Source organism: Mustela erminea, chromosome 12, assembly GCF_009829155.1.
Source record: "Mustela erminea isolate mMusErm1 chromosome 12, mMusErm1.Pri, whole genome shotgun sequence".
In the NCBI taxonomy this organism is placed as follows: Eukaryota; Metazoa; Chordata; class Mammalia; order Carnivora; family Mustelidae; genus Mustela; species Mustela erminea.
In genome coordinates, this window is record NC_045625.1 from 7350985 (window position 1) to 7483571 (window position 132587).

Below are 132587 nucleotides of genomic sequence, written 5' to 3' on the forward strand. Positions count from 1 at the left end.
AGGCACCCCTAGAGTTCTTTGTATATCCAGATACAAGTTCTTTGCTAACTCAGTTTTTTTTTTTTTAATTTTTTTTTAAAGATTTTATTTATTTATTTGACAGAGAGAAATCACAAGTAGATAGAGAAGCAGGCAGAGAGAGAGAGAGGGAAGCAGGCTCCCTGCTGAGCAGAGAGCCCGATGCGGGACTCGATCCCAGGACCCTGAGATCATGACCTGAGCCGAAGGCAGCGGCTTAACCCACTGAGCCACCCAGGCGCCCCGCTAACTCAGTTTTTGCAAATATTTTCTCTCACTCGGTGCATGCCTTTTCATCTTCTCGTAACACATGCCATAGGTTACTTTGAGAACATGGAGTCTGAGAACCTCTCTTCCATGACAAGCAGTGCAAATTCAAACAGTAACAAAATTCAAACAGTAACGAGAGGGGATCAGCTGTCCGACTTGCAAAAATCAAAAAGAGAGCTCTCAGGCATTACTGGTGATGGATAATGGACAACACTCTTCGTATTCTGTTATAAAGAGTGGAAACTAGTGCAAAATCCTAGGTGGACTATTTGTTGATCATTCATTACATCTTTAAATGCAGGTTTCTTTGACTTGGCAAGTTCAGTTCCAGAAATTTTTCCTGGAAAAAATAAAAAATCAAAATCACTAAGTTGTCCCAGGACCTTCTGTCCGGGGTTTGTGCTGACAGGTGGGGCTGCAGACATGCCTGGCTGGTCGGCCCCATATCTTGGAACTGTGTGTGCCCCAATGTGCTCAGCGCCCTTTTGCTGTCAAGCCTGGGTGGGAGGTCAGCAGAACTGGAGTTTGACCCATCCCTGGCAGAGTGGCCTGAGGAAAGTGCAATGCAGGTTTCACTCGATTGCATCAGGAGTCTTGGTCTATTGAGACCTGGGGTGGCCTTGGAAGCTCCAGGATTCAGGTTCTAACCAACCACCGCCAGCACAAACTGGGAAACAGGAACACTTGGTTGACATAGCTGCTTGGGGCCAAAGAAGAGACAGACCTTTGCTCTCCAACCACCAATAGTTTCCCGGGGATGGGTGAAGGTGGGGCCTCGGCTAAAGCTGGGTCAGGACAGGAAGAGCTGGGTGTGAGAAGGAAGCTCTGGGTTCTAGATTAGTCCCTGTCCTACTGTGCCACTCAGGTAGAGCCAGCCTATTTCCCTTCCTAGGCCCCAGTCTCCTCAGCCGGACAGTGAGGAGGTAGAGCAGATAGTCCCCTTTGGCCCCTCCAGCAGGAGTGAAATCATGGGTGCCAGAACCAGCCAGACCTGAGTTCGTTTCTAAAACTCTTTGTGACTAGCCTCTTTGAACCTCAGTTTCTATCTCAACTTAAAGCCCTATAGCATCTTCCTATTGTGTTTTGGGAAAAGGCCCTCATGATCTGCCCCTTCCCACCTCTCAGTTCCAGTTCCCATGACTCTCCCCATCATTTGTCACACTGCAGACAAACTGGAGCCCCCTAAACTCCTCCTTCTGACCCCAGGGCCTTTACACACACTGCTGCCTCTGCCTTGCGTGTCTTTGGCCTCTCTTCCCAGCTAGGTCCTATTCTTTTATCAGAGCTCAGATGCCACTTCCTCAGGGAAGCTCTCTCTGACCCCAGACACAGTCACTCCTGCTGCTTATCCCTTTCATAACACAATTGTGGTCATTAAACAATTATGTCTGCATGATTATTTGTCTGATTTCTGTCTCCCAGTGACATTATGAGCTCCCTGAGAGCAGAAACAAGACAGTCTTGTTTGGGCCCCTTGCACAGGCATGGCATAGGGCAGGGACCCCTGTAGTTTTGTTGAACATGTAATGCAGACACCAGACTTCAACCATTCTAAGATGTGTTTCCCCACACATTTAAACATCTCTGAAGTCCGAATATATTTTACAACTGCAAGGGACAAGATAGCAACTGTGACATATTCATGAATACCTATGCCCATGTGTCAAAGCTTGGCGCTTGCAAGGATATCCTGAGACAGGAGTAGCATACCCTGAAGAAAACCGGTGTCGCCCATGCTCTTAACGACCAAGGACAACAATGTCTGGAACAACACAGACTTCAATGACTCTGAAGGAAAAGGTGATGCAGAAAAGTCAGACTCTGCCTGTGCAGAAGTCTCAGGAACATCTTCACTAAATTATTTGAATCGTGTGTATGTACAATATTAGATACATGATTTTTTAAAAAACCTAAGTTTAAAAGAGCGCCATCAATAAATAGAAAATGAAATTTCTAAGTGATAAATGCTGTGTCATATTTTACTTGTTAGTGCTTTTTTCTTTTATAGTGGCACAGAAATCAATGCTGAATCTTTCTACTGAAGCCATCTCAGAATCTTTTTCAGTACCGCCGCTTCCTACCTTGATGGGATTGTGGGGCAATTCCCCGAGAGACCAGAGGAGGGCGCAGGGCTCTGGGCGGCCACTGGGGGCGCTCTGCTCCCAGGCGCCATCCCAGCCCGAAGTTGGAGGAATCTGCGCTCCGAGAAGCCGGGCGGCGAGTGGTTATATCCATGTGTCCTATAGGTGGCGCTAGAGAACCACAGTCAGGCGCAGCCCAGCGCGTTCTAGGCTGGAGGGAGGCCTCAGGAGTGTCCTGTTGGCAAGGAGCAGGCTCTCTTGCTACCCCGGGGGAGAGAACATAGCCAGTTCTACCAGCCCATCTAGCCCAGAAGAAGCTCTGGGTGTGGAGAGAGCTTAGGAACCAACAGAAATTGGGGACCCTGCCCTGCCTGGACAAGTTATGTGATTTTGTTTCCGCTTCCCTTCGTGGCCTCGGTTTCCCTCCCCTGCAGTGAGGATGTTAAGAGCCTGCCAGACCTGAGCCCAGACAGTAAAAGTCTGCGGTGGCTGAAAGGCTGCCACTGGCTTACCTACCAAAAGCCTGGGACAGCTCTCACCTTGTCTGACCTTGCCACTTTCCCCTGAGGTCACGATGTTTCCCTTCTCCCTGGATTGGGACAAAAGATTCAGTGACTTTCCCAAGACTAGAGAACTGTGGGTGGTTGGAGTCGGGAGTGAAAGCTCTATCTGCTTGCTGCTTCTGCCGTGTCCGTCTGATGTCCCGTGATAGAAGGGAATACAAAGCAAGGTGGGAGTGAGTTTCCCACCAAACAAAGGAGCGAAGAGAAGTTCTTTGGCAAGATGATGGATCCATCATACATGCCCATTTGTCTCCCTACCAAAACCACAGTAAGATTTTTAAAAATTTCTCAAAAGGGACACAGAAAGCACAAAGTATAAAAAGGAGAGCTTAATAAATTAGATTCTATCCCAATGTAAAATTTGCTCTTCAAAAGTCATCGTCAAGAGAGTGAACAGGCAAGATACACACTGGGAGAAAAATATTTCCAGTACCTATCCCTGACAAAGAACTTGCACCCAGAATATACAAACAACATTTACAACTCGATAATAAGACGTACAACTCAACTTAAAAATGGACAAAATATTTGAACAGCTTCCTCACAAAAGAAGATATACAAATGGCCGATAAGCATGTAAGAAGACACTTAATGTCATTCGTCTTAAGGGAAGAACAAATTAAATCCACAATGAGATAGACCTCTAATGCCCACTTGATGGTCCATGCTTAAAAAGACCGAAAAGTCCAGGTGTTGATGAGGGTATGGAATAACTGGGACTCTCATCTCCTGCTGATAGAAATGTACAATGGAATACCACTTTATTTATTAAATTTTTAAAAATATTTATTTATTTATTTATTTGACAGAGAGAGAGAGAGAGAGAGGGAACACAAGCAGGGGGAGTGGGAGAGGGAGAAGCAGGCTCCTGCTGAGCTTAACGACAGAGCCCCTAAAAATTTTTTTAGAAGATTTTTTTTTTTTTGAAGATTTTTTTTATTTGCGAGAAAAAGGAGAGAGAGCCCAAGCTGGGGTGTGGGTGGGGGAGGGGCAGAGGGAGAAGCAGACTCCCTGCTGAACGTGGAGCCCAACACAGGGATCCCAGGACCCCGGGATCATGACCTGACTGGAATGTAGATGCTTAACCAACTGAGCCACCCAGGTTCCCTGGATCACCACTTTAGAAAACAAACTTGTGGTTCTTATAAAATTAAACCTACACTTCCTACACACCCAGAAAATCTACCCTTAGGTATTTACCCAAAAGGAATGAAAACATAGTTCTGCCCAAAGGCTTATTCAGGAATGTTCATAGCAGCATTGTTCACAACAGGCAAAAACCAAATCTATTCAGTGAGTTGTGTAAAAAAGTGTACAAATCTGGGGCGTCTGGCTGGCTCAGTCAGAAGAGTGCGTGACTCTTGATCTTGGGGTTGTGAGTTCGAGCCCCATGTTGGGTATAGAGATGACTTAAATAAGTAAACTTAAAAAAAAAAAAAGAAGTGTACAAATCTCAAGTATGGTGTGATTTAACCCGTAAATGCAATGTTATTTCCACAATGGACAGTAGAGGAGAGGAAATGGGGGGAGGGGTGATGCAGGAGGAGCTAAGTCCTCCATCCCAACAGGTGGTCAGTAGGTAGCATAGGGTAGACAGGGAGACAGGGTAGGTGTAGATAATGGTTAAAATTAATGTATCAAAATATAGCCATATGTGCTTGTAATGTAGAAATAGGAGATGTGTAAGTGCTGGAAAAAAATCATCTGAGAGAGTCAGTAGTGGTTGTTTTTGGGGAGAGAGGGAGGGGCAGACAGGAAACCGCTGTGTCTTATCCCCCTTCGGCTCACGCTGATTTTGCTTTCTGTGTACATGCTGTATCTCATCGAGGCTGATGCCCATTTATTCACATTTTAACATATTTAAAATCAAGGTACATCTTCTTACAGTCAGTGTGCTCCTGGTAGCTTTAACTGGCAGTGATTTCTCTTGATGGTGCATAAGAAATGGTGCACGTTGCAAAGGGTGATGTCTTGGGTTCCCTGAAGTATGGTGTTCTTTTTCCTCTCATTTATTTATGTATTTATGTCTGTATTTTTAGGTAATTTCTATACCCAGCATAGAGCTCAAACTCCTGATCCCAGGATCAAGAATCTCATGCTCTACTGACTAATGCCAGCCTGGCATTCTTTTCATAAAATAATTATTTAAAAGAAAATATGAGCCAGTAGGAACAGCTCTTGTTTATTGAGCTCCTCTTGTGGGTCAAGCACTGTGCTTCCTGTCGATATTTTTTAGTATTCTAAACAACCCTGCCTTATAACTCAAATTTTTGAAGAGGAAATAGGGGCTCAGAGAGGTTAAGTGACTTCCTTAATGTCACCCAGCAAGTGATAGACACAAGTCAAAAACTAGGGGCTGTCTGATTCCTGGGTATGTCACCTCTGTTTTGATTAGTTTGAAAGAGTTCAATCGGGGTTCCTGGCTGGCTCAGTCGTTTGGGTGACGGCCTTCAGCTCAGGTCATGATCCCCGAGTCCTGGGAGGAAGTACCACATAGGGCTTCCTTCTCAGCAGGGAGTCTGCTTCTCCCTCTGACACTCCCCCCTCCATGCTCTCTCTCTCTCTCTCTCAAATAGATAAAATCTTTATTCTTTTTTCAAGATTTTATTTATTTATGATAGAGAGAGATAGCGAGAGAGGGAACACAAGCATGGGGGAGCTGGAGAGGGAGAAGCGGGCTCCCTGTTTGTTTGGAAGCTATATTCGCCCAGTGAGCTCACTATTTTACGTAATGGTGTCTTTGTTTGGGGTGGCTGGGGCCAAGGGCTGTTGGCACTTATTTTGATGGAAGAAGGCGGGGGTAAAGCTAGCCAGGTGGTCCATGGGCTTTGCCTCCCCATTTACAGTGTCTCAACCCGCCCTCCTAACAGAGACCCCGAGAGATCAAGCCATGCATCTGCAGTCACACAGCCAGGAGCCTGTCCGACCCCAGAGCCCGTGCTGTCCCCCCCCCCCCCCCCAGCAATACCGCTTCTTTCCCAGTGATTACATCTGATAGTTCACACCTATCTGGGGCACCAGCCCCTTAAAGGGAAACCCACATCCTGTCTCCGGTTCGGCCTCAGAGAGATGAATTTTGATAGTGCGGCATGAGGAGCTAATCTCTCATGCACAACCCTGCCTCCTCTTTCCTTCCTCGCTCCCCAGCCCCCAACCTGCACATGGCCATGGCTTGCCTGTGACTTTTGCAGCATTTCCACACCTCATGTGTCAGAGCCTTGCTTTCCTTTCCTGTCAAATGAGAGGAAGAATAAAGCTGACTTCATAGGGTTCTTTGGAGATTGGATGAGCTGATGTGTGTTCCGTGCCTGGGACTATGCCTCGTGGGAGAGTCTGGGAGGAGAGAGCCTGGGAGTCAGGGGACATGGATGTGATCCCTGATTGTGCCACTGAGCAGCAGTGCAACTGGAGGCAAGTCCCTGCGATTCTGCACCTTGGTTTTCTTGTCTGTATGATGGGGGCAGTGGCTCTGACCCACCTTTCATTTACTTAAAGTAGGTTCCAGGGGAGACTGACGTTACTGTGGTTCACAGTCAGCTTCACTGATTCTCTTCTCCCATCAGAAAAGCCCATCTAGAACGTTCATACCAAGACTTCTCTGTTCCTGAGGGTGCCAAGCATCTTCATGGGACCCCGCCAAGGGGTCCCTATGATCCTCAGTTTTTTCATCTGCAAAGTGGGCACCACAACCACACATACCTCACTGCAGTGCAGTGAGAACTCAGTGAGCGAGGCCCATAGATTACCCAGGTGAGCTCATCTGGCAGAAGACCTCCCTCCCACAAGTGTGCACGGGGAGGTGAACAAGGATGTTCACTGCAGCAGGATTTGCAGTGAAGGAAAGGGGAAATTGCCTTGCTCCCCTGTAGGCACTGACGGTGGCAGCCCCCAAGAGAGCCCAGTTCTCCTCTATGCCTGGTACTCATGGTCTCGGAAAGCCCCTTGCACACGTACCAGCACTGGTCTGAATGACCAGTGGCAGAGTGGCCTGCCGTTGCAAATGTCGCATCTGAGACTGGGTTATGAAAGACTGCCACTTCCATCTTGGGCTCTCTCATTACTCACTCTGGGGAAGCAGCTGTCACATCCTGGGGACACTCAGACAGCCTATGGAGAGGCCCACGGAACTGGCATCTCCCACTACAAGCAGCGAGGCACTGAGGCCTGTGATGGTCACAGGAGTGAGCCCGGATGAGGATTCTCTGGTCCCTTCGGAAAACAGTGGCCTTAGCCAATAGCTTTCAGCGACCCCAGAGACCCGGAGCCAGAGCGGCCCAGCTGAACCATTCCCGGAATCCTGACCCTCAGAATCTCTCACGTGATACATGTTTGTTGTTCACAGCTGCTAACTTTCAGGGTAATTTGTTAAACAGCAATAAATAAGGAATCCAGGGCCCCATTAAATACATTTATACATGTGTTCTGGAATGCCGGACCAATGTTAAAAAGAATAAGATAAATCCCTCTATCCAAACATGGAAAGATAGCCAAGGTATGCTGCTCAGTGAAAGGAAATCTTGCAGAGCGATATCTATCAAATGCTGCTTTTTGTATAAAAAGATGCTATTATGGTGTGGCAAAAAAAAAAAATCTGGAAGAATATGTCTCACTATTAATTGTAGTTATCTCTCCTTGAAGAGCAGGGAGGGGGCACGGGGGACCTTCATTCGTTTCTGTGATGTTTGAACTTTTTACCATGTCTTACTTTAGTAAACCAGTGGAAAAATACAATAACTTTCAAAAGATTTACCTAAGATGGGCCTGATAGAAAAGCATAATAAAGATTTTTTTATAATTTATTTATTTGACAGACAGAAAGAGAGATCACAAGCAGGCAGAGAGGCAGGCAGAGAGAGAGGGAGAAGCAGGCTCCCTGCTGAGCAGAGAGCCCGATGCGGGGCTGAATCCCAGGACCCTGAGATCATGACCCAAGCCTAAGGCAGAGGCTCAATCCACTGAGCCACCCAGGTGCCCCAAAAAGCATAATAAATTGGCTTAAATAACCAATAGTCCTTGAAATCTCAGTGTTTAACAGATTAGGAGTTAATTTCTTCATCTTGTGACATTCAGTCAGCATCCTCCGGGGATCTGGCCGATGGGGACTTTGCTCTTGCCTTGTCTTAACATGGGGCTTCCTCGGCTGATCTAGGACCAGGGCGCAGGTAGACCTCCAGCCGGCAGACATTGAAGCGAGAGGGTAGAGGATGAAGTGACAGGCTTTTGGCGGGACGGGTCTGAAATGATGCTCAGTCACATTTGCTCACATTCCATTTGCCCAAAATTCTGTCACCCTCTCTGGTCATGGCTCCTGCTTGAGGACCTCAGGACTGTCTATCTACCTCTACCCACCTGCCACCCCCCGCCCCTGGCTGGCCGTCCATTTTATTGTGTTCTCCTACCTGAGAGCCTTCTTTCCCCCCAGGATTTGATTTTAAGGCATCTCTACACCCAGTGTGGGGGCTTGAACTCATAACCCTGAGGTCAAAAGTCACACACTACTGACAGAGCCAGCCAGACGCCCCCTAGCTGAGAGCCTTAGCCACAGGAATGTCAAGGCCAGGCGGTCAGGCTCCTCCAGATGCTGCTGGCCACCCAGAGGAAGGAAGCGCTGATGCAGCACATTCTGGAAATGTTAACTCTGCTGAGGGTGGCTTAGCCTGTCCAGTGTGGTCTGCCAGTCAGGAACACAGTCTTCGACCTGCTGCCCCTCCTGCCGCCCGCTCCCAAGGGCAGGGCTCCATCACCTAGGGTGGAGCTGTCTGAGGATGAACCCAGGGTCACAGAGCCCCAGGAGCTGTTTGCAAACTGCCGTGTGCATCTGTGTGAATTTGCAAGCCAGCAGTGCCAAGGTCAAGAGGTAGAATGACTGGTGTTTCCTGGGCTGTGCCCTACACCAAGCATTGTGCTGAAGGCCTGCCCCACAGAAGGGTGTGGGACCTCCAAGCTACTCTTTGAGGAGCCCCTAGATGGGGAAACTGAGGCTCAGAGAAATGACATCATTTACCCAAGTTTTCATAGCTCCTAAGCTGGAAAGAGAGTGTAGGCAGGTCTGCCTGACTCCAAAGCCACTGTTTCTTTTTTCTTTTTGTTTTGAGTAAGTTCTATGCCCAATGTGGGGCTTGAACTCATGAACCCAAGATCAGAAGACCCGAGATCAGTGTTTATTGATTGAGTGAGCCAGGCACCCCCAAAGCCAGTATTTCTAATCCTTACTCTATGTGGGTAATCAGGGTCAGTGTCTAGCAGTTGGTGACATTTGAACTGAGGCCTGAATGATTAGGAGCCAGCAGCAATGGGAAGATGCGGGGAGAGATATACCAGGCAGTGAACAAGGCATGTGCAAATGCCCTGAGGCAGGCACAGGCCAGGACAGGGAAGCTGGTATGATCAGGGGGTCTAGAAAACAAGGGTAAGGGGAAACATGGAAAGTGAGCTCAGAGTGTGGGTGGGGGACACCCTGAGGGCCTTGCAAGCCACAGTAAGGATTTTGAATTCTACTTGAAGAACAGTGAGATGCTCTTGGAGGATTGAAGCAAGGGGGTGATATTTTCCAAACTGCAGTCTTGAGCATTTGCAAGTTTTGAACTATCTCAATATTCCACTAAAAGTGTCAGCCTCCGTACTGGACCACACAGAGTCTGGGCTGTGTCAGCTTTTCTGCTCGTGGCCAAGCCAAGTAGGGCTATGTCAAGGATCCTAGGCCAGTAAGAAAATAACAGAGAAGGTAACTATATTAGTTATTTATTGACGTCTAACGTATTAACTGCCCAAACTCAGCACCGCCAAATAACAAACATTTACCATCCCACAGTGTCTGTGGGTCAGGAAACTTAAGCTTAAGGTCTCTCATGGAACTGCATCAACATGTCAGCCGGGGCTGGGGACCCATCTCAAGGCTCAAATGGGGAAGGATTTGCCTCCAAGCTCACTCACCTGATCGTCTGCAGCATCATTCGGTTCCTCCACGGCTGTTGGCCAGAGGCCTTCCTCAGCCCCTCGCCTCGTGGGCCTTGCCACGGGGCAGCTCACAACGCAGCAGGATCTTCACCAGAGCCAGCAAATAAGAAATCCAGGGGACACACGCAAGATGCAAGATGGCGTCTTCTGGTACCTAATGTCAGAAGTGACATCTCATCACTTGTGTCTTAATAGGCTTTAAAAAAATTCTTTGGAATAATGTTATGATTCACAGAAAAACTTCAAAGAGAATACAGAGGGTTTCTGTACTTCCCCACGCTGCCCAGTTTTCCTGAACGTTACCATCTTCATTTACCACGGAATATTTTTGTCAGGAGAAACCAGTCGGCTACGTCATGATGGACTGGAGTCCAATGTTTGTGTTTCACACAACTCTGTACTAATATCTTTTCTCTGTACGAGGATCTGACAGAGGATACCGCACGGCGTTCTGTCACGTCCCCTTGATTTTTTCCCGGTCTCTGACAGTTTCCCAGTCTTTGCTTGCTCTTTATGACTTTGAGTTTTGCGGAACAAAGACCAAGGATCTTGTAGAATGTTCCTCAGTTTGGGTTTGTCTCTGTCTTTTGCAGATTGTGTTAAGGTTACGGAGGTAGGGGTAGGATACCCCAGAATGGGACGAAGTACCCTACTCCTTCCATTATATTGGGGCACATGGTACCTGTGTGACATCACCTGTAAGATGAATCTTCTTCTTCTTTTTTTTTTTTTTTTACTTTCACCTCTTTATTAAGGTAGTGTGGGATAGGTTTCTCCACTGTAAGGGGATAATGTTTTCCTTTCCCTCACTTTATTCTTTGGAAACGAGTCAGTGAGCCCACCCATCCTGGAAGGGGTACAGAATGAAAGTCCACGTCCTGGGAGGAATATCATAAATTATTTGGAATTCTTCTATAGGGACACTCTGTCTCTTCTCTCCCACGTACGTGTTTGTTCAATCATTTCCTTATGTCGGTGTGGACTCATGCATGTTTATTTTATACTTTGAGCTATAATACAATACTATGTTGTATATTTTGTTACTCAAATCATTCCAGCTTTGGCTGTTGGGAAATCTTTCAGGATGGCTCCTGTGTCCCTTTAACTTGCCCCTATTCTTTGGGGTTTTCGAGCATTTCCTTGCTTTCTTGGCACCACAATGTGCCCAGGCTCATATCTTCCCTGTTTTAACTTTGTAATCAGCCGTTTCTTGAAGGAGCCCCGATGTCTTGAATTGAGGGATAGTATTTAGGAACCAAGACCTGGGCACTGGATTTTTGGTTTTGTTTTTTGTTTTTTTGTTTTTTTAAAGATATTATTTATTTATTTGACAGAGAGAGAGAGAGAACACAAGTGGGGGAGCAGCAACAGAGAGGGAGAAACAGACCCCACTGAGCAGGAAGCCCAGCGCAGGGCTCAATCCCACTGGGATCATGATCTGAGTGGAAGGCAGATGCTTAACCAACTGAGTCACTTGGGGGCCCCATGGGGTGCTGGGTCTTAGGGGCCTGTTGCTGCTAGACTGTCACTGCTTCTATGCCGTCTTAGCCGTCCTGGGAATTTCACTAGGTCTCTTTGTCAAAAGCTGACACTGGACCCTGCCCACTCTCGGGGGAGGGGATGATAGCGAAGCCTGAATCCAGGAGACGGACATCACTGGGCACCATCTTCGAGGCTGCTTCCTGCCGTGAATAATGGCAGCCGGGACAACTGTGAAGGTCAAGAGCAGCCCTCACGTGCACAGGCGGAGGACAGGCTGGGACACAACACGCGCTCATACAACGTGAACAGGAATGAGGAAGCCCTTTCCCCGTCTGTATGAAGTGACCTCCGAGATCCCCTGTTAAGTGGAACTAGCAGGGAGCAGAGCCTCGAATGTGGTGTGAGCCTTTCCTCTTCTTCATGAGAGAAAACAGAATATGCACTCTCTGGAAAGACATACAAGAAGCTCCTAACGCTGACTTCTAGAGAAGAAGAGTAGGAAGTGTATCTAGATTTCTATCATCTATTTATCTAATATCTCTCTAATATTTAAAAAATTCTGGGACAACGTGAAAGTAGTTTGTGTTCCAAAAGTTCAAGTAAACCCGAAAAAAGGTGCTGTTATGCTGAGTGGAGGACAAATCTGATGATTTCTCGGTGGTTTGGAAAGAGAATAGTAGTAGGCAGGCCAAGGCCCCCTGGGGAACACACGGGCTGAACTCAGCCCTGTTCAGGGGGCAACCTCATTCCCACAAAACATCATCGCCTGTCAACAACCATGTCACACGCAGTTTGGGCAGCCGTTTCAGTGTTGTTCTTGTAGAATGGTTTGTGCTTAATTTGTAGCTGTGTGGTATAGTGGCCAAGCGTACGGGTTTTGGGAGCCTGACTGTGTGTGTCTAAATCCTGGCTCTGCCACTTCCCAGCTGGATGACCGCGAGCAAGCAACTCATCTCTCTGAGCCTCAGTTTCCTCTTCTGTAAAATGGGGATAATGATACTCCCTAAAGGGGACCTCAGTGAGTTAATACAGGTCAGGTGTAGAAAGCAGGGTCTCAATAAATGGGGGCAGCTATGGTTATCAAGTTCAAGTTCATACATATTTAGGAAACAGAGGAATTGAAATCATCTACGTCACCTCTGGAGCTCTGAGGGATTTTCCCTTTTTAGATGGGTGTTTCTGTGATTCTAGCTGGAGGAACACTGGGCTCCCACCGGCCTGTGGTCCACGCCCAGCCCAGCACTGTTCACATGTGGACTGGCACCATCTGCCCGCTCCCAGTTCCCTCTCCTCCCCTGATCAGACTGGGATGTGAGCTGGGCAGGGCAGGGCAGGTTCGTTCACTCTGGGATCCCCGCTGTGCAGTCTGGTTCCTGGCACAGACAAGCGTTTCTGTAACCATTTGGTGAATACATGAACACACGAAGACCTGAACGAACGGAAACTCTGGCAGTCCCCATGTGACCACGTTACTGAACTTCCCCTCAGGTGATCAGGGAAGGCTTCCAGGAGGAAGTGCGGAGGGGGGGATTATGACAAGGGAATGTTTTAGGCAGAGGGGACAGCATGTACAAAGGTTCAGAGATGAGGCAGCGTTCTAGTCCTTCGGGGAACTGAAAACAGGTTAATCAGGTGGAAGTCAGAGGGTGAGGGCAGGAAGTGGCAAGGGCGGGTGGGTAGGCAGGCGAGCAGGGTCCAGATCATTCACTGTCCTGAGGAGGTTGGTCTTTCCCTGGAGGGGGAGGAGGAAGGGGAGACAGGGCCTGGCAGGGGGCTTGGAGGTGGCATGGGAAGCAGAGGAGCCCCTGCTTGAGCTGGTCCTCCTGGACTGCCTATGATGGTGCGGGCCTCGGGCCAGGGTCTGTGAAGTGGGTACTGGGTACTTAGGAGGGTGGACACCAGATGAGCCCACACTGTGCCCCCCGAGCTGGCTGGCGGAATGGGAGAATCCGTCTGTCCGTCAGCAGGACAACCTGGCAGAAGGTATTGCGTCCTTCAGATGTTCCTAACCTTCAACTCAGCAGTTCCTTTCCTCAGAACTTGTCCTGAGATAATAACTGAGGATTTGTGAGGAAGTTGGCCGGGAAGACGTTCAGCAGAACCAAGGAGAACAAGGGAGGCAGTATCGGCACCGGCCAACCAAGCGCTGCTCTGGCAAGAGTTGGCTGGAAGCTGCTGGACCGCAAAGATTTTCACAGCACGTTCACACACATTTTAATGCAAAAGTAATACATCTCAGGGCGCCTGGGTGGCTCAGTCAATTAATCGTCTGCTTTCAGCTCAGGTCAGGGTCCCAGGGTCCTGGTATCGAGTCCTGCATCGGGTTCCCTGCTCAGTGGGGAGCCTGCTTCTCCCTCTGCCTCTGCCCCTCCCTCTGCTCTTGCTCTCTCTCTCTCTCTCAAATAAATGAAATCTTTAAGGAAAAAAACAATACATCTCACTTTTTAAATATTCAAATCCTAAAGAAAAGTATAAAGGAAAAACCAAAAGTTCCCCCTTTATCTGCCCATTTCTACTCCTGAAAGTTAAACACTGCTAGCATCTTTTGAACTTTCAGCTGTACATCAGTGCACATACAAACATTTAAACATACACACATACACATGTGTATTATCCAACACATACATGAGATGATATTTTAGTAAGGACATACATAGTTTTTTTTTTAAAGATTTTATTTATTTGTTTGACAGAGATCACAAGTAGGCAGAGAGGCAGGCAGAGAGAGAGGAGGAAGCAGGCTCCCCGACGAGCAGAGAACCCGATGTGGGGCTCGATCCCAGTACCCTGGGATCATGACCTGAGCAGAAGTCAGAGGCTTTAACCCACTAAGCCACCCAGGCGCCTCTCATATGTAGTTTCTTAATAAAATATTATCAAATTCCATGTATAGTGATGGACAGTTACTGGGATGGCCCCCAATGCATTTTGCCTCCCAGCATCCGTGCCCTGGCATAGCCCCATCACAGTGACTTTGGACGGACCACGTGACTTGTCTTGGGCAAGGGTACATAAGCAAGCATGATGCCAGCTGGAGCTTGGTAAGTACTTGCACCTGGAAGCTTAGCCTCTTGAAATACTCCCCGAATCCAGCCACCGTGCTGTCCGGCAGCTCAGCTAGACTGCAGAATGGTTAGCGGTCCCACACATGGACGGCCCTGGTAGAGGACAGGCCATCTTGGAAGCTCCAGCCTAGCCAAGCTCCCAGGTGAAGGCAGCCCCATGATTGAGTCCCGCTGACGCTCGGTGCAAATGGCTAGTTTCTGGAGGGCATGTTACTCAGCTATAGATAACGGAAATATAGACTGTTAAATATAGACACTTAAAAATAGACACTATATTAAGAAATACAGACACTTAAAAAAATCCTAATACACGCATATATCACGAACGTCCTCCTATGTCCATTCATACGATGAGGGCCTCTTTTTGGTGACTGCATAACTTTCCATGGGGGGAGTCCATGACGCATAGTTTTCTTACTGGTCTCCTACTGATGGATGTTCTTGGCCATGACAAACAGTGCTACCTCCTTGTGTGACGATCACTGCCAACGGACTTTAGAGTGTCTGTAGGATAAATTCCCAGAAGTAGAGCTGCTGGGTCAAAGGGTACACATTTGGAAGTTTGCACAGGTACTGCTCAAGTCACCCTCCAAAGTGGTCGCAGCAATTTATATTCCAGCTAGCGGTGGCTAAGTGGGTGAGGCCTCCAACCCTTGTCCAGACCTGGGGTGATCCAGCTTGAAAAGTCAGCTAAAGAGAAGCAGACAGAGTGAGCGTGTGAGAGTCTTTCAGAAGTAGCGGGGCTGGCGGTGGGGGTGGAGGTCCGGACCGTGGGGAGGATCTGCTGTGGCTGCAGGCAGCAGAACCTGGGGCCCCAGCCCACACCCCCTTCCCCCACCGCCTCCCGCCAGTTCCTTCCTCTTCTGCTGAGGCAGCTGTGCTCAGCACATCCTCTTTGAGTGCTGCCCTTGAAGACGCTTCCCCAGCAAACCTACCTCATGGTAAGCCCAAGTTCCTCCAGCCTTGACCCCTTCTTGCAGTGACCCTTTGGCTCAGATGGGTCCTGGCGCCAGCCCCCGCCTCCTGCAAAGAGAGGAGCCTTCCGGGTTCACCATTTTTTTTTTCCAGATTTTTTTTTTTTAAGATTTTTATTTATTTATTTGACAGAGATCACAAGTAAGCGGAGAGACAGGCAGAGAGAGAGGAGGAAGCAGGCTCCCCGCTGAGCAGAAAGCCCGATGCGGGGCTCTATCCCAGGACCCTGAGACCATGACCTGAGCCGAAGGCAGAGAGGCTTAACCCACTAAGCCGCCTAGGCACCCCCAGGTTCACCTTTTGACTTTGGGTAGATCTTCTGATCTTCTGATCTGATCTTCTCTTGATCTTCTCTTGATGAGGCTGATCATCATACCAACCTTTGGGCTCTGTTGTTTATTCCTTCAGCAAGTGGTAATTTATTTATTTATTCCTTCAGGAAACAGATATCTTTACTCGTTCATTCATTCATCCCTTTGAGGAAAACTTATTTATTAATTTGTTTTTTCCTTCCTTCCTTCCTTCAGCGAACATTTACCATTCTGGCCCTTTGGCCCCCCTGGTCCAGGGGGGAAGAAGGGGTGACTACGTAAGTGTGTACTTTTATGTACTTGTATGCGGGGCCCTGTCATCTGAAATCAAGTGCAAGGACACAAGAATCTGATTTAGCTGGAAGGTGGGGCAGCGAGACGACCGTCTTGAGATGGGAGGAAGGAGGAGCGCCGAGGCTGGAGAGCAGGACAACTGCATTCCTGGTGGGTGGCATGGCTCGTACAAAGACCCTGAAGTACAAGGTGCATATCCCATTCGTTTCTGGGGCAGAGAAACGAGTGCATGGTGAAGGAGAGAGAGGCCTGAGATGAGGCCCCAGGGGTCAGCAAGGACCACACCTGCAGGGCCTTGTGGGTCACAGTGGTGACCTTTAACCTGAGAGCACTAGGGAGTCATTGAGAGGATGGTAAGAAGATTAAATGAGATTCATTATGTAAATTTCTTTTTTAAAAAATATTTTATTTATTTGACAGAGAGAGATCACAAGTAGGCAGAGAGGCAGGCAGAGAGAGAGAGAGGAGGAAGCAGGTTCCCTGCCAAGCAGAGAGCCCAATGCGGGACTTGATCCCAGGACCCTGAGATCATGACCTGAGCCAAAGGCAGAGGCTTAACCCACTGAGCCACCCAGGTGTCTTCATTATGTAAAGTTCTTAACATGGTTAGTGCTCAATCCATGTTGCTTTATTATTATTATTATTATTATTATTATTATTTTAAACTTTCTATACCCTCTGGGTAATAGGCCAGGGAATTCCCTTTGATCCCAAGAGGCCCTGACCGGTCTGGGCCAGCTGTGTTCTTTGACTGGAAAGGACTCCAGAAATAGTCCCAGTGTTTTTAGGAAATGGAATCCAAATCTAGAAATCATTAGTAACTTGCCCCAAGGTTGTCTGGGGAGGCGATGCTGGTATTTGAACCCAGCTCTCTGACTCCCAGCCCAGTGCCTCCTGTTTCAACCCATTCCTAGCAAGTTCTTATCATCTCTTTGCCCCGACTGAAACCCTCAATGGCCCACATTACCTTCAGAATACCTACAGCCTGGTCTTCAAGGCCTCCTGTGTGTGGCTACCACTCTCTGTCACCTGCCATTAATCCCCACCAAAGCAAGAAATACTGTTCGATGTTCCCCAGAGGACACAAGGAAGCCTGCTGATATGCATTTGCTGGTGTCACTCCCCACTGAGGAATTCGGGAAGTGGGGACACTCCATTCCCTTCTCCAGGCATTCTGCTCCCCATGGGGCCCACCTGTCCTCCTGGATTAATTTCCTATGGCTGCTGTAACAACTCACCATAAACTTAGCAGCCTAAAACAACATAAACCTTTTATTTTTTTTTTTAAAGATTTTATTTATTTATTTGACAGAGAGAAATCACAAGTAGATGGAGAGGCAGGCAGAGAGAGAGAGAGAGAGGGAAGCAGGCTCCCTGCCGAGCAGAGAGCCGGATGCAGGACTCGATCCCAGGACCCTGAGATCATGACCTGAGCCGAAGGCAGCGGCTTAACCCACTGAGCCACCCAGGCGCCCAACATAAACCTTTTAATCTTACAGTTCTGGAGGTAAGAAGTCTGAACTGGATCTCAGTGGGCTAAAATCAAGGTGTCTCCAGGACTGCATTCCTCAGGAGGCTCTAGGAAAGAATTCATTTCCTTATCTTTTCCAAATTCTAGAAGCTTCCTGCATTCCTTGCTTCATGGCCCCTTCCTCCGTCTTCAAAGCCAACCACATAACACGGTCCTTCTCATGCTGCCATCTGTTTTTCCTTCAGTCTTTTTCACGCTGAGGGACCCTTGTAATTACATTGAGCCCACCTAGATAATCCTGGATAATCTCCCTATTTTAAGGCCAGCTGATTAGCAATCTTAATCCCACCTCCCGGTTTAATCCCCTTTGCTACATAACCTGACACATTCACACTAATCCCTGGATGTGGATGTGGACATCTCTGATGGGGGGAGTCGTTGTTCTGCCCACCACACTCTTCCTCCCTCGCCAGGTCCAGCCAGTCATTCAGGTAGGAACCCAGGGGGAAGTGTGTGCCGCCCACATTTCTGGAAAGGAAACAAAGGCTCCTCACAACACACCTCTGTGAATGTTTTTGAGTTTGTAAAGGGCTTTCACATTCCCGGGAGTTGGTATGATTTGTTTTACTCCACATCTGAGAGATCCGTGGTTAGAAAGGTCAAGTGGCTGTCCCAAGGTCACAGGTCAGGAGTGAATATTGCTGCGCTCAAACCCAAGCCTGATCCCAGCTTTTCTCCTCCTTCTCAGACGGTCCATGAACAGCCACCCCTCCCAAGACCATCTTAATGATTTTCCAAGGACACACCAAGGGAGTCCTGTGGCAAATCAGCCCTTATTTCTGGCTTGTGGCCACAAGTCATGGGGTCATACTTGAAAGACTTCCTCAAACCCTGCAAGTCATCACTCTGGAGGCTTCTGCCTGAATTAGAAGCAGGGACTGTTTCCTCCATGTTGCCGATGGGGAGAGCTATAATGGGTCCTGATTTCCAGGGGAGCTATTTATCAATGTATTTCAAAAGCCTTGAAAGCACACATTCCTTTTACCCATCAATGTCGCGTGATGGAAATAGACAAACATGCAGAAATGCATATACAAGGTGTACCAAGGCATTATGTGGAACAGCAAAACATCAAAGCCAACCAAGATGCCCACCAGTAGGGTCTTGATGAAATAGAAAATGGATCCAGTGTGAGAGTACTACATAGTCATTAAGAATAATGTAGCTCTCCATTTACCTGTATATAAAGACAGCCTCAAAGCAGCCCATGAAGGAAATTCCACTCCATAGTCACCAGGGATCACAAAATAAATCCATCATTAGTGCCACTACACACCTACTAGAATACCCTTAATGAAAAAGAGTAGACCATATCAAATATTGCCAAAGAAGTAGAGTCACTGGAAATCACATACAGTGCTTGTGGGATAATGATTTTAGACAACAGTTTCTTAAAAAGTTAAACATACACTTACCATGTGATTCAGCCATTCCACTCCAGGGTATTTACCCAAGAGAAATAATAGCACAGGTCCATACAAAAACAGATACAAAAATGTTTACAGCAGCTTTATCTCTAACAGCCCCAAACTGGAAACAAACCCAAAGGTCCATCACCAGGTGAATGGATAAACAAACCGGTATATTCACACGATGGGACACTACTTACCAATAAAAAGAAAGGAACTATCAATCCACACAATAGGGATGAACCTCAAAATAAAAGAAGCCAGACAAAAAAGAAAACACAGTGTGTGATTCCGTTTATATAACATTCTAGAAAATACAAACTAATCTGTAGGACAAAAAAGCAGGATCAGGGTTTACTGGTGTGTGTGTGTGTGTGTGTGTGTGTGTTTGAGGGAGAGGGTGGCAGGAGGGATTCCAAAACGGCATAAGGAAACTTTCAGGAGTGATAGATCAGCTTGTCGTTGTGAATGTGGTGATGGGGGTACACATATGTTGAAACCCATACGCTTTAAATATGTACAGTTGATTGCATGTCAATCATACTCCAATAAAGCTATATTTTAGGAAAGGTGGCCTCTTAAAAAAAAAAAATCAGGTTCCAGCTGTATATACAGTCTGACTTCCTTTCCGGGGGCGTGGGGGTGTGCGGGGAAAGCCTTTGTGTGTGTGATTTACTGGGTGACAGATCGGACGTGAAGTAGACTTTTCTTTAAACTCTTCTGTGTCTGCGTACAACCACACGTCTGAATTTATGTTTATAATAAGTAAAACAATTTCCATTTCGCAAAAGGAAAACCAAACAAGAGCCCTACGCAGGGCCTAGCTCCTCCCCCCCCCCCCCCCCCCCCCCCGGTCCTCTCCAGCCGGAGCCGAGGCACCCGTTGACCCAGACTCCAGGGCTTCCTGTGAACTGGTCCCCACGCACAGCGGCCCCAAGGGCAGTGACGAGAGCAGCCCTGCAGATGCTTCCCGGAAGGCCTCGGGGGTCAGCCTGAGCTAGACGGTAAATCAGCGGCGGAAGGGGCCGCAGGGTTTCCTCTGCAGAGGCAGGGCAAGTGTCGCCGGGAAATACAAGCTTGGGGGGGGGGGCGCGCAAAGGAAGGGGCGCCCACCCACGCTTGGCTCTAAGGGGTAAGAAGGTCTGTAGTATACGGAAAGAAGGGAAGCAGCGCTGCCTGGCTTAATGGGGACCAGAACGGAGACCTGGGAAACCAGCATGCCGATCCACAGTTCTTAGGGCCAAAGGCCACCTGTTCGGTTCCCCGTTTCTCGGGACAGACTGCTCCACCTTGGTAGGTAGATCACGTGCCAGCGAAGACCCGTTCTGAGTCGATTTGCCAAGATAGAATCTGATTGGTCTATCTTGGGTCACATGAGTAAGCCCGTCAGCCAATGGGGTGGGACCCCATATAATAAGGTGTCTTCCAAGGGGTTCACAAGGGCTTCTCAGAGGAGGGGCAAGCAGGGGCAGGGCTGCTCCCTAAAGGCTGTGCACGTTGTCCTGCAAGTAGAGAAAATCTGACTGCGTGGTTTAGTCCCCAGACTGCATGGTGCCTCCCTGTGGTGCAGCTGTTCCGGAGGGACCCAAGCTCTAGAAAACCAGCCTGGTTCAAGCCCCCTCCATAGCGGTGTTCCGCACCCTCTGCCATAGCACTGTCCCGGAAGACAGCTGCTCAGACCCCTGCCCCAGGGCAGCCGAGCTCAGCCCCGACAAGGTCTCAGCAAAGTCCTCTGAGGAATTGGAACCAGGTTCTGTGGAGGAAGGTCAGGCTTTGTCAGGAGCAGCAGGGATGGAGACAGACAGACACACGGATTGAGCAGAGGAAGCCGAATAACGGTGACTCCGAGGGGCTTTCACCACCGTCACCAGAATTACAGTCCTGTAGCTCAACACTGACACAGCCACCACCACGAAGGCACAAGAAAAGGCACGCCTGCAACATACTAAGCAGTTTCCATGCAAGGCCGTGCTGAGTAGCAGACACCAGTGCCTGCTCCAGATTGAACCTTGGAGAACCTTGTCTAACTGCTAGTGTTTAATGCTGACATTAGCACTGATTTGCATCTTCTACAGACCAGGCACCCATTCCAAGCCTTACTTAGAACAGACCTTACTTAGATCTGTTCGTGTAATGGTTTAGGTGCTATCATCCCCCATTTTACAGATGGCTATGCTAAGACACAAAGAGGTTCAGTAACTTGTCCTAGTTCACAGAGGCAGAGTTCAAAGCTGGGCAGCCTGGCTCTGACGTCACAGCTGTAACCACTGCCCACCAGGCACTGATACGCACCTATTCTGGGCAATGGGATATAGACCGAGACACATACCCTACTTTGTGGGCCTCACTGCCTGGGTGGGAAGAGACATAAATAGCAATGACCCACATAATGAGCGGTCACTGTTGTTTTTTTTTTTTTTTTAAAGATTTTATTTATTTATTTGACAGAGAGAGATCACAGGTAGGAAGAGAGGCAGGCAGAGAGAGAGAGGAGGAAGCAGGCTCCCTGCTGAGCAGAGAGCCCGATGCGGGACTCGATCCCAGGACCCTGAGATCATGACCTGAGCCGAAGGCAGCGGCTTAACCCACTGAGCCACCCAGGCGCCCCAGCGGTCACTGTTGTTTTAAGTGCTACAAAGCTTGGAACTCCAAGAGTAACTAGAAAGGGACCGTCCTTGCCTGGAGGTCAGCAATGTCTTCCCTAGCGAGGTGACGCTGACGCTGAGGTCTGCAGAGTGACAAGGAATGGGCCAGGCAAAGCAGTGAGGGGGGTGTGTGGGGCAGGAAGAGGTCCAGGTGAGAAGGAACAGAATGTACCATGTGCCCCATGTTGGGTAAGCGCTTTGCTGAAAGTTACCCCAGCAAAGGTTACAGGGCATGATAAGGACCCTGCCCTGGCCTCCAGGTGACTGACCAGGCTCTCTGTGACTCTGTCCTACCCCCCACACTCCCCCCGCTCCACTGGCAATCATAGTTGACTGCCTGCAGCTCTCAGAGGTGGCGGTAGGACGAACCCATGAATATTTTGGGGGGAAATGTTTGATACAGGTGGCCCAGAAGGACTCTGATCACGTGAGTGATCAGGTTTCGGGAGTCATGATGATTCAGGGAAAATGCTACTAGCCGGACTCTGGCGGGTTCTCAGCCAGCCCAGCTCCCCACGTGTGGAGATGCTTATCAAAAGCCAGCCTAGGCACCACTGGCCTGGACAGCGGGGCTCTGGCAGGTTGTGCCGAACAGCTCTGGCCTCTCTCCAAGGGCTTATTTTGGACACTGCCGGCTTTCCTAAATGAGTGAAAAAGCAAACTCTGGGGTTTTTAAGAAAGTGCTCCCGTCTCAGCAATCTGAAGGATGGTCTTGACAAGAACGGTCAGTTTCTGGACCCTAATGGGCAGCAATGGGGGTGTCACCACGAGAGGCTGTGTCACTCTCGAGGCTGTGTCACTCTCGAGGCTGGGCCACGTCTTGGCTGGGCAAGATGACAGTTGGAGATCATACTGGCCAGCTGGGCAAAGATGACAGCAGGGACAGCGAGGGGAGGGGACACAACTCTCTCCTACTCTCTAGGCAAAGCTGGCTTCTCCTTCTAGGAGGGAACATTCTTGTCCTTTGGCCCAGAGATTCTGCTTCTGGGAGTTATTCGCCGAGATGCCTCCCACCACAGGGCCATTTCCAAGGGCGCTCACCGCAGAATGGCTGGAAAGAGTTAAAAACTGCCAACACCCCAGACGTATCCTGATGGAACTGGCTGAATCCAGTGCAGAAGTCCTCATCCCAGACTACAGCCTCTGAGGAGAATGTTCCAGCAGGTGCAGCCTCTAAGAGTCACTGTTAGGTACAGCAAAACAAACAAACAAAAAACCCACAAAAGTGACAAAACAATGTGTATTGCATTATCTCATTTTTGCTTTTTTTAAAAATTATGTCTTTATTTTTTTTAAGATTTTATTTATTTATTTGACAGAGAGAGAGATCACAAGTAGGCAGAGAAGCAGGCAGAGGGAGAGGGGGAAGCAGGCTCCCTGCTGAGCAGAGAGCCCAAAGAGGGGCTTGATCCCAGGACCCTGAGATCATGACCTGAGCCAAAGGCAGAGGCTTAACCCACTGAGCCACCCAGGTGCCCCCCCCCACCTTTTTTTTTTTTTAAAGATAATATTCCTGCAAGGTTAGAAGACAAATCAAAAACAAAACAGAACGATGTTGAAGCACCAGACCACACCGTTAAACAGAAGTTATCTCCAGGGACAAGCATCCCGGGGTCCTTCTGTTTTTTAAACTTTTGCTTTCTATAGCATAAAATTATGCAATGCTTGAATTTTTACTTTTGCTTTCAGATCTTTTCTATGTAAGCATTTACTGCCATAAACTTGCCCCTGGGTCCCGCGTGTACTTCTGTGTCCCAGAGAATTTGTTTTCATCTGTTCTCAAGACATTTACTCAGTTCCCTTGCGATTTCTTCCCTGACTCACTGGTTGCTTAAGAGTGTGTTGTATAATCCCCACATACTTGTGAATTTTCTAGTGTTCCTTCTGCTATTGATTTCTAGTGTCTTCCCCTTGCAGGGCGCATGTTATGTGTGAAGTCGGAGGAGCAGGGGTGAAGGGCGGAGGAGAATGTCTACGCAGCACGGTGGGTAGGAACTCGGGCTGTGGGATCCACCCTGCCTGGACGGTGGAGTCACGCTCCATCACGACCGACGACCCATGTGACCCTGGGTGTGGTATCCTTGGTCTGTGCCTCTGCTTCCTCACCTGTGAAATGGATATACATCATGGGGTCTTGTGATGATTAAAAGAGTTCACATGAAGAAAACCCAAGGTCAGTGCCTGGGGCACATACAGTAAGCGTTCAGGGAAACATCTGTCACCTGTGGTGTTGGAAAAGGAGAGGTCAGGACACCAGCAGCTGCCCAGTCTGGGGATGACTCTGCTGAGCCCAGAGTGGTGGCCCCGAGCATGTGCGTTTGTGCTCACTGCCCTGCAGGACCTAATGGGCCTGAAGCCCTGACCTGTGGAAGGGTTGCTGACAGTCTGTGCCCCTGTTCATTTGTTCCTTCCCTCCTGCATTCAGCACTCACTTACTGTCCCCCTCCCTGACGTGCTATTGCCCTGGGGTCAGTGGGGGTGGGGAGGGGGACAGAAGTAAACTCTTCTGTGAAATGGGGATGATGATTATCTAAGCCTGCTTGGGCTGTTTTCACAAAATACCCCGGACTGGGTTGTTTATAAACAACAGAAATTTATATCTCACAGTTCTGGAGGCTGGAAGTCCAAGGTCAAGGAGACAGTAGATTGGGTGTCTGGCAAGAGTCTGCTTCTTGGTTCCCAGACAGCCATCTTTGGGCAGTGTCCTCCTGTGGCGCAATGTGGGAGGGACTCCTGGGGTCCCTTCATAAGGGCACTGTTCCCATTCACGGAGGCTATGCCCTCATGACCTAATCACTTCTGAGGGGCCCCCAAACCGTAATGCCATCACCTTGGTGGTGAGGATATCAACATAGGAATTTGGGGGGGACATGTTCTGTCTCTAGCAATGATATAACCACGGCTGCAGGCTGTGGGCACTTGAGGGGATCTTGGGAACACAGTGCTTAGCCCAGGGCATGGGCCCCCAGGGTGAGGTCAACAAACAGAAGCTATTGTTTAGAAAGAGAAGTCATAGTATCAAGGCCCCTTTATCTATCTATCTGTCTATCATCTATCTATCTTTGTAAGATTTTATTTATTTACTTGAGAGAGAGATAGAGAGAAAGTGCGGAGAGGAGCAGAGTGAAAGGGACAACAAGGCTCTGGGCTGAGCTTAGAGACCTAGGCAGGGCTCAGTCTTACCACCCTGAGGTCATGACCTGAGCTAAAATCAAGGGTGGGACACTTAACTGACTAAGCCACAGAGGGGCCCCTGTTTTTAAAGTGAGGCCTGTGCCCTCTGGGGAGCTCAAACTCATGACCCCAAGATCAAGAGTTGAATGCTCTATAGACTGAGTCAACCAGGCGCCCCATCAAGGCCCTTTCTAAGGCCAATGCCCTTGCAGGAGAATGGCCAATACCACCTTGCCTTGGGGCTCATCCCTGGCATTGATTTCTAATCCCCCACCTCCAGATTCCTCGTTGAGGTCAGAACTCTGTCTGGTTGTGCACGCTTGTGTCCTGGTGCTTACGTTGGTGCCTGGCAGTGTGGGTACTCAGTTTTTGTTCTAGTCAAACAAACACGATTCTAAGCACATTACAAATATCCACTCACTCTTTATTCATAACATTTCTGGGAGGTGGGTAATACATTCCCCTTTTAGAGATCAGGAAGGTGTGGCACAGAGAGGTTTTATAACTTGCCCAAGGTCACACAGCCACAAAGCGGCAGAGTCGGAATGTGAACCCTGGCCGATGTTTGTCGAAGGAAGGAAGGAGGGGGTGATGTGCGGACTCTGGTGTCTGTAGTTCTGAAATGCAGAATCAGAGAGCAGAGCCTTGGGATCCATACTGCCTGGACATGGAGTCAGGTCTATCACTGACTGACAACCCATGCGACCCTGGGTGCAGTATCCTTGCTCTGTGCCTCAGCTTTGACCTCACATTGGTCTTCATGCTCATCCCCCCTTGTTCCATAAGTGGGAAGTGGGGACTAAGGTCTGTGAAGGTGGGACCCCAGATTTTAAACAGGAGATTGAAATTTGGGATTCCCAGCTTGTAACCCTATGAGCCTAGGCAGTTAGGGGTTCAGGAAGTGTCAGGAAATCTCGTGTTAAGGTTCCTACTGTCACTGGAGAGAGCTTGATGATGAGTTGAGTAGAAAGGACAGGTTACAAAACACGGTGTGATGTTGGTAGCTGACCCTCGAGGAGCACTTCTGAGGGGCGAGGTAATTTGCAAAGCGCTTTGGGTATGTCACTCCTTCTTGAATCCTCAAAAGAATTTCATGAGTTAAGTCCGGCCACTAAACCCATTTTATAGCTCTTAAAACTGAGGCTAAGAGACTCCTAGCGACTGGCTCCAGGTCATTGAGCTAAGAGGAGGAGGAGTCTAGGACGCATACCCTGGTCCGCTCTCTGGTCCTTGCTGGAGGCCTTGTCCCCCCACTGCTCCTCCAATGCCTCACCATTAAATGACACCACTGATGACTTTGACATTCAAAAATCATAGCTGTTGGGATGCCTGGGTGGCTCAGTCGCTTAAGCATCTGCCTTCAGCTCAGATCATGATCCCCGGGGTCCTGGGATTGTGTCCCAGTCGGGCTGCTTGCTCAGCGGGTAGCCTGCTTCTCCCTCTGCCTGCCGTTCCCCCTGCTTGTGCTTGTGCGCGTGCTCTCGATCTGACAAATAAATAAATAAATAAATAAATAAATAATCATAGCCGTTGCTGACAATAACATTCGGATTGTAACTAAGAATTCTGAAATTCAGGGCTGAGGGGCTGTGTGTGTGCCTAGGAGGACTGGGAGGAGGACTGGGAACACCTCTTCTCGGTAAACATGACCCTGATCACTGGGTGAAAGGTGTCGGACTCCTGACCAGTTATGTAAGCTGTGTTCACCTGCCGACTCCTGGCCCCCTGGGTGGGGTCTAAGAAAGTCCAGAAGTCGAGCTCCAGGGGGTTGGCAGGCCTGGGCGGGTGGTGGTGGGGAGTTCGCCTTTGAGCTCACCTCCCATATGGTCAGCTGCCCGGACAAAGCCTCAGCCGACCCAGCCAGACTACAGGGCCACTTTCCAGAAATGGGACTGCTGCCTGTTCTTTGGGATCCCCCTTGAGCCCCCTCCCTGGCTTTTGTTTGACTTTGCACAGGAGTTCAACGGGACCCTTTTTCGTTAGTGGCTCTATGCCATGCACTTTCCCCTCATACTTTATGTAACTGTGCAGAGGAGTCATTATCTCCATTTTATGGGTGAGGACAATGAAGGTGAAAGAGGTTAATAACTTGCTTGAAGCGACAGGGCCAGGGAGTGGCAGGCTGGCATTTGAACCCAGGTCCCTTTAGGCAGAAGGAAGGCTCCGGGAACTGTGTGCTCAAGAAATACCTTCAGATCCAAGTGACAGGCAGAAAAAGGAAAGTGAAAGGAGTTAAGTTCCTGACTCTCACAGGGAGACAAAGACCATGTAAAGAGCTGGCCTGGGATCATCACATCACCCTCTCTCTAACACCTTCCGTGGTTCCCCATTGCCTTTAGGATAAAGCACGACATCATTATCGTCACCTGCCAGGCCCTCCTGTGGGGTGGGGCCTGCCTACTTTCCTAGCCCTGCCCTTGCCTCTCACAGATTTTGGGCTCCTACATCTTCTTGGCTTAGACTTTCCACCAACTCCCTTCTCTCCTGGCTGACTTCTGCACATTCATCAGGCTTGGCCTTACATGCCTTTCCCAGTCAGGAAGGCCTGCCCAGGTCACACACACCAGGTCAGGTCTACCCTGCATTCCCACCACTCCCTGAACTTTCCTTGGCCCCCAGACGTACTCCAGCTCTCATCACTTGGGCCCAAAACACCTGCCTGCTCTCCACCCCCGCCCGCCGCCCTCCACCCCTGCAGCCCTGGACCCAGAGCAGATGGTGTGATAAACACCTGTGAATGAAACATGGGGGAATGAAATGCTTGGCAGACCTTGCTTGGCACGCTGGAGACCTCAGAGACAGGAAGAGCAAGGGGGTGAGGCTGCTGGGCTGCCCTGACTAAGGCAGGACTCTCAGGGTTCAGCCAGTGCTCGGAATCCAGAACATAGGCTGCAGTCTGTACTTTTTTGTCTGGTTCGTGATTTGGAGTTCTGGGCTTAAGGCATGTTGGAGCCGAAGCCATGGTTTAAGCAGTTAGGGCTGTCCTTAAAGCCATAGGGGAAGATGGGTGGGTCTGGGGGAGGCCACCTATGGGTCTCTGGACACAATGGACACGATGGAAATGGGGTAGACACATGGCCTTGTTTCAGCCTGGCCATCTGGCCTGATTTCCCACCCTGTCGGGTCAGGCACTAGGCCTCGGCCTTCCCACACTCGCTGATTGCATCTCCTCAGTGACCCCAGGAGACAGCGATGGCTGTGGGCCCCACTGGACAGACGGGGAAACTGAGGTTCAGAGAGGTGGAGTGACCTGCCCCAGGTCACACAGGAACTCTCTATCCCTGCCTTCGTTATAGCTCTGCACTGCGTCTCACTCAGAGGTCAGCGCCTTCTAGACCATCTAGATCTTCTACGCCCTGTCCCATATGGTCATCATTAGCCACCTCTGGTGATTTCAATTTTAAATTTCAATTAAATGGAGTTTAAAATTCAGTTCCTCGGTCACACTAGCCACATGTTAAGTGCTGAAGAGCCCCCGGTGGCTAGTGGTTATCATATTGGATAGTGCAGGTGTTGGACATTTCCACCACTGCAGAAAGTTCTACTAATAATGCCAGTCTAGACTGCGAAGGTGGCTAGGTCCTCAGAGACCATTTAATTCAATGCTCTTATTTAACACATAAAGAGAGATCAGAGACTGGTTCAAAGTCACACAGTGAGTCAGTGATAGGGGTGGAACTCAAAACCTGGGCTCCTAACTCCCAGCCTGGGCTCTCTCTACCGAAGGAGGTTGACTCCTATCTCTTAGCTGGGGCTTCATAAGGGGCTTCTGTGAGGCAAAAAACAAAAAACAAACAAACAAAACCCACCATAAAAAAAGTCTAAAGACAATTGATTAAGTGGAAGTAATACTTTAATGTTGAATTATAACCAAAGTTAATATCCATAATATGTAATAAGCTGCCACAAATAAATAACAAAAAGATGACAACTGACTGGAAAAAAGGACAAGGATAGGCCAGGCAGAAGAAATGAAAATTGCCAAAAAGATTCTAGTGAAAGAAATGTCTACAGTATAGCTTTTTTTCTTTTGGTCAAACAGATTGGTAAAGATGGAGAAAATTTGGGAATGGGTGCTATCTTATACCCTTGGTGGGAATATACCCAAGTATAAATGGGTCCAACCTTTTTGGAAGGCTGTTTGGCCACATTTTTCAATGGTAAATATGTAAATTCTCTTTGAATCAGTAATCCCTGAGCGGGAACTTAAGGCCGCCTGACTCCGGGTCTCGTGCTCTGAGCCATGACTATTCTCCATGAGTGATAGTCAGGCTTAGGTTGGAAAGGGCAGAATCACTGGTCAATGGGGAGACTTGTGGACTTGGCTGTGGGAGGTTTAAGCAGGATGGATCCCCGTGGGCGAGTTCTTTGGAGCCTTTATCTTCTTGTGTGACTGGCTCCGATATTAGCAAGGGGCCCAGCTCCGATCAATACGCACTTGGCCAGCTGCTGTGGTGGCTCAGCTGCCCTTCCAGTTCTGCAAATAATTGGAGCCCAGTCACCGGTGAATCAGCACTGACCGCCCTTGGCAAGCAGGGCCGGGAAGGCGGCTTGGCGTGGCACTCTGGACTGCGTGTCAGGTGACAGAGAGCAGGCCAGCTGGGTAGCTGCCCTGAGGGTGATTTGGTCAAGAGTCATTCTCCACCCCACCTCCGTTTCCCCTTTCTTTCCCTGTCTCTTTTCCTTTTTTTTTTCTCCTCTCTTCTCTCCTCCCTCTCTCCCTCCCTTTCCATTGAGTGCCAAGTGTGTACCACTTAATGTGACAGCAAACAGAAGGCAGAACCCTTGTTTTCCCTGGACACAGATGGCCGGTAACTTGGGGGCACAGAGCGGGGAGCGAGTGTTGTGCCTGACATGGGGGGTGGGGTGGGGTAAGATGCCTGAGCTGAAGCTTGACATGAGGTCGATGTCACCAGGTGGGCAGGGGACAAGGCCAGAGTCTTGGGGCAGGGCTGTAGGGAGGTGGGCAGTGAGAGGCCGAGCAGTTGCTCCAAGAGCATCTTGAATGGCAGGCTAAGGACCTTTGATTTTATCCAGGGCGTGACGGAGAAACATAGCAAGATTTTTATAAGGACATAATCCTTATAAGGACATATTACTAAATTACAAAATGAACTCATCACACTCCAAAACACACATACCCCAAATATCCATTAAAATAAAGGGGGTGCTTGGGTGGCTCAGTCGTTAAGCATCTGCCTTTGGCTCAAGTCATGATCCCAGGGTCCTGGAATCAAGCTCCGCCTCGGGCTCCCTGCTTGGCAGGAAGCCTGCTTCTCCCTCTCCCATTCCCCCTGCTTGTGCTCCCTCTCTCACTGTCTCTCTCTCGCTCTCTGTCAAATAAATAAATAAATCTTAAATAAATAAATAAATAAATAAAGGAAAAATTTCCCTCTAAACTCTTTCCCCACATGGAAGCCTCTGGTAACAGTGTAGGGCGTATTCTTTAAGAGTCTTTCCTATGCATACATAAATGCATCTGTTCTTCTAGACGAAAATAATCTCACTCTTTACATACTGGTCTGTGACCTGCTTTGCCATGGCAGGCTGGACATTTCCCCCCTCGGCACACACACATCTCCTACAGTCTTCTTGGTGGCCATGCGGCATCTCATTGACCACAATTGCCTTCATTTGACAAACACTGATTGAACTCCATTGTGTACCAGACACTGTTCTGGGTGCCGAGTATGGGGCAAAGAACAAAATGCAGTTTTGCCCTCAAGGCTTCCCTCTTCCTACTGGGAGACATCAGGCTGCTTCAGTAATTTTGTGTAATATACAAGGGTGCAGGGACCATCTTGCAGGTGTATCTTTGCCTGCATGTGTGACTGCTGTTATTGGATAACTTACTTTAAAAGGAAATATGCTCGGGGCGCCTGGGTGGCTCAGTGGGTTAAGCCGCTGCCTTCGGCTCAGGTCATGATCTCGGGGTCCTGGGATCGAGTCCCGCATCGGGCTCTCTGCTCAGCAGGGAGCCTGCTTCCCTCTCTCTCTCTGCCTGCCTCTCCATCTACTTGTGATTTCTCTCTGTCAAATAAATAAATAAAATCTTAAAAAAAAAAATAAAAAATAAATAAAAAATAAAAGGAAATATGCTCTGAGCACCTGGGTGGCTCAGTCGGTTAAGCGGCCGACACTGGATTTCAGCTCAGGTCATGATCTCCAGGTCCTGGGGTTGAGCCTTGCCTTGGGCTCCACGCTCAGCAGGAATTCTGCCTGCAGACCGACCGTCTCTCCCTCTTCCTCTGTCCCTCCCCTGCTCACGCACCTGTGTGAGCACATGCTCTCTCTCTCAAATAAACAAATAAATCTTAAAAAAAAAAAAAAAGGAATTATGCACACTGAATTTTGCTAGTTATGGGCAGTACTGAGTTTTAGAGTAGGAGGTGGTGTGGTTATATCTACAGTTATCCGCCCACCCATCTAGCCGTCTACCCAACCACCCAAGCGCCCGCGCACATATACACACATACGTCACGTGTGTGTCTGGGCATCTGTCCCTTAGGCAGTCATTTGTGGAGTGTCTGCATGTAGCAGGCCCTGAAATGGACATCCAGCCACCTGGACGAGCTGTCTGACCCTGTGAAGTGCGTGCTGCAGTCGAGGGGAGAGAGAGGTCCACAGCGTCCCAAGAGTTTGTCCAAGGTCAGACAAGGGTGAGGAGTCTCTCAGGCCTCCCGTTTTCTGCAGCTGTGATTCTAGTCTCGAGGCTGCAGTCCCACTAGATCCCTCCGTTCCCTCCTCCTTCCCCATTCCCACCCGTGTTTATGCTCACTTACATCCTGACTTCGCAAACCAGGTGGCACAGAGTCAAGTTCGAAACCCTGGGGATACTCCGAAAGCTCTACCTGAGAAACGGCCAGTGTTGCTCAGGAAGTGCTGAGCTCTTCCTCTGCCACGTGTCCCCTTTCCCTTCCGAGAGCCCTGGCGCCCTGCTAGTCTAAGCTGCCCATCTCCTGCTGGCATGGCTGTCCTAGACTCCTCGCCTGTGTGCCTGGCTTGGTCTTGCCCGCTGGTAACCAATCCATTCTCCACAGAGCCAGAAAGGACTTTGAAAGAGGCAGTTTGGATCTTGTCACTAACCTGCTTACATCCTCCAGGGGTGTCCCTTTGGGCTGAGAATAAAATCTAAAGTCCTCCCCGGCTCACGCAGCCCATGTCAGCAGGTTCCTGCCTGACCCCATGCCTGTCTCCCTTCCTTCTACCCACTTCCGTCCCCTCACACGCAGCTCCCCAAACACGCCAGTCCCTGCTTCTGCCCGCAGAGTTTCCTGTGCTTGGGTGCTCCTCCTCCTCCTTCTTATTATTACTTTATTTAAAGATTTTTTAAAAACGTATTTATTTGTCAGAGAGAGAGAGAGTGCACAAGCAGGGGAGCAGCAGGCAGAGGGAGAAGCAGGCTCCCTGCTGAGCAAGGAGCCTGGGACTCAATCCCAGGACCCTGGGATCACGACTTGACCTGAAGGCAGATACCTAACCAACTGAGCCACCCAGGCATTCCAAGGGTCCTCCTTATTATGTAGGCCTAGGCTGAGATAATCCCTCACACAAGCCAGGGACCCCAACCTCACATCCTCTCTCACATTTTCCTGGGTCTCCCTCTCCAGGCCACTTGTTTGAATTATCTTGTGAGGTTCTACTTTCCTTATGTCTGCTCAGGGCCTCAGGTAGGGAGGACAGGCTACGCTTGGGGATTTGGGGGTGCTGGCCTGGGCCTCTGTCTGACCGCTTGCTCAGATCTCCATGTCCCTTCAGGCCTAAGCCATTTACAGGTGTGGCCTCTTGAAGTCTTCCCAACATTCTGAAAAGGTTGGTTTTCTATTTTTTAATTTTTAAGTAAGCTCTACACCCAGTGTGGGGCTTGAACTCATGGCCCTGAGATCAAGAGTCGCATGTTCTACTGACTGAGCCAGCCTGGCGCCCCAGGTTGGTATTCTTAGTCCCCTTTTACAGGTGAAAAACTATGACTCAGAGATTTAAAAAAAAAAAAAAGTTTTGGGGTGTATCCTTCAAGATTCCTTTCTATGCATGCAAAAGTACACCCAAAGCTTGTGTGACACAGCTGGTAGTGTTAAGTCAGCCAGATTTTAAATCCTGCTCTGATGGCTTCAGGGCAAGTGGTCCTAGCCACATCACACTGAACCCCCTCTCATGAGGAGTCCCCAAGCCTCAGTGTCCCCAACCAAGGCCACACTGCCCATGTGCAGCAGAGCCAGGATTCCAATATGGCTTTGTCTCACCCCAAATGAAGCATCCTGAACCAGCACCAGGTTCTCTCCCTTCCCCAGGCACCATCTGGGAAATGAGGAAAGGGAAACTTCCTGGGCTCCCAGCCCCGAGGCCTCAGAGAGATAAATACCAGACCCGAGCTAAGTCTGGCGGCCGGGCCCACCCTGCTTCCTGTTAGAGCAGTTTGGGGTTACTCGTGGTCACAGCTGAAGAGCCAGGCAGGCCTTGAGACCTCCTTGGCTGGTCTTCTCCTCTGAAATCTCCTCCTGGGGTCAGGTGGGCACAGGCTCTTCCCGTGGAGCGGGCCCAGCCAGGATCAGCAAGAACACACCCCACAGAGTGGGTAGGTAGCACAGTTTAGCCCTCTAGTGCTGCAGGGTTAAGACCCCATTCCCGTGATCTAAACTTTCTAGGCCTCAACTACCCAGGCTGTATATGGGGATACAGAATAGCAGTGGGAGCTGCTCTTGCCATTTTTCACCTGTCTGGCTCAATGGTGTTTTCTAAATTACGGGATCAACTGGAGGGAAGGAGAGGTCACCGCCTCATTTTAAGGAAATCAGAAACTTGAGCCCTCGGTTACACATCTGGATGGAACTCAGCCCCAAGTCCAATCCATTTCTGTCTCCCAAATGCCTCTCAAATCCATCCTCTCGTCTTCTCTCAGCTCTGAGGTTCTGCCTTCATCATTTCTTGCCTGGATCAACACGAGGCCCCTCAGCCCTCTTTCCCATATTTTCTCCTCCACACTGCAGGCTGCCAGAGCTAGCTTCTTGCAACAAAAAACAGGCTTGGGTCATTCTCCTGCTCAAAATGTGTCAGTGGCCCCCCTCCTTACTCTGGTTGACAAGACCCAGTGAGATCCAGCCACTACAGGAGGCCTTCTAGCCGCATCCCCTGCCCCTGCCTCTCTCAAATCGTAATGCAGCCAGATGAAGTCCTCACAACTTCTGTGGGGACCTCGATCTCTGTCCTCCAGGCCTCTAGAGGCTCCCTCTGCATGGCCTCTGCCTAACTCAGGGCATACATCCTCCCTCAACCGAGCTCCTCCAGTGCCTGTCACAGTTCTCAGCTACCGAATTTGTTGCTGCGTGTGCTCCTGGCCGCGCCGTCCTCCACCTGATCTTGGGCTTAGGCTGGAGACCGGAGGGCCACCAGGCGCTCACTACTGGGTCCGAGCCTGGTTCCAAGCAGTTTGCGCCCTAACATTTGGAGACTGAATGAATGAACTACAATGTGTCCAGGGCCTAGGAGGTACGAGGCTCTGGAAGCGGTCTCTATCCAGGGCAGTTAATGTAGTCAGAGAGACCAGTAATAACTAGCTAAGAAGCTAACCGACAACAAAAGGCTTGGAAAGCAGCTTGGGGGAGAAGCTGGGTCTCGCACAGATTGCGTGATGAACTGCTCTCCAAGTCACTCCCTCGGCGAAGCCTTTGCAGACACTTCCTTCTCCGTGCTCAGAACCACAGATTCCCAAGCGAAAGACCTGCTTGGTCTGGTCCTGGCCACCTCTTTGGGTGTTTTTGGGAAAATGGGACTCACTGCCTCTGGCCTTGATTTAGTGGCTAACGAGCTCACGTCTGGGGGTGCGCTGGAGGGCCGTTATAGCCGGTGTTCATAGCGTTTCTTCTCTTCATTGTTTCTTCCTTTCTTCTGCTCGCGCCCTCCTCCTTGCCGGACCAGCCCCGGCTTCCCGCCCCGCGACCTCCCACTGCCTTCTCGGGGCCCCTCTCCCTTTCCCTCTGCTCAGTCCGGACCGAGGAGGCGGGTCCAACCGCGCGGCGCACCAATCCAAGCGCCCTGAGCCGCCTTAGCTTCCCGCGAGTCCCGCCCCACGCCCCGTCCGCCAATCGCCCTCCGTTCCCGCCCCGCCAGATCACCCAATTGCGGGCAGGCTGGGCCGCCGGCGCCCCGCCCCTCCCGCGCGCGGCAGCGGCTCCGCGGGCGGCCGCGCTGGGCCTCAGCATTCTCCCAGTGGCGCCGCACAGCGTCGGGCTCGGGCGGCCGTGTCCGGAGCACAGGGGGCGGCGCTGCTCCTCGCGGGGTGCTGGACAGAGGCGGCGAGCGAGGCGGGTGCCACCGGCCGGCCGGAAAGGCGCCTCAGCTCTGCCGGGGCCCGCGGCGCGGGACCCAGGACTGAAGAGGAGGCGGCGCCCCGGCTGCCCGGGCCCGGTGCCCGGCCGGAGGGGGCCGTGGCCGGCCGTTCCCGGCCCGGAGTGTCCTCGCCGCGCCTCCCGAAGAGGCCGCCAGAGCTCCCGGTCACCCCCCGGGGGCCCTCAGCCGCCCCGGACTCACCTGCGCGGGCCGCCGGGCGCCCAGGTGCGGGGGCGTGTGCGCGGCGAGGGCGCCTCCCCCGGCCGCCAGCGGGGCGGGGGCGGGGCCGCCCGCCGCCCTCGGCCTCACCGGTCTGCCAGCCGCGCCCGGTAGCGCGGCGAGAGCTCCCCGGAGACCGCGGTGCGGGATGCTGCCCGCCAGCGCGGCCTCTCGCGCGCCGCCCGCCGCCCCTGCCCCTGACTCCTGGGCCATGCCCCGCTGTTTACATGCCGGTGAAGCCCCCGGCCGCTCCGAACCGCTCCGAGCCCCGGCGCCTCGACGGTGAAGCCAGCCGGCCCGCGCACTGGACTGGTCGCTCAGACCTGGGCCCTCCGGACTTAGATCCCCGCCTGCTCGGCCGCCTTCGCCACCATCTGGGCGGGATCCGGCTCTGATGTTTTGAGGAGGGGGTGTGGTGTAGGGAAAGGAATCCTGGGGATTTCTGGCTTCCCCCCCTTTTTTGGCCTTTGGGGCTTCAGACTCAGGGAACTTGCTCATGGCTTTCTTGATGAAGAAGAAGAAATTCAAATTCCAAACCACTTTCACCCTGGAGGAGCTGACTGCCGTCCCCTTCGTGAACGGAGTCCTCTTCTGCAAGGTCCGGCTGCTGGATGGCGGGGATTTTGTCAGCTTGTCTTCACGGTAGGAGCTGGGGCAGTCGCGCCTGCAGGGGAGGGGGGGCTGGGAATGAGCCAGGTCTAGCCCCTTGGCACGTGGAAGCGCCCCTGTGGGCCCAGAGCGTCCTGGGGATTATGTGTGTCTGGGGCAGGTCTGCACAAGGCAGGACTGAGTGAGCTGGGAGGTCTGGGCCTGAGGAAACTGGCAGGGTGCCGGTCACCCCCGTCTGCAGGTGACCAGCTGGATAGCTGGCGGTTCATTCTTTCAGCCCTTTTGGGGGTCCTGCACACTGGCCCATTCCTCAGATTTGCACAAAGAGCCCACCAGGGTTTGTGCCTGGAGGGCCTGGGACAGGAGGAGTACTCCAGGCCACCTTGCTCCCAGCTGGCGCTTGGGCTGTCATATGATTTAGAGCCTGGGCCAGCCACAGGTTCCCAGGCACTGCCAGTCTGGCTGGAGGGAGGTGGCTGGATTTTGGCCTGCCCTCTCTGAGTGTCTGTCCTCTCCTGGCTGTGGCTGGGCTGCTTTGCATGGCAAACGCCCTTGTGGAGGAGGCTGCCAGCCTCTCTGAAAGAGGCTCCGTCCAGTTTGGTTTATGGGTTCTTCCCCGTCCTGCAGGTCCAGCCGTCCGGCTCATTGTTGAGGGTGACTGAGCTCCCGAGCTGCACCCGCTGACTGGGCCCATCTAGGGTCATATAGTTGGGGCTTGCGGGGGGAGAGTGTCAGGGAGTTTGACAGATGGGGGTTCGATTCTTAGCGCTGTCACTTTCTGGGCCCAGTACAGGTCTCCGTCAGAGCTGTGGAGAAGTTTCTGTAGATAGAGTGCACTACAGACCTGGCCCAGTGCCTAGGACATGCTGGTTCCTTTCCCTGGTCTGTCCCTTTGCTCCCCAGGCCTCCTTGTGGGCCCAGTTAGCTGGAGCTGCCTTGCAGTTCTGAGCTGGGGAAACTGAGGCCCAGAAAGAGGAAGTAAGTGGCTTTCCAGGGACCTCACAGGAGGCAGTTGTCAACTGAACTTGGCCTATTTGGAGACCTGTTGGATGAATCTGGTGGTCTGGGAGGACGCGGGCAAGGGGGGCTGGTTGGGAGGTGAGGTAGGCATAGAGCGTAACCCAGATTTAGAAATCTCCGGTGCAGACAGGGTGGGGTGCCTTTTCTCTGTGCTTGGGCCCACTTAGGCCTAGAGGCTCCCCAGACCGCCGGGAACTGCTTATCTGAGGAATTCAGAGAAGGGCTGCCCTTTGCTGTGGGGGCTGGTGGCAGTCCTCCGCTGCCTGGGAAGGCTGTGATCCTGATCCCGTGGCCACCCACAGAGCAGCCCAAGGTTTTGGGGAAAGGGTGTGCTCAGAGTTAGGGTCTGGGGTCGGCCACTCGCTAACTGGTGGCCTTGGGCTAGTTACCTAACCTCTTGGATTCCAAGCACCAGCAATTGTTGGTGTGGGGCTCCCATTTTACTAGCACTTTTTCCTTAATTGCTGGACTATGCCATGGAGTGGGGTGGAGGTGGGGGTGTGGGGGAAACTGTAGGATTATTATCCTCATTTTACATAGGTGAAAACTGAGGCTCAGGGAGGGAGTGATTTGCCTGAGCTAATACAGCAGAGCCCAAGTTCCTTCAGGGTGTGCTTTTAACCATTACCCTGTTCTACCTCTAAGCCTTCATTTCCTTGTCTGTGAAATGGGAGAAATCATACCCGCCCCTAGAGTTGTGAGGGTAATTGATAACGGCTGTGCCACGTCTGGTTCAGGCAAATTGTCACAGCAGTCGTGGTTACTATGGCAGAGAGGTCCAGGCCCGCAGGCCCCAGGCCTCCTACTTCTTGGCAGGTACAAGTGAGAGTCAACAGAGGGCCCACACGTGAGCTGGGGGTAGACAGGGTCTTAGATCCCACTGAGGAATACATATTTAGCCCCAGACTGAGGTGTCCTCCCAGGCAATAGGGCCGCTGTCATCCTACCTGTCAGCCTTTCCATTGCCCTAAACCTACCCCCTCATCTGGGAAAGTCTGGAAAGTTCCAGGTTTTGGCCCACAGTCTGGATCTCTTTGCCTCCCTTTCTTCCTTCCTGGCAAGGGGCCATGGATTCCCTGATCCCAGCTGAGCCCAAACAGCCTTTCGCAGCCCTCATCCTGGTTGAAACTTGACAGGGCTGTGGAGTGGGGAGCTGACACTGAGCCCCCCAGGCTGGGCACTTATTGGGCTCTGGGTACCTTTCCGTTGCTGGGCAGGTGTGGCTGGAGGGAGCAGACAGGGACATTGGGACCTGAGGCTGCTTTAGAGCTGCTTTGGCTTTTGCCCAGGAGATAGGGGTTCCTGGGCTCCTACCTCCTCCACACCCATCCCTCCCATCCTGTTCTGGGGCCTGGAAGGGAGCCTCGCCTCCCAGCCCAACCCCCGAGATGGCCAAGGCCCTGTTGTTTTGGAGTTGGGGTAGAGTCAGGGGTGATGACACCTGCTTAGATCTTGGGCCCAGATCCAGTAGTGTCCTCTTCCCAACCCCACGGATCTCTGGGATGGCCCAGGGACTGCTGGTGGCTGCACGGGTGTTGTCTGAGTAGAGCAGGCCTGAGGCCCCACCCCTGCAGTGCCCGCCTTCCTAGCTGGTGTGTTTCCTTGTGTTGGGTGCCATGGCAACAGCCGGGTACACAGCTCCAGCCTGACCCAATTTGAGCAGGTAGAACAGGTGGTATGTCGTGCTGTTCCCCAGCCTCGTCTTTCTGAGGCCTTACAAACCATAATCCTCACAGCTACCGTGTTCCGAGGGTCCGTGTTCTGTGCGGATGTTTTGCAAGCGGTGTGCCCATTAATCCTCTTGGCCTTGGGGATGGGGGAGGTGCCAAAGCCAGAGGGGTGAAGCCATCTGCCAGAAGTCACCCAGTTCGTAATGTAATTGGGAAGATAGCCTTTTTATCATTAGAGTTTTTTTTTTTTTTTAAAGATTTTATGTATTTATTTGACAGAGAGAAATCACAAGTAGATGGAGAGGCAGGCAGAGAGAGAGAGGGAAGCAGGCTCCCTGCTGAGCAGAGAGCCCCACGCGGGACTCGATCCCAGGACCCTGAGATCATGACCTGAGCCGAGCCGAAGGCAGCGGCTCAACCCACCGAGCCACCCAGGCGCCCTATCATTAGGGTTTAAACTGCCTTTATGTGCACGTCCTGGATGCTCAGGACCTGCTGAGCACCTCGGAGGTGTGATGGGTTGAGCCCTGGAACCACCTCTTGAGCTGATGAGGACATTGGGCTCAGGAGAGCTGAAGTGATGGGCCCATTTCACTCAGCTGGGGAGTGGCAGGGCTGTGATTTAATTTGGGCAGGCCCAGCTCCAAAGTCCTGCTTTGTCTCTGTGGCAGAGGGCTGGAGGCAGCTACAGCCCCATGTGATGTCCCCAGACCTTTGAAGAAGGTTCCTTTTATTGGGTGGGGTGGTACAGGAAAAGTCCAAATCTGGATACTTTTGAGGCATCAAGCTAGATCCCGAGGGAAAGGGGCCCTAGGGCCATAGATGGGGATGAAGCTAAAATCATTCCTGTGGATTTGGGGCCAGGTCTGGGCTGTGCCTGGGGCAAGTGGGCATTTGCCAAGGTCCCTGCTTGGAGGCCCTCCAGGCAGATGCATCCAAGTGGCATCTGGGAGGCTTTCCCAGGGGTCCTGGGAGGGATGCAGAGGTCCCAGCCAAGTCTGGTGAGTTGGGAGGCAGCATTAGTCTCTCCAGGGCATGCTGGGTGTGGGCTTCCAGCCTTGAGCCAATCTATCCTTCAGGCAAGAAGAATCCTAAACATCCTGAGAGGTCTCTGTGCCCAGCTGGCCCGGGTCCTGTGGCCTGGCCCATGCACGTGCTGGTGGTGCCAGGGGAGGGAGCGAGAGGGAGGTGTTGATTTACCTTCTAGCCAGCCCTTTCAGGAGGAGACAGGCAGAGAGCACCTCCTTGGCCTGCACGGTAGGAAGAGACTGGTGCAGATGAAGGTGGGGGCGGCTAGGCCTGACTCCTGGCCTTGGGGGCCCAGCTGAGGGGCAGGGGAGCAGCATGGCCTGGTTTGCCCATCAGCTGATGGGTTTTGGCTGCTCAGTGGGGAAGAGGCGGAGGGGCCTGACCAGCACCCTGTCAGGGATCATTGGAGTTGGCTGGGTGGGTTTTGCCAGCCCGGCTTCGAGGTGACAGGCAGTGGGAGAAGAGCGGGCAGCCTGGAGGGAAGGTTGTCAGGCAGAGTGGGTAGGTGGGTTTCCTGGTGCTGACGTGCCTGACACCACACCCAGTGCTTAGTGGCTGCTGGAAGATGGAAGTTCACAGGGCGCCCAGAAATGTAGCCTGGATTTTGGTTCCCCATACGGTGTCCTAATAGTTTTTGGCAGAATAAAAATCTAGACTTTCGGTTTCTTTTAAATTAGGTATCTGGCAAGAGTGCCACGTGGCAGCGCTTGGCCCCAGGCTTTGTGGCTGCCTTCTCCACAAGGTACCTGCTCTGGGCTCCTGACCCCACCACACACCTTTGGATCTTCACCGTAGTCTGCCGCCTTCGTTTTACCAGGTCCTGCCTGGCCCCTGGGGGGTGTGAGGAGGCAGGCGACTGTGGAGAGAGTCCTGCTGGCAAACCACAGGGGCCTCCCCGGGTAGCCAGGGGGGCAGCAGGCCAGCTGCTGTCCCCCTGTGGGGTCAGACTGTGCTGATGGTGCCTGTGGTAAAGCCCAAAGCCACCGAGCCCAGGCCTGGCCTTGATGTCTGCTCCTTGGACCTGGCCTTTGCCGCCCACCAGCCACACCTTTGGCAGGTGCCACCCTGGCACCCCCGGCCACCCGTCTGCCAGCTTGGCAGTGGCCGAGCCCTGACCTGAGGTGATCTGGCTCTGTGGAGCCAAGGCTGTTCCCCGAGGCCTGTTCCTCCTGTTGAGCTCGGTCGTGGTTTCTCAGCAGCAATGATATCGGGTGTCTGAGCGCCCTGAGTGCCCTTGAACTCTGCTTGCTTAGTACCTAAAAGTCCCGACTCACATTTGGGAAGCTGTGTTGAGCCTTGTGACGGCCGCTAATGTCTGCTCGCGTGTCTCGGGAGCCTGAGGACTCAGTGTGTGCGGTCTGGTGGCTGCCATGGGGCGACCCTGTGGTCACTGGTGTTGCTGGGGGTGGGCGGTCTAACACCCTGGCAGCCAGAGGGGGTTTATCTTCATCCTGCCAGACAGCCACGGCGTGGTTTGAGCAGGCGAGAAACATCAGATTTGCTCAGAAAGAGACCGGGTGGGGGCAGTGGGGGGTGTCTCTCTTCATTTCCACCTTGTCTGGCAAGTGCTTCTGGTCATGGGCACACCAGACCCGCTCCCGTGGTTTCAGATGGGCTCTGTGACCTGAAGTCTGTCATCTCCTGGGCCCCTTGCCCTCTGTAGGTCCCACTGAGCCAGTCGTGGCCTTGATGAGGACTGAAACTGCGGCCGTCTGCGCCTGGTAGTGGTGTCTGTTTAGGACTGTGCTTGCAAAACTTCGGTTTCTACTTTGAGCCTCTTTTGGCACCTTGGTCAGGGAATAGCTCTCAGATGCAGGCTTGGAGCCGCTGACCCCTGACCCTGCCCAGATGTCAACTGAGAGCCACCAGCCAGCAGCCCCCTAGAGCCAGTTTGGTTCAGCCATTGGGAGGTGGCTCTAATTGAGGACTTGCTGCCTAGTTGGTCAGTCTGGTGCCCTGCCCCAGACACAGGGCTGGGAAGGACGTTCTGTCCTGCCTCTTGCTGCCTGTGTGACCTCGGGCAAGGAGCTTAGTCCCTTAGATCCTACCAAGCGGGGCTGGTGGTGCCCACCTTGAAGTGTTCTTGGGACGACACAGTGAGAACATCCAGCTTGGCTTCTGGGACATGCTAGAAGCACAGGACACACTGCAGTCCATCGTCCGGTCCCTGGGCTGAGTCACAGCGGTGGGCTGGGTGGTGCACCTCAGCTCCCCCACCCCCCTACCCCTGACCTGTCCCATGGCAGCTGGTGCTTCTTGGTGGGCCAGGACTGACTCTGGGGTGCTGTGTCTCTCTCTCATAATTCTCTGGGGTGCTGTGGGAGATGGCGTTTCCTCCATGGGGCTCTCTGCCCTTCAGAGGGGTGGGAATGGGCCAGGACACTTCCTGACTAAGGGGACTGTTAGCACGCTGGAGCACAGGGTCTCCCGTGGGTCTCGGTGCTTTTCTTGCCCCCACTGCTTTGAACCTGCCCCACCTCACGTGGCTCTGAGCCCGTGAGATCTGGGGCCCTCTCCCCAGGAGGGCCTGGGTTGGGAGGTGGGGTGAAGTCTGCCTGTGGGAAAGGACCTTCTCCACAGCTGGCTTGGGGACCCATTCTGACAGGCCAACAGCCCCTAAGTCGAGGTGGAAGCGCCCGGTTAGGGGAGCGGGGACAGGGGAGAGGGTGGGGAGGCCAGGGGCCCCTCAGTGGGTGGGAGGCCCCTGCCTCTCCCGGTGCCCCCCTGCTTCCACCTCACCTTACTCTCCTAGTTGTTCGCTTCTGCTGTTCCCTCGACTGCAAGCTCCCTTCTCCCACTGCTGCACTTGGCTAAACTCCTGCTCAGCCCAAGAGCCACCTCCTCTAGGAAGCCTTCTCTGGACTCTTTTGCCTTCTCTATCCACTGTGGGCCCTCATCTCAGGACACTACGGTCTCTCCCTGCCCCTTAGCTCCGTCCCCAGACTGTGGGCAGGAACGGCCTCTGTTGCCTCTTAGTTCTGGAGCTTCCTGCTGCCGGTTGGTGCTGGCACGGGGCTGGGAGTTTTCTTCCTTGGCACTGAACCAGCGTGGGCACTGGTGGTGCTGGATCGTGTGCCGGCCACCGCCAGCTGCTCGGGTCTGGCCCCTCCCTGCCCCGGGGCCGGAGCTGTCAGTCCGTGTCAGGAGCCGCCTTCACCCGCACACCAGGCAGCTGGGCACCGCTGCGGGCTCAGAGGCGGTGACTGAGAGGCAGCTGGGGACACCGATGGGCTGTGTGGGGTGGAGCCTCTGTGGGAGCTGGGGATGCTCCTGGTGGGATGGGGAGGAGGAGGGGGCTGGGGCCCAGCCCGGACTCTGCTGTCAGACCTTGGCGGCTGCTTGCTGGCTCTCTGACAGTGGCCAGAGGCCTTGTCTTCTCAGCCTTGGTTTCTTCCTCCATCAGATGATGTGGGGGTGCTCTTGTGACGGTGAGAGGGCTACCTGTTCGGCACAGGGCCACGCACCTGGCAGCTGAAAGCAGAGCAAACTTGCCGAGTAGGGAGAAAATGCATGGTGCCGTGCTGGGGAGGGCTCGGGGGAAGGCAGCCTGGGCATCCTCTCCTGCCGCTGCTTCCTATCTGAGAGCAGACATGTGGGGGCAGAGCACACCTGCGGCTCCCACTCCTGCAGGGCACGATTTCCTGAACACCTTCCGTGGGGGTGGGGGAGGTGTGGGGGCTCCTGAGGGCAAAGCCCTGTCATCACAGAGCCCCTCCCTGGGAAACGGTGCTGGGTTTGGTCCCAGTGAGGAGGGGGCAGGTGGTTGAGAGAAGAGCAGCCTTCGGGCAGAAGGAGGGCAAGGGCAGGTGTGCTGAGTGGGGAGGAGCCAGCCTTCTGGGGTGGTGGGGGTGGGGGGGTTCCTGGGGAGGAGCCAGCCTCCTGGGGTGGAGGTGGGGGAGTTCCTGAAGTGGCAGCAGGCCACGGGGAGGGGTTTGGACCTTTCCGAAGGGGGGGCCCCAGAAGAGTCAGATTTTTTTTTTTTTAAAGATTTTAATTTATTTATTTGACAGAGAAAGATCACAAGTAGGCAGAGAGGTGGGGGGGTGAGGGAGGGGGAAGCAGGCTCCCTGGTGAGCAGAGAGCCCGATGCGGGGCTCTATCCCAGGACCCTGAGATCATGACCTGAGCCGAAGGCAGAGGCTTTAACCCACTGAGCCACCCAGGCACCCAGAAGAGTCAGATTTGTATTTTAGTACCACCAAGGGCAGCCATGGGGTTGTCCACTTGGGGCTATGGTTTGCAGAAGTGGAGGTGGCTGTCAGCTGTCCTCATGGAATGGTTCCAGACAGTGCTTGAGCCTCCTCTGCAGTGAGAATGAACAAGCCACTGCGACTCACAGCCAGGATGGGCGTCCCGGACAACGGAGGGAAGGAAGCAGACAAGAGCGAGCTGTGTGGTGTTGTTGATAGAAAGTTCAAAAGCAGTGCGATTCAAAAACCCACCCTTGGGGTGCCTGGGGACTCAGTTGTTAAGCATCTGCCTTCGGCTCAGGTCAGGATCCTAGGATCCTGGGTTCAGGCCCTGCGTCAGGCTCCCTGCTCTGTGGGAAGTCTGCTGCTTCTTCTCCCACTCCCCCTGCTTGTGTTCCCTCTCTTGCTGTGTTTCTCTCTGTCAAATAAGTAAAATCTTAAAAACAAAACAAAACCAAAAAACCCACCCTAATATGAGTCAGGGTGATGATCTCTTTGTTGGGGTGGCAGTCATGCCTGCAAGGGGCTTCTGGGGCCTGTCCTGCTTCTTGGGGGCTGGTTCTAGGGGGCTGTTCTGAGAATCTGTGAGCTGAACGCTGACAGCATGTGCACACATGTGTGTCAGCAACAGCCGTGAGACATCTACGCCTCTGGGAGTGCGGGGCACCTCTAGACAAAAATGAGGTGCTTTCTTGGCTGCCTGGAAGTCTGGAGGCGGTTCTGTCTTTCCAGGGCCTTGCCGGTGGAGCAGTCTTGAGCTGTCCTGACCTGATAAGCATCGCTCCTGTTTACGAGACTGTAACTCATCTTGGCAGCTGCCAACGGTCTTCTCTGGCTGCAGATTTTCCTTCTGCTGCTTGCAAAACCCCAGCAGGGACTGCTGGCCTGTGGGGGCTTGGCAGTTCAGAGGGAGGATGCGCTCCTGAGGCTGCCAGACCACGGGATCTCTCTGAGCCTTGCTTTTCCTCATCTGTGAAATGGGGTGGTAAGCTGCTTGGTGTTTGGATTAAGTGGACTAATGCCGGTTGTATATCCAGCATAGCCTGTGGCACAGAGTAAATGCTCAGCCAAGACTGGCTGTGATCGATATTAATCCAGGACAGTTATTGGAGGGAACCCAAGGGCAGGAGCAGAAGGGAAAGGTCCATTTTCCTCTGTCTCTCCTTTTAATTGTTTGTCTTCTCTCTTCCTGTGGCTCACCCAGTCAGCAAACATTTGTGATTAGAGCCAGGCTGCTGCCCTGGCCTTGCACTGGCCACTGGACCCAGCAATGACCAAGACAGCCATGATCCCTGACCTGGGGCCCATGAGCAGGGGAAGACCATTAGCTGCATCCGCTCTCAGAGGAGTTCTGAGCACCACGGTGGGTGGGGGGGGGGGGGGTTGGCATTGGCTTCTCCTGCCTGCTCTGGCCCTGACCCCTCTCTTTGGGAATGACTGGGTACTCTCCCTGAATGCGGAGAGAAGGCTCCAGCACCTCCTAAAGGTTTTGAATTGACTAAAGAGGAATCACATGGACCTGAATGAGAATGGCCACATGCATTTTGGCTGCAGACAAGACTGAGGCCCAGGCTTATTCTGGATGTCTCTCCACGGTCCTCCTCAGGGTTGGACTCAGTACAGTAAATGCTTGGTAAAATGTGTGGGGCATGAGTGAATGACAGAGGCAGTGATTGGCTAGGGTCTGCATGAGTCTGCAGGAGAATCAGGTGTTGAGGAGAAGGTAGGGATTGGTGAGTCAGGGCCTCATGGTCCCACCTGACCCTGAGCCCTTTGCCCTGTGGTTGGAATCTTGGGGAGATGCTGAAGATGGCTGGAAAAAGACATCTGAGTCTGTGAGGAGACGTGACTCTGAATGACTGTTCGCTGAGCATCCCTGAGTCACCTCAGAGAAGACCAGGGAGCCATGTGTGGGGCAGTGGGAACACCTAAGGACGGATCCAGAGGTGACAATCACCCTTGACCCCTTGGACACTGCAGAGGACATGGCCCAACCACAGCCGAAGGCCCTTTTCCTAAAGGGGGAAGGAGCATTTTTTTTTTTTTTTAAGATTTTATTTATTGGGGCGCCTGGGTGGCTCAGTGGGTTAAGCCGCTGCCTTCGGCTCAGGTCATGATCTCAGGGTCCTGGGATCGCGTCCCGCATCGGGCGCTCTGCTCAGCGGGGAGCCTGCTTCCCTCTCTCTCTCTCTCTCTGCCTGCCTCTCCATCTACTTGTGATTTCTCTCTGTCAAATAAATAAATAAAATCTTTAAAAAAAAAAAAAAAGATTTTATTTATTGATTTGACAGAGATCACAAGTAGGCAGAGAGGCAGAGAGGGAGGAGGGAGCAGGCTCCCCGCTGCACAGAGAGCCTAGTGCGGGGTTTGATCCCAGGACCCTGAGACCACGCACGACCTGAGTCGAAGGCAGAGGCTTTAATCCACTGAGTCACCCAGGTGCCCTGGGAAGCAGCATTGTAAGAAGGCCTGTGGTAGCCCTTGTTGGGAACAGGGCTGTGAAGCTCGCTGATTTAGTCATTAGACACTTCCTGAGTACTTACTGCATGCCAGGTGCCCTCCTCAGGACTCAGAAGCAGCAGTGAGTGAGACAAGGGCCCCGCCTCTCGGAGCTCTGTGCTCTGAGACACAGGAGCCTTGTTCTGTTTTCACCATACCTAGGACCCAGGCCCAGAAGAGGAAGTGATTTGTCTGGCTGCAGTAGTTGGGGGAAGGGTACTTTCTGGAAAGGCCTGATGGGGTTGGGTAGGGACTCAGAGGATAGGGACATCTCCCTGACTTGCTTACGACCAGCTATTCACAGGCCCTGAGGTTGGGATTCCCTCCCGCCTGCCTGTCTCTTTCCTTTCTTGGAGGATTCGAATGCCACTCAGATGTGAGTCAGCCAGGAGCGGCCTGGACATGCCTGCCTGGGCCACCTGCCGGTCTACCTCCTGGGATACCCCAGCAAGGTTCAAGGCTGGGGGAAACATTCAGATATATGGTCTTGGGTGGGAAAGGGGAGGCTCCGTTAGAGGCCTGGCGTGCCTGGCTTCCTGCTGGACCCTCTGAGTTGCTTCTGATGGTTGTAGCCACATCCCCCATTCAACGTGCGTGCCCTCTCAGGGTGGGCTCCTGAGGTAGGGCTTGGGAGGGCAGGTCAGCATGTCCTGTGTGACCAGTGGACTTCTTGAGAGTTTGCTCATCTGAGAAGTAGGCGGTGGTCATGCTCACAGAGAGTTAATTCCTGACATATGGGTCAGGATGCCTAGGAAACAGGAGCCCCGCTGGGCAACACTGGATACAGAGGGCATCTTTGTCCCAGTGCGAGGGATTGGACTGATACTTGGTCAAAGCTAGAGGTTTACTTTGGATCCTTTCAATGGCTTGAACTCCTCTTGGGCTATAAGAGCAAGAGGGAGTGGCCCATTATTGTCAGATGGGAAAAGCATCCACAGGTCTCCCCAGGTGGTGGGGAAGCCGCCCCTGTGGCCTGACTGGATACAGAAGGCCAAGCAGGGAGGCTATGAGCCTGTGTCTGTAAACGGGGAAGCTGGTCCCTGGCTGCTGTGGCTCTTTGATCCAGCTCGAGCTTTGGGGCTGGTGAGCAGCAGGATTACAACTCAGCTGTGCCTGACTCCAGAGTCCTTACCCCTGACCCTGATGCTTCCCCAGCAAGCCTGAGTGATTGGCTGGCTCCCTACTCCTTTTTCAATCTAGAGTTGCTGCAGCCCCCAGTGGGCTGTCCAGTCTGGACTTCCATGGGTCACTTGCTGATGCCAGCCTTTACTCCCGGGCCAGGAGCAGGGGAGCAGAGGAGGGGTCTTGAGGTGTCTGGTGACATCCCTCCCACCACCTCCCCGAGCACTCCAGTGTCAGCAGGCTGGCTGGCCTCTCGGAGCTGACTGCTGCCTCATCCTGTTGCAGGAAGAGTCGCTGCCTGTGTCAGAACCGCTGCAAGCTGCTTCCCTTGTGCGCAGCCCTGGATTCCTGGCAGGAGCCAGATGCCGCTGGGCTGCCACGTTGGCCGCTGGGATGGAAGCTCCACCGCCCCATGGCCCCTGGATGGACGCCTTGGCCGGTCCCGGGGGCGGGCCCCTCCCCAGGCGGCTGTACACTCTTCTCTTCGGGGAAGCACAGGCAGATGTTGTCAATTTAAATTGTTTCCTTATTAGACTCTTGCCTCTCCCGGCCTGGGCTGTGTTTCATCAGCCCGGAACCTTGGCTGCATCACTGCGACCGACTGCTCACTCCCCCAGGATCCCAGCCAAGGACTCGACATCATGGAGTGGGCGTGGCTGGTGAGGCGCTGGCTGGGCTCCTGGGCTCCATGACAGCCCTCCTGCCCCCTGGGGCTGCTGGACCCACTGGGAGGGACTTAGTGATGCAGCCTTGCTCTGGTTCCCTGTCACTGTAGGGGCCGGATGGGAAGAATCCAGGGACCAGCCCACTCAGGCATCCAGGACCCCAGCTGGGGCTGGGAGGTCCCTGGGGTCCCCCTCAGTGCTCCTGGGTATGCCCCTCTTTTAGCTGGAGGCCCACCTCCTGCATCAGAATCCCACATTAGCTTGTTTAAGAAGTTCGGCCCATGGGGTGCCTGGTGGCTCAGTCAGTTAAACATCCCACTCTCGATTTCGGCTAGGGTTGTGATTTCAGGGTCATGAGATCCAGCCCCGTTTGGGGTTTGGCCCAAGGCCTGCAGCAGTGATTCTTAATGGTGGTGACTTCTTCCCCTGCGGGGACAGTCGGCAGTGTCTGAAGGCATTTTTGGTCGTTACAGCTGGTGTTACACTACTGGCAGGATGCTGCTGGATATCCTGCAGTGCACAGGGTTCCCCCCCAGGACCTCAAGAATCTCCGACTCCGAACGTCAGTAGTGCTAAGATTGAAAGAGACCCCCTGCCCTGTAGTCTAGTTGTGGCAGCACCTGGGAATCTGTGTGTTGAGCTGAGGGTTTTCAGTGTTCCCTTGAGTCTGAGAAGCCCTGTTCTGGGCCTTGCTTGTGGCCACGGCTGAGCTGCTCCCTGCCAGACCAGGGCTCCGTGCTGAGCAGAGGTGGTAGTGAGGCAGGCGTGCAGACGAGGCCATCCGGCTGGGAGGGTGAAGGCTAATGGTGGGCGCAGGGTTCCGCTGGAGCCCATTCCAGGGGCTGCCCCACTGATACCCCGGCCTCCTTCTCCTAAAACTTTCTGTTCCTCTGCTGACTGCAGGCCGTGCCACATCTTTGCTCCAGCTCCAGAGAGAGGCACCAAGTGGCCTCTTTTGTTTCTGCCTGCAAGGACCCTGTGGGCTTGGCAGCCTGTGGCCAGGAGGTGGCTCCCACTTGGGAACCCCTTGTCACATGAGTGATGGAGACCCTGGGGGTGCTAAGGCTCTGGGATCTTTTTGCACTTCCTGGGTGGTAAGGCTGGCCTGGGCCAGGGACTGGGGATGTGGCTGTGGGCCGGCCTTGGGGAACTGGGAGGAGGTTCTGGACTCTGGGGTCGCTCCTGCTGGGAATCCTGAATTTCTGACCAGCCTCTCATTGTGAGAGGCTGAGGATGGTGGCTCATGTCAACCTGACTGCCACCCGTCACAGCCTTTGAGGCTGGGGTCTGGGAAGAAGCATTTCCCTCCTCCCAGGTGTGCCCACTTACCCTTCCTGCTTGTAAGGGGAACTGACACAGGGAAGAACTGAAGGTGTGGCCTTGGTGTCAGGCCACCTCAGATCAGCTTCCAACCCCGTTCTGTGACTTGGGGCCTATCCTGTCTTCTCTAGATCTCAGTTTCTTCCTCTGTAAAATGGGAATGATGATGGCACATACCTCATTGGATTGTGGTAGAGTTCGGTTGGTCACATATATGAAGCATGTATCCTATAGCACAAGCTAAATGAACAGAACCTGCTTTTACTACCAATTAATTAATACACTGGCCTCTCACCTCTTCCCAGGAGCCCCTCCTTCCCTTGGGGTCTTCTTGGGCTGTTCCCATTGCCTGGGACATCTCCTCTAATCTTTACCTGGCCAACCTCAACCTTGGGGTCCCAGCTCCAGTGTCACTGCCCATCCCCTCCAGATCAGCTCAGAACCCTTTCTGCCCTCTCAGAGGCTGGTGGCAGTTACTAGTCACGTGGGAAGTTTCTGTCTCCCCCACGCAACTGGGGGAGACTCTGCAAGGTCTGCCCCTGCTACGTCCCCACACCCACCCAGGCGCCACGCCAAGCCAGCACCCACAGTAAGTCTCTGTGGATGCGTAATAGAGGCCTTGGTCGGGATTTGGGGCCAGGGGTGCTCCGAGGGAGTTCTGCTGGGCTGAGGACAGCAGCCTCCTACGGTGCTCTGCCCTATTTTAGGACAACCCAGAAATAACTGAATTCTGCCACGGGGCTGGCCACCGTGGGCTGCGGTGGGTGGAGGGCTCCCCACGCCTCCCTGGGATTCGGACGTCTAATTGTATATCTTAAAGCTAAAAACAAAACTCCCCTGAAAATGCAGTCTCTGTAATTACCTGTCCCTGGCAGTATGGAGCTGGGGACTCATGCTTGAAACCCCAGGCAGGAGCACCTGGTCCTGTGGGAAGGTCTGGGCCCAGGCCTTGAATCAGGGAGATGAGGGGTCACACCGCCTCTGGCTTTTGACCAGCCCTTCTGACCTCACTCCCTTTATTCATTTCTCAATTTAAAATTTTTAAAAAGATTTTATTTATTTATTTGACAGAGAGAAGGCAGGCAGAAAAAGGTGGAGGGGAAGCAGTCTCCCCACTGAGCAGAGAACCCGATGTGGGGCTCGATCCCAGGACCCTGAGATCATGCCCTGAGCTGAAGGCAGAGGCTTTATTTAACCCACTGAGCCACCCAGGTCCCCTCAATTTAAATTTTGATTGTAGAAATGATTCTTGGACAGAAATGAAGAAGATGGGCCCTGGTGTCCCTCATCACCCTAGCCAGACCTGCTGTGAGCTCCCTCCTTCCTTTGACCACTGTCCCCTCATGCCAGAGTGCCAAGGAACAAGCCCCTTGCCTGGGAGCCCGGGCTCCAGCGCTCTGGATGGCCTCCTCTCTGGACTTGGCTGCGCCATCTGGACGGTTCTGTTTTCCAGCCCATCGTGAGCCACAGCGGCAGGGCAAACAGTGGGGACGCCCAGTCCTGTGTTTTCTTAACAAATGTCTTATTTATGATTTTTCTTCATAAATACTCATTGGTTTTAATTCTCCCACACTCCCTGTCTTTCGGAGACAGGCGCTACTGTGCTTCCTGTCATTGCAGATGGACATGGGCGCCCAAGCCGGGTCCCTGTCCCCTGCACCCACAGTGCCCCAAGGTCACAGTGGTGTGAGGTAGCACTTGGCTTTCGCAGTCCTAGACACCCTTAAGGGGTCTTGCACGAGGCCACTGCTATTCCTGGGGGTCATTCCCTATGGTGGCTTTGTGGCCTCGGACCTCATGGCAACCCTGAGCCCTCCCAGAGGAGTTCGTTTCTCCCCCCAGTCATGCTTTTTTACATTTATTTTTATTTTTTATTTTTATTCTGTTCAATTAGCCCACATACAGTACATCATTAGTTTTTGATATCGTGTTCAACAATTTATTAGTTGCGTATAACAACCCGGCGCCTATCTCCATGCGTGCCCGGAGTCATGCTTTTAAAAGAAGCCATACTGATCATTCAGTTCAAAAGGAAGAGAAAACTCCTCCTCCCCTGGTCTCTGCTGTGCTTCCCTACCTACCTGAGCACACGTGGGCGCCCGTGACCGCTGGCACCTCACCACGGTTTGGAAGCTTGCGGCCAAGATCCCCTCTCCTGCTTCCCTGCCAGCACCCCTGCTTGCCCTGCTCCTTCCACGCTGGCCTGCCGGGCTGCTGCTCCCCCAGGGCGTGGGTCCCTGCCTCACCTGCTTCAGCTCCTTGCTCAGGTGTCGCCTTCCCTGGTCTCCTTCCCTCACACACCCCCCACCCGGCCCTCTACGGCACTCGCGGCCTTTGTGCCTCGGTTTGCCAGACTAAGCTCCTGGAAGGCGGGGATTTCTGTTTGGTTCAAGGGTCATATCCCCAGGGCCTCAGCAGTACCTGCACCCACTAAGGGCTCAGTGAAAGGTTCACGAGGGAGTCTAGCTCCTAAGGTTCCCGTAGACCTGGCCTGGCCAGCTCCCTCTCTGGCGCTCATGGCTTCCTGCCCCCCCCCTTTTTTTTTAAGGATTTAACTTATTTATTTGACAGAGAGATCACAAGCAGGCAGAGAGGCAGGCAGAGGGAGAGGGCAAAGCAAGCTCCCTGCCGAGCAGAGAGCCTGTTGCGGGGCTCGATCCCAGGACCCTGAGATCATGACCTGAGCCGAAGGCAGAGGCTTAACCCACTGAGCCCCACTGGTGCCCCACTCCTGCAGTTCTTATGAACACCCCTCCCCTGCCCCATGCTCGTGTTGCTCTCCCTCCTTTGCCCCTGTCCTGAGCCTGGGCCTGCCTCCCTCTCTGCAGAGGCAGCGGTGGGGCCGGGGCTGGGCTGGGCCATCATCTCAGGTTCCCGGACGGGGGCTCAGGGCACAGGCTGGCCTCTGGTCCTCGAAGCATGTGGGAGAGTCACTCAGCCTTTTGGAGCCTCACCCCTGTCACCGGCGAGGCAGGCCCGGTAACAGCCACCTGGCAGGGTTGAGGAGTGCTGGGTGGCACACAGTAGGCCTTTGGGAGGGGGATCCTCTGCCGAGGTGTTTGTTTTGCCCTTGCCGTGACCTCTGGGGCTGGGCCGGGGTGGGGCTGTGAGCCTCTTCCCGTGGGAGTGGTGGCGCTTAATAGTGTGTGTTTAGAGCCCTGTGGAAACAACGGGGAGGCCCAGCGCTGATCCCCAGAGTCCTGTCCCGGCCCATCTTCCTGTGGAGGGAGAGGAAGGCGCCTGTTACCTGAGCCTGGGAGGGCACCGTGTGGCCGGGCCTGGCAGGCCCACAGGAACCCAGAGAGGGCCTCAGGCTTCCTGGCCCTTGTTCCCAGGGCAGACTCACAAAGGGGAAGGGAGAGAGCCTACAATCCCATGTATCAGCTTTTGTTCCCAGACACTAATCCTGATTCCTCTGGGTGTTTCCACACGCCCAACACTGTGAGCTTCCTCCTCAGGTCTCCAGCAGCTGCTTCCAGCTCCTGGGCTGAGTTGAGTGGAGGGGCTGGGTGGAGATCCGAGGGTCCCTGGGGAAGCCATGGCCGCCCCCCAGGTCCCCCATTTAGTCTTGGGCTTATTGGGCTTATTGGTCCCCCATTTAGGCTGCTCGGGAAATGTTTCTACTCTTTTTTCCCTTCCACCCACCGACTCTGGGGTTGCTCTCTGTCTGCCTCAAGCCATTGAGGCAAGACAGAGCCACCATCAGAATTCAATTCAAAGACCTCACCATGGCCCCTGAGGTCCTGCATGACGCCTGCCCCCTCCCCAACCACATCCCCTCTGCTTTCCTCCCCAGTCCCATTTAGCTCCTTGCCTCCAGGCCACTTTTGCCAAACATGTTTCTACCTCAGGGCCTTTGCATTTGCCGTTAATGCATCTGGACAGCTCTCCCTAGTCTTTTATGTCTTCACTCCTCATGCTGGCCCTGCTCAGATGTCACTGCCTTCGGGCTTTACCCAGCCATCTGCCAGAAGTAGCAGCGCTCACCTTCTTCTCTCTTCTCAGCAATCCTGACCCACCTTCCCCTCTGTTTTCTCCGTGTTTCTCTCTTTATCCCACCTACCATGTTTGGTTTTTCACCTATTTAAAGCATCCAGTTCACTGGTTTTTAGTCTATGCACAGAGTTGTGCAACCATGGGCACAATCCCTTGTAGCATATTTTCATCACCCCAAAGAGACCCCATACCCATCAGCAGCCACTCCGCATTTCCTTCTGACTCCCCCAGCCCCTGGCAGTCACCAGTGTTTCTGACTCGAAGAGATTTGCTCATTCTGGACGTTTCATGTAAGTGGGATCACACAGTACGTGGTTCTTTGTGACTGGCTTCTCTCACATAGCGTTTTTCAAGGTTGAGTATGGGGTATCTGTGCTTAGTTTCTTTTGACTGCTGAATCATGCATACCCCGTCGTGTGTGGAGGCATTCACCGGTGGATGGCCATACAAGTTGCTTTCACTTTCCAGCTGTTACGAAGACTGTGGACTTACCTTTCATTTCTCTTGGATGTACAGCTAGGAGTAGAATTGCTGAGTCCTAAGGTGACTGTGTTTAACTTTTCTAGGAAGTGCCCGGGCGATTTTCCGAAGGGGCCACACCCCCTTACACTCTGACCAGCAGTGTGTGAGGGCCCCAGTTTCTCCTTGCCAACTCTTGTTATGATCAGTCTTGATTATAGCCTTCCTAGTGCACGTGAAAGGGTCACTCATCATAGTTTTGATGTGTTTCCCTGATGGCCAGTGACGCTGGGCATCTCCTGTGCTTACTGGCCACTTGTGTATCTTCTTTAGAGAAGTGTGTGTTCGCGTTTGATCATTTGCCCATTTTTAAATTGGGTTGTCTTTTACTGGTCAGTTCTAAGTGCCCTTTATATATTGTTAGGAACAAGTCCCTTGTTATATGTGGGGTCTGCAAATATTTTCCTTCATCCGTGGGCTGTCTTCTCCCTTCCTTGATGGGTGCTCTGTGAGCCACAAAAAAGGTTAATTTTGATCAAGTCTAGTATTTCTGTTTTTTTCTTTTGTCACCTGTTCTTTTGGCATCATATCTGAGAAACTGTTGCCTAATCCCAGAGCACAAAGAGTTATCCTGTATTTCTTTCCTCAGAATTTTGTAGTTTTAGCTCTTAGATCCCTGTTGAGTTAGTTCCTATATATGGTATTAGAAATGGGTCCTACTTCATTCTTGTGCACGTGAATATCTCATTGTCCTAGCAACTGTTGTTAAAAAGACCCCCCCACCCTTCTGAAAATCCATCAACCCTTAATGCGAAGGTTTTTTCTGAACTCAATGCCATTCCAGTGGCTTATGTGTCTGTACTTATGCCAGAACCATACTTCCTTGATTATGGTAGCTTTGTAGAAGTTTTGTAGTCAAAGACATGTGAATCCTTTAATTATGTTCTTTTCTACTTTTTCTAGATGCTTTGACTATTCTGGTCTCTTAAATTTCCAGGGTTTAAGATAAATGTGTCAAATTTCTGCAAAGAAGCCCGCTGAGATTGTGTTGAATTTTTAGATCAATTTGGGAGCATTGTCCTACCAGCATTTGATCTTTGGAAACATGACTCTGTGATGTCTTTCTATGTATTTAGATCTTCTTAAATTTCTTTCAGTAATTTTCCTAGTTTTCCAGAATATATATATTTTGTACTTCTTTTGTTAAATGTAATCCTGTCTATTCTTCTTGATGCTGTTGTGAATGGAATTATTTTCTTCATTGTGGATGTTCACTAGGATGTAGTGAACATTGATTTTTGTATATTGATCTTGTATCCTGAAACCTTGCCAAGCTCTTATGTTCCAATAGTTTTTAGTGGATTCGTTGTGATTTTCTACGTACGTGATCAGAGTGTCCACCAGGAGAGAGATTTCTAGTTTTCTCCTTGCACTACTTTTTCTTGTTTCCTTGACCTCATTATTTTTCCTCCCACCACAGTGTAAGTTGGTCACTGCCGGGGTCCCGTGCATAGAACAGCACCTGGCACATGTTTGAATGAATGGGTGGAACCAGCAAGGTTGGGTCAGGTGATGCTCCCGGCCCAGGGCTGTGGCTCCTCCTGTGACAACTGCTTTTGACAGCGTCCCGGTCCCTGTCTGCTGGAGGCTGGGCCCTCTCTCTCTCCCTCTCATCTCTGGCCCTCACATTTTGTGCTAGTTCTCAGTCTTGGGGCTGCAGGGAGTTGCTGGGGTCCCCCGTGTCTTCACCCGATGAGACACGTCTCACAGACTCCCCAGGCCGGGCCTTTTGTGGGGCTTGCGGATGCTCCCAGGTGCCCACAAATGAGTGGGTGGTGTACCTGTTTTACCCATGAGGGTGGAGAGTCAGGCCCTGGTTGAGTCATTCAGGGATGTGAGGGCTGGGAGCCCAAGTCTGCCTGACTTGCGTCCTGCTGCCCCTTGTTACAGCCCTGGCAGGATATGAGAGGAGCCTCGTGTGCAGTCAGGAGGGGGCTCCTCGTAGAGGCTCGGCGCAGCGGGGGCAAGGCCATGGAAACCAAAAGCATATTTGTTCCTCCCTCACGCTGTTTCCTCTGCCTGGAACTGTCTCCCCCACCGGCTACACCCCTCTCTTCGTTCCCCTTTGAGCTTGAATGTCACCTCCCTGCGGCCAGTCACCTAATCTGACTCACCCTTTCCCTCCACGCTCTCCTGGTGACACTGAGTCATCACGGGGGTAACTGTCAGTGTTAATCTGTGAATCAAGTCCCCTGCAAGCTCGGAGCCTGACTTGTACTTGGCCCTTGGAGACTCGGGTGCGAGTCTCGGGCCCGGAATCCCTGGTGCATCCTGCCTGCCAGGCTTCTCCAGGCTCCGGGGCCCGAGAACCAGGGGGATGACTGAACGCTCCGACTGTAGTGGGACAGTCCTGGTTTCAGATCCTGCGTTGTCAGTCTCTGGGGGTGTGGTCTGGGGCCATCTCTTGGAGCCTCAGTGCCCTCAGCTATGGAAGAGGGTGCACAGAGCCTGCCATCAGGGTTGTGTGCGAAGTGAACATGCCCGTGTCAGACGCTGCCGCATTTGTGCTGAGCCCCTCCCCTCAGGCCGCAGTCTGGCAGTTAACCTGTGACCCCGGGGTCCCCGGGATGTGGAGCGGTCACTTCCTCAGCTGTCCAATGCGGCCAGTCCTGTTAGATGGGATGATGGGGCAGGAGATAACATCTCTGCGCCGTCCCGTCCCTTCCGCGGCCACCCCTTCCTGAGCACAGGCTCTGCCAGGCGGGCCGTGGGGGTCTGGGGGCTGCTTGGGGCTGTGGAACTTGTCGCTGCCACCCCAGATCCTGCTGAGCAGCTGGGGCAAGCTCCCCTCACTCCCAGGGCACAAAGCATGGCCTTTGTGGTGCTGAGTTTTTCAGTGTGGTAATACCCTCCCCCCCAGGTGCAGAAGGAACTTGGGCTGAAGACCAACTCCCTACTTGCCATCCGGGAAGCTGAGGACCCCAAGTTGGTATCTCAGGCTGGTATGGTGAGAGTGAAGCATGCGGCACTGGGAGCCCACGGCTTGGGTTCAAGTCCCTGTTCTGCTGTGCGTGCAGTGGGCCTCGGGCCAGCGTCTTGGCCCCAGCTCCCGGTGTCTGTGAATGTGGGATTGGCCTAATGGCAGTAGCTGTTCAGACAGTTGTTGGAAGGATTGGTGTGATTATGGGTCTCTGGCCCTTGGAGCAGTGCCGCCAAAGTGCCATGAGTGCTGTCTAGCACAGGGGAAGCAGGATATGAGCCTTAGACGGTGTTACTGTTACTGTTAACCTTGTTGTTGTTGTTCGTGGTATAGAAGGGGTCTCCGTAGCCAGGCAGCCCTGAGCAGAAGGCCAGCAGTTTCCTGACTGGGTGGCACTAAGTAGCTTACCTCACTTTTCATCTGTAAAATGGGCTCTGGGGCCAGTTTGGAAAGACTGTTGTGAGGGTCTATTGAATGGCCAGGGGCCAGGGAGGTATTGGCAGAGGAAGGAGCCCCCCAAAGCCACAGAACAAGGGCAGCACTGAGAGGGCAGTGCTGGAAGCAGGGGCAAGGAGTAGCCTCCCCTCTGCCTGACCTCACCCCTACCTTGTGTTTTTTTTTCATTTTTTTTATTACTTTTTTGTTGTTGTTTTTACAACACTATACAAGCGTGTCCTTTTTATGAAAATACAGTCACTTCGTGATACAAAGTAAAAAGTGAGAGCTCTGCTGCGCTCCTCTGCCTCATCCCTAAAGGCCGGTCCTGTCGCTGATACCTGTGTTCACTGCCCGCTTGTGTTCCCCTCTCTGTCTGCCCTGCAGGGAGGAGGTGCAGGAGAACTGTGTGCGGTGGCGGAAGAGGTTCACCTTCGTGTGTAAGATGAGCGCAAACCCAGCCACCGGCCTGCTGGACCCCTGCATCTTCCGCGTGTCAGTGCGTAAGGTAAGGCTTGGGGGCTAGGGCTTGGGGGTTTGAGGCCACCAATCCAGTGGCTTTAGCCCCGTCCCCTGACCTGTCCCCTCCAGAGGGCAAGGAGTGAGCCCCTCTGCTCCTTGTCTTGACTTATCCCCAGCAGTGAGATTCGGGGCGGAGGTGCTGGGGAGACACATGAGGTCCCTTGGGTTCTGTATTCACGCTGCTGCTTCTGTCTCTCTCTGCAGGAGCTAAAAGGCGGGAAGGCTTATTCCAAGGTGAGTGGGGCTGGGAAGGGATAGTGAGATAGATCAGGGGTGTGAGAAGAGCTTCGGCCCCTCTGCACCAAACAGGAGGCACTCAGCTCTGCAGATGTCTTCTTTCTTAGAAATATCTTTATTGATAGTCTTTGCATTTAGTACAAAACTACCCTGGGCTTATTGTAACACAAACGGTACAGAAGTTCAGAGTGGAAGGGGCAGTTTCCACACCCTCCTCTGCAGCCTTCCTCCCCAGACCCCATCCTTGGATTCGTTAAGGTCTTCCCAGACCTTTTAAGGAAAAGAAGATTATGATGTATGCACAGAGCAGCGAGTCAAACCCACGCGCTTGCGGTTTGGAAGAACGGAAAATGAGCCCCCCATGTGTGGACTTGTGTGCGCGCAGACAGTAGGCTTCTTACATACACAAAAGGGACTTGTTCTAAACAGATTCTGCAGCATGGGCACGTTTTCATAGATCCCTTTTGCTTTCTAACTGTGGCCATGCCCCCCTGTGTGGCTGGGTGGCGGGCACCCAGCTGGTCCCCTGCTGTGGCCCATCTGTGTTGTTGCCGTCTGCTCGGCACCCATGGGGACCAGTGGGAGAAGGCGGTTCTGCAGGGGTTGCCTCTGGCTCTGAATGAGCCCGCTCTGCCCTAGACCCCCTTCTTGGTAGGGACATACTGCCCATCCTCTGTGGCCCCTGGGACGCGACCTGGCAGCAGGCGGTGAACTCAGACTACCCGGAGGGGAAATGCCTTTACCTCACCTTGCCCTGCGTGGAAGGTGTGTTCTTTCCCACTGACCGGAGCTCAGGAAGCTCTGTGTTCTGGGCCATCTGCTCTGCCCCGGCCCGGGTGCTGGTGGCCCTCTCCAGAAACAGGGCAGGGTGGCTACGACTGGCTGTGAAAGGTGCCGCCAGAGTGGAAATTTCTCCTCCCGTGGTCACATAGGCGCAGACAGCTGTGGCCTCCCACCTCCACCCAGCGGGTACTTACCAGGCGCCCAGCAGAGGTCAGACCTGCAGGCCCTTCCCTTCTGTCCTGTGAGCAAACACCCATGACAGGCCCTGCCCCCAGTCTCCAGGGAAGGAAGCTGGAGCCCAGAGGGCGGCTGGTCTGGACACTGGTTGGGCCTGGTCTTGGGCTGTGTGGGTCCCTGGGCAAATCACTTCCCCACTGGAACCTTAGTTTCCTTCCCTGCCAAATGAGGGTCCCTCTGACTCGATGGCAGGGCTGGGATTTGAACCTGCCACGTCTCTGATTCTGGCTTGTGTGTGCCTAAACTCTGCAGTAGAGACTTGCATGTAGTAGGTGCTCAATAAATGCCTCCTGTTGGTTTGGTTGTCCTAATCCCAGCACCCTCCCACCTCAACGCAGTTTCCTCCCCAAGGTCTGGAGACCTGGCTTCTTTCGAAGGCTTTCCCAGCTCCTGTACCCTGTTTTCGAATGTGCTACCACTTCCCTGTGCATCCCTGGTGCCTCTGCCTGCATCCCAGGAGCAGCCAGGTGTTCCTACAAGCCCCTCACTCCAACCTCCGTGAGGCCCTCCTGCCCACCCCCACCCCCACACCGAGTTCCCACGGGCTTTCCCTCCCCCGCCGCCCGCTGGCCTGGCGGCTCCCACAGCACAGCCTTGTTTCCCAGGGAACAATGCCTCTGTGTCACAGACAACAATGTCCTTTCATCTCAGGCGCTGCCCCAGTGCACTCTGGGATGTTGCACAAAGGGCGCTTTGTGTGGCTCAGGGATGTGAGCTCCAGACCAGCCTCTGTCCTTGGGTGCCATTATGCAATACTCAGTCTGGGCTGTGGGGGGGGCCCGGGGGATCTGCCTCCCCCGCTGCCAAGTTAACTCTTGTGCCACTTGCTGGGCACCCACATCTCCTGCAGTCTCCCACACTCTCTTCTGTCCCTCCTAGCTGGGCTTTGCCGACTTGAACCTGGCCGAATTCGCAGGCTCAGGCTCCACAGTGCGTTGCTGCCTGCTGGAGGGATATGACACAAAGAACACTCGTCAGGACAACTCCATCCTCAAGGTACCAGGGCCCCGCCCCCTCTTTTGTCCCCTCCCACCAAGGGGCGGGGCCAACTTGCTCCTCATTCCAGTCCCCTGGAGGGTTGTTAAAAATACAGATGCCTGGGCGCCTGGGTTGCTCAGTGGGTTGGGCCTCAGGTCATCATCTCGGGGTCCTGGAATGGAGTCCTGCATCGGGCTCTCTGCTTGGCGGGGAGTCTGCTTCCTCCTCTATCTCTCTGCTTGCCTCTCTGCCTACTTGTGATCTCACCCTGTCAAATAAATAAATAAAATCTTAAAAAAAAAAAAATACAGATGCCCCTCCTAGACACAGGGAAGATGTGGTCCCAGGGCCAGGAAAACACCCTTAGAAGCCTGGCGCTGCACTGGCCTCATGTCCCCATCTTTAATCCAGGATCGGGGTGCATCCCAGCAGTCTCGCTAAGGGTTGGCTGAAATACGCATCCCTGAGCGCTCACCACCTCTCATCTCATGATGCCGGACAGCAGCCCCATGGGGTGTAGTGTCTGCTCTTGGACCCAGTTTTGCATAGGAGGGGGTTGAGGCACAGAGGTTAGATAGATCATTTGCCTGGGGTCACAGGCAGAGGTGACACTTGACCCCCCAGCTGCTCAGCTTCACAGTCCAGCTCCCAGCCATTGCCCCATGTGACATGAGGCTGCCCGAGCTTGCAGGGGAGGATCAGTGAGTGGAAGAACCGGCCGAGGGGCGGCCGGGGCAAACCGGTGTGTCTGCCCCTAGAGCCCAGCCGCGTGCCCCCTTCCAGTTCCCTCCCTCCAGGCCGCTGGCTCTCGGGCCTCTCAGGACAGAGGTATCTGGGCGTCCGCCGCTAGCAGCACGCCTCTCTTCCTGTCCCCCACCCTTCTACCTGAGAAAACAGCTTTGGCGTAACCACACCTCTGCGAGCTGACCCAGAGGGAGCCGCTTGTGCCTGAAGCAGAGCTCGGCAGCAGGCGGCGGCGCGGGGCTCGGCAGCCTCCCGGACCCTTCGCAGAGGGAACCAGAGGCACCAAAAAGGTCGAGGCTAGTTTTGGTGGGGGCTAGGGCCTTTCGGTCTCGCCCCAGTGACCCTGTGTACCTGTAGGCAAATCACGGCGTGAGGGGGTTCAGTGGCCTCAGCTGCCGGGGCAGCTCCCCCACGTCCTGTCTGCAGCGCCGTGGGCCCTCACTCCCCTGGAGTTTGTCTGAGTGCCACTTCCCTGTCTGCAGCCTGGGGCCATCCCCCACTTGTAGGCTGATATCACCGCCAGATGAAATAATTCAGTTAAAAAAAAAAAAGTCTCGGCAGCCGCCGTCATGCCCCGGCCCGCGCTGCCCGCTGTCCTGGGCCTGGTCACCGCCGCCGTCGCGGACTGTCCTTCATCTGCCTGGGTTCAGTTCCAAGACAGTTGTTACGTTTTTCTTAAAGAAGCCATCAAAGTAGAAAGCATAGAGGACGTCAGAAATCAGTGTACTGACCATGGAGCAGACATGGTAAGCATACATAATGAAGAAGAAAATGCTTTTATACTGGATACTTTGAAAAAGCAATGGAAGGGTCCAGACAATATCCTACTAGGCATGTTTTTTGACACAGATGATGCAAGTTTCAAGGGGTTTGATAAGTCAAATATGACATTTGATAAGTGGACAAACCAAGAAGATGGTGAAGACCTAGTTGACACCTGTGCCTTTTTGCACACCAAGACGGGTGAATGGAAAAAAGGAAATTGTGAAATTTCTTCTATGGGAGGAACCCTTTGTAAAGCAGCTATCCCCTATGAAAAGAAATATTTATCAGATAACCACATTTTAATATCAGCTTTGGTGATTGCTAGCACAGTAATTTTAACAGTTTTGGGAGCAATCGTTTGGTTCCTGTACAAAAGAAATTCGGATGCCGGTTTCACCACAGTTTTTTCAACTGCACCCCAATCACCTTATAATGACGACTGTGTTTTGGTAGTTGCAGAAGAAAACGAGTATGCTGTTCAATTTGACTAAGATTTTGGAAATCTCAGATTAAGACATCAAATACTTTGACAGTGATTCCTGTGCAGGACTTTAATGTAAAACTTGACAATGAAAAATTAGTTTTTATGGTGTATTTCCTTATTCCAGTAGCATTCATTGTTCTCATGTAATCACTGTGACAAAAATTGATCTTTAGGTTCTTCTAAGAACAAAATTTTTAAAAAATTATCATAGATATAATTTAGTAGTTTTAACCACTTCCTTAAAATGCACCTTTCACTTGAAGAAGTTTAAATAAAGGCCAAAGTAGTAAAACAGATAAAAAAAAAAAAAAAGTCTCAGGAGGCACCTGGCTGCTCAGTCAGTAGAACATGTGACTCTGGACCTCATGTCATGAATTCAAGCTTCACATTGGACGGAGAGTTTAGTTCCCCAAAAACAGGGCGGGGAGATGCCTCGGTGACTCAGTTGGTTAAGCATTAGACTCTTGGTTTCGGCTCAGGTCATGATCTCAGAGTCGAGGGATCAAGCCCCATGTCAGGCTCTGCCGTGAGCGTGGAGTCTGCTTGAGTTTCTCTCCCTTTCCCTCTGCCCCTCTGCTTGTGCACATTCTCTCTCTCGCTCTTTCACTTTCAAGTAAATAAATAAAATCTTTAAAACTCTCAGCCCAGTGATCTCCATTTTTGTCAGTGGCGACCCTGGGATATGAGCCCCCTTTCCTGTCCTATCACCCGTTTCCTGTCACTCCATCTCGGCCCAGACTTGGGGAACCAACCCTGCCTCGTTCAGACCACTGCCGAAATCTCTGCCCAAAGTGGGTGTTGAATTTCTGGTGGCTTCTTGCTTTACTTGACTCAACAAAGTTTCACCCCTCCCCCCTTGTCAGAGTCTGTGTGCACCCCATCTCCCACCCCCGTGCCCTGTGTTATACCTGGGGAGCCCCTCCCCACCCGGGTGGGCTTTGTGAACCTCCCTCCTCCCTGCCTGCTGCGTGGAGCTCGTGTGCCCACGCCCACTCTCAGGCTGTGAGAAGAACCTAAGACTGGAGAGGGACTGTGGCCTCTCTCCTGGCCGTGGTTCTGGAGGAACAGTAGCTAAGTTTTTCTGCCACCTGCGCTGTGTGCCGGGCACTAAGCCACGCAGAGCGTCATCTCCCCTTGTCCTCTCCACTATCCCAGGAGGCAGGCGCCAGGACTGGTCCTCGCCTCCACCTAAGGAAACGGGGCTTAGTGCATTTCCATGGCTTTGCCAGGTCTAGCAAGGGGCAGGGACAGGATCAGAGTCCAGCCTGTTGGCAGCCAGAGCAGAGGGGCCATGGGGAGGCACCCCGGCTGCAGGTGGGTGCCGTGTGGCTGACTTCTCCCTCTGTGCAGGTCACCATCGGGATGCTTCTGCTCTCCGGAGACCCCTGCTTTAAGACGTGAGTGTGGGCGCAGGCTGGGAGGGTGCCACACAGGGACTCTTCCCTCCTCGGGGCTCTTGGCCTCCTCTGTCTTTGACCCCCGAACGTGGGACACCCCAGTCACAGCCATCTGTCCTCCCAAGGCCACCATCCACCGCCAAGTCCATCTCCATCCCGGGTCAGGACTCCTCCCTGCAGCTGACGCGCAAGGGCGGTGGGACCAGCAGTGGCAGTGGCACCCGGCCCCCCAAGACGAGGCCCACCATCCTCAACTCAGGTATCATTTTGCACCTGCCCTCCCTGCGCCTCCCCATGGCCCAAGGCTTGTCTCCGTCTCCCCAGGTCCCGGGGGGGATGCTTACTGAGCATGGGTGGTGGGATGGTGTTTATGTCCATCCGTGCTTCCATGAGGCCCACGTCTGAGCCCTTCCCACAGGCAGGGCACCATGCTGGGCCCCAGGATCACAGCAGCACCCTTACCTTGAGGCTCCATCTCGCAGGAGAGACAAGAGTCAATCAAACAGTAAATAAGCCCGTGTCACCTGCAGGTGGGACAGGAGCGGTGACTGGCACTGAAGAGCTGGCACTTGAGCTGAGCCTGAGCTGTGGGGCAGGGTTCCCGGCAGGGGGATGGTGTGCCGCCATGCCTGGCTGTCTTGCCTGTCCGCTCTCAGCATCCACCCCCACTGCCGACTAGAGGGGCAGCAGCAGCCCCTGCAGCCTGGGCTGCTGTGGAGCTGAGCCGAGTGCACGAGTGTGCCCTTGCCTGGCACACAGTTTGTACTCTGTATTCTCTGGGTATCTCCCAGCATTGGGTTTCTACTAAACTGTCATCATTATGAACATTATAAAAAATGCAGAGGAGACAGCATGGCGATTAGGGGGAGGAGATGGTCTAGGAGAAGGCTCCAGCCTCCCCCCCTCCCGCCCCGCCCCTGTACTCCATCCCTGGGGGTGGACTCAGCCCGGAGGCACAGTGCCCCCGAGCTGCTGAGCGAGCCGGATGGCACGCGCCACCCTAATTTGCACCACGAGAGCAATTAGAGAGACGCAGGGCCGCGGGCAAGGAGCTACCTTCCCAGGCATTGTGGGGTTTGAGCCCCCATATGCCTCTGTGACTGGTTTTCTAGCCCTCTCCTCCTGCAACCCCCGCCCCACCCCGTAGAGCACCTGTCTTGAGAAACCCTGTGCTTTGGGTGAGGACCGAGGCAGGCCTAGGGGCCAGCCTGGGGCCTGGTGTGTTCTTCTCTGAGGAGGGGGGTGGATGAGATGAGTTCTTCCTTCTTATGACCAGAAGTTGTGGGCAGGCAGCCACTCATGGGGCCCAGAGTGGACCACCCCAACACACACCAGGTCCCTTGCGCCTCCTGCTGGCGAGTGCTGGAAAGTTTGTTTTGAAGTTGGGCTTACGGGTGACTTGCGACAGGATTGTTGGCCGTTCTCCATTCCCCTTATTCGTTCCACACTGACCTAAGCTCATTCAGGCCTCAGGGCCTTTGCTTCTGCTGTTCCTTGGTTTGAAAGGCCCCTTTCCTGATGCCTTCTGTGGCTTGTTCCCTCCCATGAGGCCTCCCATTAAGGCCACCTCCTAGAAATCTTCCCTGATCCCGGACTGGGTCAAAGTCCACACTGCGGCCTGCTGTGTACCACGCATCTCATTTCAGGCATGGTTAATTGGGGGTCATTTTTCATTGAACACTCTCCCTTCCCGCTGGCCTGTGACACCCCATCTCCTATTTACAGCACTATGCAGAGGACGTCCTCACAGATATTTGTGGAATGAGCAGACCTGGGCTCCAGGGGTGGACTGTAGTGGGAGCAGGGCCTCTGGGTTTGTCTGTAAAGCGGGAAGCACCTAGCGTGCCCCCCCCGCCCGCCGCCGACTGCGTGAGAGGCCATGTGTGGATGGCCAGGGCTGGCCCGCTGCTGAGCCCGCCTTCTCCCCGCTCTCCAGGGGTGCCAGAGGAGCCCGAGCAGAACCTGTCCAGCCCGGAGGAGGTGTTCCACTCCGGCCACTCCCGCAACTCCAGCTATGCCAGCCAGCAGTCCAAAATCTCTGGTGAGTGCCTGCCTGGCCCCGCACCCCCAGCCTTCCACACGCCTTGCCGGCCCCCCACTAACGGGCCTCCCCGCATGCCCGCCAGGCTACAGCACGGAACACTCGCGCTCCTCCAGCCTCTCGGACCTGACGCACCGCCGCAACACGTCCACCAGCAGCAGCACCTCCGGCGGCCTTGGCATGACCGTGGAGGGCCCCGAGGGCAGCGAGCGTGAGCACCGGCTCCCCGAGAAGCCCCCGCGGCCGCCACGGCCACATCTGTCCGATCGCTCATTCCGGTGAGCAGCGCTGCCCGGTGCTCCTGGAGAACAGGCCCCTCCTGGGCGCCCCCGGAACCTCCGCTTCTTCCCTGTAGCATGGGGACAACAGGGTCCCGCCTCAAGAGGGTCGGATGGCGATGATTCAGCCGATGGGTGGACGCGAAGGGCACAGCCTGGGCCTGACAGACGCGCTGTCGGGGGAGGCTTCGTGACCTAGATCCCCTGTTTACCCGTGGCGCGGCCTCTCAGAGGCTCAGGTCAGCTAACCTGTCAGGGCCTCCAAGTCCTCATCCACAAAACCTGGCCTCGGGTGAGGAGAGGGTTCCAAGAGCACGACAGGGAATAGGTTCTCACGTGCACGCAGAGCAGCCTGAGCTCTGTACGGGCTTACCATGGTCGCCCTCGTACCTGTCGCCAGCCGGACTGCTGTGACTCTGCTCTGCCCCACCCCAGGAGGAAGAAGGACTCTGTGGAGAGCCACCCGACCTGGGTAGATGACACTCGGATTGACGCAGATGACATTGTGGAGAAGATCATGCAAAGCCAGGACTTCACGGACGGCAGCAACACCGAGGGTAAGCTGCCCACACAGGGAGGCCTGGGGGACGGTGCTGCCTGCTCCAGGGCCATCCCAGGTGCCCCTGCCCCACTCAGCCTCTGTCTTCCCCTGTGTCCCCACAGACAGCAATCTCCGGCTGTTTGTGAGCCGTGACGGCTCCACCACACTGAGCGGCATCCAGCTGGCCAACAGGTAGGGGGCGCCGTTTGGGGATGGGTCCCTAGGGTGGCCATGGGGCTCGGTGCTGAGAGCCCAGGCATGGTAGACGCTGACCTGGCTTTGAATAGCTGTTCCTCCCAACACAGCATCACCTGGGAGCACTCACTCCTCTCTGGACCTCAGTTTCCCTGCTTGTCAAATGTCACGGACCACACCGTCTCCTCTAGAAACCTGGGACAGCAGCCTGGGGTTGGTTCTCAGGGTTCCAAGGGTAGCTTGGAAAGGGCTTAGCACAGGGCCTGGTGCACCGCCTGGGCTTTATCTGTCTTTATTTGGGACCTGCTTTTCCCTTCCTTCTGGATCTGGGAACTCCTAAACATGATGACGAGAACAACTCATTTAATTTACTGAATAAATATTTATTGAGCACCAGCCACACACCAAGCACTGAGCTAGGTGTGCTGGGGATACAGCAGTGAGCAACCCAGATTCGTGCCTGCGTGATATTTACATATGCGGGTGTGGCAGCTGAAGCTGCTGCTTCCGCTCGAGTTTGTAGCGTGTCCACTGCCTCACTGAGTGAGTAGAGGAGCTGTGCCAAAGCCGTAACCCCCTGTTCCCCTGAAGCAGCCAGGAAAGTGCTCATTTAACATATAATGCTGGGAGCGTGGGGGGCTGGGGTGGTGGTGGTGTGGAGACTTGGCTGGGCGGGTCTGGGGCGCAGGGGCCCAACCTCCCCTCTGGTGCTGCTATGCTGACACCTGCTGGCCAAGGCTCAAAATTGCAGCCACCCTCTCCCTGTGACTTCCTGGGCTGTCCCCCGGGAGGTGGGCAAGAGGAAAACAGAGGACACCTCCTTGGAGCTTTACACACCCCTCCCTAGCCCCCTAAGACAGTGAGGAAATGGGTTCAGGGGATGGGAGAAACCAGTTTCATCAGGAGCAAGGTCTTAGCAGAGCGGCACACTGATCCCTGAATGTCCATGACCCTGTGGGTGGGTCTGGCTTCAGCAGAAAGAAGAGCTGCCCAGCCTTCTGTCCTCTTGGTGAGCTTCATCATCCCTCTGCTGCCTCAGTTTCTTCATCTGTCAAACGGGGCAGGGTTCAGACTTTGCCTGCCAGGGTTGCCATGAGAATGGGTGCGGCACCATCTCTGTGTGAGCAGACACTGGTGCTCAGGACGGGCTCAGGCACAGCTTGCATCAGCTCTGAGATCCCACAGGCTTTAGTACTTGGCATCTGTGTTGCCCTGGGCAAGTGACTCGACTTCTCTGAGCCTCAGTTTACTCCTCTGTGAAGCAGGGCCAGTTAGTTCACGGGGCCGACTTGTGAAGTCGTTCCCAGGGCCTGTCCCAGAAGAGCAACAGGGAGGACAAGCTGACCTGGTTTTCTCCTCCCCTCCCTCATAGGGTCTCCTCTGGAGTCTATGAGCCTGTTGTGATTGAAAGCCATTGAGGAGCGGGTGTCCACGCTGGAGAAGGGCCCTGCCTCTGCGGGCATCCAAGCCCGCATCATTCCACGAGGGACCTTCCCCTTCGGATCGTCATCCGCGCCGCATCTCATCTGTGCCTCCTCCATGCACTCCAGCCCCGCATCATTCCATTGTCCTCCCATCCATCCCGGGACCCTCCTGGCCTGCCAGGCCCCGGGCACCACTGTGAATATTCTCCTCTGAACCACTAGGGGGCAGGACGGTGCAGGTCCGTGAAGCAGGTGGACCAAAGATGACCAGGCCTGCCCCTCTGGAGACCAGACTGGCCCCTCGTCGAGGACATGCAACAGCACCTACATGCAGGGATGCTTGTGGCCGAGGGGCCTCTCGCCCTGTGTCCCTGCTTACTCCGGGAGCATTGGCTTAGCCATGCCCCAGCAGGGCCTTGCTCCACTGCCCCCTCGCCCTTGGGAGGGCCAGTCCATCCCCAGAATCCCGCCACCACGGCCCTCTGACTGCTTAGTGCTTCAGCTCTTCCTTCCCCGTGTCCCTGAGGACCCGCTGGCGGCCTTCTTTTGGGAACCAAGACCTCAGACCCGTCCACACTCCAGATTGAGACCCCCGCCCCCAAAGAATGTTCTCCTGCTGCCCTGGCAGCCTGCACTTTGCACATGCTTGCCTCCAGCACAGCCCCACCGGCCCTTGTCTGCCTTTCCCTTGAGCCCTTCATAAGGGTTTCTGGGCACTGCCTGCTGTGCGGTCAGCGCCTGCCTCTAGCAGCCCGGCTGGAACGTGGCACTGCCTCTCCCCCAGTTAGCTCCAGCTCAGGCTTGACACCCATGCTGAGCATTGATAGTGGCTCTTTTCTGCTTGGGGCTGGATCCTGAGCAGCTGGTTTCCTAGGAAGCCAGGGAAGGTGCCTCCCAAATCCTTGGAGGTCGGCAGTCGGGCTGGGCTGGGCTTGGCAAGCAAAGCCCCTTCTCTGTCCCTGCAGGGTCAGCTAGCCCAGGCTGGGGCTGATGCTGGAGAGGCAGGTGGGCTGGGACTGGACCAGCCTGGAGCTGGCTTCCTGGCCGGAAAAGCCTCAGTCCTCCTCTGGAAGCATCCCTCTCTCTGGGCTGGGGAGAGGCGGGGAGCAGTCTGGCCCTGCCCCCGCCACTCGCTAAATTTCTGCCATGTCACCTGCCCCCCCTCCTGTCTTCCTTACTTGCTTGAAGGTGGGTTCTGACTGCCCACCAGTCCCTGGACAGACTTCCCTGCCACTCTGAAATTTCACTCATTTTGTGTGAACCCAGCGGGCTGGTGTTTACCTAGTCCTGTATCGGTTTTCTTTTTTTAAAGTTTGCCCTTCTTTTCCTTTTTTTTTTTTTAATTTTTAAATTTCACAGTTTGGTATTTTCTCCTCCCCCAGGTGAGGGAGGTGGTTCTGTTCCCTTCCATACCTGCTGGCTGGGTCCCAGCAGGGCTGGGGACCTGGATGGGGGGCCAGAATCCTGGCTCTCTCCCTGGAAGGGGTGTAGGTGCCAGTGTGGTGTCCTCCCCAGGCTGGGAGGGCTCCTTGCCCTTGTGCTCCAGCTGCCAAGAGTTGGAGCTGCTGTCTTGGAACCTCCTGGCCTTGGGAGCAGAGCATTTCTAGGATTCTTTGTTGTTGTTTTTAATCCCCTAACTCTTAGAAAATGAATGTGCGGAGCTGCCTGCTGAGACAGGACAGAGCATTTGCTGTGGCTGGAGAAGGCTCTGCTTAGCCCTGCAGGTCCCTTCCTGCCTGGCAGGCATCTGGCACTTTAAAAGGGAGCTGGCCTTGCTGTTTCCAGATGAAGTGACCCCCAGAAGATGGGAGAGCACTCCTCCGCTTCTGTGTCTGCGTGACTTCAGCCCAGTGGGGAAGAGCATTCAGGGTGTATTTAGGATCTGGCTCAAAGTTCTGGACTTCAGACATAAAGCAGTTAGCTCTGGTGCTGTTGGGGAGTTCCCCAAACCAGGGACCCCAGTCCCACCCAAGGCATGGTCTGGGCTTGACAGTTCACCCCAGAAGGACACAGAGCCTGCCACAGCTTCCCCTGCCAGGCCGTGGGCCAGGGTGACTGGACTGAGAATTTGACCACATCCAAATTAACACTAGCTGGAGCCAGAGGCCTGGAGCCCCAGCCTCATCCCCATGTGGGAGCCCTTTCTTTGACCTCTGGGTCCCTTCAAGCTCAGTGAATTCCCGCCAGGCCCACATAGCTCCTGGACTTAAAATTCTATATGTAGAGAAAGATAGACTATATTAGAGGTATTTTTGGAAAGGAATCAGTCTATGCAATGCCAGTTTGGAATCTTCTTGAAAGACAGTTTAACGTTTTTACTAGGAGATTTAAAGAAAATTAAAGTCTACAATATTTTTAGGTTACTTTTTTTCTGGTCCCCCCAAATGGACCACAGGGTGTGATCTGCCTGGATGGAGATCCGCCATGTTCTCCTCTCTCTTGAGCTGGGAAATGGGGGGGTGGGGGGTGAGGTGGGGTCTTGGCTTTGGTTTTTTGGTTTTTTTTGTTTTTGTTTTTGGTCTTAAAAAAAAAAAAAAATTCCCCTCCTTTCTAACAGAATGTTGCCGCCACCACTACCCCTTTTTCAGAGGTCTGTGTTTGTATCTCTGTCCCAGCTTCTGTTGTAGAAAATCACATTGTAAGGGGGAAATCAGCCTAGTGTCAATGTCTTGATTCGGGAGAAAAAATTAAATGTTGCAGTTTTTGTTTGTTACGGCGTGTTGGGTTTTGTTTGTCTTACCGCATGGTCAGCATCAGAAGAAAGCCAGATGCTTGGGTTGACATCCGGGAATGGGGAAGGATATAGGTGGCCAGGGTCCTCCCTGTCCTGGCTGCCGTCACAATCATTACCACCTTTACTACTGCAGGTTCCCAGGGAGGAAACAGACCCAGACGGGCAATTTCTTGCCACCCTCGCACCTACTTACGTAGCTGCTCTGGTCTCAGAGTGCAAGTTCTAAGCACCGGAACTTTCCAGCAGTCAGCCTGAGACGAGTAACTGTATCGGCCTCAGTTTCCTCAGCTGTAAATGGGCCTGTGTTGAAAGAAGAAAGTGGATGTACAGCCTGGCACAGGACGTGCTGAGTTTGTTCCCAGCTTTCAAGTCCCAGGCCACTACTGTCCCCAGGTCTAAGCCTCTCCCTTCCGGCCCCCAACACTCTCAAGTTACAGGGGTGCCAACAACTTTGCCAAGCTCAGAAAGGCAGAGTCAGCCTGGCCTTTAATTAGCTCAGAAGTGGCAGGAAGCCTCCGCGGCTGTGGACAGGCCAGAAGGGACCAGACCTCCGGGGCTCCTCCCTGCCGCAGCGTGGCGTTGTCTGCACCCCTCCTCGGGCGGACACCCACTCCTGGCTCCTTTAAACTCTGGAGGCTGAGTTTGAGTCTCTTCCTCTGTTCTGCACAGCACACCTGGGGAGGGGAAAGTTGGCTCCTGGCTGAGCCCAAAGTCTGTCGTGAGATGAGAGAGATGGCTTTAAGCTGTCGGCCAAGAAGAACTGTTACTATCAGCTTTGAGGAGTGCAGTCCCCGTAGAGACGGGTTCAGGTGACTCAAAGAGACATGCTGCCAGCAGGAGCAAGCTGTTCCTGGTTCTAACGCATCTCTGCAAGTGTGTCTGCCCCTCCTGCACTCCCCATGTGGGAACTAGGGATACCGCTGTGACCGCAGACCCTATACCCATGGAGCTCACAGGCCAGATCAACAAGGAAATGAGCTAAGATGATGACAAGCGTTATCACAGAGACACTCTGGGGGCTGTGGATGGAGGAGGGAACCTCTGCCCAGCTGTGAGAGGGCTTCCTTAGGATGTGTGGCATGCTAGTGAGACCTGATGGGTGAAGAGTAGCCAGCCCCGCAAGCTGTGGGAAGACTTCCAGACTGGGGAGGTGACCTGCATGGGGGGCCCTTCCGATGATCTGTCTATGCTGCTCGCTGAGCTGCAGCGACACCCAGGGTTCAAAAGGCAGATGGTGAAGGAAGGGGCTGGGGGTTTACCCTGACCTCATCCCTGCAGTGAAGAGAAGACACTGGAAGGGTTCCCTAGGAAGCCAGGTGATGGTGAGGGGCGCTCCCCTCACAGCCAATGGGAGTCTTCCAAACCCTGAGGATCTGGGCCCGCGTCCCCATCCCCACCCCAGGTGGGGCAACAAACACTCTGCATCCCTATCGACAGACAAGTTGGGGCCTCGGTACTAGAAAGTATGGTCCGCGGGTTCCTATCTCAGCTTCACCACTGACTCGAATTGTGATCTGCAAGTCTTCACCTCTCTCGGAGCCTCATTTTCCCCATCTGAAACCTGGGACCTCTAACCTCCCACGCCATCTGGCTCTGCCTCCTGGGATATTTGGAGATGGACTTTTGCTTCTGGGGCGAGTCCGGCAGGACTGACGCACAAATGCCAGACAATCTAGGTCCCCATTCGATTCCATTCCCTAGGGAGAGTCGGGGAACAGCGCGACCCAGGATACCCTTGGAAACTACATTTCCCGGCATGCGAAGCGGGAGGTGGCACCCGCCTGTCTAGGGCCACGTAATCCCGGCCCGCCTAAAGACTACGACTCCCGGCGTGCTCTGCGGCCCAGGGCCTGAAGGGCCCGGATCCGGATCTGGCTGTGGCTTGCGGCTCGGGAGTGGGAACGCGGTAGAGATGGTGAGCTCTGGGCCGAGTGCTTGGGGGACGAGACGGGGGCAGTCTGGGAGGGGGTCTTCCCGGGAGTCCGGGCTTAGGCACTGGGAGCCCGGATTGCTGTCTCGCGGGCGCACGGTAAGAATGAAAACGCCGTGGCCCGCACTCCCCGAGCCTAGAAAGTGATACCGGGTCAGGCCTGTCTCCATCTGTTGAGTGAATGGGAAGCTAAGAGCGGAATCAGGCTGCGACGCCACCCGCCAGTAGTGCACCCGAATGGGGAGATCCTTCGTCTGTTGAGCCCTCCTTTCCTCCAGGCCACGGGGACAGACCAGGTGGTGGGACTCGGCCTCGTCGTCGTTAGCCTGATCATCTTCACCTACTACACGGCCTGGGTGATTCTCTTGGTATGTGTGCTCCCCCCAGCCCCCCCGTGTCTGACTTTCGACCCCAGCATCATTTAAGCAGCTACTATGTACCAGACACTGTGTCAGGTGCTTTCCCCGCCCTCATCTCCCGAAATCCCCAGAACAGCACTACGAGGACGATGGCAGAGGTGTCCCAGCTTATAGATGAGGAAGCTAAAGCTCAGGAAGAAGGGTGGGGCGGTACACCGTGAAGCCCTGTAACTGATTCGCTTTTGCCTGTGCTTGGAGTTCTGGGCCTTCTGGGTTATCTTGCTGGCCCCCCGGGCGTGATGAGTGCCCAGAGATCTTGTGAGGGCTTTTAGGATTTTTTTTTCCTTGTGGGAAACTTTGTTGGTGACTACTTAAGAAGTGCAGTGTGTTTGGAGGGCAAAAACTTGCAGAACGTTGGAGGGAATGTTAGTAAAGAAGACCTTGGAGCCTACTTGAAGATTTCTCCTGCACCTTTGCCCCCGTAGGGCTGTGAGTGCCTTAGGGCAAGGCCCTCGTCTTCTGTTCATTGCCAGGTCCCCCACACCACCTTAGGGCAGTCACCAGCAAGTGTACAGTGAACAACTATTCAGTGAGTGAATGAAGGAAACCAACCAGAACACCCCAGATACCATCATCTTAACGAACTGAGCCACCCAGTCACCCTAGATACCATCATCTTAAAGCAGGCGCTGTCCCAGTGCTTTGACTTGGGGGGGGGGGGCTGTTTAGCGCCTGAGATGGAGGAAGGGCCGTGTTTGGCCTTGAGGCGCTGGGCCAGGCACAGGGAACACTCACCAGAGCTCTGTCCTCCACACCAGCCATTCATCGATAGCCAGCATGTCATCCACAAGTACTTTCTGCCCCGAGCCTATGCTGTCACCATCCCCCTGGCCGTCGGCCTCCTGCTGCTCCTGTTTGTGGGTAAGTCATCTCTCCCTCCTCCCCAGCAGGGTGTCTGGGAATTCCTCAGCCCTCTCCCATCCCTGAACATGCTCCACACCACAGCACTTGCAGTACACCTGCTTGAGGCCCCTGGCCCCCAGCTTACCCCCCAGGGTTTTCCTGTTCATCCTTCCAGGCTGCCAGTCAGTAGCCCTTCTGGTCTTCCCCACGCCTCAGGCTCATTAGTTTCAAATGGGAAGGCCCTCCTGGGGTGTCTCCCTTTTCCCCGCTCCCTCCACCACCACCATCATCACTGTCACCTTTCACCCCCTTGTCATCACTGGCTCGTGATTTCTGCCCTTCTCTCTCTCTCCCACCATTTATGTGTGGGCTTCTGTGGGGCAGGGACTGGGTCTTCGTCATTGTTATTATGTTTTCAGCTCCTGGCCAGGCTGTGGCACTGAGTTGGTGCCCAAGAAAGTGGTTTGGATGAGTCACTTGGATGACCGTGGGGTGGGGTGGGTGGCAGATGTCGAGTAGGCAGGTGGGTGGGTGGACAGGTGGACAGGTAGATGGGTCATTGAGTGGGTCTTGTGCCCTGTAGAGTCTAAAACACTAAGTGTAGCCGTTTGCCTGTGTGGGCCCCCCTTGGTGTTTGTTGAATGCACGGGGGTGGGTGTGTGACTTGCTGACTGACCAGGGAGGTGATCGTGGCCTTGGAGGGTGGTTGGGCAGGTGCTTGGCTCCGTGGGCACCTGCCCCGTCTGGCCTCCCAGCAGCCCCAAGCCCGGATCTTACTTGGCCTTTCTGGTCTGTGTATTCCAGGAATGTTCATCACCTACGTGATGCTGAAGAACCGGAAGGTGACCAAAAAGGCTCAGTGAAGGCCCAGCGGGGCTGAGGCTGCCAGCCCTTCTTGTGCCTCCCCTCCAGCGGTGGGAGTGCAGGGGACCCATCCAGGCACAGCAGCCCCCTCCAGCCTGGCCCCCGTGGGGTGGAGCTGTTCCGGACCTACCACACAGGCCTGCTCCTTCCCAGCCCAGCATTCCAGACGCCAGGAGGGAGGATTACCTGGAAGCCTCCCCTTACCCTTTCTGGCTCAGGGCCTGGAAGATGCTGGTCATCCCCACCTACCTCACCTTCACGCTCCCGGTCACCGTCTCCCCTGGGTTCTACCCTCTTGTTAACGTTTCCCTCCTGTTACCTGCTGATGTCGGACTTGGTAGGTTCTCAGGTAGCACGTGACCTTTCCCCACAGGTCCTGCTCCTCCTCGGGGGTGGCTTTCCCAGGTCTGACATAGCCCCAGGCCCTGCAAGGACTTTTGGACCTAGAATGCATAAGGGGAGGACTGACAGGCACTGGGGTTACCAGCAGCCCTCAGGGTCCATTAGGGCGGCCACAGTGGGCCCCCAGACCAACTGCCTAGCACCCCCAGCCCTAGCGCCAGCCAGTTGGGGAGAGCTGAGCAATAAACGCTGGTGACGTGTTTGTCTCTGTGCCATCCCTGCCCGGGGAGCTGGGCTGCTCGGGGCCCGAGAGGGGCTGGTCTCAGGTCAGGAGACTGGTTCGCGCGGTGAGGGTGCCTCAGGTGCCTCCCAGATTGTTCCCGTGCTGGACCCAGGATAAAGTGGGAACTGAAACGGATGCGGCTCCGGCAGAGGCATGACAACATGCCACACACCACAACAGCCTCTACTGTGCCTGCCCTGCGCCAGCCCAGCTAGCATGCAGCATATTTTAGGGACCCTTGGGCCAGCCCCAGAAAGCCCAAGTCTGTTGTCTGTCTCTTGCACCCAGCAGCCCAACCTGGCGTGGCTCCGAGCATTGAGCTGGGGGAAGCAGAGCAGGGCTGGCTCTCTGGAGTTCTGGGGTAGGCCCAGCCCTGTCTCCCTAGCAGTCCCGCCATGCCCCCTGCCCCATGCAGCCAGGTCTCTTGTCCACAGCACCCAGTTTAAGCCTCTGTCACGCCTTGCATGATGTTCACTCTAGTTAGCAGAGACATCTCCCTCACACCTGCCGTGCCCTCACCTGTCCCATCCTCTTCCTGTCCTGCAGGCCAGGCTGAGCCGCCTGGGCTTTGGGTTCTGTCCTCTCCCCCTCCTATAGCAAGAGTGTCCTGTCTCTGATGGTCCCCCGCTCTCACAGAGACAGCCTCTGCATCTCACCAGCCTCTCCTCGTGTTTCCTGAGCATGCCCCAGACCCCCACATAAAGGACCCTCCATCAACCCAGTAATTCCCTCTAGGTCTCTCCCTTTTGCCCCAAAATGGCCAAATTCCCAGAATATCCACACCCACTGCCCGCAGCTCCTTGCCATCGCTGTGTTCAGCATCACTCCTGAGGGGCTGTGCCCACCCGGACCACCCATCCCCCTGGTGCACCTCAGATGCTCTCGGTGTCCGTGGGGTCTCATTCTCATATGGGGGGTGGGGCTCCTTGGAACTTGATCACAAGCCTTTTCTCCCCACACTTGTCCTTAACCAGCCTCGCCTCCTGAGCCCCAGCGTATTGCCCGTGCACCAGTTAACCGCCATCGGGTGTCATAATGGCACCTCAAGTTCCTCCTGTCATGATCTGAATCCTCAGACTCCCCCTCCCCAGCTTCCTCTCCTACCCCCTTCCATGACTGGCACCATCCTGTGGCCCTAATCCCAGCCAGAAGCCTGGCACACATCACTGACCTTGGCTTCCTCCTCCCAGCCCCCACCCACGTGACCCCAGGACCTGTCAATTCTCCCCTTTTCTCCCCTCCTCCCAGCAGTCACCTTCCTGATGCAAAGGCACCATCCTCTGCCCTAAGTCACTAAAAGATTCCTCGACGCCCCCCTCCCGCCCCTCCAATGTAACTATACATGACAACCATGAGCTTTTAAGGACATCGGAGCATCTTTCTGATACACATAAGAGAACCTGAATGCTTGTTCACGTCTCACTCCAGCTCGACCTTTCATTTCCTGGGATTCTCTGGGGCCCTTTGCACACCCTACTCAAATGGGTTCTGCGTATATATACATACAAGACACCAGTTTGTGCCAGACACTGAGCCAAGAAAGGAGCCCAGCACAGTTCCTGCCCTCCTGGTGCTCCCTAGGATGGGGGAAAATTAATAAATAAATGAACAAGAGGATTTCTGACAGCGTTAAGTGTGATGAAGAAAAGAAAACAAGGTAATGTGATCAGGAGTGCAGGTACATTGGGATGTGTGGGTGACTCAGTTAAGCATCTGCCTTCTGCTCAGGTCATGATCCCAGGACCCTGGGATGGAGCCCCGAGCAAGCTCCCTGCTCAGCGGGAAGGCTGTTTCTCTCCCTCCACCACTACCCACCCCTCCATTTGTGTGCACGTGCACGCTCTCTCTCTGTGTCAAATAAAATCTTTAAATTAAAAAAAAAAAGAACGAGGGGCACTGAGTCTGGCAAGGTGACAAGAAAGAATAGGTCAAAGGAGAGCCTAGGGGAAAGGCTTTCAAGCAATGGGAAGGGGGCCTGTAAAAGCCCCAGGTGTGAAAGAATTTTATGCCTAGGGACCAGCAGGGCAGCTCCTTGTGGCTGTCTGGTGGGGGTAGGCAGAGTGGTTTGAGATGGGCCTGGGGCCATAGTGAGTGGTATGGATTTTGTTCCAGGGCCTAGGGAAGCCACTGGAGGCTTTAAGCATGAGAGTGACATCATCTGATTTATGCTTTTAAAAGATCACGCTGGCAGCTGTGTTCCTCCCTCTCACTCACCGCTGAATCTCCGGGGCCTAGAGCTGCTCCTGCCCATAGTGAGTGATCAAAATAGGCCTTGAATGAATGCATGCCCCGGACTTCCTGTGTGACCTGGAGGTACTCACTTCTCTCTCTGGACCTTAGTTTCCTCACCCGAGGGACAGTCGGTGGGAATTTCACGCCAGAGTGGGTGGGCGGGACTTGGATTTAGGTTTCCCGCCTCCCCAGGCGGCCCCGAGACCCGAGCCCTCCACTAGAGGAGACGGACTGCGGGGGGGTCATCCCTCTGGGGGACCCTAAGCGACGCGCGGCGGCCCCACCCCGGCCTGGACCGCGGTCTGAAGGATGCTGCAGCCCCGGGGGCGGGACCCGCAGGCGATGGCCGGCGCCTCCCGCGCGGATTGGGTGCAGCCGTGACCGGCACCGCGCTATTGGTCGGTCCGGAAGCAGGGGCGGGGACTGGCTCCTGCAGCGCGGCGACCGGGACGCGGCCGGAGCCCGGGAAGCTGCTGCGGGGTGATGGCCGCACCGAGCCCGGGGCCCCACGAGGTAGGTGCGGACCCAAGAGAGGACAGAAAAGGGAAGGGTTGTGGGACAGGACCCAGGCCTCCGTTCCCCGTGCAGCGCGGACACACCCCCATCCAAGCCCTAGAGGGGTCCAGCACTGGGCGGGGACCAGGACACGCCCCACACGGGGCCGCAGGTATGGAGGGGGAAGTCTGGCGGGTGTCCCCAGAGAACTTCCTCGGTTTTCTCATCGCGGGGGAAAAAGCTCCTCCTTCCTAGGGCTGTTAGCTAGTCAAGCTCTCGGCCAGTGCTGGGCACATGGTGGGTGCTCACTACTAATGGGTCAGCGGCTGTGAGCTCAGCTTCGAGCTGACCCTCCGCTCAGCCAGGAGGAACTCCGCATAGATGAGTGAAACCGAGTCCCTGGCGTCACAGCTCCTACTATCAAGGGTTCCTGTGCCTGGAGCAAATACCAAACTGCCACCACGAAGGAGTTACTAGAGTTGTCATTTTACAGATGAGAAAAGGAGATGCAGAAAGGTTAGGTGACTTACCTAAGATCATACAGCTGGTGAGAGACAGGTTTGGCTGCGGAAAGCATTCTCTACCTACTGATAATAATTATCTCCTGGGTGCTGATTGCACACCAGGCACTGCGTGGCCCATCACAACACCCAGTGAGGTGGGGGTAGCAGTGTTATCCCTGTTTGACAACAGAGGAAACTGAGGCAGAGAGCGATAATAGGAGGGCTCACAGGTACTGCGGGTGGGACTCAAACCTGGGTCTTTCCCCTCTGGGATGCTTCCATGTGCTCATTTCTCCTTGTGCCTCTGCCACCAGGTCCTGGCCCCCTCCCCAGAGGCTGGATGCAGAGCAGCCACCTCGACGTCTGGCCGCCGTGGCCTCCTCTGGCGCCTCCGAGACAAGCAGGCTCGCCGAGGCCTGTTTGAGATTGGCCCGGGCCATGAGCTGCACCAGCTGACGTGCATGATGCAAGCAGGGCTGTGGGCTGCCACCCAGGTCTCCATGGACCACCCGCCCACCGTGAGTGGCCCATCTGTGTCCCCTGCCTCCCCGGTACTGAGGGCAAGACCACTCGGGGGCCAGGTCCTGCCCATACTGCAGGGTCGGGGATCAGAGAGGGCTATACGAGGAGGAAATCAGGGGCTCAGTTCAGGGGGAGAGGGACATGCTGGGGTGGGGGCTGAGACCAGAGAGCCGCAAAGTGCAGTCTGTACTAGGGATGTGAGGAACCCCTTCACCCAGGTGGTTGTTGTGTGACTCTAGATGGTCCTCTGCTTCTTTGGGCCTTAGTGCCCCCATCTGTATAATGGGTGTGGGGTGGATATTGTACTCCATGGTCTCTGATGCCCTCCTGGCTTTGCTAGGGTGCACGGCTGAGAAAGGACCCCACCCCCATCCCGCCAGCCTGGCCCATCCTCCCGGAGCTCAGGGCTGGGGCCAGGCTGGCTCAGCAGAAAGGGTCACCCGACTGCAGTCTCAGCAGCTGGACAGGCCAGGGCGAGCATGTGTGTTTTTGTGTGTGTGCACACATGTGCACAGTGTACAGCATGACCACATCCCACAGGCCAAGTCCTGGCACAGGGAACTAGAGGTCCAAGAAGAGTGTAGGAGCCTGGGTGGGGGGAGGAAGGGGGACAGTCTTCTAAATTTCATCACCTGCCTAACAATCTTCCATGGCTCCCCAGTACTCAGCACGGCCTCAGGATCCTGCTGGCTCGAGTCCAAGAGCCAACTGTCCAGCTGCATTCACACTCCCTCCCTCCCTTAATTATTTCAACCACTTGAGCTCTCCTGCCCTTCTGGTGACCACCAATGCTGTTCCCCCTGCTGTGAACATCATGCTCTTCCTCTCCACCCCCTTTCAGATTTCAGCTTAGAGGTCACCTCCCCCGGGAAGCCTTCTCTGATCCTGCCCTTCTCACACTGAATCAGGCAGGTCCCTTGGCTTTAAGGCCATCCCTTTTCACTGGGATGGCTTTACTTGACCAACAGGTACTTCTCGGTGAATGGACAAAGCTCTGAGTTCTGGTCTCTGTTTGCTGGAGCAATCACATTGAGGGAAGGGGGTGAGGCCAGGGGCAGGACTCTTGGAGATCCTGGAGCTGGCAGTGTGGGGCTAAGACTTGACCTGAGTCCCTCCACCCCTCCCTGTAGGGACCGCCTACTGAGGAGGATTTCTCTGAGGTCCTGACCCAGGTCCACGAGGTAGGAAGCCCAAGACTGCCGCATGGGGTGGGGTGTGTCCTGGTCTTCCTTCTCTGTTGTCCTCAGTTTCCACATCCGTACAATGGGTGGGCTGGCTTGCCTCAGGTCTTTGCAGAAAGAGTGTGGTTACCATGATCCTCCCACGCCAGGGCCTACAGCACACACCTGGGCCCCTGTGGACACTGCTGGGGCTGCTCTTCCTCTCCTACAGGGCTTCGAGCTGGGCACCCTGGCTGGCCCCGCCTTCGCCTGGCTGCGCCACTCCCTAGGCCTGGCCGAGGAGGACTATCAGGCAGCCCTAGGCCCCGGCGGCCCCTACCTGCAGTTCCTCAGCACCTCCAAGAGCAAGGCCAGCTTCTTCCTGTCGTGAGCTGGCAGCAGGGGTGGGGAAGGGGTGGGAGTGGTGTCCCTGGGTGGAGGGAACGGGAATGGGTGGAAAGGAAATGGAATGGCCAGGTCAGGGACGGTCAGGGCCAGCTAGAGGTCAGGTGGAGGAGAGTGAGGGCGGAGGGTGACCGGGGCGAGGTGAGCGCCGGCGGGAAGGCCTCAAGCCCAGACAAGGGGAGACAGATCCGCACTCCGGCAGAGGGCCCAACGGGGCCGCTCCAGCCCTGCCTGACCAGTGACCTTGTTCTCCGCCCCACAGCCACGACCAGCGCTTCTTCCTGAAGACCCAGCGGCGTCGGGAGGTGCGGGCGCTGCTCGCCCACCTGCCCCGCTACGTGCAGCATCTGCAGAGGCACCCACACTCGCTCCTTGCCCGGTTGCTGGGTACGACTGGCCGGGGACCGGGGACTGCGGGGCGGAGGAAGGGGGTGGTGGGGAGCGCAGAAGACCGAGAGCGAGCTGGGGAGGGGGCCAAGGAGTGGGGCGGCTCCCAGGATGGGGGGCGTTGGGGACCTGAGCCGGAGCCTGGGCGGGCGGGTCGGGCTGCGAGCAGAGTTCCATGGGGGGCGTGTCCTAGACGTGGGGGGAGAGGAAAGGCGGGCTCGGTGGGCGCGCGCCGAGCCCTGGGGCGGGGCCTCCCGAAGGGGGCGGGGTCGGATCACCCAGTCCCGCGGCGGGAGGGCATATGGGTGGGGTCGCGCCTGAAGACCGCGCCTCTCTGGGGCTGCCTAGAGCCCGGGGCCAGTCGGGACATCCACCCTAGCTAGGGCAGAGGTCCGGGGGCGCGGCCTGGAGGGGAGGGCTCGGGAGACGCGGGACCTCGAGGAGGAGGCGTGGCCCGGAGTTGGGCCTAGGGCGGGATGGACCAGGGGTTGTCGAGTTGGGGGCCCCTGACCTGGCGCCCTCTCCCCTTCCAGGAGTGCACAGTCTGCGGGTGGCACGGGGAAAGAAGGTGGGTGAGGCCGAGGCGAGGGGGCCGGGCTAGAGGGGGCGGCTAGAGGGTGAGATCCTGTCGTCCCTCACTCCCTACCCCCATCCCCAGGAATTCTTCATCATCATGCTGAGCGTCTTCTACCCCGCCGGTCGCATCTCCGAGAGGCGAGTCCCCTCACAGGGCCCCGGCTCCACGCGGGGTGTGCCACCTGAAGCACCCATTCTCACTAGCCGATGCGAAGCTGGGGCCCAGGGAGAAGATGGGAGGCACATCCCCGAGATCTCCCAGGGGATCGGAGACAGAGATAGGCACGACCAGCGTCCCTTGAGCACTCGGGGAGTCTGCATTTATTGCCCACTTTATTCCCAGAACAACTCTGAGGGGCAGGGGTGGTTATCATCCCTGTTTTGTAGATGAGAAGCTGAGGAGGGGGAGGCCCACACCACTACTACGTGAGGAGCAAAGATTCAAACCCTCTGCCTCCGCGCGGAGGACTTCCCACAAGCCCTTCTTGGGGCTGCAGTCTAGGCTGGGACCTCCTGTCGGGGACACTTCCAGGGATGACAAGGTGCAGAGAGACAGGCGCAGGCGGGGATAAAGCCTGGACTGGGCTTCCAAAAGCCTGAGGTCAAATCCCAGCTCTGCCCTATACTTACTGTGTGGTCTTGGGCAAGTCAAAGAAGCTCTCTGAGCCTTTTTCTTCATCTCTGACGTGGGGACAATAATGGAATGGCTTGTGATGAGGGTTCAAACATCCACCCAGCAGAAGCTCTTGTTTCTTGGTTCCCCCTCTGTGTCAGTCTGTCTAATGCTGAATTGTTGCCCCCTTTCTGTCACCCCCCCCCACTCACAGGTATGACATAAAGGGCTGTGAGGTGAGCCGATGGGTGGAGCCAGCCCCCGAGGGTAGCCCCCTTGTCCTGGTGCTGAAGGACCTCAACTTTCAAGGCAAGACCATCGACCTGGGTGAGCCATGGAGACAGTCTGTGCCTTCTTTTCCTCTATTCAGGGTCAAGTGAGAAGGGTGTCCCCGGCCCTGCCCTCTGCCTGAACCATTTAGAGCTGGGATTCTAGAGTCAGACAGAGCAGGGTTCAAATCCTGCCTCCACGCTGTATGAGCTAGACAACCAGGGCAAATCGCGGAGGGGTTTCCTCATCTGTGAAATGGGACCGTTAATGACACCTGCCCTCTTGGGTCAGAGATGTGTGGAGCCCTCAGCACCTTGCCTGACACATGAGGAGCACTCAGGTGGGGGCACTGATGCTCCCGCAGGGCCCCAGCGGAGCTGGCTCCTCCACCAGATGGAACTGGACACCGCCTTCCTCCGGGAGCTCAACGTGCTCGATTACAGCCTCCTGATGGCCTTCCAGCATCTCCAAGAGGATGAGAGGGGCCCGGGCAGCAGCCTCCTCTTCCGCACGGTCAGGTGGGCCCCCCTACAGGGGCGAGGGCAAGAATGAGGTGATGAGAGCAGGAGAGAGATGGGTGATGGGGGGAAGGGAGACCGCACAAAGGATTAGAGACTGGAAAGTGCGTGCGTGTGTGTGGAGAAGGAAGAGTAGAGGGCTGGAGAAGCCTGGTTGGCAAGGTTGGTGGGCATGTGTGGACTGCACAGGACTGAGCCAGGGAGATCCAGCTGGACAAGGGCTTCAGTGCTGGTGTAAAGAATCTGCCCAAGAAAAGAATTCTTTTCTTGGTGTAAAGAATTCTCCCCATCCTGAAGGGGATGTGGAGCCACTGAAGGTTTCACAGCAGTTTTCAGACCTATTTAATTCCTACTTTAGAAAGAGCCCTTGCCCTTTATGAATAAAATGAGAGGTTTTATTTATTTATTTGAGAGAGAAAGAGCACAAGCAGGGGGAGGGGCTGTGGGAGGGGGAGAAACAGACCCCCTGCTGAGCATGGGGCTCTGTCTCAGGACCCTGAGATCATGACCTGTACTGCAGTCAGATGCTTAACCAGCTGAGTCACCCAGGCACCCAACAAAGCCCTTGACCTTTAAACCAGTCTTTCCACTTCTAGGACCCTAAGGGCATCACCATTAGCTCCACCATCATGTTGTCCCCTGCTTTATAGTAGTATCTGTTGCTCTTTGCATGCTGACCATGAACCTCATTAAGGTGGGCTCATTCCCATTTTAGAGATGTGAAAACTGAGGCTCAGAGAGGGTAAGTGAGGAGGCAGAATGGCTCCTGAGGATTCCTGTTAGTATTTGGTTAGTTACTTGGATTTCTGTCCTCCAAGGCTGAACAGAATAAAGTAGGGGTTAAGGAAGGCACATTAAGGAAAAAGTCCAATCATCTGGTGGGTGGAAAAGTGAAAAGTGACATCCTCTCACCCAGCCCCCCAACCCACCCTTTGGAGATGGGTGAGGTGTGGGCTGAATGCAGGTTATGGGCTCCCCACATATTGGCTGGACACATCCTGACCAGAGGGTGGAATCCTGCCTTGGGTCACAGACACGCTCCCCTCCCCGCTGCCCCCCAAGGTCTGACTATCCAAGCTAGGTCAGCTTCTCCTTTGCCCCCTCTATCCCCAGCTGATGCTTAGATTTCGGTCATCTTTCAGCCAGTAAACCCCAGTTCGCTTATAATGGCTGTTGTCATATTGAAATATGCTGGCTGGTAAGTGCCCACTGCCCCAGGCCCACGCCTACCAGTTCCCAGCCCCTCTTTCAGGATCAACTTTCGCCTCCCACCCGCCATCCCCAAGGCGCACCGCAAAGAGCATCCGTGTTTTGCCCAGGCACCCAGACCACTGGGTTCTGATTGGTCGATGTCTGGGCAGGGCTTGTCTCTCATTGGCTTATTTGTCTCAGGGACACTTCCCCAACTCCCCTCCACCTCCCAGAGGACAAAATTAGGGAATTGAACCTGCTTCTGGCTGGGACTGGGGCCCAGCCAAAAGTGGCTTCCAATTTGGGATACATTTAGAAGGCAAACCGCCCCCTCACACCATCTATAAACTGGGGCTGAACCTTGTTCACACAGTTTCAGCTCTGCCTCCCTGAAACCTCCAGGGTTGGACGACCCCAAACAGAAGTTTAGGAAACACCCCAATACCAGACTTAGCCAAAGTCATATGGTAGGTAAGTGAGGAGCCAGTGTCTGTGTGACCCAAAAGTCCTAGAGCGCCACCACCCAACAGAAATGCAATGCGAGGGGCGGGGTGGGGGGCTTAGCCGGTTAGATGGCTGCCTTTCGCTGCGATCTTGATCTTGGCATCCCGAGATGGAGCCCTGCGGGGGGGGGGGGGGGCTCCCTGCTCGGTGGGGAGTCTGCTTCTCCTTCCCCTCTGTGCGTGCTCTCTCTCTCAAATAAATAAATTTTGAAAAGAAAGAAATGTAATGTGAGTCACACACGTGGTTTTAAATTTTCTTTAGAAATTTAGCCTCTTTAGAAAAGTAAACAGAAACAGGTAAAGATAATTAAAAAATATATATATTTGTTATTCAACACACCCCCAATTTTTATCATTTCGTCATCAAATCAATATAAACCTTTATGAGGTGTTTTACACTCTTTTTCTCATCCTGTCTTGGGAATTCAGCATGTATTTCACACTTAACAGCGCACCTCAGTTGGGACTGGCCACATTTAAAGGCTTCGTGGCCGCATGTGGCTAGTGGCTACGGAATGAACAGCTCTAGTCCGTCGTCTACACTTTACTCAGCCTCCCAGTTTATCTGACGTCACAGGCCTGGCACCCAGGAGTTGTGGGAATGTACAGAGGAAGAGCAGGGTCAGCGCAGAATGCTGCCTGGGCGCCCCGTGGCTGCCCTTGCAGGAATCCCTGGGCTGGGGCCCCCTGGAGGAGGCAGTAGCCTCACTCTCCTGTCGGCCGCCAGGTCTGTGCGAGGGGTACAAAGCCCGGAGGAGCCGGGATCCCAGAACCGCCGGCTGCTGCCTGACTCCCCCAACGCCTTACACATCCTGGACGGGCCGGAGCAACGCTATTTCCTGGGCCTCGTGGATCTGGCCACGGTCTATGGGCTCCGCAAGAGGCTGGAGCACCTATGGAAGACGCTGCGCTACCCGGGCCGGACCTTCTCTACCGTCAGCCCCGCTCGCTACGCCCGTCGCCTCTGCCAGTGGGTGGAGGCACATACCGAGTGACCCGCGCTCGCGGCTCTCCGCATCTGGACAATGGGGCCAGGAACCAGCGTTGGGCTCCCCTCGCCTGCCGTTCCGCCTTTGGCCTCCAGAGGGCAGCATCCCCCTAACTAATACCATGACAACACAGCCTCACTTGGTGGCGATGCTGTGTTGGTCTTGTGCCAGGGACTCTCCTACGTTAGCTCATTTAACCCTCAAAAAAAAAAAAAAAAAAAAAAAAAGCTATTATTCTCTTTTTACAGACCATGAAATGGAGGCTCAGGGGGTGAAGGGACTGAGCAAGATCATTCAGCAATAAATGCTGGAACCAGGACTCGACTCTGCCTTTTGGACTCAGGAGCCTGTATTCTTACCCACCAGCTCCCTCAGCCCTGGCCTCCTGCTTTGGGGAAGGGGGCAAGGCTGAAGTCTCCAGCCAAGCGCCTTTGTCATCAGATGGGGAAATTGAGGCCCAGAGACTTTAAGGGGCTTGCTATTGGGTAAGTGGAAAGACCTGCCCAAGCACCCAGCCCTCCTCCTTACCTACTGCTCACTGGTTTCCCTTTGGGGTGTTCCCCCTCGGTCCTGCACAAGGGATGCAGGTGGGAAAAGGGGGAGGATTGAGGGGCCGGCATCTCTAGAAGACACTGTGTTGAGGCCGACCATTGAACTTGAGTAAGCTCTTCCCTATACCGGGAGTCATTTTTCTCATCTGTGAAGTGGGAGCAGGGGTCAGACCAAGGGTATGGCAGCATGGAAATGAGCAGGAGCAAAGAAACTCAGTATGTGCATGGCCTCTGATCATTCCTTCTCCTTCCTCCAGGAAACTCCAGTCTGGCCTCTGACCCTGGTCCAATCCCACCATACCCAAGTAGGCCTTTCCTCTAGAGCTGCTCTGGGGCCTGAGTGTTTGTGACCAGGGCAAGGTGCTAAACCTCTCTGTGCCTCAGTGGTCTAATCTGTACAATAGGAAGGATGAAAATGACTTCATTAACTCATTAAATATTTATTGAGCTCCTATCATGTGACAGGCCCTCTCCTGGGTGATGGGAACCGGGGGTGGGGCAAGATTCGCAGATTCCACCTTCACAGAGCCTGGGGAGAGAGAGCGACAGAAGCAGCCTGATGTGACCCAGCCTCATGAAGGAGCCTGGGGGCACTATGCTGAGGGAAGGGGCCTCCCCCTAATAACTGGATGAAGGTGGGGCTCTATCTTCTTGACTGAGACCAGAAGAGTCAGATGCAGCCCTGGGAGGGTCTGCCATGGCAGACCACGGCAAAGGTCTGGGGTGACAGAGAGCCTGATACTTGAGAGAAGGAAACATTTCACTGTGGCCGGAGTTCGGAGTAGGAGGGACAATGTGGTGGGTAAGGGGGATGTTGTGCGTCAAGAGCTGACCCCCAGGACAGGAACCGGATCTTGGGAGAGCCATTCAGCTAATACCAAACATTGCCAGTCCATTAGCCTTCAGAGAAAATGAGGCAAAATGGAGGGTGGGGAGGGAGCGGGCAGGGAAAGTTAATGCTGCACTGGCGTGGGGGCTCCTGGAATATGTATACAATTGACCTCACCCCTAGTGGTCTGGGTGACCTTGGATGATTATTCAAGCTCTCCGAACTGGCCCAAGTCACAGAGAATTTCTTGTTTTGGCTCAGCAGGAAGTTGACACATTAGAGGCCATCAGTCAGGAGGTGGGTACGTTGAGGAAGCACAGTAGCGGTAGGGCTGCACAGCAGGAAACGGGGGGTTTGGCCATACATGGGCCCAGGCTCTGGACCTGGCAGGACTGAGTCAGAGCCTTTAAGTCCTGCACTCACAGATAAGGATGGTTCAGCCCCTCACCTACCTGGGGTCTCTGGCAAGGGCCTGAGCCAGAGCTTGAGGCTGGAGGGGAATGTGAGTTATCCAAGGTCTCATGGGGGCCCAGGATTCCTGGTTCTCCTCACTTGGTCATTCAAAAGACATTATCTAGCCTCTAGTGTGTGCTGGGTGTTGTGCAGCTGCTAGAAGTGCCCGAGACCATGACTGGCCAGACTCTGCTCCATGTAGCTGAGAATCTAGTGGGTGTGTGGACCAGTTAGTACACAGGATGATTTCAGACTGTGACCGGTACTATGAAAAAGACCAATAAGGGGACTTAGAGGGATGGGCATGTAGTGTTACATAGAGTGCTTAGCATGGGCCTTTCTGAAGAGGTAACATTTGAGCTGAATGACAGGAAGGAGCTGGCTATGTGAGTAGAGCAAACAGCAAGTGCAAAGGTCCTGAGGTAGGGATGAGCTCAATGTGATTGGGGATCAGAAGCATGCCCAGGGTAGGTAGAAGGTGGTTAAGAAGATGGAAATTCCCACCGTACAGGGCCTTGTATGTCAGGGTAAAGAGAGTGGTCTTTTGCCAAAACCAAACTGAAGACCTTTATCTGAGCCTGCGGAACTTCCCACTGACAGTTCTACTGTGGATGTGTGATCCTCGTCTGCTCTGCAAGTCCAGGACATTTGGGCATGTCCTTGTCTTCATGTGATCCTAACAAGGAGAGAGTTGCCTGTTTGGGGAAAGAATGGTCACTTCACCAGCCATTGTGGGTGATGAATGAATCCTTAGGGAATTTCTCACCTTTGTCCCCTTAGGGTTGGGGCTACAAAGAGAGACCCTTGAGGGATGATGACTTGGGGGGGGATGCAGGAGAACTCTGGCTTTGGGGACCCACTGTGTGCCTGGCCTTGAGTGAATAGGAGAGTACAAAGAGAGAGATTGAACTTGGACCACTACCTTCTAGCTGTTCCCAGGCTGCGGGGGAGGGACAAGGTGGGCCTGTACTCAAAGGAAGCTCAAGGGCAGGGCTGCCATAGAATGTCAACTTCCCCCCATAGGACAAGGAGAGGCATGGCTTTGCACTGGAGCAGAACAGGTAGCCTTGGGAAGTTGCTCATCTGGGTACAGATACCCAAACATGGGTACCTTGGCATTGCGCCCACACTAGAGGCTCTGAGAAAAAGGCAAATGGAATTTGAACTGGGGTCGGAGCAGAAACCTAGCCTGGATCCCAGGGGAAGGTCCTGCAGAGGAGGGTGTGATGGAGGTAGTAGAATGAGCTTTCTGGCCCATAGAGCATTTTACATACAACACTTTATTTTTTTAAAAAAAGATTTTATTTATTTATGATAGAGATCCCAAGTGGGCAGAGAAGCAGGCGGGGTGGGGGGTGGGTGGGTGGAGCAGGCTCCCTGCTGAGCAGAAAGCCTGATGCGGGACTCAATCCCAGGACCCTGGGATCATGACCTGAGCTGAAGGCAGAGGCTTTAACCCACTGAGCTACCCAGGCGCCCCTAAAAAACACTTTAGATGAGAAGCATGCCCTCCACTTCTCCGCAGGCACACTCCTCCGTATGGCCCTATATCTGTTCTTTCAACCCTTTCCAGCCCCTGAAAGGCACTTGAGTTTGAACTTCCCAGGGGACCCCATCTGAGCCTTCAAATGGGATACATTTCAGCATCTGCAGGGGTGCAAGACTGAATTGGTTGGGGTCTGGAGGACACTTTGGGAAGGGGGAGGCAAAGAGGTGAAAGTACGTGGCAGTGAGATAGCTCAGAGTTGGGATCTTTTTAAAAAAAATTTTTTTAAAAAAGATTTTGTTTATTTATTTGACAGAGATTACAAGGCAGAGAGGCAGGCGGGGGTTGGGAGGCAGAAGCAGGCTTCCTGCTGAGCAGAGAGCCTGAGGTGGGATTTGATCCCAGGAGGCTGGGATCATGACCTGAGCCAAAGGCAGCGGTATAACGAACAGAGCCACCCAGGTGCCCTCAGGGTTGGAATCTTAACTCTATCTCACTGGCAGGAGCTGGTTTTGTTGTTGTTAAGATTTATTTATTTGACAGACAGAGATCGTAGGCAGAGAAGCAGGCAGAGAGAGAGGAGGAAGCAGCGGGGCTCCATCCCAGAACCCGGGGATCATGACCTGAGCCGAAGGCAGAGGCTTTAGCCCACTGAGCTACCCAGGCGCCCCTGGCAGGAGCTGTTTTAATCCTCACTTCATAGAGAAAAACTGAGGCTCAGGTGGCTAGGGTCGCCAGAGAAAATAGAGAATGCCCAGTTACACTGGAATGTCAGATTTTTATTTTTTATAAGTGTTTTTTTTTAAAGATTTTATTTATTTATTTGACAGACAGATATCACAAGTAGGCAGAGAGGCAGGCAGAGAGAGAGAGAGGAGGAAGCAGGCTCCCTGCAAAGCAGATAGCCTGACGTGGGGGCTCGATCCCACGACCCTGGGATCATGACCTGAGCCGAAGGCAGAGGCTTTAACCCACTGAGCCACCCAGGTGCCCTGAAATGTCAGATTTTTAATATAATTATGCATTGTTTATCTGAAATTCCAGTATAACTGAGCGTCCCGTATTTTACCGGCTAAATCTGGGAATCCTACGAGCTTGAAACCCAGGGCAGCCTGACCCCAAGGCCCTGCTTAATTTTCCCACCCATCTTCCAGTTTCACAAATGGAGAAACGCGAGCCCGGACCGCTGGGTAGCCACCGCGCGGGTTCCCACACTCCGTAGGTCTTTCCTCTGCGCGCTGCCCACCCGACCCCCGAGAGCGGCTACGAAGAAACGTGGGAGGGCGGGAAAAGGGGGGAGGAGCGCGCCCTCGTACTCCGCCCCCGGCCCCCGGCCCCGCCCCTATCCGGAGGCCCCGCGCCCAGCCACGCACTTCCCTCACCCGCAGCGGAGGCGGTGCTCGTATGTCCCGCCCCCGTCTCCCGGGACCCGCCCCCAGCGCTCCAAGCTCCTCCCGGTCCTCGCAGACCCCGCCCCCGCTGCCGGCGGCTCACGTTTGGTTTCCATCCTCCAGAAGCCGCGGCGGCGGTGCCGCCTCCGCCCCAGGGCTCCGGCTTCCCGCCCGGACCGCCGGGTTTGCGGGCCATGGAGCTCCGAGCAGCGGATCGAGAGCAGCCGGAGCGTCCCAGCCCGTCTGCCTGGTTAGCGCCTGGCCGGGGGAGGGGGCGTTGGAATCTGGGAGAGGGGTGGAAATATCCCGCCCCAGGCCTCTCCGTCCATCCCTCTTGTAGTGAGGTAGGAGGGATGGGGCGGCAGTCGGGGCTCCTGGCTCCCGGTTCTAACTGACCCAGACTCGACGAGTGACCTTGAGCCGAGGGCTCCCCCTCCCTGCCTCTCCTTCCCCATCTGCACAAATGGGGATTGGGTTGGTGGGATGTTTCCCCGAAGGTCACTCGATACCAGCTCCTTTACGACCGCGTTGTCCGGTGTTTGGGGGCTTTAAGGAGTTTGATTCCTGGAAGTCATTTGCCTTGACCCTGGCCCATCCCCTCCGCTGCCTCAGTTTCCCTGCGGCGTCCCCTCAGAGGCCCAGGACCCAGCTCTGAGTTTCTGGATCTTGGCAGGTGCCTGGCCCCCATCCCTTCCCAGCGCGAGCCCTGGAGACGGCAGCCCCCTGACTGCTGAGCAGCGGCAGCAGCATGAAGGCCCGGGTAAGTGGTGTAAGGAGGAAGGCTCTTGGGGAACTTCCGGCACAGCAGCCTCCTAACCTCTCCCACCCCAGAACTGACTCATTTCTGACCCACTGCTCCTGAGCTGAGAAGGGCAGACGGGTCTCAAAGCCCTGCTGATCTGGTCTGGCAGGCCATGAGGCTTCAGACAAATGGTGTTCCCTCTCTGGTTTCAGGGCCTTGCCGGTCTCCGCTGTGACATGGAGATCATAGTACTATGTCCTGTAAGCGTTCTGGAGGGCAGCTTCCCAGGAGAGGCAGCGACCTGGGAGGGGGATAGTTGCTCTTGACTTTATTCAGGAACCCCTGGTTGAGGAAGAGGGCCCTGGATGTTGGGGGGAGTCCGCCACGACTGCTCGAATTCGGGTGTCTGAGTCCCTTGTGGGCAAGAGGACCAGGTGCCAGGCAGAGCCGGAGGCCTCAGGGGCTGAAAACCCCCTCCCCGGCACAGCTGGCCACAGAGAGATTTATTTTTAGAAGCTGATGTGGCTTGTGGGTAGAAAAGGGTGGGCCTCTGGTAGGGTACGCCTTGGTGGGGGGGGGACCCTGGGGGCTGCTTTCCCCCCCTCTGGTTTTCAGAGCACCAACAGCTGCTGGGTGGATTCTGGTGGGGGAGAGCTGTGCCTTGGGCAGGCTGGGAGAATTTTAGAGCCCAGAGAGACACAGATGGTGATCAGGGTGGCCCAACACATGAGGGCAGTCCCAGGTGGTCCCCTCTTTCCTGTGGCCCCTCCTTGAAGGCTGGGTCACGGAGTCTGCCAGCAGGGCCAACAGGCCCGGAGGGCTTCCTGGTTCAGATGGCCTCTGACACATGTGTTTTGGAGGTGGGAGCCTCCTCTGTGGCCCAGCTTTCAATTATTGAAACCATTCTTTGAGTGACACTTCCCTCACTTTCTGGGCCGCTGACCCAGATTGAGATCATCAGCTAGGGGGCCGGCCACTGAGCAGCTGGGGGAGGGGGCAGGGGATGGGCACACAGGCAGCCTGGGTCCCAGGTCTGAAGGAGGACAGTTGCCCTTTTGAGGGGCCGCTCTCCCGTCTTGGGGACCACTTTACGGTACACAGAGCGTTTTTACCACAGTCCTTACCGGCCATACTGCAAGTGTCGTGGAATTTCAGAATTTCAGAAGCAGAAACAGGCCCAGAGGAGTGGAGGGTTGTACCCAAGGCTGCCCAGAGCACTGAGGCTTCCAGTTTCTCGAGCATGGGCTCTGCAGCCTGGATTTAAGGCCCTGTCCTGTTGCTGTCTTGCTGTGCGACCTTGAGTACCCCAGATTCCTTATCTAGAATATGGGGATAATAAGAGGTCTTGTCTCCACAGCCTGAGCCTGGCAGCCCAGAGGAAGCCCTGGTTAATGGAGACCGTGGGCTGTGCTAATGTTCTGGAAGCTACTGAGCTGGGGTTTGGACCCATGAGGCTGGGGTGCAGCCCCAGCCCAGCAGAGGCTTCTAGGAGCCCCAGAGACCCCTACCCACACCCCATGACCACTGTCTCCCCCAGGGCCGGCTCCTGCTTGTCATTCTGTGCTCCTTGGGCTTCTCTGCTGCCTACGTCCTGCTATGCTGCTGGGCCTGCCTGCCCTTCTGCCTGGCCTCCTGCCTGGCCCCCCAGCCCTCCACCAACTCCAGGCCCACCGTGCCGGGGCCCCTACACTTCAGCGGATACAGCAGCGTGCCAGATGGGAAGGTGAGCTGGGCGGGCACTGTGTGGCGACAGGGTTGGCCCTGGCTGCCAGGCTGCTCCCAAGTGTCTGGGTGTGAGAACCAGGCTTATGCCAGGCCAGCCTGGACCCCAGGCTTGGCTCCTGTGCTCACCAGCTGTGTGACGTTCAGCAGCCGGTTCTCCTCTCTGAGCCCCAAGGTCTAAGAAGAAATGGTGTTTTTGTTTTTGTTTTTGTTTTAAATTCCACATGTATTACCTGGCTGCTCTCAGCTTGGTAATGGAGATTTAAAAAAAAAGTGGTGAGCCAGTGGCTGGCCATCGGGAGCTCTTCGTCTCAGTGGGGGAGACAGACGCTGTCTCATCATGGTGATCTGTGCGTTGTTCTGTGTATCTTTAGAATTAACTGTGCGCACACACAATCCATTTACGTAGGAGGTTTGTGTTTGGGTGTGCCCTGCCTTGTGCTGATGGCTGCTGCTGGGACAGAGATGGCAGAGAAAAGTCGTGTCAACCCCACAGCTCTCCTAGTCATGTCATGGGGAGACAAGGACACTGGTGCTTGGGGTGATGACCCACCTTCCCATGCTTGCTCTGCCGGGTATGGTTTGGAGTCCTTTACCCCCTCGCCCTGATTTCAGTGCCCCCCCCTTCCCAAATGCCTTAGCGTTTGCAAAGGCATCCCATGCTGATAGCAACACAGAAAGCTCCCAGTTCCGAGACTGATGGCTCTCTGAGAGCACATCAGAGGGAAGCCTGTTCAGGAACCCTGGCTTGGAGGAGACATATTTGGGGTCTTAATTTCTCTCGGTTGCCTCATCAGTAAGAGAACATCTTGTAGTTCTACCTCTACAGAGTTGCCGTGCAGATTCAGTTGTGGGGTCCACGGACTGTGTTTGCAACAGGTGCTGGGTAAATATTTGATCAAGAGACAAAACCACAGGGGGTTTGGCCAGATGGGACCAGTGGTGGAGTGGGCCAGATGGGTGCTGTCCCATCTTCCACAAGGAGGTGGGGGGCAATGAATATTTTAGACCCTCCAGAGCTCATGGGAATGTGGGCTCAGAGTGGCCAGATCCTCTGGGTTTCTTTTATTTATTTATTTACTTATTTAAAGATTAAAGAGACCACACAAGCAGGGAGATGGGCAGAAAGAGAGGGAGAAGCAGGCTCCCCGCTGGGCAGAGAGCTGGATGTGGGACTCGATCCTAGAACGCTGGGATCATGACCTGAGCTGAAGACAGACACTTAACCTACTGAGCCATCCAGGTGTCCCTCCTCTGGGTTTCTTAAGAGAAGCCAGAAATCCGAGTTTGGGGTATCAAAAATGGACTGGTTGTAATTAAATATTTTAAAGAGCTGGACTGATTGCAATTAAGTATTTTAAAGGCCTTTTAAAGACTTTTAAGACCTTGTGGGACAAGCAGAATATTTCCTGGGGTTGGAGGTGACCTCAGATCTGAACAGAACCCCTGTTGTCAGGACAGGCTCAGACTGCGGACAGAATAAAGAAGTCTTGTTCTGTATTTTGGGGCTTTGGAAAATGGACCTGTGGGTCCCTAAATCAACATTATGTTAGATATAAAATGTCCCAGAGTGGGATACAGGCCACTGTAAACCCCTGTCCCCCCAGGAAGACACGAAGACATGGAGTAAGGAGCGAGTCCTTTTCTGGGAGTCCTGACCTCTGACCCCCAGGGAACATTTGCAGTCATGTTGGCTCAGCTTCTGCTTTTCAAGAGATAATGAGATAGTGTTTGGGAGACTGTGCTCTGAGTCTGTGCTGATCACTCCCCAGGCATTTTTTTTTTTTTTTCAAGATCTGAGCTGAGATCAAGAGTCCGATGCTTAACTGACTGAGCCAACCAGGCGCCCCCTCTCCAGGCATTTTGAATGGAGTCCTCACAACCTGGAGAAGTAGATAATATTTTCATCCCCATTTGACAGATGAGGAAATAGAGGCTCCAAGAGACAGAGGAAGTGGTCAAGCCAGGATTCAGGCTCAGAACCGGAAGTTCTCAGTGTTGTTGTGGCCCTAAAGACCACTTTTACTTATGAACCAGGCATAACGTGAGTGGGGCTCAGGTAGAGGAGGGGGAGGTCCAACCGTGACTGTGAAGAGCTGGGGTTCATGTTTACTTAACAAACATGCATATGACACCCAGGTTGAGCCAGGCATTGCTGTAAGTGCTTTATAAATATTTGCTCTTGTAACTGTAATAAGGAACCCATGATGGAGGGCCTGATAGGGCCTCAGCTGTCGGGAAAGGGGACATGAATGTGGCTAATGAAGAAGCATGGGGCTCTGAACACAGAGTGGTGGATGCTGTACTCGGAGCTGATACAGGGGTCAGGCAAAGTCAGAGGTTGTCACTGGGTGGAGGATCAGGGCCGTGGATGCCGTGTTCTCATGCCTTTCTCTTCCCCCTCTGCCTGCCCCCACAGCCGCTGGTCCGAGACCCGTGCCGCAGTTGCGCCGTGGTGTCCAGCTCCGGCCAGATGCTGGGCTCGGGCCTGGGCGCCGAGATCGACAGCGCCGAGTGCGTCCTACGCATGAACCAGGCACCCACTCTGGGCTTTGAGGCGGACGTGGGCCGGCGCAGCACCCTGCGCGTGGTCTCGCACACGAGCGTGCCTCTGCTGCTGCGCAACTATTCACACTACTTCCAGCACGCTCGAGACACGCTCTACGTGGTGTGGGGGCAGGGCAGGCACATGGACCGGGCGCTGGGCGGCCGCACCTACCGCACGCTGCTGCAGCTCACCGAGATGTACCCAGGCCTGCAGGTGTACACCTTCACTGAGCGCATGATGGCCTACTGTGACCAGGTCTTCCAGGACGAGACGGGCAAGAACCGGTGAGCCTGGCGCTGGCCTGCTGGGGGGCCCTCCCTGCTGGCAGGGGCGGGGCAGGGGACATGACTTCTCTACTGAGTTCTTGTCCATGAGGGTCTGCTCCATCAGGCACTGGGGGAGGGTCAGCTGTGTTGGGGGCAGATGTGCTTCTGCCCCTGATGGGGGACAGAAGCAGGACTGTCATTCATTGAGTCAGCACATAGATGAAAAGTCCCCAGGGGTGGTGAGGGCTGTTTGGCTTTGCAAGCACAAGATCGGGGAGCATTGCCACCTGGGAGAATGTGGGGGAGCTCTTCCTTCTGGAGGAGATAATCCCTGAGATCTGGATTGGTATCTGAAGTCCCTACCAGATAAAAAAATAACAGTTAACAGTAGGAACAGACCTCTGCGTGCACTAGGCACTGAGTTAAGGACTCTGCATGGAAGACCTCATTTTACCCCACACTCAGAAGAGCACGCTGATTCCCCCCTGCCTCCTCCACACACTGGCTCCGCCCCCCCCCACCCCAACTCAGGAAATACAGCTGCCAGCCTCTGGTTTCCAAGCCAGAAGCTTGGGCTTTGCACCTGACTCCTTTCATTGCATCACCTGACACATATCGTGGGCTCTTGACTCTCCTTTTGTGCCAGAGGTGCCACCTTGACTTAAGTCACCATTCCTCCCCCCGCCCCCCACCCTTGTAGCACCCTCTCGCTGCTGCCTCTCTGGCCTCCTGTTGTCTGAGCACCAGCTGCCCCCAGTGAATTCATCCCATTGGTGGCCTGCCCTCAACCTGACAGCAGATTTACTTTCATGTCCTCCCCTCCCCTGGCCTTCAGGTCTCCTATGATCTGGCCCCTGCCTGTCTATGATCACCTCATCTCCCCTCTAGCCCCAGCCATCGGGGCTTCCTCAGAAGTAGGCCTTACACATGCTGTTCCCTCTGTCTAGAATGTTCTTCCTCCATATCTCCCTATGACTGACTCTTTGGTATTCAGATCTGGATGGGATGTCACCTCCTCAGAGAAGCCCTCCTTGACCACTCCGCCTGAAGGCGTACCTCCCTGCCCAACATTCTTTGTCCCCTTCCTTTGTCTCCTTGTCTTCTTCACAGTTCTGCCCCCTCCCCTGTGAATGTTAGCACTGGCTATGGCAGGTTCCTGGCCAGCACAGGGCCTGGGAGGTATGAAGTTTGAAGGAGTGAGCCACCGCATAAGCCCTCTGTCAGGGTGGAGGTGAGCGGCTCTTGGCTAGGAGAGCAGTAGCGCTGGTGTATTGAGAGGGTGGAGGGCTGGGCTGCCCACACAGCCCCTTGCTCCCAGGTGGGTATGGGGGAATGTGGGAGGTGCTGAGCGGACCGTGTTCCCTCCCCATAATTATCTAATTCTCCTTATTTCACAGATGGGTCAGTAAGCCCCAGAGAGGTTTAGGGGCAAACCTGATACTGTAGAGCAGATTCAGGGTTTGAATTGGAGACCATCTGACTCCAGACAACCATCTTTTTTTCTTTTTAAGATTTTATTTATTCACTTGAGAGAGAGAGAGAGAGGGAGAGAGCACGGACAGCGGGAGAGACAGAGGGAGAGGGGAAAGCAGACTCCCTACTGAGCCGGGAGTCCGGTGTGGGGCTCGATCCCAGGACCTGGAGCTCAGGACCTGAGCCGAAGGCAGGCGCTCAACCATCTGAGCCACCCAGGTGCCTATCCAGACAACTGTCTTGCCCACTTTCAGGCACTGTGCTCTATGGCCTCCCACCATCTCCCTAGGCTTGGTCCCTTAGATGAGCAGAAGTTGTGACCAGGGTCCCCCCGCCATCATCTGGGGCTTTGCTCCGGTCCTGTGTGGGTGGTGAGGGGCTGAACGGGCCTGGGGTTGCATCCAACTCCACCTGTTGCCTGCTGCTCCTCTCAGGCTGGCTCTGTCCCCTCCCCAGCCTCCCCCTGGGTCCCCTCTGTGGGGGTCAAGGTGGGGGGCCCTTGGCTGGGAGGGTAGCGAGTGCTGTGTCCTGAGGGAGCTGAGGTGGGGTCTGTCGCACAGCCCCTTGCTCCAGCTTGAGTCGGGGAAGCGGCCGGGCTGACCATTCTCCTTCCTCCCAGGAGGCAGTCGGGCTCCTTTCTCAGCACCGGCTGGTTCACCATGATCCTGGCCCTGGAGCTGTGTGAGGAGATCGTGGTCTATGGAATGGTCAGCGACAGCTACTGCAGGTCAGGCCACCCAGGTCCTGGGCGGGAGGAAAGCCTGGGGCGGGGAGGACCATGGGCAACCACCGCCCCCCCTACCACCATCCTGGCTCAGCCTGGGGGCTCCCCAGTGGGCAGCCGAAACTCAGACACCCCTTGGGCCCGGTGCCTGGTGGGAAGGAGCCCAGCTTCATGATCCGCCTCTGTGACTTTGGGCCAGACATGCCACCTCCCAGGGCCTCCGTTACCTCATGTGTAAAAGAAAATAATCACAGCTTCCCCAGAAGGTGGAAGCAAGATTTAGAGAGAGAACAGTCTACCAGAGTGCTTAGAATGGCATTGTTGGGCGCCGGCGATATGCCCGTCCGGGATAGATCACATCTGACCTGTCACCATCAGTACGGTGATGCTCCCGCATTACCGTGAGTGACACGCGTGGAGTGTGCCAGTGGGGTCCCCGATCTTGATCTTCCGTTCTCTTTGGAGCGTGCTTGATGAGCCCGTGGATGAGGTGACGGGAGCCCGTGTGCCCTCTGCCATGGTCCCTGCGGTTTGCCATCTTGATCTTTTTTTTTTTTTTTTTTAAAGATTTTATTTATTTATTTGACACACAGAGAGAAATCACAAGTAGACGGAGAGGCAGGCAGAGAGAGAGAGGGAAGCAGGCTCCCTGCTGAGCAGAGAACCCGATGTGGGGCTCAATCCCAGGATCCTGAGACCATGACCTGAGCCGAAGGCAGAGGCTTAACCCTCTGAGCCACCCAGGCGCCCCTTGCAGTCTTGATCTTGTTGGACCTGCGGTCTCGCGTGCCCATGTCCATTTTATAGATGGGTTATTTATGCTCAGAGCGTCTGCCTCTGGCCTGGCGTCAGCCACCTCGCCATAGGCAGATCTGGGGTTGAACTCTGGCCTTTGGGATCCGTGGGCTGCCCCGCTCCTCCCCTGTCTGTGCTGGCCTTCCCCGGGGCGGGCGTGGGGCACCGTGGGAGTCCCCGGTGAGGCATGGCCAGGGTAGGTGGCAGCAGGTGGTCGGAGGTGGGCGAGTTCCGTACCCAACGCGTGTCCCTCTTCCCCGCCCACAGGGAGGAGAGCCACCCCTCGGTGCCTTACCACTACTTTGAGAAGGGCCGGCTGGACGAGTGTCAGATGTACCTGGCACACGAGCGGGCGCCCCGCAGCGCCCACCGCTTCATCACCGAGAAGGCCGTGTTCTCCCGCTGGGCCAAGAAGAGGCCCATCGTGTTCGCCCACCCATCGTGGAGGACCCAGTAGCCGTGTCACCTGGCTGGCCGCCGCGCCTTCACCGGGCCTCTGTTGCACACGCCACCAAAAACATTTAATTTATGGATCCTGTCTCATGCCTTGTGGACCTAAGGTCCCTTCTTGCCCTACCCTGGGGACACTTGGAGCACTTTTTAGGGCTCCGGACTTGATGGGGGAGAAGGGGAGGACTCTGGCGAACTTTGCACCCTCCTCCGCACCCCACCCCCTGACTCATCCAAATCTTCATTTTGGGTTCATCCCTTCTCTGGGTCTGTCCAGTGGCCTTTGCCCTGGGGCCGATGGCCCCCGCCACTCACCAGCATTGTGATCTTGGATCCTGCAACAGCTCTGTCCCTCTTCACTGTCCCCCTCCACTTGCCTTTGGTGCCACACTTCCCAGGCTGGTTGTCCTGGTCAGGACAGCCCAGAGCTTGGGGTTCATTGGGCAAAGGGGCCTTTGAGCTGTGACTGCCAGGGCCACCTCTGGAGTGTACGGGTAAACGAATGTTTTCTGGAAGCCTGTCTGAAGTGTGGTCATGTGTCTGGGGGTGGGGATTAGGGCTCCTCTCCCTGCCACAGTCCCATAACCTGTTGACTCAAGGGCAGGATGAGTCCTCGGGCTCCTTCCCAGGCCCACAGCTGGCTGGGCCTCTGGCTGTTTAATCTACCCCCGTGTTTCCTCCCCGCGAGCCTACCTGCGTCCCCACCAGGCCAGGAGCTCTGGCCGCCTGGCTGAACTGGGCTCAGGGAATGCCCCAACTTAGAGGCTTCCAGGGGACCCCTTGTCCTGCATCAGCCGGGGGGAGAGCCGAGGGCCTGGGAGGAAATGACTCAGGGTGGGACGGAAACTGCTCCACCCAATGTCGTCTCCCTGGTCCGTGGGTTAAATTCCAAGGATCTTACCAGCAAAATTCCCTATTAACTCTGGAGTTGATCACACAGCAGGAAAGGGAGGCGGAGGGCAGGCCCCTGGGTTTCCCTCTCTCAGTTTTAGTTTTTTCATCTAGCAGCGGGGAGAAGCAGACCCACCAGTAAACCTTTAACAAATGCCAGTGAGCAAGAGTCTGCCGCCACCCTGGGAGGGGGAGGGTACTGTTAGCCCATTTTACAGAGAAGGAGAAGCCACTGGCTGAGCCAGGATACAACTAGCCAGGCCCAGTGCCTGGGCCCTGCACTAAGGGGCTGGGAAGAGACCCCAGAGGTCTTCACTACGTCTCCCTCTCTCCTTCCCTCCTTCCTAATCTGAGACCAGGAGACTAAAGGAGAACCAGGACCCCAGGACCTTGGGCTCTCAGCTGGAATGGAGTCCTGGGGTTCTAGCTCCCTGCCCCAGGGTTTGGGGCCTGCTTTATGGGCCTATAAACTGGACAGCTGTTCAGAGTCCTATGCTTAGCATAATACTCTGCTATTGTCAGCTTGAAATTCTTACTATGTTTTTTAAGAAGGGGCTGCAGATTTTCACTTTGCACTGGACCCCCACAGATCACGGGGCCAGTCATGCTAGGGAGTCTGCTGGGTGACCCAGCACGCTTCCCCTCCTGCCCGCAGCCTCTTCTCCAGAGAGGCTGGAGACCTGGCACCTGGCCCACAGCCCTGCCTTTTGTGCCCTGCCTCCCCCCTCCCCAGTGCCAGGCAGACCCAGAAGCCTCTGCAGGCGTGGGAGGAGGGAGGAGGGAGGAGAGCCCCGAGCTGGGAAGTAGAGAGGAGCAGGCTGCTGGCCACACCCCAGCTGCTGGCCTGGCAGGAGCCTGTGCCTGGACACAGGTACTGGGCAGAGGTAAGGGTGGGATGTAACCCGGCAGGCAGAGGGTTGGGAAGGGGAGATCCTAGGCTCAGAGGGATGCTCTGGAACAGAGACCTGGCCTCGCTCCGGCTCCTGCTGTGGAATGCTGACAAATTAGTGCCTTCCTCCAGGCCTCAGCTTCCTCATCTGTAAAAGGTATTAAAGGAGTCCCTACTGGGGTGCCTGGCGGGCTCAGTTGGTAGAGTGTGCGGCTCTTGATCTCAGGGTCATGAGTTCAAGCCCCAAGTAGGCATGGAACCTCCTTAAAAAAAAAAGAGGGAAAAAAAGTAGTCCCTCCCCATGGGATTTTATGAATTCAGAGAGATGGCCCCAGGGCTGGCACTTGATAGGTAGGTCCGGTCATTTTCAAAGGGATCTCCCTGGCTAATCCGGCCCCTGCCCTTGGCAGGGACAGAGGCACTACAAGACCTCTCAGCCCCATCAGCTGCCTCCCTGCCCACAGCCTCATCCCCTGTCTCTAAGCACCAGAGATGGTTCTGATAGGATTTGAACTCACCCCCCTCCCAAGGGGTTGCCGCCTCCTCCTGCTCCGTCCCCCCAGGAGATGCTGGCTCAGCCCCTGGGCCCAGTGCACAGAGGAATCTCTGTCCTGGTCCTGCCCCCGGGTGGGATGTTTTTTGCTGGGTTGGCCTAAATAATGTGTCTTTCTGGGGTGGTGACTTGGCAGGAATACTCCATCGGCTACTTTCTCCGGGCCAAGGAGGGTGACCCCTGGCTGCTCCGGTGACTGGTTCCGGGCCTGCTGAAGGCTCTCTGAGGCAGCCCCTTCTCGGCCACTGGAGTTCCAGCAGCTTCTGAGAGGTGAGCTGGGGGCAGGAGCTTCCTCCCACCTCTGAGGGGTGTGGTGAGGCTGGGGCACCATGGTGCACGGCCCCTCTTTGGGGCCCTGTTTTCCTGTCTACAGCCCTGCCCCTTTGTCCCCTTAGCAGGCCTGCTGGGGACTCATCTGCTTCATCCTGAGGTCAGAGGGGAGACTAGGTGAGTCTCATAGCCTAGAAGCGCTGGTGTCATTCGGGGTCTGTTCTCAGAAGGAACTTGGGGCCAGGCCAGGAACTCACACTCAAACCTCATCTAGGCAGATGAAGAGAAGATGACAGGTTCTTCTGGACACCGGTGGGCTCCTGTGCCCAGGTCACCGGGCCCACCTGACCACTCCAGCCTGCTATTTAGAACCAGCTGCTTCCTGGTTGCAGACCCGTTGCCCAGGTCTCGGGAACACGGGCTTATGGAGAGCTCCTGTGTGCAGGTCTACACCCGCTGGGGACTCCCACTGGTCTCTTTTCCGGAAGCCCTTCCCTTGGGCTCCTTCTCTAGCTGGAGGGAAAGAGGCTCCAGCTTTCAGGCTTGGGTCCCACACTGGATCTGCCCAGGAGGTAGTGGGGAGACAGGGGCAGGTGGACCCATCTATGGGCCTTGGTTTTAGTCCATGTAAATTGAGAGCTTTGGTGGTGGGTGAGGAGGTCCTGGTGGGCTCTTCCTGGGGCAGAGATTGCTAAGGGTTCAGAAGGGAGGGTGGTCACACTCAGGATGCCCACTCTGGGACAGGAAGGCCTGACGCAGAGGCCACCTCTGCCTGACCGTGGACGGGCAGCCCTGTGGGGAGGACCCGCTCCGGGCAGGTTTCAGGGTAGCTCCAGCACTGGCCAGCCATCCATGAAAGTCCTGCTGTGGGCGTGAGGCAGGCCTGGGGCTTCGGGGCAGAACGGCTCATGGTTATTCAGTAGACAAGCGTGGGGGAATCCCAGCCTGGGCATCTGCCCACACCCGAGCCTTACTTTCTCCCTCTGGAGTGTAGCGCCCATCTCATAGTTCATTTTAATTCGGGGAGGTCTGTCTGCAAAGTGCTTAGCACAGGAGAAAGCACCCGACATGCCAGAGCTGTTCTTCTTACCCTGGTGATTACTGACACGGTTGTTCCTGTTCTTGGGGCCCAGGGAAGGGAAGCTGACCCTGAAGTGGAGCCTCCTGGAGTCAGTCTGGGCCCAGAGACATGGCAGGCCTGAGGGGGGCGCTCCAGGTCCGGATTTGGTCCAGGAGCTGGGCTGTTGCACTCTTGATTTCCGGAGTCCGTGTCATTGGCCTGGGGCAGGAAGCAGAGCTGGGGACAGGACGCCCCCGCCTCTCGTACAGCCTCCAACCTGCGGGGTGACTTTGGACAAGGGGCTGCTCTCTGAACCCCCAACATCAGCCTTTCCACTGGACAACCTTGTTCCCTACCCTGTGGTTTTCTGTCCCCGGGCTGGCAGGGCGAGGTTTGGGGGCTGGAGTGGAGTGGGGCTCAGGAAGCACATAGAGGTGGACAGCAGGGGGGGCAAGAGGCCTTGAATCCACTTTTGGCTCTCCCCACTGAGCCCCCCTGTCCAGTGGGGGTGCCTCCACAGCCTAGAAGACGAACCTTGGGTCCTCCCTCCCCCCCCCACTTTTGTTTTAATGGAACACAAAGTAGTATTAACAAATGACTCCATCGTGAACAGCCTGGAACTTAACAAAGCAAAAAGTGAAGGTAACACCTACCCCTCCTGCCCCGTATCTATTCTCCAGGGGGAACTCCTGCCAGTAGTCCAGTATGGATTCTTCCAGACCTTTTGTGTGCATTTACAATTCTACAGATATAGATGTATTTTTTAGAAATTGTGTTATAGATGCAGTTTATTTTTTTATAAGTTAAAAACTCAGTTTTTAAGTATAAAAACATCGTGTAGCTACTATCTTAAAATTTCTGTAAAATACAGTTAAGCACCCACCCCCAAAACACAAAATAACAAAAGCGGCCCATAATTTTATCATTCCAGAAATGACCACTTAAAAAAAAAAAAAAGATTTTATTTACTTATTTGTCAGAATGAGAGAGAGAAAGCACAAGCAGGGAGAGTGAGAAGCAGGCTCCCGGATGAGGGACTTCAACGCAGGACTGTGGGTTCATGACCTGAGCTGAAGGCAGACATTTAACCGACTGAGCCACCCAAGCATCCCCGGAAATAATCACTCTTAGCACTTTAATCACTAATAGGCAGAAGGTATCTCCATATTTTCATTTGATTTATCTCCTCCTTCTTTTATTTTTTGAATACTGTGATACATACAAATGATGTCATCCATCATACTCACAAGTGACAAAACATAATAATATAACGACCCTCTTGGGACGCCTGGGTGGCTCAGTTGGTTAAGCAGCTGCCTTCAGCTCAGGTCATGATCCCAGCGTCCTGGGATCGAGTCCCACATCCGGCTCCTTGCTCTGCAGGGAGCCTGCTTCTCCCTCTGACTCTTCCTTCCACTCTGTCTGCCTGTGCTCGCTCTCATTCACTCTCTCTCTGACAAATAAATAAATAAAATCTTTAAAAATAATAATAATAATATAACGACCCTCTTAAACCCATGTCCCACTGAAAGACCAGAGAGGTACTAGAACTGCATGGCTCTGTGTTTCCTCCTCTCCCTTCCCGAGTCCCTGCCTCCCCCACAGAGACAGCTATGTTCTTGACTTTTTCTGGTTTAAAAGTTTAATCATTTGAATATGCAAAAAGCTAAACCTGTCCCTGGTTGTGAGGGCTGCCATCTATATGCTCAAACAACATAGCATGTAGTTTTATTTGTCTTCTGGGACTGCTCTTTTTCACCACTCGTGTTTCTAAAATCCATGTCATTGTAGCTCATTCATTTTTCCCTGCTGTGTAATATCCCACCTGGGCATCCAGACAAGGAAACAAATCCATTCTCCTGTTGACAGATATATGGGCTGTTTCCAGTTTTGTGCTATGTCTAGCTCTGCTACTCCCAACTTTGTTGTGCACGTGGCAAGAATTTCTCCAGGATACATATCCAGGAGAGGAAAGCATATTTTTACAATTTCCTTTTCCAGAATGATTAACTTCTTTCACTTGCTTTCTTCGCTTGAACAGCCTGTAAATATCCTGGACATTTCTTCCTGGCGGTGCATAGCGCTTCTGCATCCTTCATTCTAGCTGGGCTGTGCCTTTGTGTGTTTGACCAAGTCCTGGTCAGGGGTACCATCACATAAAACGATGTCACGAATACCCTGATAACTCTAAGAAGTAACATAACATTTTTAATCCTGACGACACCCCATGAGGTTGTTCTTCCTATTTTCCAGAGGCAGAGGAAGGGTAAATGATGTGCAAGCTTCAACAGCTAGCAGAGGGCACAGTAGACTTGAATCCAAGGGAGGACCCCCGAGTTCACCCATGGTGGCTAGTGGATGCAAGGCTCTGGAGGCCCGGGGTAGGGGAGCCCAGGGAGAAACTCGAATGATTCCAAGCGCAATGTGCCCCAGGACTCAGTTTCCCCATCCAGGTCCTGGCGGCAATAAAGCGAATAGAAGCGGCTCCGACTCACAGTGAACGGCTCCAGAAGGCTGTTATGTGTGTGTGGGGGTGGTGGTGGTGGGGGGGTTTATTGCCACTACAGGCTGCCCATCCGAGCAAGGGCGGTGCTAGTGCGGTCCCGGCCCGGGGTCGCCTGCCCCTCACCCCTCCCCGCCAGCGCCGCCCCGGGGCGGAGTCACCCGAGGCCCCTCCAGGCTCCGCCCGCTTCCCTGGCTTGGGCCCGAGCGGCGGCGGCGGCGCTAGGACCCGGCGGGCGGGGGCTGCGGCGGGGCCTGGGCGGCCGGAGCAGCGCGGACCCCGGCTCTCGGCTCCCGGCGCCATGTGAGGGGGCTCGGGGGCCGCGGGGGGCCGGGCGCTCCCCGGGGGAGGTGAGCGGGCGCCGTGCGGGGGCGGGTAGCGGGAGGGGAGCGCTGCCTGCGCCCCGGGGCGGGGGCGGGGAGCCCCCAGGGCAGGGGGAAGATGCGCGGCCCCAGGTTTCCCCTAGACCCACTCCCGGCAGTCGCGCCTGGAGATCCCGGTCCTCGCGCCCATGGGCTGTCGCAGGGTTCGCGGGGCCCCTGCCGCTGACTCCATCGTTAGAGCTCGGGGACCTGCCGCCGTCCTGCCTCCCTCCTCTTCCCAGCTAGGGCTAGGGCTGTGGACCTCCCGGAGTGCGGGAACTGGGGGGAGGTGGTCAGCGCAAAAGGGGGCGTAGAGGGTGAGTCGTACCCCGCCAGTGGACCCACCGGCTCAGCGACCCCCCATGTAGACATTAGGAGCCTCCCTCCCCCTTCTCCCCAGAGCCATCCTCCCACGAGGCTCGTGGGGGCGTCTCGACCCTGCCGGAGGACTCCCCCACGCCGAGAGAGGCAAAGCCCCCAAACAGAGAGCAGGGTGTGGCCCCCACCCTTAGCGCAGGGACTCAGCCCTCCTGCTCTGCCAGCCTCCGGGCTGAGGCCACACTCCTGGCCCCGCACTCTGGGCTGCCAACTCCCCAGGCCTCCCCAGCCTGAGCAAGTCGCTTCCCAGCAGGCCTGCTCCCTAGTGCTAGGCCAGGTGCTGAGCACGCACTTGGTGGCCTCTGGCCCATTCCAGTCCCGGGAGATCCTGGAGGGAGATCCCGGCAAGCTCAGCCCCAGGCTGCTCCCTGAGAACAAGACTGTCAACAAGGCTCCCCGGAAGACTCTGGGCAGCTCTGTCTCTCTGAACCTCAGTCTCCTTATCTGTGAAATGGGGAGTAAGAGTCCTTCCCTTGCAGCGTTGCCGGGAGGATGGGGTGAGTGGGTGATGCGCAGTGTGGCTCCCTGCACACCTTCCTCGATATTAGAGGGAAGTGGCTAGGCTAGGTGTCGGAGAAGGGGCAGTGTTTCCCTCGCAAGCTCAAGGTGAGGCAGGCCCCCAACAATGAATAACCACGAGACGAACAGCTACTGACAGGCACTGACCAAGCACTTTCAAGCCCGGTGCTTCCCTTGCCACATCTGCTTGAATCCTTTCAACAACCCTGTAAGTTACCTACTCTTATTATTCCCATTTCAGAGATGAGGAAACTGAGGCTCAGAGAGGTCACATGGCTTGCCCGAGGCCCCTCAGCCAGTAAGTGGTGGAACCGGGATTCGCACTGGCACCTGAGATGCTGTGACCATGGCCTTCTCAGAGCAGGATTGTGACGGGGCTGACCAGAGGGTCGGTGGTCCTGGCTGAGGGCACTGCTCAGGCAAAGGTGGGAAAGTAGGGGTGGGCCTGGGAACTGGAGAGCCGTGGTGTTTCTGGAGCGTGGGGCATAAGGAGGAAACGGTAGTGAGAGGAAAGGCTCCGCTCAGAGACAGCTGGACCGTGGGTCAGCTGAACGGCCAGAGGATCAACGCTGATGGGTGCGACCCTGGGATTCTGGACTCCCGTCTTGCGCCATAACGGGCTGTGAGTCCAAAGACAAGCTGCTTTTCTCTTCTAATGAGCCTCAGTTTCCTGATCTGTATCGCGGGCACTGGACCCAGTGAGAGGCCCCGTGAACTCCTTGATGGGCCCTCCCGCCCGGGAGAAATCTGAGACCTGGCCGGGGAGGAGGGGGGCTCCCGCGGGGAAGGGGCGGGGCCGGGCAGTGGGCGGAGTCGGGGATCAACCAATCAGGAGCGGCATTGGGGGGAGCCTCCTTTGGCCTGAGGTTCTATGGCTATTCCTGGTGGCAGTGTAGGAGTAAACAGCGGCCAGGTCAGGGGGCGGAGATAGTGGCGGGAGCTGGGAGGCCCCTAGAGGGAAGGTCAGAGCTGGGGAGCCCGGGGCCCTGGTTGTCCCTCTGCACATTCTTCCTCTGTCCTTGAATCTGCTGGAGGTGGCTGGTTGCAAGTACTTACTCCCTTTTGACAGGTGGGGAAATTGAGGTCTGGAGGGGAGCTAGGGCCTGTGAGAATGTCCCCTTGCAGCAACGGCCGCTGAGGGCAGATGGGCAGGAAGGAAGGGCTGTCCTGGGCCGCATCATCACTGGAGCCCCCCCCCCCGAGGGTGGGGCTGTAATTATAGCCCATTGGTGAGTTGTGCCCTTAACCCCCTAAGATCTCATTGTTAATTAGCAGAATCATTCACTGAACCTCCTGCACCCAATCCCGTGGCTTGGGAGGCACAGGGGGAGAGTGTGACTGAGGATCTGTACCCACCCCACCCTCAGAGAGCTCTTAGCCTAGCCAGGAGGTGACACACAGGAAGTTGCTGGCCTACCCCAGGCTTGAAGGATGAGAGGGCATGAGCAGGGTGCAAGAGGGCAGCTGTTCTAGATAGAAGGGACAGTTTGTGCAAGATCTGGAAGGGTGCCTGTGCAGAGGAGTCTGGGGACCTAGAAGGAATATTGCTTTATTCCAAGGCTGCAGGGACCTCAGTCAGGGTTTGGGATAGGAATGCATGGGGCTCTTGCTGGGTGGGGGACAAGCCCCCAGCAGGGGAGTCAGCTTTAAGGCCTGCCAGCTGTCTAAAAGAGCGAAGGTATGGGGAGGTCCCTGCTCAGGGAGCAGAGTGGGAGAGAACAAGGGGCATGGAGAGAGGCAGGGCTCTGCCACCACCCGGCTCTGTGACCACGGGCAGGTTCCTGCCCTTTCTGGGTCTCAGTACCTTCCTCTGCAAAATGAAGAGCCTTGAAGTCATGGGTGGGTAGGAAGGCTGGTGGGGTGGGGAGGGTGTAGCCTTTGACCAGCTGTGCTAGAGGGAGAGCTCCCAAGCTGTAACCTTTCTGTGACTTGCAGGTGTGACCCCACATCCCTGCCCCCTGGGCCACCTGCAGGACGCCGGCCCCTGCCCCTCAGCAGACGCCGGAGAGAGATGAGTAGCAACAGAGTGAGTCCCCCTTCACTTCTTGTCCCCATCTCAGCCTTTAACTTCCTCAGCGAAATGGGCTCCTTTGGACCTGCCTCAGACCCAGGCCATCACCAGTGTCTCTCCCCTACCAAGAAGTGCCTGATGCCTGAGAGGCCATGGCTTGAGCTCTGCTGTGGCCACTGATCTCTGGCTTTGGTCAAGCCCCTGTCTCTCTCCGGACTTGGTTCACCTCTCTCTTCCTAGTTCGAGAAGGTGACTGTGAAGGGTGGGGGGAGGAGGGGCAATGGTCAGAGTCAAAGAGGACAGGATGTTGTGAGCAGCACCCTGAGGGTGTCAGAGTGATCCATGCCTTCATGTTTTCCTGAGCACCTACTATGTGCCCGGCCCCATGCACCCCTTTCCAGGGATCCACCGCAGAGCCCGAGGGTTGGAGTAGTGTGATGTGGGCATATCGATCTGGGTCTGATTGGGAGAGGGAAAGCACACAGTCATTTGAACAGGGAAAGATTAGGGGAAAGAATTCTCTGCAACAGCCAGGCATCAGAGTAATGAGGACTTGGAATTCTAAGGAATACAGGAAGGAGCAGGCCCCACCTGTTGGGCTGAGGTCTAGGGCACAGCTCTGGCCCACAGGATGGCAGAGAACCCACTGTGGCCCTGGGCCAGTGGAGTTGGCCTAAAGTTGTCATAAAAGCACCCCCTGAGTTACAGGGAAGGCTGCCACTCCCAAGAGACACTCGGAGCCCATACAGAACTGCTCCAGGGAGAGAGCTTATGGCCTCTGGTGTTTGAGTGTACAGTCCGAGCTGAACTCTGGAGAAGCTGTGATCACAGCGGGAGCCGGAGGCACTCTGCTTCCAGCCTGCCTGAAGGCAAGGGAAGGGGTTGAAGGGGAGCTGCGGAGTGCATCCAGCTGCTAGCAGCTGGCAGCTCCTGGCCACCGGGCACCGGAGCTGGAGCAAGTGCTGTGGGAGCCCTGCACTGTGGAGGGGCAAGGGCACGGACCACGCGTCAGGCCCCCCCAGCCTCAGGAAGCAAACTCCTTTTCTCCTGAACTGCCTCTGCAGTGCCATTTACCAACAAAGCTCAATCTGCAATTAACTGGCAAAGAAACACATGTAAGGGCCCAGGTCTATTTTCGCAGAGCAGGCAAAGAGGGTGAGCTCGGACCTGAGAGGCGGTACGTGAACAAGCAGCACGGGGGTCTTAGCACAAGGAGCCAGGACTTCCAGATCTTGCCTGGCCGTGCAGGGCCTGGGCGGATTAGTCCCAGCAGATACTTTGGATATCCCTTTCCTGCCCTTTCGGTGACACGGTGGGCCCTGAGTGCCCATGCACCGCACTTCCTGACCAGATCCATCCCCTCCGGGCTTAATGAAAGATAAATATTACAGGGAATTCCTGTTTGGGGAAGGAAGACCTTGGGCCCTGTCCCTTGAAGGCCCCAGCTGTCTCCAAGCATTCTTCCAGCTGCCCCCAGAGGGATCCCTCTGACACATGCAATCCAATCCAGCGAATCCTCCCAGAGAACCCCCTGGGCTTCTGTAATCCGGGAGCTGGGATACGGTGGCCGTGGAGGCTGTCTCGGTCCCAGCCCTCAGAGGTTATGGTCTTACGGGGCGGGGAGAGGGGGGTGGCAGTTTGAATGCAGCGTGACCGGTGCTGGGATGGGGGTGCTCAGGGGGCCGGAGGGGGTGGTGTCTGAGCTGGTCTGGAAGGATGAGCAGGAGGGAGCCGGGCAAGGCAGGTGGCAAGGACGAGGCGGAGGCCTGTACGGCGGCTGGGCGCTCAGTGGCCTCTCCCCTCTCCAGGAGCAGCGCTCAGCAGTGTTCGTGGTTCTCTTCACCCTCATCACCATCCTCATCCTCTACAGCTCCAACAGTGCCAGTGAGGTCTTCCATTACGGCTCCCTGCGGGGCCGCACCCGCAAGCCCATCAACGTCAGGAAGTGGAGCATCACCGGCGCGTATGTCCCGATTCTCGGCAACAAGGTAGCGCGACAGCTCTGGGGAGCTCCCCGAGACCCGGCTGACAGCTGACCCACCCCGCGGCCCGCCATCTCTGTTCCACCTCCTCTACCTCTTCTCTCTGCTATTCCCGTTCTTCCTAAATGAGAGTCAAGGCCCTGGCTTCCAGTTCCTTCAGCCCCCTGTTGGCTGTGTGACCTCGAACAGGTGCCCTTGTCCCCCTCTGGGCCTCCATTTTCTTCAAGGTCCCATTTTTAGCCCTGATACCTTACTGCCTAGTGAGTCAGAATCCCTAAGGAGAGATGTCTCTGGTTTTCCCTGATCTCTCCCTGCTGGGGATTCCACACATGGTTTGGAAGCTGAGCACTGGAGGGCCTGACAATACAGAAACAGTCATAATAATGGCTGTCCGTTGTCCGTTGCCTGCTGTGTGCTGGGTACTGTAATTAGTGGTAATCATCATACCGACCCTGTGAGGTCGGCATCGTTAGCTCCCTTGAAGAGATGGAGAAACCAAGACTCAGAGAGGTAAAGTCATTTGTCCAAAGCCACACAGCCAGGGAGGGGAGGAGCCACAGTATTGCCCCCCACCTCCCAGAGGTGCAGCTCAGTAGAGAACCCAAACATTATTCCCAGGACTTCTGTTTGCCTTGCATAGCCATGAGACTGACGTTGTGTTTTGGGGGTCCACCCTAGAAGCCTCTAAGCCCTAAATGTTTTCTAGGAGGCCAAGGATATAATCGTTGGCCTGGAATATGGACTCCCACCTTCCAGGAGGAGGAGGTCTTCCAATCTGTGCCTGCCTCTCTCTCCTCCCTCACAAATCTTCCTGAATTTCTCAGGATCTGAATACACCCTTACTGGAAAGGGCCCATTAGCAGGTCTTCAGAGACCGATCAGCATCTGTCTCTAGACCCTAAGAACTCTTAAAATAAAAATAATGGAACCTGGAAAAAAGCAGAAGAGCTTGAGAGTGGGCGACACGGGAAAAAGGGAATGAGGCAGCACTGGGCTTATAGACAGGGATGCCAGTAGAGCTCGGGAAAGCTGGAACAGTCATCATTTGAGGTCCATGGGATCTGCCATCAGATCTCAGAGCAGGGACTCAGGGAGGACTGCCTGAAGGAGGTAGCTCCTGAGCTTGGGCTTAAAGGGTAAACAGGAATTCCATGGCAAGAAATTAGGCCCCAGAGAACATGTGGTTCTGACTGATTCTCCAGTGGGGAAACAAAGGCCCAGAGGGGCTTCCACACCCTGTCCGGACTGACAAGGTGGGGCGTTGTTTGTGGGTGGTGCTCTGGGAAGGATGTCCTCTTAGGGGAACTGGACTGGGCTCGGGCTCTGTGGTCAGGTAGACCTGGGTTCCTACCCAGGTACTACCCTTCTCTGCTGTGTGACTTTGGGGACATCCCTGCATGACTGTCCTGTCCTCCTGTTCCTTCACTCTGCCCCAGCCGAGTGGCCTTCTTTTGCCTCTCAACACACTGTGATCATTCCCACATCAGAACCTCTGGTCTTGCTGTTTTTCCTGCCTTGTTAACTTTCCTACATGGTTCCTCTTCATCTTCCAAGTCTCAGCTCCGAGGGCCCCCCACCGCCCTGCCCTGCCAGATGATCTTCCTAGAGTAGCCCCCACCCCTGTCGCTCTTGATCCCTTGCCCGACCTGCATTGTCTTTGTAGCATGTTTCACTCACCACTTGCCATTAGTTTTTTACTTGTTCACTGTCTGTCTCTCTGACAATGAGCCTTTTGAAGGCAGAAGGGGGGTCCCTTTTATTCATTGCTCTGTCCCTAATATTTGGCCATTAGCCAGTTGCTGTAATATTTATTGTCAAAGGAACAGCCTTTGACAGTTTCCTTGTCTTTAAAATGGGCAAAATAAGGTTACCAGGGTGGCTCGTTCAGTTGGGTGTTTGACTCTCGATTGTGGCTCTGGCCATGATCTTGAGCCCGACGTCAGGCTCCATGCTTGGCATCGAGCCTGCTTAAGATTCTTTCTCTCCCTCTGCCCACCCCTCCCCCCATCACAATAAGTAAGTAAAATAAAATGGGAAAATTAATTCCTGCCTCCAAGAGGCCTGGATGTACAGAGCACAGGGCCTGGCATTGAGTGGACATGACAGACAGTGTTGACTTTGCTCGCCCCCTTCCCAGACGCTGCCCTCCCGGTGCCACCAGTGTGTGATCGTCACCAGCTCTAGCCACCTGCTGGGAACCAAACTGGGCCCCGAGATTGAGCGAGCCGAGTGCACAATCCGCATGAACGATGCGCCCACCACGGGCTACTCAGCCGACGTAGGCAACAAGACCACCTTCCGCGTGGTCGCCCATTCCAGCGTGTTCCGTGTGCTGCGGAGGCCCCAGGAGTTCGTCAACCGGACCCCCGAAACCGTGTTCATCTTCTGGGGGCCCCCGAACAAGATGCAGAAGCCCCAGGGCAGCCTTGTGCGTGTCATCCAGCGGGCAGGCCTGGTGTTCCCCAACATGGAGGCCTATGCCGTCTCTCCCGGCCGCATGCGCCAGTTTGACGACCTGTTCCGGGGTGAGACGGGCAAGGACAGGTACCAGCCTCCTGCCTGCCCCCTCTGGCCAGCCCCGCGCTCCCCATCGGCATTCTCGGCCTGGAGGTCCTGCTGTTCCCAGCATGCACTGCTCTGAGGGTGTGATCACTTCCTGCCACCCTCTGGTCACGTTTTCCAGGGTAGCAGGAGTTACTTCCAACATACTCTGCACTGTCATGTCTCGCCAGGAGGGCTTCCTCCCAGCATGCATTGCTCCGAGGGAACAGGGCTCCCAGCATGCTCTGCTCTAAGATGGCATATGCCTAGCATCTTTCTAGGAGAGCTCCCAGTGGCTCATGGCCGGTATTCACTGAACCGAGCATGTCTTACTTTAGGCATATAGTTGCTCCCAGCATGCTCTATCCTAAGAATACATCTTTGCCAGCATGTCCTTTTCTGGCTGATCTCTCCAAAAAAGCTAGGCCAGTGCTATCCAGTAGAAATATAATGTAAGCCATATATGTCATTTAAATTTCTGTAGTAGCCAAATTAATAAAGTAGAAAGAAACAGGTGAAATTAATCTTAATATATTTTATTTAACCCAATACATCCAGCATATAGATCCTATACTTTGTTTTATCCCTAAATAGTTAAGATTTGAAGGAGCTATTGTAAATTGTATTTAAAGTTTTAGGGGGTTCCCAATTACTCATTGCTGATATACAGAAATTCGATTGATTTTTGTGTCTTGACTTTGTATCCTATAATCCTGCCAAACTTACTGGTTCTGGGAGATTATTCCAGCTTCATTGGGATTTTCTATACATGTAATCATATCATAAGGACATGTAATTCAGAACAGTTTTATTTCTTCCTTTCCAGTGGTATGCTTCTTATTTCTTTTTCTTGCCTTATTACGTTGGCTAGGACTTTTGACACAAGGTCAGATGGTATGGAGAGTGGTGAGAATAGACATCCTTGGCCTTGGTTCCAGTCTCAGTGGGAAAACATTTGGTCTTTCATCATTAAATAAGTTGTTAGCTGTAGTTTTTAGCTGTCCTTTATTGAGTTGAAGAAGTTCCCTCCTCTAATTTGCTAAGAGTTTTCATCATTATTGGACATTAAGTTTTATCAAGTGTTTTTCTGTATCAGTTAATATGCTTATATGGTTTTCCTTAAGGCTATAAGTATGGTGGATTATGCCACCATGTATATTTTTGAATATTGATTGATTTTTGAATATTGAATCAGACTTGTATTATTAGAATAAACTTCACTTGGTTGTAGTGTATTATTTTATATAGTGCTGGATATGATATGCTAATATTTTTTGGAGATTTTTGTGTCTGTGTTCACAAGAGATATCAATCTGTGGTTTTCTACTGTCTTTGCCTGGCTTTGGTCTTATGGGTAATGCTGGCCTCAGAAAAATGTGTAGAATTGGTGCTATTTCTTCTTTAAATGTTTGGTAGAATTTGCCAGTGAAACTGTCTAGGCCTGGAGAGTTCTTTTTTGAAGGTTTTGAATGATGAATTCAGTTTCTTAATAGTCACACATACTTAGGTTAATCTGTTTCATATTGACTGAGTTTTGGTTTCATCTTGATTTTCAAGGAATTGGCCTATTTCATCTAAGTTGGGAAATTTATGTACATAATTGTTTATGGTTTGCTTACCGCTCTTCCATATCTGCAGGGTCTGTGAGGATAGACTCTGTTTTATTCTTGATATTGGTAATTTATGGCTTTTCTCTCTTTTTCTTTGTCAGTCTCCTGAGAGGTTTATTTTCTATTTAAACTTCCCAAAGGGGGCGCCTGGGTGGCTCAGTCATTAAGCGTCTGCCTTTGGCTCAGGTCATGATCCCAGGGGTCCTGAGACTGAGCCCCACATCCGGCTCCCTGCTTGGCAGGAAGCCTGCTTCTTCCTCTCCCTCGTGCTGCTCCCCCTGCTAGTGTTCCCTCTCTTGCTGTGTCTCTCTCTGTCAAATAAATAAATATAAAAAAAAAACAACAAAAAACTTTACAAAGAACCACCTTCCATTAAATATATCCAAACTATTTTTAGTTAAACATATAGTCAAAAACCACCAGTGATATTTTCTGTGTGTGTGTGTGTGTGTTTAAGATTTTATTTATCTGACAGAGATCACAAGTAGGTAGAGAGGCAGGCTCCCCACTGAGCAGAGAGCCCGATGTGGGACTTGATCCCAGGATCCTGAGATCATGACCTGAGCCGAAGGCAGCGGCTTAACCCACTGAGCCACCCAGGCGCCCCTGCGTGTGTGTTTTTAAAGATTTTATTTATTTGACAGAGAGAGATCACAAGTAAGGAGAAGGGCAGGCAGAGAGAGAGGGGTGGAAGCAGGCTCCCTGCTTAGCCTGCTTCCCGAGCCCAATGTGGGCTCGATCCCAGGACCCCGAGATCATGAACTGAGCCAAAGGCAGAGGCTTAACCCACTGAGCCACCCAGGTGCCCCAATTTTCTGTGTTTTTTCACACTAAAACATCACATGTGTATTTTACACTGATAGCACATTTTAGCCACAAGTCGCACCCACATGTGGCTCCTGGCTGCTGCAGTGGGCAGCTCAGCTCTAGACCCTTGGCTCCTTCCTATGCCTTGCTCTGAACCTGGGGTCACAGCATGACCTCTGATGAGTCTACCATTAGGTGTTTGCTCCTAGCGTGGGGACAGCAGCTTCTAGCAAGTTCCTTCAAGCAAGACCATGAGTCTAGTAAGTTCATGGTCACTTGCAACTTGCTCTGCTGTGACTAAATCTCCAGGAGTTGATTCCCAGCATGCGCTGTTCCTCCAGAGGAGCTCTCTCCACACCCCTCATCTCTGCCCAGACAAGCCCTCTGCCAGCGTGTTACATGCTCCCACAGTGGGGCTGGACTGGGGGGGGGGTCCCTGAAGTGGGGGCGGGGCCCCTAGGGCAGGGGAGGGAGAGTTCTGGGAAACTCCAGATTGGCTGACCATTCCTTCCCATCCGCATGCCCCCTCTTTGCCGGCAGGGAGAAGTCCCATTCGTGGTTGAGCACTGGCTGGTTCACCATGGTCATAGCGGTGGAGCTGTGTGACCACGTGCACGTCTATGGCATGGTCCCCCCGGACTACTGCAGGTGAGCTCCCCCCCCAACAACAACCAGTCACTGGTTTCAGGCTGGAACCCCGGAGATTTTGGCTGGGGGGTGCCTTTGAGGGTTTCTGTTTTCTGGCATTCAAACCGCTCTGCAGAGATCTAGGCTTCTACCTCGGGGGCCTCGCCCCAACTCAGCCAGAGTCCAGAGTTTGTATATTAATAATAACTATCATTAATATCATCACATGACAAGTCTGCTGGGTGACAGTGTACTTCACCAAGTGCTGACCGTGTTCCAAGCCTGGCTATATTGGTTATGTCGTTTACTTCTCACAGGGACCCTCATGGATAGTTGTCTTATTCTTTCTGTTCCATAGATGAGAAAAACTGAGGAAGGCATTTTGTGAGTAGCCTAAGTTCCCACAAACAGTAAGCGCTGGGGCCAGGCTCCAGAGCCTTCCTTCTTACCACTACCCTACATTACCACCCTCTTAAGGAAAGGAAAAATTTCGGTCATTAAAAAACAACAACAACAACAAACAAAAACAAAAAAACCCACAAGAAACAAAAAACAAGAACAAAGTTGGGTGGTCATAAATCGTCCATCCTACATCCATTTTACAGATGAGGAAACTGAGGCCCTGGGAGGGGCAGGGATTTCCCCCAATGAAGTCCTCTAGCACGTCAGGAGCTGGAAGGGCCGGGCCCCGCTGGTGCCTCCTGTGCCCTGACCGCTCCCATCTGTTCTGCCCCAGCCAGCGGCCCCGCCTCCAGCGCATGCCCTACCACTACTATGAGCCCAAGGGGCCGGACGAGTGTGTCACCTACATCCAGAATGAGCACAGCCGCAAGGGCAACCACCACCGTTTCATCACCGAGAAGAGGGTCTTCTCCTCCTGGGCCCAGCTGTACGGGATCACCTTCTCCCATCCCTCCTGGACCTAGGCCACCCCGCCGGTGGACCTCCCACGGGGTGGGGGGGGGGAAGGCGGGAGAGACCACTCTCTCCTCCCAGCCACTCAACCAAGGGCCATCTCGTGGCCAATCAGAGCTGGCCGGAGTATCTTCGGGCCAATCAGGGCCTTGTATCCTCCAGCCAGTGAGGGCCTGGGGGTGTCTCTTGACCAATCAGGGATTTGGATTCGAGCTATGTGGTTAATCAGGGGTGTTGGAGGTGTTTCTTGTCCAGTCAGGGTCTGAGCAGTCAATCAGGGTATTTCTGAAGTTATCTGAGGCTAAGGACGTGTGCTTTCCCATGAGGCCTTGGTTCAGAGCCCCAGGATGGACACTGCCCCTCCCCCATCACTCCCTGTTGGCTGGGACAGTGGGGTCCTGTCCTGCAGAGCTGGGAACTCTGTGCTGCTCCCTCACTTCCCAGAGCCAGAAAGAGAGGTTGCATGGGAGTGGGAGCTGTGTCTGGAGGCCAGGCCAGGGCATTTGGGAGCTTGTGGGGGGTATCTTAGAGGTAGGAGCCAGCCTCTGGGTCTTGGCTCTGCCCTGAGTGGCTTTGGACAAAACTCTTGCCCTCTCTCTGGTCACCCTCCTGCCTGTGTCAGGTTCTGACGTGGAGTCTGAGGCCCCCTTCCCACTTTCCCCACTGACCTCCTTGGGTCTGTCTTCCCTAAGACTGGACCCCTCCAGCGACCACCCCTTGCTGGGGGGCTCAGCTCCTTGGGGGTCTGGAGTCCTCTTCCTCACCTCCTCCTGGAAACTTAGGGTATTTTTGCATAAGCTCCCACAGGGGTTGGGGGTGGGTGGGATCTAATAGGAAAGGAACAAACCTTCAGCTGTTTCCTTAGTTCTCCACTCAGCTGCCATTAGTTTGGCTCTTAAAGAGCCAGGCTCCCTTTTCTGCCATCCAGCAGTCAGGCTTTCCACCTGTTGGAGTAGCCTTTGGGGTACTCCAAAGAGGGGTAATCCCAGCCAAACTGGGGTTTCACACAGCCCCTTTTTCTGCAGCTGCTGGAGTCATCCAAGGGTCTCCCCTCAGCTGGGCCTGGGAAGGCCCTCGGGGGCCGGGAGCCCCATTGCCTGGGTTCTGCCCCCTCACTCTACACCAGGCACTTTATTGCTGGACCTCAGTGGGGTGGACTTGACCCTGCTCTTCCAGAGTCCAGAAGGGAAGACTGGAGGGCTTCCTGGAGGAGGCTGTGGAACGGGAGGGGTCAGGTGGAGGAGGAAGAGGCCAGCAGCAAGCCTTTGCACATTGGGGTGGGGGCTTGGAGCCGGTGAGTACCCCAGACTCGGTTTTGTAATGATTTGTTCAGGAATAAATGCACCTAAGCTCTGGTTCCATTTCCTTTGTCTCTGGGATCGAGCTTGGCTCCCTCTGGCCTGGCTATGGGCTTCCTCAGGACAGTGCCCACGCCCTCCAGCCTGGGAGCTCACACACAGGATGGTTAGCTTCCGCAGCCTGCCAGTGAGTCATGCGTTTTGTAGCTTGGGTGGAGACCTGGGAGCTCCAGAGGTGTGCGGGTTCCTGAACCAAGCCCACCTGGCTGTTCCGGTCCCTCCTCCCACTTCCTGTGTGACCTCAGGCAAGTCACCTCACCTCTTAGAGCCCTGGTTCCCTAACGGGTGAGACAGGTCCAGACACTGCTCTCCTGGTTCTAGGAAGTTCTAGGAGGGGGAGGGGCCCTCTGGCAGCTCCGTCCCAGGCAGGCCCTGGAGGGTGCTAAGGACAGCAGGCCAATGACACAGGGCACTTTGTAGAGGTGACATTCTTCTGAGGCCCGAAGGATGAGGAGGAGGCCTGTACAAGTTGGGGGAAGTGCTTCTGGCAGGGAGACGTGGGAGGGGAGGAAATGCTAACACGGACCCTGAAAGCTTCATGGAACTGGAGGGGGAAGCAGGAGCAGCAAATGGGGGGGAGACCGCCATTGGGGGTGGGGTGGTCGCGGGGGGTGCTCGGATTTGGCTCTAGAGCCTGGGGGTGCTGAGGGCAGGGAGTGGAAATTTCCTGCAGGGCCCAGCGGGAAGGAGGCCGCAGGGCTGCGGCCCTGGGAGGAGCCTGGTGAGTCCTGGACTCGAGAGGGCTGCCGCCACCCTCTAGGCAAAAGGGTTTGTTGACTCAGTGTTGGCAAGAGGAAGGGGGTCTGTGACCCTGGCCGATTACAACCTGTTTCGGCAGATAAGATGCCCTTGGGAGCGGAGGCCTGACAAAGGGCCCTGTGTGAGATGAGGGCGGGCTGCGGGGGACCGTGGGGGAAGAGCTCTCCCCGGGCTCAGGGCCAGCTTGGAGGGTGGGCCACAGAGCTGCGAGGTGAGAGGGGCACACTGCGTTTGTCTCTTGCTCAAGTATAGGTTCATGCACTAGGCAGCCCCAAGCCATGCACTGCCTTGAGTGCAACTGGCGAGGGAGGGAATGTCGGGTGGGGAGAAGGGCCTCAACAAAAGCCTGGGTGGGGGACCCCACTCAAGTCAGCAGTGAGCCCACAGAAGGAGGGAGCAGTGGGAGATGAGACTGCTTGGGGCCAGACGGGAGAAGGCCCTGAGTATCAGCACAAGGTGGGCTAAGTCACAGCCCTTGGCCAGCGGCAGGATGGACAGGAGGCCACGGCTCACCAGGTACAGTAATGGTGGTGGTGGTTGGCCTGTCAGAGGGACAGGGACTCTTGCAAAGCCCTTACACCGGGTGAGGGGAGGGCTAAGACCTTGCATAGGAATGGAGAGCCGGCAATATGGCCCACTTCGGTCCCACATAAAGGCTTCTGGGAATCTGGGTGCAGGCAGAGGTTTCACGGTAGTTTCTCTCCCAGAACACTGTGGCCCTTTGGTCTGCTCATTGGTGGGCCTGAAGAAAGGTGCCAAAGGTGGGCATTAAGAGGGGGGTTGGTGGAGCGCCTGGGTGGCTCACTCGGTTACAGGTTACAGTCTGCCTTCGGCTCCGGTCTTGGTCCCAGGGTCCTGGGATAGAGACCTGAGTAGGGCTCTCTGCTCAGCCGGGAGTCTGCTTCTCCCCTCTCTCTCTGCCTGCTACTCCCCCTGCTTGTGCTCTCTCTATGTTAAATAAATGAATAAAATCTTAAAAAAAAAAAAAAAGAGGGGGGTTGGTTGCTGGGGTGGGACAGTTCAATTTAGCACCAGAAGGGAGGAATGGGGAGGAGGCATGGGGTCCTCCACACCACAAACTCCGCCTCAGATGGGACCCAGCAGAGACTGGTCCACTCACTGCCAAAACTAACTTCCTAAAGCAACCTCACTGTGTTCCTCTTTCCTCTGAAATCTTTACTGGCTCCCCAGTGTGGCCAGGACCAAACCTACCTCTTCCTTTCAGGTTCGGAGCCCCCCATATCCCTGTGTATCCCTTTCCCAGTTACCTCTCTGAGGCTCCTACCCCTCACCCGTTCCTTGGGTTGGGGGCATCTCCCAGCAGCTGCAGACCTGACGCGTGCTTCCTAAAGTAGCCTCCAGCTGCTTCCTGCAGGGCTCAACTCCGCACCCACAGGGGGCAGCTGGGCTGTGCGTGGTTCCAGCTGCGAGCCTCAGAGTGACGCTGCCTCCCAGTCAGTCTCTCCCCAGCTGGCTTGTCTTCAAGCCTTGGGATTCTTTCTTTCACCAAAATATATTTTAAATATTTAAAAAAACTGGTTTCAGGCACCTGGGTGGCTCAGTCGGTTAAACCTCTGACCTCAGCTCAGGTCATGATCCCAGAGTCCTGGGATCGAGCCCTGCATCAGGCTCTCTGCTCAGCGGGGAGTCTGCTTGCCCCTCTGCAACTCACTTCTCTCTCTCTCTCAAATGAATAAATAAAACCTTTAAAAATGAAAATAAAAATAAGAAGGTTTCAGTTCATATGTTTTTAGGGTTTTTTTTGTTTTGTTTTGTTTTTTAAGATTTATTTGCGGGGCGTCTGGGTGGCTCAGTGGGTTAGAGCCTCTGTCTTCGGCTCAGGTCGTGGTCCTAGGGTCCTGGGATCCAGCCCCGCATCGGGCTGTCTGCTCAGCTGGGAACCTGCTTCCCCCTCTCTTTGTCTGCCTGTCTCTCTGCCTACTTGTGATCTCTGTCTGTCAAATAAATAAATATTAAAAAAAAAAAAGATTTATTTGAGCACAAGCAGGGTGAGGGGCAGAGGGAGAGGGAGAAGAAAACCCCCCGCTGTGCTGGGAGCCCAGAGCAAGGCTCCATCCCAGGACCCTGAGCCAAAGGCAGACACCTAACCGACTCAGCCACCTGGGTGTCCCAGGTATTTTTTTTTTCATGTTATAAAGTAACATAAACCATTCAAATGACACAAGATAGAAGGTATCGCGGGTCCTAGTCCCTGTTAATAGTCTAGAGAAAATCTTCCCCCTCTCCCTTCTCTCCACTTCTTCCTCCCTGCCTCCTTTTTTCAGGTTATAGCCAGGGGAAAAAACCCTGACACTTTAATATCCCAGCATTGGTGGAAAATCCACAGGTCATACACAAATAAAATAAAACAGGTTCTCACAGAAATTTGGATGGCTGGAAAGCTCATTGAACTTCCAAATTGCTCAAATAGAATTATAAAAAAAGCAAAATTGTGTTTTTCACAGAGACCTCAACATGGCTGAGACAAGAATGCAGAATAAAATAGATATTTAAAATTGTTTTTATTTTCTATTTGTTAAGGTTGTAAAATTTCTTATTGTGGCAAAAACCACATAAAATTCACTACTTACTCGTTTTTAAGTGTACAGTTTGGGAGTGTTAAGTACACTTACCTTGTTGTAAAACATCTCCAGAACTTTCTCATCTCATGTGTCTGAAAGTTTAAATCTATTAAACAGCAACTCTGAGTTTCCCCTTCCCCACCCAGCTCCTGGTTGCCATTCTTTCTGTTTCTATGAATTTGAGCATTCTAGTATCATACAATATTTATCTTTTTGTGACCGGCTTATTTCACTTAGCCTCATGTCCTCAAGGTACATCTGTGTTAAAATTGTTTTATGTATAAAGTAATAGGTGCTTGTTTTATTTTTAGAAAGAAAGCCAGCCAGCCGGCCTCTGAGTAAGAAGTGAAAGTCCCAGCTCCTTGAAGGGGTCATGTACATACCCCCACCTCCTCTGTTCTGCTTCATTTCATTGTCTTAAAGATACAATCGGTTTGATTATAAGACAACACGATTTCAGAGATGTTAAAAAAAAAAAACCCACCCCAAACCCATAGGAATAGATTTTATACACACATGCCCCTGAATGTTTAGAATTATTTTCACTGGGCTCTTTGCCTAGTTCTCTTGCTTGGGCAGCCGGCTGCACAGACCTCTGGTTTCCTTTCTCTTATGAACAAAAACTGCAGAGTCTTACCTCCCCCCAGCCTGGCTGTACCACCATCCCTCCTATCAGCCATGCCCCACTGGCACTGGAGAACCATCTGCACACATTTTGTGCCCATGCAAAATGGGGGTCTGAGAGCTGTAATTCTGGAAGCACAAATTCGGGGAGCAACCCCAATCATGTCCCGTTGAGGAGTAAAAGCCAGGGGTCTTCATTAGCAAATTGCGGAAGTATTGGGAAGACCACACAAATTGTTTCCCAAACATCGTGATGGGAAGAGAGAATGACAGTTTACGGTGTGTCAGGTTTCTAGTACATTATGACAATTACCAGGAAAATATCCAATTTTTATCCAGAATGGGAGTTCAGGGGCACCTGGGGGTCTCAGTGGGAGAAGCGTCTGCCTTTGGCTCAGGTCATGATGCCTGATCCCTGCTTGGCGGGGGCATGTTTCTCCCTCTCCTGCTTCCCCTGCTTTTGCTTGCTCTCTGTCAAATAAATAAAATCTGTAGGAAAAAAAAAAAAAAAGAGTGGGGGTACAGCAGCTCTGTGTTCCATCATATGCCCCTGTCCAGTTCAATAGTTCAGAGGTCCCTGTGTCAAAAATTAGATGAAGTTTTTGTTCCCCAACAAGATTTCACGGTCAGAGGTTCTACGCAGGTTCAGGCTGGGGATGTCCATTTAACAGGTGTGACCCTCACTTTCACAGGAGTGCTCATTCATGGGAGCTGTTCTGTTCTTCAGGATTGTCACCCCCCGCCCCCCATTCTGGGTACCCACATCCTATTCAGCATTCAGAACATCCCACATCGGGGCGCCTGGGTGGCTCAGTGGGTTAAGGCCTCTGCCTTCAGCTCAGGTCATGATCCCGGGGTCCTGAGATTGAGCCCCGCATCGAGCCCCGCATCGGGCTCTCTGCTTAGCAGGGAGCCTACTTCCACCTCTCTGCCTGCCTCTCCGCCTTCTTGTGATCTCTGTCTGTCAAATGAATAAATAAAATCTTAAAAAAAATAAATTAATCAAAAAAAAAAAAAAAAAAAAGAATATCCCACAACCTTGGGCTCATCTCCTGGGGGCTGCCTGGCAGTTTAATAGAGGCAGAGCTGATTTTTTAAAAATCTTCTGCACAACCACTAGCCGGGAAAGGGGTACCTGGATGGTCTTCAGAGTCCTGAGACACTTTCAGTCCCAGAGGCGTTCTGGGACTGAGTGTCCTTCTAACAGGAGAGGAGGAGTTCCGCGTGGGTCTCGGCCCAGGGGACCCTCATGACCTGAGGAGGGGTCGGGGGACTGGTCTGGCAAAGCCCCCAGAATCCACCCGCCGCGGTCTGGCCTCTCTGGTCTGCCAGCAATTTGCCGGGGGATTTTGTGCAAAGGGCCTCTTCGCTCTGGGTCTCAGTTTCCCCAGCTGTCAGACAGGGAAACGCGGTCCTGTCCCCCTGCTGTGATGCGGGCACGCGGGAGATCAGGCAAGGCCCGAGAAAACCCGGCAGGGCAGGCCCAGCCACCTGGGGATGCACGGCCCGGGGTGGGGGCGGGGAGCGGCGGCCTTGCTCTGGCTTCCCATCGGGGCTCACCCGGTCCAGGCCCCCCTCCCTCCCGGTCTGCTCTCCCTCCCCCCTTCCCTCCCTCCCTGCCCTCGCGGAGCGCCGGCTCCCGGCATGCTGCGCGCTGCTGACAGCCTTATAAATAGTCGCCTTTGCGGGCGGCCGGCGAGGACGGGCAGGGCACCACTGGCCCCGGCGCCCGCCGCACCCCTCCCCCAGGTCAGTGTGTGCCCGCGTGCATGTCCGGGCGCGGGGGGCGCCTCTGCGGGGGATGGGGAGCGGCGCGCGCCTGGGGCCGCGGGTCTGTGTGTGTTGGGGCATCCTTAGGGTTTGTGCGGCTGTGTGTTTGTATGGGTGGTTGTGATCGTGTGGATCCGCCTGTCTGTTCTTCCCAGGCTCTGCTCCGGCTAATTTTTGCCACCCTGTGCGTGCCCGAGTCCAGGGATGTGTGTTGCAGCCCCTCCTAGCGTCCTAGACAGTCACCCTTTTGTCCAGGCTGGCACTCCTGGTGCTGGGGCTCCAGGTCCCTGCCCTTGGCACGTCCCAGCTGGGGCCCAGGGAAGGGGGCTGTGGCCTGACGCCCTGCCTGGAGGACCTGGTGGGGGCCACCTATGAGATTGGAGGAGCTATCCTGCCATGTCATTTTGAGTGCTGGGGGGACAGGAAGCCCCCTGGTTGTTTGGCCCCCCTGGCCCAGCCTCCTGAAAGGAAAGGGGCTCTCAGGGAGCCCCGGGGCCAACACTTGGGACTTTTTTCTGAGCACTGCTCAGACATCCACTCAGGACTCTCCAGCCTCAGCAGGACAGCGCCTGGAGAGGGGCCCAGAGAGGGGCCACCAGCTGCAGGCCCACCAGCTGCAGGCCCAGAGAGGGGCCACCAGCAGCCCAAGGTCACACAGCTGAGTGATGAACCCTTAAGTGATTGTTGCTCTGGGCCTCAGTTCCCCGGGCCCCTGGGCAGACCCCCCGGTCACAAGAGGAGTTGCTGCAGCCTGGACCCAGGGGCCTTATAAGGCCTGGGTGCTGAGCTGGTAACCCAACTCCGTCCTGGACCCCTGGCCTCCGTGAGGCCTCCTCACGACCCAAGTTATTTTGGACCAAGGAAGTGGCAGGTGCCAGCAGGACAGAGGGACTTAGGTTACTGGGAGGAGGCAGGGCAAGGTGGGTGGGAGGCCACTCCGCAGGATGTCACCTCAGGCTCTCCCTGCCCGGGGACCCTCCTCCTCCCTAACCAGCTGCCTGGGGCACTGGCCGCTCCTACCCTTCCTTGAGCACACTCAGCAGGAAAGAGGCTATAACTCATGCCCCACGAGCAGCGGGACAGTCAGCAAAGCTGCTTAGAGACCCACTGGGTGCCAGGCCTAAAAGCAACAGAAGATGCAGCCCAAGGTTGACCCCAGCGGAGCTCTGGAGCAAGTCTCTTGTCCTCTCCAAGCCTCAGAACCCTTCCAAGATGGCTGTGAGCATGGCACAAGGCCCCCAGCCCTGTGCTCAGCCGGAGGCCAGGCCAAGTGCAGCGGGACACACAGGCTGGGCGTACAACAGAGGGGTCCAGTACCGTGTGGTGTGTGTGACGCTGGGGGCGTTCAAAGGAGGCACCTGCCAGTGTGGGAGGGAGGGCAGAGTCCAGGAAGACTTCCTGAAGGAGGTGACGCCTGAACCAAGTCCTAGCCAGCAGCACCTGGGGAAAGGCAGGCATCAGGTGCAACAACAGAAGCCAGGGCCCGCAGGTGGGACACGGTCATGGTGGGTGAGGAGGCTCCAAGCAGTTCAAGTGATGGCTGTTAAGGCTGCAGAGGGGGGAAGGGGCCAGGCTGTTGGACTCTGCCATCCATGTTAGGGGCTCAGGCTTTATCTTGGGAGCTAAGGGGCCACGTGTGGAAGGGTTTTAAGCAGGTGAGTGATGTGGTCTGATGCTTATTGGAGAGAATCCTGCGGATTGCCTGTTGGGATATGGAGTTTGGGAGACCCATGGGAGGCTGGGGCAGTGGCCAGGTGCCCTGCTTGCAACAAAGAAGTGGTGGTGAGCCCACAGGCCGGAGAGACAGTGGGGATGTGTGTGTGCAGGGGGGAAGTGGGGTGTGGGAGAAGGGTGTTCACGGAGACTGGGGTCTCTGGCTGGGCAACAGGGTGTGGAACTGGGGGCATGGGAAGTTCTATGGGGATTCCAGGCCCCTCTAGGGATTGTAGACTTATGGGGCTGAGGAGGGAGGCTGGAGGTGGCTGGGGAGAGACAGGGGTCCTGGGGACCTGAAGCCAGCATCGTGAGGGTAGAGTGAGGGGCCTGGGGTTGGGGGCATGTGAGGCAGGGTGAATGCCGCCCGAGGGCTGGGCATCAAGAGTCAAGGCAAGAGTGCCTGGGATGGTCCTGGGTGGCTCTGGGGAGGGCAGGTGGGTGTGGAGGTGACAATTCTAGGTGGAAGGAAAGGTTGAAGCAGTAGGGTTCCCGGGAGGAGGTGGGGTTCACTCACATCTGAAGGGGGTGGTAGAGCGAGATCCTCAAGGGGATGAGGGGACAGGGGTCATGTCAAGGGGTGAGAGGCTGGGGACCCTCCCCGCGTGAAAACTGTACAGCGTCATGTCCCTTGAGTAGCTCCTGCAGCTTCCTCCCCCTCAGGCCTCTGTGTCCCTTTGAGCATCCTTGTCCCAACCCCCTCCTGGCTGAGGACGAAGCTCAAGTCCCTCTTCCCGCCTCCAGCCTCCATGGAACTTTCCTCCCAGCCCTGGGGAGCGTCTCCAAGGTGCTGGGCAGACGCCTGTTTTCTGGGACTTGCAAGGGGAGCAGCTCAGCCATTGCTGACGCCACTGTTTCTGTCCCTCAGGATTGTCCTCACCACCTGGCTCCTCCGGCGGGAAGAGGTGGACAGGAGGGCATTGCTGCCCTTTTGTATCAGCGGAAGTACACTGAGGAAAGGTGACTTTCCCAAGGTCACTCAACCTTCGGGGCCCTCCCTGCCCTGTACCCTTGGGAGCCTCAGGGCCTGGCACATACCGCGTGGCTGGGCAGAAGGGGGGGCAGGGGGCAGGGAAGGCCCTCACCTGCCCCACTTGTGCCCTTGTCTTGCAGTGTGTGCTAACTCGGCTCCCAGGACCTCAGCAGGATGGAAGGTACCAAGGCTCTTCTTTGCTGTTCGCTGCCTGGGCCTCAGTGTGCCCGTCTCTTAAGGGGTTGCACTTTCAGGAGACCTTCTGGGAAGGGTTGGAGGAGGGGCTGCCAGAGGGGCCTGTCTGGGAGCCTCCAGCACCCTCCTCGGGTGTCTCACGGGATCTGCCAGCTCCACAATTAATTTTAGAAGCGAGGAGGCCTCCTTGAGGCTCCTGAGGGCCCCAGAACTCACCTCCTACGCTGGTATTTATAGAGCTGAATCCCTGCCTCTTTCTAGAAAGGGTGGGTGCTGGCAAGGGGAGGCTAGCCCTGGGGAGAGGCCCCAAGTGTGTAAATGCCAAGCCTAACGAGGATGAGGCAAGGTCCAACCCCTCTGTGGGACTCAGTTTCTCTGTGGTCCAGAGGGGGGTGGGTCTTGAGGTTAGCTTGGGCCCTCCTGGCCTGCTTTGGGCCCAGACCTGGAGGGAGGCGTGTGGTCAGCAGAGAGCCTGGCTGGCCCGCCTCCTGGAAGTATCACCGCCCAGTCCTTGGCCTTGTGCCTCTGCCTGGGCCGCTCTTAAAGGAGCCTGCAGCTGCTCTCTGAGCCGGCAGTCGCCCTTCTACCGCTTGGGCCCCCAAAACCAGCAGCCCCTGGGCTGTGGGCTCCCCCACCTCCACGTCGTACAAGACACTGGGCAGGCCGTGGATGGGAGCCCGCAGGAGAAGCTGTTCCTCTGACAGCTCCTGTAGGCCTCCAGCCCACAGGGCCCCTGGGAGCTGCCAAGCCTTGCTCAGTGGGGAGGAACAGAGAGCCGGAGAGAAGTGGGGACTCCTCTAAGGTGACACCAGGAGGGCCTACTTCCCTGAGAAGAAGGGAAGGCTGGGCAGCCTGGGAAGAGGGCCCGGGTTCCAGTTGTAGGTTTGGCATCCTCAGAGCAGGCCCCTGCCTCCCTCGGCCTCAGTTTCCCTTGCGCGGTGAGGCTGTGGTCTTGCTGAGTTCTGAGGGCGGGCAAGGCCGAGGCTGGAGCAGGAGTTTGCCTCTCTCTCTGGGCGAGGGCTCTCCGTGCCCACCGCAGCCCTTTTCCCTGGCAACTGTCTCCAGGGCAACATATGTTGTGGTTGCCAACTCTGTACTCGTACTGCCCAGGGAAGGCGGGCAATGGGCAGGCCCCGGGGGCTGGGAGAGGAAGGGTAGGGGACACGGGAGAACGGGACCATGGGGGCCTGCTGCTCGGGAACCCGCCACACCACGGAAGACTCAAAGGCCAAAGGTGACCCGCTGCTGCCCAGTGGCCACCCACCCCCTGCCGGGGAAGGGTCTGTGAGGGTTGGCATCCGAGCCCCCTTAGAGTTGTCCTCAGCCTGGGCCGAGTCTGGCGTCCCCAGGCCTTTGCCTGGAACAGCCTCTCCGCCCTGACTGCTGAGCTGGACTCAGCCTGTCTCTGGTTGCTCCGGCAGGAGCCTGAGCTGGGTCTCCCGCTGTGAGGCCCCCCGGCACTGGCTGGGGGCCACAGAGGGGGCTTCAGGTCTTTGTCAAGCGAGTCCCTGAACTCTGCCCCCCTTTTCTGTCCCCCAGAGAAGCTGAAGAAAACCAAGATCATCTTTGTGGTTGGTGAGTCCGAGGCAGGCGGGCCGGGCAGCCAGCAGGGAGGCTCTCCACAGGCGCTGCTGGGAGCCTGGGGCTGGGGCTGCCCCCGGGGCTCTGCCCTCCTCCGCAGGCCAGCGGCGGCGGCTCACGGGGTTTCTGAATGGGTGGGCGCTTGCAGGAGGGCCCGGCTCGGGGAAGGGCACCCAGTGTGAGAAGATTGTCCAGAAGTACGGCTACACCCACCTCTCCACCGGGGACCTCCTGCGGGCCGAGGTCGGCTCTGGCTCGGCCAGGGGCAAGATGCTGTCGGAGATCATGGAGAAGGGGCAGCTGGTGCCACTGGTGAGTGGACCCGGTGGGATGGGAGATAGTGGTGGCCCCAAGGGGGCTCCCCCACCAGCAAACCCATGATGCCCTGGAAGGGCTGCCTTGAACCTCCCTGGCTCCAAATACCCCTGGCTCTGGTCCCCATTTCCCTGGGCAGGGAATTCCTTCTAGAAGCTCCTGGAGCTTCTAGGACCCCTGCCCCTGCTGATCCCTTCAGCCTCACACCACGCACTCAACTCCCCCACCCCCCGCCCGCCACCACCCCTGCAGTTACCTTCCAGCTGCTCTGGCCTTTCGGTCCTGTCAATCTCATCAGATTCTTCCTGCCTGGAATGTTCTTTCCTCCTCAGCTCAGACCTCCCTGGCTCCACAGATCTGAGCTCAGATCCCCCCTCCCCACCATTTTATAGCTCCAGCAGGCCTCCTTCTTGGCCCATTCAACCTGTCATGCTTGGAAATTGCTAAATTAACCTCATGGCACGTGAGCTGCTTGAGGAAGGTCTGCTTTGTTCCCAGTGGTGTCCTCAGGGCCCTGGACTGGAGCTGGCTGGGAGGAGGGTCTGAGTCAGTCTTACTGAATGAATGGATGGATGGATGAAGGGCTTCATCAACCCGGTCAAGTCTTCACATTCAAAGGAGGCTTCCTGGAGAGGGAGGCTTGTTTAGAACACCTTTGTTAGGGCAGAGGCCTGGAAGAAGGAGTGCAGAGAGGAGCTCACGACCCCTCCATCTTTGCCTGTGCCCCCAGGAGACAGTATTGGACATGCTTCGAGATGCCATGGTGGCCAAGGTAGATACCTCCAAAGGCTTCCTGATCGATGGCTACCCTCGGGAGGTACAGCAGGGAGAGGAGTTTGAGCGGAGGGTAAGGTACAACCCGCTGGGTGCATATGGGGGCTGGGGTGTGGGGTGGCCAGGCAGAGGCTGCTGTGATGGCCAGAGTTTTGGGCAGAGAGAAAGAGACTGATTGTGGGTTGGGGTGGGGGAGGGGTAAGGAGGAACACTGGGGAAGAGTTTGCAGAAGTCTTCCTAGAAGTCTAAAAGAAAAGTCTAGAAGGAGACAAAGCACAGGCTGGGGAGCTCACAAACCTGGGCTCAGGTTCTAGCTCAACAGACCTTGGGCCAATCATTCTGCCTCCTTGAACCTCATCAGTGTCCCCATTTGCAAAATGGGGGGAGGGCACCGTTGGCAGCTTAAGGAGCAGAATGCGATTAGAGAGAATGTAGCCTTCCAAAGTGGGGCTTGGCACCTTGAAACCTGTAGCCAAAGGGAGCAGGACGGACAGGACTGGAAAGGTCAGGTTGGTGTGGGGAGAACAGAATCTAGGGGGCATGGCAACCAGGACTGATGTGGCAGAGGGGGTTCAGGCCTAGCTGGAGGCCTCGAGGCCGGGGAGTCCAGTCTCCTTCCACGGGCCACGGGGAGTCTGGCTGGAAAAGTAGACCTCAAGATGCTGGCTCCTAGCTGCCTGAAACAGACGCCCAGCAGGAAGGCCAGGCAGGGGGCAGCTTTCCCAAACACACGCACGTAGGCATACAAGCACATGTATATGTCCGCACATACAAAGCACACACATGTGCATACACATCTGGCAATGCACATATACACACTCATGCAATGCACGCCTGTGGACATCACACACTTATACACAGGGATGTGCACGTGTGAACACACACACACACACACACACACAGCTCCGATCCTCTGGGGTCACAGGTCATACTAGGGAAACAGGGCTGCAGGGAGGAGGGGTGCAGCAAGGGGTAGGGCTGACTCCAGGAGGGCTTCTTGGCGGAGGAACTCCTTCCGAACCTCGTGGGGAGGACCAGGCATCCCAATGGGCTGGGGTGGAACCAGACCCCCCAACCCTCCCTTCCCAAGCCTGTGAGGCTGGGGCTGTCGTTGGGCTCCCGTAGCTTTGAGCCTCATCCAGAGGTAGGATATTCCATGTTCCAACCTTGAAGTGCCTGCAGGACCTCAAGAAAGCTTCTACCCTGCTCTGGGCCTCAGTTTCTCTGTCTTTGAAACAGAAGTGGTCTGGGCCATGGACACTGTGGTCAGGTGCTGGGCAGCCTCAAAGCACGTACTGTCATGACCCACACGTACCAGCTGTGTGACATCGCCTCCAACCCTCAGGGCCACATCTGGAAAATGAGATTATTAAAAGTCTCCTTCCCTCCCGGGGCTGTTGTGGGCTCCACGGAGGGCAGTGGACCCAGCACAGGGCCCAGACCCGCCATGGCCTCCAGGGGTCCAGGCATCTGGTCTTCTCAGATCTGGACACCAGGGGGCATCAGGGCCTCGTGGAAGGAGGACAGGTCAGCCTTGTTCCTTCTCGCCCTTTGCGGTGGAGGAAACCTTCATTCCAATGACACGGACAGTGTTCGGAACCACCCGCCCCCGCGCCGGGCTCAGCAGCCCGCCATCCCACCTTGTCAGGTTCTGGTCCAGCCCCGCTGTGTCAGACAGGTGTCTCGCTGCCGTCAGGGGCTCCTAGCCTGGCTGGGGAGAGGGACAGCGAGTAAATAACCAGAGGCCTCCTGACATATTCTGGGCGAAGATAGGGAGAGGGCACTGAAGAGGGTGTTGGAGGTCGCTGGGGATGGCGGTGGGGGTGGCATCTGGGAAGACTGCCCCAGAGGAATGAGATTTTTGTCCGAATCCGAAGGCCAGCACTTGGTATTGAGGGTAAGGGTTCCTGGCATGAGCAAAGGCCTGGCATGGGAGGAGGCTGACGAGAGCCCCGACTACAGTCAGGGTGGCCGAAGGAAGGAGAGCGAAGGAGTGGGAAACACGAGAGGAGGAGGGCGGGAAGCCCTCTTCTGAGGGCACGGGGGAGCCAGGGGAGACGTGGGGAGCAGGGGAGCAGCTTCTGGAAGGTCCCTCGGGCTGCCTTGGGGAAGGGCTTGGAGGTCTGAGTGGGTCTCAGGTGGGGCTTCTGACGGGGGAGGAGGGGAAGGAGGTGGCCCCAGTGGGGCAGGAATGGGGCTCCTACGAGTGCCCTCCGCCCGCAGATCGGACAGCCCACGCTGCTGCTGTATGTGGACGCAGGCCCTGAGACCATGACCCAGCGGCTCCTGAAGCGCGGAGAGACCAGCGGGCGAGTGGATGACAACGAGGAGACCATCAAGAAGCGGCTAGAGACCTACTACAAGGCCACAGAGCCTGTCATCGCCTTTTATGAGAAACGCGGTATCGTACGCAAGGTGCGCCCCCTGCAGGCCGTGGGTCGCCCTAGGAAACTGGGGTTTTTGCCAGGGGTGGCCAAAATTCCAGTGACCTTAGGTCAGCCCTCCTCTCCAGGCCTTGGTTTCCCCACTGGCTCAGTGATTGGCTGTGGTACCTGTGGCTGGGCTTAGAGAGCAAGGCCAGGTCTCTGGAGAAGTGAGCCCGTGTCTCCGCGGGGCCCAGCCGGCCCTCCCCATCATCTCCGCCCTTCCGGCCGTGTCCCCACAGGTCAATGCCGAGGGCTCCGTGGACAGTGTCTTCTCCCAAGTCTGCACCCACCTGGACGCCCTCAAGTAGCAGCCCTGGAGCCCCTTCCCCGGCCGAGCCCCGCCCCACCCCTGTCCTGACTGAGGCTGTCCCCAGCCGGAGCTCAGCGCCTCCACCCTGCCCGGCTGGACTGCAGACAGAGGAAGCCACTTTATCCTGTTTTCGTGGACAG

The 132587-nt window shown here is 54.8% G+C and overlaps 7 protein-coding genes and 2 long non-coding RNA genes across 28 annotated transcripts in view; 8 read left to right on the top strand and 1 right to left on the bottom strand.

The window, feature by feature from the left end:
• Positions 1-14215: 14215 nt before the first annotated feature.
• On the bottom strand, positions 14216-15794 carry LOC116570991. Its single transcript, XR_004277633.1, has 3 exons — positions 15709-15794; positions 15372-15459; positions 14216-15126 (listed from the first exon to the last, which is right to left on the bottom strand). It is a non-coding gene; the product is annotated as an uncharacterized LOC116570991 (long non-coding RNA).
• Positions 15737-24614, top strand: LOC116570989. 2 transcript variants are annotated; one of them, XR_004277632.1, is made up of 4 exons: positions 15737-15825; positions 15939-16000; positions 18236-19960; positions 23519-24614. It is a non-coding gene; the product is annotated as an uncharacterized LOC116570989 (long non-coding RNA). The 2 variants fall into 2 exon arrangements; XR_004277631.1 differs by lacking the exon at positions 15737-15825 and having other exon boundaries at positions 15879-16000.
• Positions 24615-35416: 10802 nt separating this feature from the next.
• Positions 35417-70653, top strand: FAM102A (family with sequence similarity 102 member A). Its single transcript, XM_032306830.1, has 11 exons — positions 35417-35962; positions 57702-57822; positions 58041-58070; positions 59973-60089; positions 63415-63461; positions 63587-63720; positions 65398-65502; positions 65588-65780; positions 66216-66337; positions 66444-66513; positions 67889-70653. Exons 1-11 carry the CDS (start codon positions 35817-35819, stop codon positions 67932-67934), a joined length of 1131 nt encoding a protein of 376 aa, XP_032162721.1. The 5' UTR covers positions 35417-35816; the 3' UTR covers positions 67935-70653.
• Positions 61382-62376, top strand: LOC116570150 (CD302 antigen-like). Its single transcript, XM_032306831.1, has one exon. The coding sequence runs from the start codon at positions 61385-61387 to the stop codon at positions 62069-62071; it is 687 nt and encodes a 228-aa protein (XP_032162722.1). The 5' UTR covers positions 61382-61384; the 3' UTR covers positions 62072-62376.
• Positions 70654-72467: 1814 nt separating the features above from the next.
• DPM2 (dolichyl-phosphate mannosyltransferase subunit 2, regulatory) lies at positions 72468-75334 on the top strand. Its single transcript, XM_032306832.1, has 4 exons — positions 72468-72589; positions 72883-72972; positions 73782-73884; positions 74671-75334. The coding sequence occupies exons 1-4, from the start codon at positions 72587-72589 to the stop codon at positions 74727-74729; spliced, it is 255 nt and encodes an 84-aa protein (XP_032162723.1). The 5' UTR covers positions 72468-72586; the 3' UTR covers positions 74730-75334.
• A 92-nt stretch (positions 75335-75426) lies between these two features.
• Positions 75427-86038, top strand: PIP5KL1 (phosphatidylinositol-4-phosphate 5-kinase like 1). 5 transcript variants are annotated; one of them, XM_032306826.1, is made up of 10 exons: positions 75427-78100; positions 78900-79103; positions 80238-80288; positions 80500-80654; positions 80935-81059; positions 81593-81627; positions 81718-81773; positions 82463-82575; positions 82883-83036; positions 85458-86038. In XM_032306826.1, exons 1-10 carry the CDS (start codon positions 78071-78073, stop codon positions 85723-85725), a joined length of 1191 nt encoding a protein of 396 aa, XP_032162717.1. In that variant the 5' UTR covers positions 75427-78070; the 3' UTR covers positions 85726-86038. The 5 variants fall into 5 exon arrangements, with proteins under 5 accessions (XP_032162717.1, XP_032162716.1, XP_032162715.1 ...); XM_032306825.1 differs by having other exon boundaries at positions 75427-77668; XM_032306824.1 differs by having other exon boundaries at positions 75427-79103.
• Positions 86039-90499: 4461 nt separating this feature from the next.
• On the top strand, positions 90500-99664 carry ST6GALNAC4 (ST6 N-acetylgalactosaminide alpha-2,6-sialyltransferase 4). 3 transcript variants are annotated; one of them, XM_032306684.1, is made up of 6 exons: positions 90500-90679; positions 91103-91189; positions 92709-92894; positions 95313-95725; positions 97800-97907; positions 98967-99664. In XM_032306684.1, the coding sequence occupies exons 2-6, from the start codon at positions 91178-91180 to the stop codon at positions 99154-99156; spliced, it is 909 nt and encodes a 302-aa protein (XP_032162575.1). In that variant the 5' UTR covers positions 90500-90679; positions 91103-91177; the 3' UTR covers positions 99157-99664. The 3 variants fall into 3 exon arrangements, with proteins under 3 accessions (XP_032162575.1, XP_032162577.1, XP_032162576.1); XM_032306685.1 differs by lacking the exon at positions 90500-90679 and adding an exon at positions 90749-90773; XM_032306686.1 differs by lacking the exon at positions 92709-92894.
• Positions 99665-99773: 109 nt separating this feature from the next.
• On the top strand, positions 99774-118423 carry ST6GALNAC6 (ST6 N-acetylgalactosaminide alpha-2,6-sialyltransferase 6). 11 transcript variants are annotated; one of them, XM_032306673.1, is made up of 8 exons: positions 99774-101086; positions 101619-101752; positions 106816-106872; positions 108510-108600; positions 110394-110573; positions 112705-113111; positions 116066-116173; positions 116893-118423. In XM_032306673.1, exons 3-8 carry the CDS (start codon positions 106847-106849, stop codon positions 117290-117292), a joined length of 1212 nt encoding a protein of 403 aa, XP_032162564.1. In that variant the 5' UTR covers positions 99774-101086; positions 101619-101752; positions 106816-106846; the 3' UTR covers positions 117293-118423. The 11 variants fall into 11 exon arrangements, with proteins under 11 accessions (XP_032162564.1, XP_032162565.1, XP_032162570.1 ...); XM_032306674.1 differs by having other exon boundaries at positions 99774-100924; XM_032306679.1 differs by lacking the exon at positions 106816-106872.
• Positions 118424-124011: 5588 nt separating this feature from the next.
• AK1 (adenylate kinase 1) overlaps positions 124012-132587 on the top strand; it is an 8604-nt gene continuing 28 nt past the window's right edge. The window contains exons 1-8 of one of the 3 annotated variants that reach the window (XM_032306690.1): positions 124012-124139; positions 126742-126847; positions 126987-127027; positions 128581-128616; positions 128771-128934; positions 129668-129784; positions 131935-132126; positions 132377-132587. The exon at positions 132377-132587 is cut by the window's right edge and continues 28 nt beyond it. In XM_032306690.1, coding sequence (XP_032162581.1) covers positions 127021-127027; positions 128581-128616; positions 128771-128934; positions 129668-129784; positions 131935-132126; positions 132377-132445 — 585 coding nt within the window. In that variant the 5' untranslated portion in view covers positions 124012-124139; positions 126742-126847; positions 126987-127020 and the 3' untranslated portion in view covers positions 132446-132587. Of the gene's footprint in view, positions 124140-126741; positions 126848-126986; positions 127028-128127; positions 128276-128580; positions 128617-128770; positions 128935-129667; positions 129785-131934; positions 132127-132376 lie in introns of those variants that run through there. The other 2 variants (XM_032306689.1, XM_032306687.1) reach the window with 2 other exon arrangements.

Bases quoted from the DNA above. Each gene is read 5' to 3' on its own strand.
- FAM102A (XM_032306830.1), top strand. From the start codon at position 35,817: ATGGCTTTCTTGATGAAGAAGAAGAAATTCAAATTCCAAACCACTTTC. The intron at 65,503-65,587 runs GTGAGTGCCTGC...CATGCCCGCCAG, and splicing joins CCAGCAGTCCAAAATCTCTG to GCTACAGCACGGAACACTCG. The intron at 65,781-66,215 runs GTGAGCAGCGCT...GCCCCACCCCAG, and splicing joins CTGTCCGATCGCTCATTCCG to GAGGAAGAAGGACTCTGTGG.
- DPM2 (XM_032306832.1), top strand. The intron at 72,973-73,781 runs GTATGTGTGCTC...CCTCCACACCAG, and splicing joins CGGCCTGGGTGATTCTCTTG to CCATTCATCGATAGCCAGCA. The intron at 73,885-74,670 runs GTAAGTCATCTC...TGTGTATTCCAG, and splicing joins CCTGCTGCTCCTGTTTGTGG to GAATGTTCATCACCTACGTG.
- LOC116570150 (XM_032306831.1), top strand. From the start codon at position 61,385: ATGCCCCGGCCCGCGCTGCCCGCTGTCCTGGGCCTGGTCACCGCCGCC.
- ST6GALNAC4 (XM_032306684.1), top strand. The intron at 92,895-95,312 runs GTGAGCTGGGCG...CTGCCCCCACAG, and splicing joins GCAGCGTGCCAGATGGGAAG to CCGCTGGTCCGAGACCCGTG. The intron at 95,726-97,799 runs GTGAGCCTGGCG...CCTTCCTCCCAG, and splicing joins GACGAGACGGGCAAGAACCG to GAGGCAGTCGGGCTCCTTTC.
- ST6GALNAC6 (XM_032306673.1), top strand. From the start codon at position 106,847: ATGGCTTGCCCGAGGCCCCTCAGCCA. The intron at 108,601-110,393 runs GTGAGTCCCCCT...TCCCCTCTCCAG, and splicing joins GAGAGATGAGTAGCAACAGA to GAGCAGCGCTCAGCAGTGTT. The intron at 116,174-116,892 runs GTGAGCTCCCCC...TGCCCCAGCCAG, and splicing joins GTCCCCCCGGACTACTGCAG to CGGCCCCGCCTCCAGCGCAT.
- PIP5KL1 (XM_032306824.1), top strand. From the start codon at position 78,858: ATGCTTCCATGTGCTCATTTCTCCTTGTGCCTCTGCCACCAGGTCCTG. The intron at 79,104-80,237 runs GTGAGTGGCCCA...CCCTCCCTGTAG, and splicing joins CCATGGACCACCCGCCCACC to GGACCGCCTACTGAGGAGGA. The intron at 82,576-82,882 runs GTGAGCCATGGA...ATGCTCCCGCAG, and splicing joins AGGCAAGACCATCGACCTGG to GGCCCCAGCGGAGCTGGCTC.